The 136926-nt window shown below is 41.4% G+C and overlaps 3 protein-coding genes, 1 long non-coding RNA gene and 1 pseudogene across 18 annotated transcripts; 2 read left to right on the forward strand and 3 right to left on the reverse strand.

Annotated features, from left to right (window-relative positions):
* Positions 1-2182: 2182 nt before the first annotated feature.
* Positions 2183-47649, reverse strand: NIM1K (NIM1 serine/threonine protein kinase). Of its 3 annotated transcripts, XM_016161144.2 has the most exons (5): positions 47467-47519; positions 32357-32479; positions 17363-18370; positions 5129-5397; positions 2183-3051 (listed from the first exon to the last, which is right to left on the reverse strand). In XM_016161144.2, the coding sequence occupies exons 3-5, from the start codon at positions 17652-17654 to the stop codon at positions 2302-2304; spliced, it is 1311 nt and encodes a 436-aa protein (XP_016016630.2). In that variant the 5' UTR covers positions 17655-18370; positions 32357-32479; positions 47467-47519; the 3' UTR covers positions 2183-2301. The 3 variants fall into 3 exon arrangements, with proteins under 3 accessions (XP_016016630.2, XP_016016632.2, XP_016016631.2); XM_016161146.2 differs by lacking the exon at positions 32357-32479 and having other exon boundaries at positions 47467-47649; XM_016161145.2 differs by lacking the exon at positions 47467-47519 and having other exon boundaries at positions 32357-32656.
* LOC118607132 lies at positions 6394-6512 on the reverse strand (annotated as a pseudogene).
* Positions 47650-52731: 5082 nt separating the features above from the next.
* Positions 52732-82084, reverse strand: ZNF131 (zinc finger protein 131). 10 transcript variants are annotated; one of them, XM_016161133.2, is made up of 8 exons: positions 81851-82084; positions 80810-80948; positions 79669-79770; positions 73111-73255; positions 60664-61021; positions 60339-60561; positions 55175-55305; positions 52732-54531 (listed from the first exon to the last, which is right to left on the reverse strand). In XM_016161133.2, exons 1-8 carry the CDS (start codon positions 81971-81973, stop codon positions 53845-53847), a joined length of 1908 nt encoding a protein of 635 aa, XP_016016619.1. In that variant the 5' UTR covers positions 81974-82084; the 3' UTR covers positions 52732-53844. The 10 variants fall into 10 exon arrangements, with proteins under 10 accessions (XP_016016619.1, XP_036081589.1, XP_016016625.1 ...); XM_036225696.1 differs by having other exon boundaries at positions 60657-61021; positions 81851-82054; XM_016161139.2 differs by lacking the exon at positions 81851-82084 and adding an exon at positions 81416-81510.
* LOC107518972 lies at positions 81557-94936 on the forward strand. 4 transcript variants are annotated; one of them, XR_004952532.1, is made up of 5 exons: positions 81648-81727; positions 82211-84398; positions 92803-92888; positions 93490-93624; positions 94339-94936. It is a non-coding gene; the product is annotated as an uncharacterized LOC107518972 (long non-coding RNA). The 4 variants fall into 4 exon arrangements; XR_004952534.1 differs by lacking the exon at positions 82211-84398 and having other exon boundaries at positions 81557-81727; XR_004952531.1 differs by lacking the exon at positions 81648-81727 and having other exon boundaries at positions 81857-84398.
* Positions 94937-127664: 32728 nt separating this feature from the next.
* LOC118606910 (annexin-2 receptor-like) lies at positions 127665-129456 on the forward strand. The gene is made up of 2 exons (XM_036226291.1): positions 127665-128214; positions 129227-129456. Exons 1-2 carry the CDS (start codon positions 127665-127667, stop codon positions 129454-129456), a joined length of 780 nt encoding a protein of 259 aa, XP_036082184.1.
* Positions 129457-136926: the final 7470 nt, after the last annotated feature.

Consider the following 136926-nt stretch of genomic DNA (forward strand, 5'->3'; position numbering starts at 1 on the left):
ATTTAGCCTTATTGGAGTTGACATCTACTCAGGGTCTGGGTTTGCCTTTCCTGCCTGTAGTGTATCCTCCAATATAGTCATGCTACAACACGGAGACCATCTGATCCATTATCATGGTATCTCATAACCTCACCTCAAGGACCACTTTTTTTGCAAAGGCAGTCAGGCAATGGGCACTCGACCACCGAAGCTATTCATCTTAATATATATTCGACACCAGAAGCAGCCAGCGTAAATAGAACAATGAAGTGGCTTAGCTAAGGCGCTGACTATAGGACAGTATCCCCAGGGTTGAGGTGCTGTCCTTCAGGATTCAGTATACAAGCTTTAACAATGTCTGATAGATATGTGTCCCCATATCATTAAAACATCCAGGTCTGGGAACTAATGGGTAGAAGTAGGATTGATTTCTCTCCCCATCACAATGATCCACTTGAAGGATTTCTGCTTCTCTTTCCTACAACCTAGGCTCAGCTGGATGAGAGGTTTTGGTTCCAGGGGGCAAGGAATGCTTTCACCTGGACCCAATTCACTGGACCCTTCCTGGACCCTGGAAAGGGTCAAGTGAATCTGGACCCCAGAAAGGGTCACTTTGGTATATCCACGCCAGTTGACAAGGAGGCGAAGAAAGGAGCCATTATACTGGTGGAGATTATTGACCTTGATTATCATAAGGAGTGAAAGAGGGGGGTATGTCTGTAATCCAAGAGATTCACTAGAGTGTCACTTTCGGGCCTCGTGATAATAGTGAGCAGGCAATTGCAGCAAAAATGGTCTGACAAAGGTAAGGCAGCTAAAGGCTCAGGTCCTTTGATGAGAAAGGTCTGGGTCAGACTACTGAATCTAGACCCGCCGAAATGCTGGCCAAAGGTGAGGGAAGTTTAGAATGGCTGAGGGAGGGATGAGTTTAGCCTTAGGACCAGCTGCAGTAATGACTGTAGCTCAGTCATTTTCAAAACGTGGTCTCTGTCTAGCAGTAGCAGCATAACATGAGAACTTCATAGAAATGCAAATTCTTGGGCCTCACCACAGACATACTGAATCAAGAACTCTGGGGGTGGGGGTGGGGACCTTTAGCAAGACCTCCAAGTGATTTGGATGCACTAGAATTAGAGGACCACTGCTGTAGCTTGTTCTACTAATCCTGCTGCATTAAGTACTTCCAGGTCCCACTACCCTGAAAGAGGTGACTCTGCAATTGATTGGACTTGAATGGAGGGGGAATCTGAGTAGAGCCAGAGGATGGGCCTGGGCTAGATCGGACAGCTCCTGTGCACACTTCAGATCCTTTTAGCCATACTTCTCCTCCAGCCCCTGATGCAGTGGCCGTTTCCATGCAATTTCTGGCAGCTTCATGCAGATCCTACTTAACCACATCTTATCATAGGTCCGTGGTGTGTATGTACCTCTTACCTCCCGCTCCAGGGCTTCTCTGACACTAAGGCATGGGAAGCACAAGGGAACCCATCTGGCCTTCATACACTATAATCTGAAAGTGCAGGACAGGCAACACCGTGGGGCCACCGGTGAACAGGGACTGATGGATAAATGCTTTCACCTTCTGTACCCTGGCCAGACACCTGGATGTGTTGTTGCCTAAGGCTCCTCGGAGGATCCAGCAGGACTGGCCAACTCATACTGGCATTTTTTGTTTCTCTTCCCCGCCCCTCACTCCTGCTCTCTAGGATCACTTTCCAAATAACAACTCTACATGGAAGGGTTTGTCTTGAGCTCAATTTAGGAAGAACCCTTAGCTGTCTAAAACCTGTCTAAAACCCCTAGCTGCCTGGAACACTCTTGACCTGCTTCTTATTCAGATCTCAGGTTGCCATCTACTCAAAGTGACCTTCTCCAAGGACCTAACACAACGTAGTAAGCCTCTAATACCAAATCACCCTATTTGAATTCTTTGCATAGCATCTATCACAAAAATTTTTCTTAAAAAAAAATTTTTAGTGCCTCTGTCCAGCACTAGAGTATTCTGCATTAGACAGGAAGAACCTGGCCTTTTGTATTCTTTGCTTTTTCCGTAGCACCTTAAACAGTGCCTGGATCATAGCAGGCACTGAATAAATGCTTCTTGATTAAATGAATGAATGCCAGAGTTTAAGAACAAGAGAAGTTCACAAATCAAGCCAGAATCTGAGCTAAGAGGACTTTTTCTGAGGCAGGGGTAGGGGGATGCATACCTTAAATTTAAATTTATTTAAAAATTACAAAAATGTCTCCACCAAGTTATCTGTGAAAAAAATTAAAAGCAGCAACAATGATCTTGGTTAATTACCAACAGTCTAGTGCAATTTATAAAATTGAACAAAATTTGGATGTGTGTCTTATGCCTCTGTAGACACGGGACCCTTTCTTTAGGTCCCTTTCTTTAGGCTCTGGCAGTATCATTATTGGGACACTTTCCAAAGCCTTTTTCCTCTGGACTCTGTGTAAAATAATTCGATAGACCCCTGTGATGGAGCTTCGGGCATCTCTCCCTTGGTTATTTCGAATATGCTCTTCTGTAATACCCAAATGTTCTAAAGTGCTTTTGACCTCATTTTCTTCTTCTTTGAGGGTGCTGGTTTCTGACAAATGTTTGGGATCCAGCTGAAAAGGTTCCAGAGGGGTAGGGTATGGCACCCCTTGCATCCATTCATTGTTCATGATGGAGTCAACCCCATACCTCTCGGTGGGTATGGGCTGAAGGACGCCCCGGATGAGTCGGAGGCAGGGTTCAGACACATACGGAGGCACGCTGTAGGTGCCCTCCAGGATGCTCTTCTTCAATTTGGCCACGGTCTCTGCCCGGAATGGCATGGTGCCAGTCACCATGAAGAACAGAAGCACCCCCAAGGCCCAGATATCCACATACACGCCGACATAGTGCTCGTCTCGGAAAAGTTCAGGTGCAGCGTAGGGAGGAGACCCGCAAAAAGTGTTCAGCATTTCACCTTTTTTGCTCACTGTGCTGAATCCAAAATCACCCACTTTCACACAAGTATTACTAGTATAGAATACATTTTCTGCTTTCAGGTCTCTATGAATAATTTGGTTTTCATGCTGTGGAAGAAGACATAGGGGAAAATGATCATTTCCAAAGTAAAATACCAACATAAAAAAAAAATGCACCAGTTGCTCAGTGTGATGGTGCGATAACAGAAATTCAATGGCGATTAATCGTGTCAGCAAACCTCGAGAGCTGCCCGGGCATAACTTTTTGCCTAACACAACACCCACATGCCCCAAAGAGATGACAGGTCCTCTTCTTCTGTGGAGCAAGAGTTGGAGTCTGTCTCGCACGTGTGAACTCAGAAATAATGCCAGGTCTTATGAAACTACATGTTCTGAAACACAAGGAACAGTAATCCTTCATTTTTGAGGCCACAGACGGATTTTTCTGGCTCTCGACTAGGGCCAGCACCAAGAAGGCATGGGGCCCTCTGCCAGCTTTCCAACCATGCTCCTCGGGGAGGCTCCTTCACAGAATTCAGTAGAAGGGGGGAGGCTCCGTTTGACAAGCTCCTAGTAGCAGGTCCCACTGTGGGTTGTGAGCACATGCCCCCACCCCCACCCTTGCATTCTGAATCCGGACAAACAATTTTGAGGCCCCTCGACTTCTTCAGTCCTAAGGGCTCTTGGGAAATGGTGTAATGTTACTTTTCCCGAAGGGCCTCCTGGGGTAAGAATCCAGGGTTTGGAGCCTGGCAACTGGTTAATTCTAGGTTCAATGATGCCATGCGTATTGTGACTGTCAGTCTTCTTCTTTGTAAAATGGAATGCTGATAGGAACCTCATAAGGTTGTTGTGAGAACTATATATGACGCTGTATCTGCAGTGCTCAGCATGGTCCTGGCTCACAGTAAACACGCTCAGTAAAATTTGAAACTATGTCTATATGATTTACCCTTCCTCTTTTCAGAGACCATAGAGCTGCGAGAAACGTCAGGGCATGGAGCTTCAGAGGACTCGGTCTGTTCTCTCTACTGCTGGGTTCTCTTCTGGTCTCCCACTAGATTTCTTTTCCAACTAGAATATGAAAGATTCTTTTTCCATCTGTTCTATTGCATGATATGAATTATGAATCTGGCTTGACCCTGACCCTGATAAAGATAACCACGGTACAGGCCGCTTAAATGACAACTCAAAGTGGTAAGTACTACAGGCCTAAAACACCCATCCCCATTATGACCAGGTACTTCTCTCTTGCTCACTTCTTTTTCACCCTCCTAGAACCACCCCCCACTATCTTGGGTCCCCCAGCTTACTAATTCCCCTGCTAATAATTCATCCAGGAAGTCAATGACCCCAGTCCTTGACCCACAACATCTAGGCAAAGGAGTAAACTGGAAACGGCCTCTCAACTAATATAGGCCCCACGCAAGTGTCTTTTATCTGTCAGTTGGACTGGGATCTAGGAAAGAGGGTAGCCCAAACTTCTGCACTAACAGAGTCATAAAAGTGGTAGTCAGGTCTGTAAGTCAGGTTTCTCCTGTGTGTCCAGCAATAAGGGCAGCGATAGAAAGAGGGCAGAAGAACCAGCTCTTAAAGGAACTAGGGAGTGTGCTTCAGGGGTCCAGATTTACCTAAAGAAATAATTGCGGAACTAAAATAAGAATGACATAACCAAGTGTTAATCTGCTGAGCACAGAGGCAGCAAGAGCTTAGAGATGTTCACCAAAGTCAAGAAGATCCGAGTAAGCTACAGTGGGGTGGAAAAATGTTTCAGAGAAAAGAGACAAAACTGAGCTGGGCCATGAAGTATGAATAGGATTTGGAATATGAGATGTGTTAAGATGGAAGAGGGCATTCTCAGCACAGAGTTAGGAAGGCAAAGCCAAGAAGTAATGAGGAGCCAGATCTTTGGGTAATGGAAGGTGAGGTTGGAGAAATGAGTGTGGCCAGGGAGTGTGTGGTGGTCATCTAGCTGCCCAGAGTGACTCCTGCCAACTTCCTCCGAAGCCAGGAGCCTGCCCTGTAAATGGAGATCCTCGGGCGTTGCCTGAGCAGCAAGGAGCATGATCTCAGTCAGGCTTCTGACTCTCACAGGCTTCTGTCTCTGGGACACTTGGATGATGGAAAACTAAAGCCCCATGCTCCCACTGTGAGTAGAATAGGAAAAAGACTCGGGCCCACTCACCATGTGCTTCACGGCAGACACAATCTGGGAAAAGATGAGTTTGCTTTCTGGTTCTGAGAGCTTCCCCTCAGTGCTAATTTTCCCAAAGAGCTCCCCGCCGCCTGCATACTCCATCACCAAGTGGAGTTTGGATAGGGTCTCCACCACCTCGTAAAGGCGGATGATGTTGGGGTGATGCAGCTTTTCCATGCTGGAGATTTCACGGGATAATAGCCGTTGGGTTTTCTGATCTAACTTGGTCTTGTCCAGGATCTTAATGGCCACCTTTTCTAGGAAAAAAAAAAAAAAAAGTCAAAGGATATGCCAGTGTTCACAGGCTCATAGAAATTTGGAACTGGAAGGGACCTAGATCTGCCCTTTTATTTTACTAGTCACGGAGGTTAAAGGGCAGTTCCTACGCTCACAGAGCTTATCAACAGTGATGACAGAGAGCAAAGTTCTTGAGTTCAACATCAACATTCATCCCCGATCATCAGCGTGTCTTCCACACACAGGTGTTGGTGCCAACGCCTGCCTCCCCAGGAGGTTTCAGTGTGATGATCTTTATCCAGTTTTCTGGATAAGTTAAAGCTCCTTTGCTTGGCTGAGAATGCCCCTCTCGATCAGACCCTCTTCAGTCTCATCATCCATCACTCTAGGCCACCATCCTCACCTCCCCATGCACAGCTTGAGTCCAACTGTTGCAGAAGGTTTTGTTGTTCCCTGAAAAGGGCCTGAACATTCATGCCTGGGACTTTTCTTTTGCCTGGATCATTTCCTCTATCTGTCCCCTTCCTTGTTCTTTACTCGGTTAATTCCTGATGGCCCCTCAAGGCTAGGCTCAGAACCAACTTTTTCCAGGAAGCCTTCTATGACACCGGTCGTAGGCAGATCATGGCATCCAGATTCAAGGTATTCTCTGTACTACCATTGCAACACACTGGCCTCTAAATGCTGACTCCTTGTTAGTCTCCTCCTCCTACCCCCTACCTCGTATAGGCTTTTTTCTACCTGGACGCACAGTACTCAGTGTGTGGAGGGTTGGTGAGGGCATAAGGAGGCCGGCACTGTAATGCGTCGTCGGTGGGAGACCATGGGCATTTATGTATTGAGGGCCTTAAAAGTGGTCGCACCCTTTGACCCAACCACTTCACTTTTGGCTATTTATTTATTTATTTATTTATTTATTTATTTATTTTTAGGTGAGGCAGCCCTTGGTTGACCTCACAGATTGCAAGGACCTTGTCAGCTTACAATGTCTTATTTTTTTTTAATTTTTATTTTTACACCTACAGCACCTGGTCTTCCTAGGAGGTCTCCTATCCAAGTACTAACCAGGCCCAACCCTGCTTAGCCTCCAAGCTCAGATGGGACCGGGTTCGTTCAGGGTAGCATGGCCATAGATTCACTTTTGGCAATTTAATATTAAAGAAATCACCTGACACATGTACCAGATTGTGTAGGTAACAGGACTTCTGTGATATTGAGAACAGCTTAAAGTGTCTAGAAAGAGAGATGGTACACCACACAGCTATCAAAATAATGATGTTAATCTTTATTTATTGACATGAAAAGATGTTAAATATGGAACAAGTGAGGAAACTACAAATATATATTTGCATAGAAAAAAATCTGGTGAGATATTCACCAAAATGTTTAGAATAATTATTTTCTTAATAGGAGGATCATAGACAGTTTTCCTTTAAGTTTTTCTTGCTCATCTATATATTCTAACTTTCCTACAATTAATTATACAATCTAATTATACAGTTAATCTAGATTAATTGTGTAAGAAAAATAGTTAACGTTTGAAAATGAATGAATCTCTGCTCCAAAGCAAAACTTCATTTTTTGGTTCATACTGAACCAGGCTTTCCATTAGATAAAAAAGATTTTCTAGGCAAGCAAACAGGGAGAATAAGACCACAGGGCATCTATTTGACCTACTTGCAAAACAACCGCTTTGAAGAACTTGGGCACAATAGTTACCGGCATGAAAACAGACCGCAACTAGCTTAGAATAGGTGTGTTAATGGTGTATTACAGCAAGTACACTGTGGCTTCTAGAATGGAAAGAGGCAGGATGCACTGGGGTCTGATACGGCCACACTTGCTCTGGGGGAGGCGATGCTGGGGGAGGATGAGGTGAGCCAGAACTGAGCAGGGCCTTTGGGGCGGTCATCTCAGTGGGCCGTGGGCCCCAGCAATGGACCGCCAGCACCATGTTACCTGAAACAGAAACTTCTGGTTTTGTGTAACCTATTGGGTGAGCTGTTCTTTTAAAGGCAAGAATAATGAATTCCATCCTTCAATCCGATAGATCATCTGGAGAAGAGGCTAGCGCTGCTCCTCGGTCCTCGCCCAGCGCTGGCCCAGACTTCCAGCAAAGTGCAGGTCCCTCTCCCCCGCCCCTCAGCCCTGTGGCAGCTGCACACGGCTCCCCACATTATGAGTGCTCAGGATCGGGTCATCGTGCAGTTCAGGCTGCTATCGCAAACCTCTCTTTAGCACAATCCTAGTTTCACTTCACTTTTTGAAAGTTCATATTTGAGTGGTTTTTAGCAAAGGCTATACCTAGACGACCTTGTTCTAGTCCAGAGCTGTACCCTCCACTTTGTGTTAAATTAGATTATATCCACGCTTCATAACATACACACATAATCATACACAACGTTTAAAAAGCCCTGGCATTCTGAAGTGTCACTAGGTGGTAGAGATTGCTGCTCCATGAAGGACTGGCTCTCTTCCGACAAACGTTCAGTGAGTACCTACTGTGCACCAGGCAATGACAACAAAAACAGAAACTGTTCTTACAGTCCAGTGAGAAAGAGACTTTGAAAAAAGGCCCTAGTACAAGTGAGGCACATGTTAGGAAGGGGAACAGATGGGAGACCAGAAAGGCCTCCTCAAGAAAGGACACTTAAGTCTGACCACACTTGGCCGTGGGAACGGCATGTGTGTGAGGACCAGAGAGGACCACACCATGCTGAACACACAGAATGAGGGCACGTGGCCCCAAATCAGCCTGGAGCCGTGGGCAGGAGTCCGATGGTCCAGAGGTTTGGTGGCTGTGTTAAGAAATGTAGCCTTTATCATGAGGGCAGTGGAAAGATATTAAAGGCTTTAAGGGAGAGTGTCATAATCTGATTTCCGTTTTGGAATGAATAGTCTAGCTGCAGTGTGGGAAATGGACAGAAGAGGAACGAGCCTGAGAGGGGGGCCGTAGCTTCGGAGGTGATGCTAGCCGTCCCAGAGGGAAGAGCTCCTGGTGGTGGCAGAGGAGAGAGAGAGAAGTACACAGACTCGAGAGGCGAGTCTGGCGAAGAGTCTGACACAGGTCCCACCTCGTGGGCAACACATTTCTTAACCCAGGACTTACGAACTCGAATGTCTCTAGAGGCCAGGGTGCTAGGTGGGTGGCAAGCTTATTGCAAGCTGATAGAAAGCAGTGGGGACTGTGGAACCCTGAGGAATATGTGCCCCAGCGCAAAGGGGCGGCTGCGGCTCAATGCCAGATTGCTCCCATTTGGAATGCAAGCTTGGTGTCAAATTTGATTTTTTTTCCGGAAAAGCCAAACATCTGAATTTTTATGCAAATCTTCCAATTATTAGTTGTCAGCAACTAATTCAAATTTTTAAACCTAGAAAGGACCAAGAAAATATGTCTAGGCAGGACCAAGGGGACAAGGGGAGAGAGTAGCTATTAGAACCTAGACAGTGTTGTGTAGCAAAAGCCGCCTTGAGGGGAGCTAAAACCTTCCTTCCAGACCATGGCCAGCCTGAGCCAACCTTACAGTGAAGGGCTGTGGGAAGAGACGTCCGGCCCTCCCTCTCCTTCCTATGATCCCCTGCAAGGGCTCCCTGCAGACCAAAGCCCACCGGAACCCAGAGGACTAAGGAGACTCCACGTAGTCTGGGACGGAATGCGGGATGAGGAGTGGAGCAGAGGGAAGATCCCAGCACAGCGGCTTGGAGGGCAAGTGTACGGGATGACTAGGGGATAGACACCTAGTCTGGAGGTCAGGGAAGATTTTAACATTTTCCCCAGAGTCTGAGTAAGTGTTAGCTAGAGGAAAGTAGAGGAGCAGCATTAAGGGGAGGTTCTAATAGTAGGAATGTGTAGGAAAGAAGATCTTGAGGCAGGAAAGACCCTGATACCTTAGGGTAATGGTCGGTACAGTTTTTTAATTGGCTTCTTTTATCGATGAAATGTTTTCAAGGGCTACTCTTATATATATATATTTACTTATAAATTATATGCTCGTAATGAAAATATACATGATCATAGAAATTGAAAAGATATAATTACAAATAAATATAAGTGGAAATGCTAATATTTTCTTCCCTTGTCCCAGTGAATTATCTTGGACACTCCCTAGGGTATGGTAGGGAGACCACTGGGAGCCATCAACGACCTCCGAGTTGCTAAAACCAACGGTCAGTTCTTCAGCCTCATCCCTCCTCCTTGAAATGCCTTTACCACTTGGTTTCTGGGACAACACACACCTGCTTTTTCTCCTACCTCTTGCCACTTTTATGGCTCCTTTGCTCTGTCCTTTTCATCTCTGTTGCCTCTAAATGTTGGATACCTGAAGGCTTAGTCCTTGGACCTCTTCTCTGTGATTATTCTTTACTGACTCCAGATGCATAAATACACCTGCCTGCATGACCGCTCCCCTTGCTCATCTTACTTTGGGTTCTGCCAGAAGCAGATCCTGAGGCAGAGTTTCAATTGCAAGTAGGTTATGAAGGAGGTGACACCAGGAAACACGGGTAGAAGAATGAGGAAGTGAGACAGCAAAGGGAAGGTGGCCCATAAAGGGTGTGTTTCTGAGGAAGTTACCAGTTAGTCCTGCTGAGAGTTACATCGTGAGACGAGCTAAGCTGGGGTACTTACACATCGACTATTGTCAGTAATTGGTTGCTGGCTGCTCCTGAGGAGTGTTAGTTCCCCTGAATTTCTGGTCTCCCATGCATGCAGGAAGAGAAAGCCCAGCAGTAAAGAGATGGAGAATCTGGCACTTGAAGGTCAGGCCTGCATGCAACTGAAATGGTAAGGCCCAAGGAGACTGGGTGAGGCACCAATAGCATCCGCCATGTATATGTAATGGATGTGTAATAGGCATGTCCAACATAACATATTCAACACTGAGCACTCGCCCTCCCCACACCCCAAACCTGCTTCTGCTACAGTCTTCCCAACTTCACTAAATGGAAACTCTATTCTTGCCACCGTCCAGACCTAAAAATTTGAGTATTTGACTCTTCTCTTTTACACTTCATTTTTAATCTATCAGCAAATTCTGTCTCCTCTACCTTCTAAATATAGCCAGAGTCCAGCCACTTGTCAGCATTCCACTGCTACCTTCCTGGTCCAAGCCGCCTTACCTCTTGCTTCTATTGTTGCAATAGGCTCCTATTTGATCTCTCTTTTTCTGCCTTTGAACCCTTGTAGTCTATTTTCAAGAGAGCAGCCAGGGTGATCCTCTTAACACATAAGCCAGGTCATGTTACTTCTCTGCTCCCTCCACAGGCCCTGGTTTCACTCACAGAAAAAGCCAAAGTCCTTACTATGACATATTGGGCCGACCTGATCTGGTCCCTGCTACTCTCTTCCCCTCATCCTCCATGGCCATTTCTAGAGAACAACTCCCACCTCGGCACACTCTTACGCTTGCCGTTCCCTCCGCCTGACTTCTTTCCCCCATATGCATCTATAACCAGCTCCCTTATTTCTTTCAGTTTAAATACCACTTTCTCAGTAAGGCTGTCCCTGGCCAGCTTACCTAAAACTACAGCCCCCAATGCTCCACGTTCCCCTTCCTGCTCTATTTTTCCTCTTACCACTAAATAACATAATGAAGGTTTTAGTCACTTACTTTTGTCTGTCTCTCCCCACTAGACTCTAGCCAGCTCCACAGGGCAGAGACTATTATTATTCACTGCTGTATCTCCGGCCCCTAGAAGAGTACTTGTTGCACAGTGTGTGAGAAACAGATATTTGTTGAATGATCTCATTTCATCTTCATGAGAACCCAGGGCAAGTACACACTCAATTTGTGCCTTACTTTTTCATTTACTATCATGTCCCACGCACCTTCCATGCTATCACACGTTCTCCATGATCATGACTTTTAATGGCTGTTCAAACCTTCCATCTAGTGTGTATGCTTTAATTCACTTGGCCATTCCTGTATTGTTGGATCACATAAATTATTTCTAATCCTTTGCACTATAAATGACATCACAATGAACATTTTTTTTTTTTGGTTATCATATTTCTAATATTGGACTTATTATTAAGATTCACAGAAGTCACTGTTTTTAAAATAAGAAAACACAATTTTTAATTGCTGTTTTAATGAATGTGTTCAAGAAGAGGGATCACTTTTTTTAAAAATCAGAGACGGCGTCTCTATTAAGCTTTCCTAGAGCCTGAGCTAGTTCCCAGTCCTTTCTTCCCAGGAGATTCTGGCATAGAGAATCTACCAAGAGTACTACCATGCATATGTTTTCCCTACCAATACTGGATTTTCATGAGAAGTTAGAATACTAACTTAATTCACCATGTATTTGTGGAATGTTTATTCTTTATAATGCTTGGGGATGGAACTCCAAAAATCAATATAATACAATGTCTGGTACCTAGGAGCTTGTGACCAAGACACTCAAGACTTTCACCATACCCTGGATTTGTGAAAGTCTTAGATGTCTTGGTCATGAGACACTTAGAATCTTAATTCTAAGATAGAGATCATTATCTCACTTATACTTTCTCTTGACCTCCATGTACCTCCAGGTCAGTGCTTCCAAATCTTTACTCTTGTACTAATTGCTTGCTTAAAGCTCTTCAATGGCTCCCGATACCAAAATCACAATATCTAAATATGCAAGGAGAATCTCCATAATCTAGCCCCTGACTACATCACCCATATCTCTCACTTCTCGGGCTGCATCCCAGGCTCCAGCTTCTCTGCGTTACTTTTAAATCTCCAAATACCGACCCCACACACTGGTTCACACCTCCATGCACTTTGCACCCTCTCTCTCTCTGCCTGGAATTCCCTGTCCCCTATGTCCTGTATAATTTCAAATCTCAAGACCCAACAGAAGGCTTTCCTAGTCGACAGACCCTTTCCTGAAGGGTTCGGGCACAGTCGAGAGCACCCTTTGTGCCTCACTTGGTGGCAGCACTTGTCAATTGTTTTCTGTCTCTCTTTATTACAAACTGCGAGTCCCTGTGAGGTTGGAACTGTATCTCATTCATCTTTGTAAGTCCCATAGCAAAGTACAGACACAGGAGTGTTTATTATATTTTTTAAAGGAGGAATAAATGAACTGATAAATAAATAGAGAGAGAAGGAGAAAGGGTTCTGGAAACATGAGACGAGAGTAACAGAGAGGAAGAGCAGGGAAGAAGAGGTCAGCAAGGGCAGCAGCAGAAAAACATACGAGCACCACTGCCTCTGATGCTTTTGTTTGTGACACCAGATGGGACATAAAATATTCAGAAGCCAAGTGCATCATCTCTTTTGAGAAATTTTTAATCAGCCTTAAAGAGGACTCATGATAGCTTCAGCTTGCAAGGCCCCAGGGAATCTAAGATGTTAGCTATAGAAATAAACTCTGGCCAGCAGGGGCCTGTACTGGAGCCTTCTTTCTAGAGACCAAAGCAGCTGGCACTTTTTAAAAAACTACTGTCCTAGGAGCTGCTCCTGGCACTGAAACCCTCTGCTCTCCTGGGAATCTCCTGCCTTTTCTTATCCAGACTGTCCATATTTCCTAGAAAACCTGATGACGACAATTCTGGGCAAGTTGGCTTTGTATGGGGATCGTATTTATGCAAATCACTATGCATGTTACCTAGTCTGACATGACCCGGCAATGGGATGGGGGATGTGAAATTTCCAGCAAGCCTCTTACACCGCTCGCTGATAAACCTCCTTCCTCTTTTAGAGGTAAAGGTTTTAGAGGAATGTTCTCCCTTTCTTTCCATTCCAGCTAGCTCAGGGGAGCCACATGTCCTCTCTCCTTTGACAAGTCACAGTCTTCCGGTCTTGACTCCATCATCCTCTCCCGAGATTCTGTTTTCCAATATCTGAACTGCCATCTCTTTCTTCATCCCCTCTCATCAGTTTGCTTCTGGGTTTTCCCCTCCTTCACGCTTCTCAGGTCCTTTCATTCTCATTTCCCTACTCTTTCCTTGACTAGAAGGCTCCCTGAAGTGATAGAATCCCAGGAGAGAGATGAGGCACGGTGCTGGGACTAGGCCTGTATGGGATGGGCCTACGAATCAGGAGGAGGGGTCAGGGATTCTTTTTTCTGTTGCATCAGTCTAATGTGCTCAGTTACCTGCCATTACCTTTTCTGCCTTATTTTAAATTGCTTGTTGAATTGATTTTCCCACTGCCTGTGCTTTTGGCCTTCCTCCCCTTTGGAACATACTATCTCATAGCTAGGGGGTGACTTGTATCTTCGATAATAGAGTGACTCTGTGGCAGGTTAGTGACTCTGTGGCATATCAATGAGGTCACTGAAGTCCCCAACTGCACAGCAGAAAAATGTTGATTCTCCAAAACTCGAGGGACTAGAATTAACTTAATTTTGTAATACAACAGACAAGAAACCTGTGGAATTCAAGAAGAAAGTCACTACAAAAATACCAATTGCTGTTCTCATTTCTCTTCACTTCCCAGAGACACTTCTTTGGAACTTAGGGTCTGCTGAGAGAGTAGAGAGGCCATGTGACCCTCAGAACTGCAGCTGACTTAACACAGGCATGCCCTTGACTCGAAGGTAGCCTAACATTGGTTGGCCAGTGAGCAATCACAGTCTCTCTCTTTAAAATCTGACAAATAGAATGAAGCTAGTGGTATGGAGACAGGCAAGAAAGCTGAGAGACTATGTAGATGAGGGACTGGCAACAACCATTCTCGTCCATATACCTTCTAACTGAGCAGAGAAAGCCACTCTGCGGAAAGAAGTATGAAGATGGAGTACATGCATCAAGGCCAAAGACGGGGCAAAGATGGTAACATCTTGAAACCTGGCTCTACTTCCCTGCTGTGGGTCCACAGAATTCCCTGAACACAATGCACCCTTTTCAATGTGAACTAATTTGAGTAGGCTTCTGTTCCATGAACGGAATGACATGTGACTTAGGCCTAAGACCTAGACTTCTTTGAAAGTAGACTAATAATAACACTTAATGAATATTACATGCTCTGTGTAGGCACATGGTAGATATTCAATATGTTACATTTTGCTCCTCTCAGCAATCCTATATAGCTGATATAGTTTCCTCAATTATACATGAGGAAATTGAGTCACAGAATGATAAAATAACTTGTTCGGGTCACACAGTTAGAAAAAAAAGAATTTGAATTGCACCCAGGTCCGGCTGACTCCAAAGCCAATATCTTTCCACAATATTGCACTGCTGCTTAAAGACGCCTTGGCAGATCCCTCTTAGACACTGACCAGGGAGACGGACAGGTGGGAAATAGGATGCAAGAAGAGCCCTTCTAGGAGTCTTGGGTGTATACACTCTTGCTCCCTAATTGTTTCCCGTCTCCTCGGACCTTTCGCATGCATTTCAAGGGCAGGGCCATCCTTGGGAGTATTGCCACAAGGGAGAAGATTGGCCTACAGGCAGGCCTGAGTCTGCCCGGGGTCCAGTGTTGGAGAAGGCAGTGGTCCCCTTTCGGCTGACTGATCCAGGCTGGGGGTGGAAGAGATGCGCCTTTCACACTGCACCAAAATCCAGAGGCGGCTAGATGGAGTGAAAGAATGCTGAGCTCTAGACCTGTCTCTGCAGCCACCTGGGGACAGCCGCTTCTGGGCCTCCATTTTCTCATTTATAAAATGCAGGAGGACTAGATGAGGTGTTTCCCAAAGTGAAATCTTTAAAACTCAAGGGGCACAAAATGATTTTAGTGCGTGAAAACAGTCTTAAATAACACTGATTCGCAGCATAAAAATGTTATTCCCACATGAGTTCTCCTTTAGTTCTAGTTCCCATAATTAAGGCAAAGAGAAGGCTTCGGATTGGTTGTTGGCATGTTTTAACCTACTTTCTATTACTTGGTAATTTTCCTTAAAACTTTTTAAATTTGCCAAGAGAGCAGATTAAAAACTTTTTCATTATACACCAAAAAACCGCAACTATGTGAAGTAATGGATATGTCAAATAAACTTACTGTGATTATTTTACAATATAAGCATATATAAAATCACTACATTGTACTCTTTAAATTTACACAATATGATATTTCGATTATATCTCAATAAAGCTGGAAAAACAAACAAACGAATAAATAAATAAATAAAACATTTTAATTTGTTTGCATTGTATTTATTTTTGTCATTACCCTCTATTCATAGCGCAAGTGATGTTGGTTTTCCTTATTTTAATAATATTAAATTTCCCTTTGAAATAAATTTATTTAAGTAAAAAATAGAGTTGTACAAATGATAGCTACAATTTATTGAGTGGTTACTATCTGTCATGTACTTCATATATGTTATTTCTAATGCTCCCAACAATTCTAAAATAAGAATCATTATCTCCATTTTATAACTGAAGTCACTGAGGACCAAAGCAGCTAAATAATATGCACAAAGTCAGATGTCTAATGAGTGACTGAAAAAGGATTTGAAACAAACTCGTCTGCTTCTGGAGTCCACGTGTTTCCTGCTGTCGCACCCTGCTTCTTCTGCACGAGATTCTCACATCTAAACCCACTCAGGAAACAGCTCAGAGTTGGCCACATCCAGCAGGCTTCGTGCAGACTTTTGCCTCTGTGACCTCTTTGCTGAACTGGACGCTCCCCACTCTCTGAATCCTTCTCCCAGTGTGCCTTTATCCAACTTCTCCTCTCCCCTTCCCGGTCATGTTTTCCATCTCAACTTCTGGCCTCTTATCTCCCCATATGTTTGGTCTTTTGTTTTTAATTCTTGCTCTAGACCATTGAAAAGCAACCTCTGTCCCAACTAGACGTGACCTACAGCACTAGGTTCACTTTCACAAGTAAATAAGCACTGTTAATGGCTGCATGTTATAAGTGAGGAACCAGAGGCTCACAGAAGGACTGTAGTTTACAGGTAAGTAAGTTGAAGTCATGAATCCAGACACTTGGGATCAGAGCAACATCAAAGGGGACTTGGAACTCCAGAGACTTAGGATGTGTGTGCACACAAACGTGTGTGTATATGTGTGGGAGTTATGGTGCTTTTTCTATAGAGGCTCAACATAAGAATGGGAGGGACATGGGATTGGGGGTTGGAGAAGAAAAGTGACTTTGGAGACATGGTGGCAGACTGAATCCCAGTAGAGAAAATGTCAGTATGTGACCCTCGGGGAGACGGTAGAGCCCATGGGCTTTACCACCTCGGTAAATTAGATCGAGTTGCAAACATTCCTTTTCTGTCTTGTAACTCCCTTATGGTAGTCTCCAGGATTCAGCCAAGTTAGAGGTAACCTGGGGAAGTGCCCACACTGGGTTGGGGCAGCATGGAGCTGCTGGACTCTCTGCACAGTTCCTCCCTGAGGCCACAGTGGTGGGCACCTCTGGTCTAGAATCCAGAGTGACTGGTAGCCAAGCAACCACAGCTCTTTGGGAGAGAGCAAAGAACCAAGCAACACTGAGAATTAGTACAGAGTAGACTTAAAGAAGAGAAAGTCCTGAGATCAAATCCCTTCCCTCCAAACGTAGTTGCATTCTCGGGTAAGGAGGGGAGACGGAACCCTAATATCCACCAACAGTGGCTATCCAAGAGGTCTCTTGGGCCATTCTGTGTCATTGGTAATGACCCATGAATACAAACAAAAGTTATAAGGACTTGCAATATGAGTTGCCCTGGAATGAAAATTTGCCAAAAAATGAAATCAAGCCACACTCTGCTTCATTTCTACAAGTGAAGGAGGACAGGTTCCCCTCAATGTTTGAGTGGATTCATCCACATGGTGCAGTGGGAGGTTTTAGGAGTCAGAATCAATCTAAGATTAAACGCTGAAGCCACAAGTAACTTCTTTGGATCTTAGTTTCTTTCTATCTCTACAATAGAAAGAAAAACATTGACTTTACACCATTACAGTGAAAGTTAACTGCCATAACAACGGACAGCAGCTGGCACTGGGCTTGTGCCTAGCAAGGGCTCAGTGACAATGCTTTACTTGCTTCCCTGGACGCCTAACCCACCCACAAATTAGATTCCCATACCATGCAGGGTCATCCTGGGGAGGTCGTATCCTACCTTTGGTTAAGGAGTGAATCCCAAGCTTGACTTGGGAGAAGTTCCCGCTTCCGATTTCCCCTCGGATTCGGTAGAAGCCGATCCGTTTTCCCAGTGTGATCTCTCTCACCACCTTCTCATCTTGGGACATGTCCTGTGTCAGCTTCTCAAAGGGGGTCAGCTGGCGAGGCTGCCCCTCCTCCTCCTCCTTGCTGCACTCCGTCTGACAGCCACTTTCCTCGCTGTCCTGCCAATCCCACCTGGCGTAGTGGGGGTTCACCAGGCCGCCTCCATTCACATACACGGCGGTCATTGTCACTGAAGCCTCACGTCTCCATCTCAGCCAAGAGGCACCGATCAAGCGTGCGTTGGGAAGGAGCGGAAGAGGCCCAGTGGGTGGGGGATGGGAGGTGAGGACGGCCAGAGGCCCGCGTCCGTGTCGGTGAGAGCTGGCCTGTGGAAGCCTGCGGAAGTCGGAGGAGGGCAGAGGGGAGCGGGTCGGCTGAGCCTACCCAGCCCAACCAAAAGCTGCCCGCCTCACCGGAGACATTTCACACTTGCTTCATGTTGAACTTCCCAGCTCTAACTGTGCAATTGGTCACACATTCAGTTACCATAGTCACTTCCCTGATCAGGCTCCAGGAACTTTCTGGCTGGCGGTGCAGTCTGATGCTCTGTGGCAGGTGGCTGTGGCCCAGGACAGAAGCTCCAGTTTGCTATTTCCTTCGAAGGCCAGAGGATCTTTCACTTTGCTGTGCGAAAATGTGGCAGATGCCCTCAGGTCCCTGCTGCTGGCGCTTATCTCTGACCCTCTTCATTTTGCACTTCTCTGGCTGGCAAGTTACAGAGCTACAGAGACCTAATAATCTGGACCCCAGGAAAGAAGAAACCTGCAAATCAGCCTTCTGGTCACACGGGCAGCCAGAGAGGGATTAAATCCCTGCAATGTCACTTTAGCCGGCCTTTATTTAGATGAGCCTTCCTCTAAGCCGTGAGCTGTCTCAAAAATTTGGCAGGTGCTGGTTCGTCCTAAGAACACAGAGTAAGAAAATATATTAGCTCATGCCAATGCATCGTACAGGTTTTATAATGAATGTAGAATTGCTTTGTAAGCATTAGTCTAAAAGCACTATGCCAATTTCAGTTATGACTCACACCAGTAAATAAATGCTTGATTATGTACGATCTAGTAAGGAGAAAATGTAGATACACACATTCTTCAATCTACATTTTAGAAAAGCCCTCACAGCCTATAAATATTTCTGGAAAAATAATTTTTTTTCTTGAAGTTTAGGAAAATATACATGTTGCCTTGGGTTGTCTTAAAGCCAGACTTTTAAAATTATAATATCATAATAATGATGATAAAGATTTTCTATTAATATTAGTTCTCAGAAGTTCGCATATTGATTCAAATAACATTTTATATTTCCTTTATGCTGTATGTTCTCCTACAACTTTTCTTAAACTGGCTGCTCCCACTCTCCTGCTGTGTCATTCAATGACAACGGCTAGTTTTTCTCGTAGGCTTATTTTCTGGGTATTTCTCATCAGGTATCAGTCTCTAGACCCAGCAGCTCATTTTAAAGGTGCAGAAACAGAGGGTAATGTTACTGAGGGTAAAAAGTCTATGATATATTCAGTGATAAGAAATACTTCCCAGGTAGAATGTCTTCATGACCTTCTTCCCTGCAACCTACAGTAAGAAATAATTACTTCTTTTCTGAGTCCCCACAGCACTTTGCGCATTTTCCAAAATGTCTCATCTTGGTGAAAGTGGGAACTGGGTTTAATTCATCTGTATGTCCTGCTCCCCTCCTGTCTCCCTCAGCATTGAGCACGATGCCCTACATAAAGAAAGTGTTCGCTAAATGTATTTTGAAACTGATTTTTAGATTTGAGCATTCTGAACCAAGAACCTGAGTCAAAACATGAGAGAGTACCTTGGAAATGTGAATTTCCATTTCTATTTGATAATATCACGTTATTACAGTTAACTACAGGGCTGCTTATATTGTTATTGTGGGTAAGTATGGGGTTGCCAAATAAAAATAAATAAGGACAGGAAAGAGAAGACTGCTGCCCAGCACTGTTCCTGTTTCTGCAAAGGGGGAGTGGCAGCGGGAAGAAGGATACCGGACAGAGATTTAAAGGGGCCAAGTATTAGCACCCACACACTGCTCTGCGTTAGAGTCTGATGAGGGTGTTTTAAAAGATGCTCTTAAGATTAAAAATCCTTAATTAGGTTGAGGAAAATTTAAGTCTGGTTCTTAAGCTTTCTGGGGTCATGGACTCCTTTGAGAGTCTAACGAAATATATGACCCTACCCCCTGGGAAAAAAGCACACACACATAATACGTGACCAATTTTAAGGGGTTCACAGATCCTCTGAAACCCATCCCTGTACCTCAGATTAAGAATCTCTCTGGCATTAGATCCGCTCAGATCCCTGGCAAAAAGAGAACACAAAGATGAGAAGTGGGTTGCATGCGTTGTAATTCTGAAAGAAACCTTAGCTTAACTGATGCACAGTGAGTAAAGACTTTAGACAGGATCCAGTGCTTGATCACCTGGCTCTGTTAAGAACTTCTGGGCTCTGTGTCCTTCCTGGACTTTCACAGGACCTCAGTCTCACCACTGTGCTGTCTGTGTCTCCCGCCTCCTTGTACCCCAACTAGATAAGCACCTGACAGGCAGGAATCTTATTCTTCTATCTCCCAGAACTCAGCACAGTGCCTCATACTCATTGATAAAGAAGAAATGAACTAACTTAACCAATTTGTTGATTGTTACATTTAGGTATGATTTAGCAGAGGTTTGTAATTTTATTTATAAACTGATAATACTATCCCAACATTAATTTGAATTCTTTCGGAAAGTATATTTCAGTTCACATTTCTCCAAGGCCTGGGCTACCTTCTACTGGCTATCAAGCTTCCTGGCCCCACCCTCTTGTGCAGGTGAAAGCTGAGCTGGAATTTCACCATCAGATGGAGAATTGCTACTGGACTGCTTGCAGAGGACAGAAATGCGAAGCCTCCCCTAACCTTGCCCTTGCCAAAGATGAGCCCTCCCCAAGCACCCAGGTTGCATGTCTCCTGGAACCTGCTCTCTGACTGGCCCCGCGAGGTTTTCCTGGTTCCCCTGCTCTCCTGATCTGGGCTCTGTATTGTAAACTCCATTCAGACCTGTGATTTACAGGTGGGCTTTAGACTTGCTACCTCGATTGGTTGCAGATGCCCCTCCCAAGTAAACAGAGAGAGGGATCGACACACCTGCCAAGTATCGTCAGGCTCTATCTTGGATTACATACCCTGCACCCACAAATTAAATGTCGTGCACAATGGTTTTGAATACATTTGTTTTGCATAATGGCCAGAGAGACAGTTCATCTGTTTAGATCAGATAAGGAAGTTTTTACAATTTTGAAAATGTTGCTGTAGGGGTTTATATTGAGGAAGAATTGCAAGTTGGGACAGCTAGCAAGCCAGCTGGGTAAAAAACTGAACCCCTATCTTACACCTACTAAATTCCAAATAGATCACCTAAGTAAATGCAAAATAAATGAAGCCATAAAATATTTTTTAATCAGAATTTTAAAAATAATCTCAAATATTTTTATCATAAAAAAAACACATTAAATTTGACTACATAAAACTATAGCTTTCTGTTTGTCAAGTGTATCATAAACAAATTCAGTGATAGTAGAGAAAATAATAGAGAAAGCTTTCCTTTGTAATAGACAAAGGACTAATTTTCTAGATAAAGAATTTTTACAAATTGATAAGAAATATACCAATTTCCCAAAAGAAAAATGATAAAGGATATGAGCAGGAATTTTGCAGAAAATACAAATGTCTCTATATTATATAACAAGATATTCAATCTCATTTATAACCAAAAACGTACACTGAAATTAGACTGTTTACAAATAAATTTTGAAACTACAAAAAAAATTTTGATAATGCACTGGTCACAGAGGGTTGGGGAAACAGGAGTTCTCATTTTACGTGACTGAGAGTAAGAATTGGTACAACTGCTTGGAGGATCATTTGGCTGTAACAGCTAATAAAGTACAGGTGTGCACATTCTTGGCTTCAGCGATTTAACTTCTGGAAGTTATTTTATACACATATGCACAAAGCTACACTTATTTCTAATATAAATGTGTATAGACAGATTTTCACTGCTGCATTGTTTTGTAGCAAAAAGCTGAAATTGTTTTAATACTCATTACTAGGGTATTTAACACTCATTAGATATTTAATGTCTAATCATTATGTTGTAAACCAGAAACTAATATAATACTGTATGTCAGCTATAATGAAAAATCAAATTCATAAAAAAAAAAAGTTACCCTTGATGTCTTGACTATTAACTCCATGAGGGTGGAGACTGTGTATTTAAGTAAACTTGATAACACATGAAACCAGGAATTTCAAACACATGGGGAAGAGAATAGAGTCATGTTCCAACAGAGACATGGCAGAAATTCAAGCCCTTCAACACAAAGATTTGAATCTCATTTATAATTCATTTCCAAAGCACAATCCTTTCCAACTTTTCTGAGGGAATATTCTTGCATCCAAACAACCAAGGAATGGCACAAAGATAGAGAAAGGAATCACAGATTGAATCCCAAGCAGGTGGCAGAAAAACAAAATGTATTCTTCATCTCCTCAGAAATAACTAATTTAGGAAACACAGTTCAGGAACATGCCTGCCTATTTGCAGTTCATGGTTTATTTTTAGGAGATTAAAAATATTTGCAAGTCGAAACAGAAACTACTCTTTTGCTGCCTGATAACTTTCAACTCTAGTGTAGTGTGTTCACTAAGAAGCAGGGAACAACATTTGAGTGATGGCCTTCGGGGATGTTAGAAAAACATTCTTTTCTATCTGAGCAGAACTCAAGAAAGTCTGTCATGGCAGGAAGCTGGAGGGCTGTGGTAGCTGAGGAGGAACATAGTGTTTTGGAACAAAAGCTCTTACTTTTACTGTCATATAAAGTTCAAGTGGAACATGAAACCTTTACTAAGAGCCTCCCATACCTCATATATGATCTTTCACCCGGTCTAACCAACACATCTTAAATATCTACCCAGCAGTGGAGGTGAGCGGTGGTGGTGGCGGGAAACAGGAGAAAAGTTATTAAATATAAAAAAGTGAGCAAGTGTCAGTGTGCAATAGCAATCCGAACTAACAGAATAGAGATTTGTTTTTTTTAAAAAAAAGATCTTCATAGAGATGGAAATTTAATATGTAATAGAGATGGGATTTCAAACCACAGGAAAAAAAATAAATAATTCAATATATAACGCTTGTATGGACTGAACCAAGAGATAACTTTAGGTAGGTTTTAGCTCTCCCACAACCTCAATTCTCCATCATATCTCCCCGTTGTTCAATATAGGTTATTTGTATGTTCTTAAATTACTATAAAGTGACATGCAGACAAATATAGAGGCTCACACTTTTCCAGACATATTACTATCCCAATATCCACCTATATAGAAATTCTGGAGTTACTATTGAGTGTTAAGACATGCGCATGTGTGTATGTGTTTATTTGTAAATTCATTTGAAAAGGTCTGGAAGAACACAGATTGAATTCGTGGATGACAAGTTAGCAGGGTGGGGAGGGGAGAGAAAGTGGTTCAGTTGGGAGCAATGAAAGGGAGTATGATAGAGGTTGGTAGTTACCCTCCTCCATCTGTTCTTTCTATTGCAGTGGTTCTCGGCCTTGACCTGCATCAAAATCACTAAGATTCTGATTTAATTGGTCTTGAGGGAGGGCATACGTTTTGTCTCTTTTTCAGTTTCCCAGACAATTCTGTTGTGTAGCCGGATCTGAAAACCACTATTCTGTAACGTAAAAGCTTTAGCTGGGTGCATTGCTATCCAACTGTTGTATTTCCCAGACTCTCTTCTGGTTAGGTTTGACCATGTGTCAGTCCTGATCATGGACAGTGAGCACAAGTGATAAATGCAACTTTCAGGTTGTGCCCTTAAAGGAAGAAATCATGCCCTCTACTTCACCTTTCTTCCCTTCTTGCTGGCTAGAATATGGACACCATGATGTCTACAGAAATGGCCATTTTAGACCAAGATGGAAGCCAGGAAATGGGGATAGCAGAGGTATGAGAGAAATGGAGCCATAGTCGCTATATTAGCCCTGATTTGCTGACTTGTAGATTCTGATGTGAGAGAAATAAGATTCTGTGCTCTTTAAGCCTCTGTTGTTTGATCTTTGTTACAAAAACCTAATATTTATAAAACCCAATGTTATGCGATGTTTATAATGTTTGCGCAATGAACCTGCTTAATTTCTTACTTTATATGTTTCTGTATCATTTGAATGTTTTATAACATGTATAATTACTTTAAAATTAGAAATGTATAAATAAATGATAGATAGATAGATAGATAGATAGATAGATAGACAGACAGATAGATGATAGATAGATAGATAGATAGATAGATAGATAGATAGATGTAGAAAGACAGTATTTGTGTCAAGGATAGAATAACAATTGATTAACAATTGAAGAGACTTCAGAATTTGGTTTTCTGATATCTCAAAATATTTCAAATTATAACCTCATACAAAGCAAATTCACAAACATTTATTGAGGAATAGTCTCATCAAAGAAACTAAGGGGATATGAATAAGTATGTCATTGTGTTTAAAAGTACCATATTTACTTAACTTACTTATGAGTAAAAAGTTAATTTCAGCAAAATGATACTATCCATACTTTTCAAGTAATACCGTCAATCTAAATTTCATTGGTTTGAAGTTTTGTTTGTATTTAACTTGGTAAAATTTTTTTGCTTTATAGTTGTATACGAGCTCTAAGAAAAAAGAATTTAAATGAAGTTTTAAATTTGTACATTTTTCAGGATCTGTAATGCAGAATTAATTATGTTTATCTGTAATAAAATAATTGAAGTCCCATCCATTCAGAAAGTTGTGAGAATTTTATTCCTTTAAAAGTTATTGCTACATGACACAAGTTTGAGAAAATCTGCTTTCGAGGGAGATTCCCCCAAATCAAACAGTCGTTTGGGGTGTGGAATAAGCACTGACTTAGGGTCAGAACGAGGTAAGGGTTTGGCTTTCCCACTAACTGCCTGTGTGACCTTAAGCAAGTCCCTTCCCCTCTCTGAACTTCAGTGATTTTTCCTCATGATGTCTAAAGATCTTTCCAGCTCTGACCTGAGATTCTCCATTTTAACAGAAGAGACATTTGTGGGGTGGGGACAGAATCCTCTTGAAGTCTAAGTTTCACATTGCCCCCTTCTGGACTTTCATAGTATTCTCATGAATTAGATTATTAAAAAACCATCCACCTACATAGACATACTGAAATATTATAGTCCAGGTTTTTCCCCCCCCCTCACAAAAAAAACTTAGAAAGCCAGATTTGAAGGTTTTTAAGTAGAAATATTAGAAGACAACCCAGGAAAGAAGAACTGGCAAATGGTATCAAAGGAGTGGTCACTGACATGGCAGGAGAGCTGGGCTCGGGAGAGTAGTACAGTTTCATTGTCATCTAATTCCCCAATATAATAAATATTATCAGCTGTTCTTTATCAAGAGCCTACAATATACCTGGAACCAATTCTTTTGTTTAATCCTTCTAACAGCTACCAGCCAGGCCTAGAATATCTGTGTTCTGACTGGCTCCTGCTTTTCCCCACAATTTTGCCCTTTTTCCTCTCAAAGTATTGCCTATCCTGTAAAGATGGCTCCTTTCCCATTTCCTTCTAGAGGACTTCTTTGACTGCTGCTGGCCACACCACTATCCTGTGGCACCTGAGATCGGTGTCTCGTAATCGGGCCCTTGACTTCATATGTTTTCTTTTCTATTTGTGTGTGGTGAGCCTCCCCCCGAGCTCTCCCTGTGCGCATGTGTCTATCTATGCACAAAGCACCGAGTCCACTTCCCCACACTCCCCTATCGGCAAGAACTGCTGCTCACACAGGGCTTACGGCTCACGAGATGACTATCTTTATCCACACCCTTCACCTGGTTCCACTGCAGGGGAAATTACTAGGACTTTGGGTAGTCATCTCTTATATTGACTCTAAAGAAGGAAAACCAAGCTTCTGATTTTCTTCCCCAGACTCGATCCTCTCACATCTTGGTTAATGGTACCACATTCTTTCAGATGGAGCCAAAAGCCTTAACTCCTCTTTTTATGTTGTATCTCATGTTCCATCTGTCAGCAAATCCTATTGGCTCTACCTTCAAAATATATCCAGGACACAATCACTTTACCTCATTATTACCTAAATCACTATCTTCCTACTGTTGCCATTGAGTCCAAGCCACCATCAGGTTTCAATTAGAGTTACAGTTTCTATAGCTGGTTTCAGGGCTTCTGTCATTTCCTGACCCCAGGAAGCTCAACAGTCTGTTTCAAACACAGCATCCAGGGAGATCCTTCTAAAAGAGGTAAGAATACGTCACTTCTCTACTCAAAACACTTTGATGGCTTTTCATGTCACTCAGAGTAAAAGCCAAGACTCTTAAAATGGGCTTCAAGGCTCTTTCCAGATGTCCCCCTCTTCTTTGATGTCATCTCCTCCAATCTCCCCCCTCACTCCACTCCAGGCTCACTGGTATCCTCAGTCTTACTTGAGGGCACTGGGCCTGCTTCTAACTTTTGCAAACTCCTACTGATTCCCTAAGGATCATTCTAGGTATTATCTCTTTCAGGAAGCTTCCCCTCCCACCCACCATAAACCAGATGGGAGCTCCCTTTTGTAATTACAACATCTGTGGATAGCTGTGATTCTTCTCTATCTCTTTGTACAATTATGACTTTTACATCAAGCTGTCTCTCTCATCAAATTGTTCATTTCTTAAGGGTAGTGATCATGTGAGACTTATTTAAACTATATTCCTAAGAGCTACAGAAATCAAGACAGTGTGTAAGGATAGACCAATCGATCAAAGGGTCAAATAGAGAGCCCAGAAATTGACCCACAGATATATATGGTCAATTGATTTTCCATCAAGGCACCGAGCCAGTTCAATGAGGAAAGGGAATGATTTTTTTTCTTTCTCTCTTTTTTTTTTTTAAACAAATTATACTAAATCGACTGGATAGCTGTGCAGATAAAAGCTGAACTTCAATCTTTATCTCACACCATGCATAAAAATTATTTTGCGATGAATCATTGACTTACACCTAAAACCTAGACCATAATGTTTCTAGAAGTATAAGAGGATATCTCCAGGACCTTGAAGTAGGTCAAATTTTGGGAGAGTTGGATACAAATAGCACAAACCATAAAAGGGGAAAAAATTGACATTCGACCTCATCAGAATAAAAAATTTCTGAATATCAAAAGATAGCATTAAGAAAACTAATAGACAAATTACAGAATGGACTATATACCCATAGCTCTACACAGTTTCTGGCACACAATTGCTGCTCAATTAAATATTTTTGAACAAATATATAAAAGACCTGGCTCTTTTCCACCAAATATACAGCTAGTCTAATGGGTACTGACAGCTGAGTTGTCAACACCCTATGACTATTGAAGGAAAGGTATAAGTTAGAGGAAGGAAAGGTATAAAGTTTTGTTAGTAGAAATAAAATATGTTAAGTCAGCAAATTCAGGTGAATGTGTATAGGTCACTAGGACCTGTAGTGAATCAGACAAAATAAGAGGCGAGTAACTGTAGAACATTCATATAAGTAAATTAGCTAAAAACATAGGTGAAACTTGGGAGCAGAAGGCATATGACCTTACATTCTAGTTTGCCTAAGACTGTCCAATTTAATTAATATTATAAGTCCCTTTTTCACACTCAAAGTATCCTTGTTTGGATTATATGTAATGTGATTATTCTACTTATGTGTATTATGTCTTCCTCTTACTGTGGATAGTCAATGAGGATACATAATCATGGAATTGCATACCTTTGGTGTTTTTTGTTCTCCAGTTAGCATCACGTACTGGAAAGAACCTCAGGCCAAGAAAGAATAAGTGCTCATTTTCCTAATGCCCAGTGTGAAAGTGGGTTGAGCAGCTATACAACGCAGTATTTAGATTGCTTCCCCATTCCTTACTGTAACCAGGTGACTTGGGCAGTAGGAGGCTTCAGTATAATTATTTTGAATTGACATAGTTGTGTTTTACTCCCCAAACCACCAATTATATTTTAATCAATACACACTCTCTTTTAAAGACATGGAAACTGAGCCATGGAATGATCCAGCTAAAAGACTTGTTTGGGATCATTCAGGGTAAAAGATCTAGATGAAACTCTTATTTCTAATCAATTTATTTTCAGTTCGCCATCACCACCATCATTCATTTATTTAGCAAACATTTCTTCAACAACTATTATGTGCCATCATCTCCCTCACCACGTGATGGGTTCATTGAGGCCTCAGTGTCCTGGACACTCACTGTGTGTACATGGCTTAACTTAGGCGATCTGCGGCTGAGGTCAGCAGGCACTCATCATGTTCACTGCTTGACGTGTGTTCTATGTTTTTACTAAGAAAATTGACTGGACGGGGCCTGCAGCTCTTCAGCGAGACAAGTCTTAATCGTACAAGTGAATTGTACCTCAGGGGTCCAAACAATGCAAGTGGGTTATGGAGCACTTTGATGGAGGTGGAGAGGGAGGGTCTTGCATTCAGTGATAGAAATAAACATTCAACCTTTCTACTGTACTTTTCTAAAGATTTTCTTGAAGCCTCAGAAAGAATCTTCCTTGACGTTGCTCTTCTACATGCTCAAACCAGCGAAGCACAGTCTTTAACCAGCGTTTTGAATGGCTCATACATTCACATTAGAAACAACACCTTTGGTGCCTTTGATTCCTCAGTCCATTGATCTGCTGCAGCTTTAAAATTTCAGGCAGGAATTCATTCATATCGACCTAATTTCAAAGAAAAAAAAAACCTGTTTTCCTGCCCTCTGAATTATCCACCCAGGGGACTCCTTTCTGTTTTAGTAACCTCTGGAGTGATGCTAGTTTTACAAAGGTAGAAAACAACTCTTTGCCATGGTAATCATTTAACAAAATGAAACAAATATACATAAAAAGAGTTGTTGTTTTTTAATGGCTCAACCTGTAAAATAAATAAATATCTATACATACATAAATAGCTGCTACTAAGAAGATGTCCAGGGAACTAGGTAGTAAGAAAAATGGGAAATTTAAAATGTTATTGAAATTTACTAGATAATCTCAACTAACAATTCTGGTTCTTTAAATAATAATTGTTATATCAATAATAACAGCTAGCTCTTATGTAGTACATACTACATGGTAGGCACTATTCTGGGTGCTTTATGTGTAATAACTATTTAATCCTTACAAGAGTTCTGGGAGGTAGGTAGTAAAACCTCAATTTACAGAAAAGGGAGCTTTTATGAGCACAGGGAGGTAGGCAACTCCAGCTGGGGTTCAAGCCCAGGAAGGGAGGCTCCAGCCTCAGGCATCTTAACCAATACAGTGGGCTATGTAGTTATTTCCAGATAGTTTTTACAAAAACGAAGTGATTTTTTATGTCTAATATTTGGCATAAGGAAAGTTGAGCACTTTGTTATATGCATCTCTAGCCTAGTTTCAGGTAGGCTTTCAATGAATGTCATGGGTAAATGAATGCATAAATAAATGTAGAATATCACAGGGTCTCTCTCAGTTGCCTCACTCTATCACCAATAGTTTTCACCTTCCTTTTCTCACTGTCCACCCTCCCTCCACCCTCCACCCTATCAACTTGGTTAAGATTAAATTTATCCTGTCTTCCCTCTGCTCAGTCCTAACCAGTAGGCTTGTACTTCTCATCCTTCAGTGATCACACAAAGGGAGCTGACGGTCCAGAGGGGATGTAGGATACAAGAAAGAAAGGAGAAAAAAAAAAAACAGGAGCACCAGTGTAGAGCCACGGACACTGAAAAGAAGCAGAGGTTGTGTCCATTTGGGGAGCACAGGGACGTCTAAGACCGAATCTCTCTTTCTTGTCCTCTAAAATCTGCACCAGCCATAAGATGCTTCAGTCATTCATTCAACATTTAGCGAGCGTCTACTGTATGCCATCACTGTGCTAGGCGTAAGATAGATAAGACATCGAATGAGAAAGACACTCTTTTCTTACTTTTCATTTTGATTATTATTACCTCTCTCCTAACCTCATCACAACTCACATAACCTAATTCTCCTAATCTCTTCATTATTCATCTCCACGTTTTACTGGGACTCCCTCTCTGGGAGTTCACTTATTATCTGTATTGTGACCATTATTCTTTTATTTATATATTAATTAAGCACCAGCTATGTGACAAACACTGTTCTAGGTGCCGAGGATATAGTGATGATCAAAACAAAGAGCATTCTGCACTCACGAGCCTTATAATAACCCAAGTCTATCTGTATCTGCTATTCTTTCTTCTTTCAACTTCTTTAAAAGACATAAAATTATATAAAGTAATATTTATAACAATGTTATATTTTTAACATACAAAAATAGAATAATTAAAACAATAATAGCACAAAAAAAGAGAAGAGAGAATGGAGTTGTAAAAGAGTAATGTTTTTAGATCTCACTAGAATTTAGTATAACTCTTAACTAGATTCCGATAAGTCAAAATGTGTATGTTAAGCCCTTAGAGCAACCGCTCAGAAAATAAGTAGAAATACATAATTAGAAAATAATTAAAGAGCTATCCACATGCAGAAGAATAAAGTTAAATCCCTACCTCACACTATAAACAAAAGTTAATTCAAAATGCATCAAAGACCCAAATGTAAGAGGTAAGACTATAAAGCTCTTAGAAGAAAACATAGGCATCTTTACAACCTTGGTTTAGGCAATAATTTCAGATGTGACACCAAAAGTACAAGCAACCAAAGAGAAAATAAACCGGACACTATCAAGTTAAAATAGTTACACTTCAAAGGACACCACTGAGAAAGTGGAAAGGCAACCTACAGGATGGTAAATCATTTTTGCGAATCATGTATCTGATGAGGGACTTGTATAATAAGAACATAAATAACCCAATTTAAAAACGGGCAAAGGACCTGAATAGACATTCCTCCAAAGAAAATACAGAAATGGCCAATAAACACATGCAAAGATGCTCGACCTCATTAGCCATCAGGGAATGCAAAACCACAATGACATACCATTTCACACCCACTAGGATGGCTAGAATCCAAAAGACAGATAATAACAAGTGTTAGCCAAGATGTAGAAAAACTAAAATCTTCATACACTGCTGGTAGAAATTTAAAATGGTGCAACACCTTGAAAAATAATCTGTCAGTTTTGAAGACAGTTGAATATAGTCATCATATGACACTGTAATTCCACACTTAGATATATACCTAAGAGAAATGAAAATACATGTTCACACAAAAATTTATATACAAATGTTCATAGAAACATAATTCATAATAGCTAAAAAGCAGAAACAACTCAGATAACCATAAATTGCTCAATGGATAAATAAAATGTGGTATATCCATACAATAGAATATTATTCCTCAATAAAAAGAAATGAAGTATTGATATATGCTACACATGGATAAACCTGGTAAATATTATGGTAAGTGAAAGAAACTAGTCACAAAGAGCCATATATTGTATGATTCCATTTAGATGAAATGTTCAAAATAGGCAAATCTATATAAACAGAAAATAGATTAGAGGTTGACTGGGGGGTTTGTGGGGGTACAGCTGGAAATGCTGGCTAGGCAGAGTAGCATTTCTTTTTAGGATGTTGAAAATATTCTAAAATTGATTGTGGTGATTTATGCATAACTCTGTGAATATACTAAGAGACACTGGATTGTATACTTTAAATGAGTGAATTGTGTGGTATTTGAATTATAGCTCAGTAAAGCTATTAAAATGCATTTAAAATGTTACACTAGAAAATATTCACTTAATGCAAACTACCCAGCCAGCTGCCTCCAAATCTTTTTCCTACTAACTTGACTATGATTTTGGATTAAATATGACCTTTTAATTCCAGACCATTCATGTTCCGTTTCTGACATTCACATCCTCACACCTCCCATCCAGCTCACATTCTTAACAGCTATCACCCCTTTCAGACTTTTATTGAGATCTTGCCTACTGATCTTTGCCCAAACTGTCCAAAATGGCTAGAACAAAGACTTACACAATCGTGGAATGTCAGAAAGGGAAGACACTTCAGCTCTCCTCTCCTCTCCTCCCACCTCTTCACTGGATGAGTTAGGAGACAAAGGCCCAGAGAGGCTGCAGGACTTGCCCATGCCTCCCCAAACACTTTGTCCTTGCTCCCCTCCTCCAAAAGCCTTTATTTATTAAGTACCAACATTCCTTATCTTCTACCCAATCTCTGATATCTTTATTGCATAAATGCTTTGATCTCTAGACACCATTCGCATTTTAACTCAAATCTTGTATCCCAGAGGGAAAAAAAGCACCCCTTTTATCTCCACAGTCACCATATTCAATGTCTTAGCGGCTGAGGCTTTTCCTTCTTCTGTTGTCACAAACAACAATTCAAAATTCATAGAGGGCTGGCGTAGGACCAGCTAGGAGCAAGCACAGAGACTAACTCCCTGGTTTCCCTACAGTTCATTTCCTCAACTCACCTCACAGGAAATCATTCATAAGGCCTTCAGAAAAGAGCAATTTAGTTCATATAAAAAAAAATACAGCATCTCTACATTTTTAAATGCTCTTAGGAAAGAAAATGGTAACAAAGGGTATTTTTCATTTCTTTATAGATTTATACCTATAGGTGTTCCAGGATCAAAGAGTAAGTTGCTTTTTAAATCAAATAAATGTTCATCTTTATGAATAACCTCTGGGGAGACAGGAAATTCATAAATCACATAGATACAAGCAGTCATTCTTGACTTTACATGAAGAGAAAATATGTCAATGTCAAACTAGCCTTCCAACTGAAGGGAGCCGACTAATGATATAAATCATTAAAGAACATGAGTTATGAAGTCAAAGATCACGCAGGCCTACCTGGCTTGGAAAAGCAAAACAGAATGCTCTCTAAATAAGAGGAAGGGTCTTCCCGTGTCTGGCTGCGCCTTTACGGCTCCAAGAACTGCTGGGCACTGGCATCTGCACAGAGGACCTTCGCGACTGACAAAGGGAAAGGCAAATGTAATTAGAGCCGCTTTCTTCCCCAGAGCGGAACTGATCTGGGGCTGATTGAAGAAGAAGTGATTACACAATGTTGGAGAGGCAGTTTAAGTGTTGCCCACCAGGGAGCCAGGAGGTTTTCGGAGCCAGTTCTGAGAATTACACACTGTTCCATGGTGCTTGCTAATTGACCCAATACTTCTGGCTGAAAAATATTTCCCCAAGGAGGCAAGTGAAAGTAGATAATGAGGATCTCTCATCTCACAGGGCAGTTCATGAGCAAAGCTTGAGCTCTAGAGACTAGAAATGATTTAAATGCAGAAAATTGCAAAAAGATCACAGCAGAACACACATAGATTCAGAAGTATGCAAGAAGGTTCCTGCTGTGATTCTCAGCCCACTCCCCCGCCTCCCCGACCCTACACTACTTTAGTTTGAATTTGTAAATTATTCATAATGATAAAGAAGATAAGGGGTATGTTGGGGAACAACCATGAAGTCTATGAAATGGGCACATTTCTGAGAGCCTCATGATAATAGTCACTATTCATTTAAGTGGAGGTCTATGCATATATAAGGAAAGACATCTTCAAAGTTGTGGGAAAGTTCTGTTGACAGAAAGTGGGGTATGAAATTGGGGTGGAGACGAAGAATTCAAGGAGCTCTATCACACGTTGCCCTGGACACTCCGTGTGTGTCTTTGTCCTTGTTGCTATTTTGACTATTTATAAATACAACAGAGATTTTCTTGGCTTAAGGGCTAAAAATATACATTTTTCTACACCAATATCTGGGGACTGTGGCCTGTCCCTAATGACCTTGTATGTAAAAGTAACTCATCCCTGGTACAATAAAGTAGCCCACCCACGTGAGATGGCCTCATCCAGCCCTCCAAAGCTGAGATTTTCCACAACTTTGATTCCAGAATGGGGATGACTTAGAAATGAATGCAATCTGGCACCATATAAGTCAAGTGGCTGAAGTGGTGACACAGTTACTAGTTGACTATAGAATACATTCCCAGTGAGAAGTAGATGCTCAGACACTGGTGATAAAAATAAATGGCCCTTATGGGCATCCATATCCTGGAAGGACGTGGAGAGGGTGCTAAAGCTCCATTTGAGAATATAGCTGGTATGTACTCTGAGTTTGTTTTTGTTTGTTTCTCTTGGAGTTAGGCCTTCGGGAATTCTGAAGAAAACAGTGTAATGAACAATATGCCCAAGATCAAGGGGAAAATTCTCTTCTCAGCTGCATCCTTGATGTTTCTGAACATTCAAGAATGATCCCAAAAATATATTTAGCATTTGCCTGGAGCCTTGTTCCCAGACAGATCTGGGGGCTGGCAGTTGTTTAATTATGCGTGATATTGGGAGAAAGCCGTTTCTATCAGGCTGTGTCTTCTCCTTTCGTCACTGAGTCACGGACCCAGAGTGAGTAAGGAGATTAGGTCACCTTCACATAGAGGAACCATCCATCCAGGGAGGACAAGAGATGAGAGAAAGGAATGGCGCCCCCTGCTCAGCCATCCGATCCTGAGGCATGGTTGCATCCAGAGCCTCATGACAGAGCTGTACTGCAGCTGTGGTTTTATCAGAGTCTGAATCTGGTCCTCAGGATTTTAAAGTCTGTGAGGGATTTATTCGGGGCCCTCAGATGAGGGCATTTTAAAATACCCGTTGGAGCCTGGGCTGAGAACTCTGCAGGGGAAACAGATGCTAGAGGCATGTCTGCCTGGGCAGGGCATCTCCCAAAGGTCAGGAATGATGATGCGTGGAAACCCAACGGCAGTGTGTGACTGCTACCTGCCAGCCACGTCAGAAATCTAGGGGCCATCCCAGGCTTCTCTCTTCCCCCACCCAGTCCTGCCGATTCCCCCACTTCAGGACCACCTCAACCCTTTAACCCATCATCCCTACCGCTGCCTCTACAGGGGCAGGGCCAGACCCCACCGCAGGTAGAGATGCACGTGTTTTAGGGCAACAGACTAAAGGTACCAAAGAGAAGAGGCAATAAAAGTCTTAAATATTTTGGTATTTGATTTTTTTCAATGCATTTAAACAATCAGTATAAGAAAACTCAGAACATGCATTTGACTATGGTTATGGTTATGGTTAGCTTTACTTAAATTCTGAGTTGCATGTGGGAGATGATGGGGAGTCATGGCCTCTAAAGGTCTTCATTCCAACCCGTACCTAGTTGGCCGAAAAAGCCTTTTAACAGACTTTCCTCCTTCCTGTCTTGCCCAGCTCAACTTTATTCTCCAGAAAACCTCCTACAGGATCTTCCTAAAATATAGATATTACTACCTTGCTGAAACTTCTTCATTAAAATGATTATAGGATAAAATTCAATCTCCATTGCATAGTCTAGAAAGCTCTTCAAGATCTGATTCTTGATTTTATTTCTAGCTTCATTTCTCATTTCCCTTGCTCTCACTTGCCCCTGTCCATATATCCTGATGGGGTTCATCAAGACACTATGGCATGTTAGTATATTGAATATTTTAAGCAAGAGGGTAACTGACTTTCTTCTCCCCTCACCCTTCTTCCCCACAGCATGTTATAAAACCCTCAGGTGAGCGATGCCCTTCCCATACCTGGAGAAAAAGAGCATCTTTATCTCCGATGGCAAAGGGGCAGCAAGAAGAGGCTTGCTAAGTTTCCCCAGTTCATCACACTAATCTCATGCTCTCTAACCTTTTGTATACCTCTACAACTGTCTGCTCTTCATCAACCTAGCATAAAATACTCAGGTCTAACTGTTTCTTTGGGTCTTCGTGTCCTTATGAAGGCTCCCCTGTTACGTGAAACTTCTATTAAATCTATTTGTATGCTTTTCTCCTGTTAATCGGCCTTTGTTTAATTTTCAGATCCAGCCAGGAACCCTAAGAAGGTAAAGGAAAACTTTTCTTCCTCGACAACCCTACATTTGAAACATATCAAAATACTTGATTGAGGTCCCCTAAGCATCCTGTGCTGCTTCATGCTCCCATGCCTTTGCACATGACATTTCTTCTACATGGACTGTTTTCCTTGACCTGTTCCTCAGTGAACCTTCAAAACTATGCCTCTGTGAAGCCTTCTTTGATTCTCTTAAGTCTACAATGCTCTTGGAGTATTTGGTGCACCTCTCTGTTGACATTGTTTGTACGCACGTCTCTGTCTACCTGTCTAGACAATGAGGGTTCTGAGGGCAGGGAGGATGGTCTATTTGTCTCTATCTCCAGACAGTGCCTGGCACATCACAGGTACTCAATGCATGCTTATGGAAGAGATGAAAGATTAAATGAATTAAAATGGGTTTATTTTTAGAATTAAAATGGGTTAAACACAAACATTATTTTAAATTTTTGTTTTACAAAATATCAATTCCACTATTTTTCTTATTTTAATTATCTAGTGGTTGAAATTCTACATATTATTCAAATTTAGTTTAAATTCTCTTCCCTTCCCTTCCCTTCTTTATCCTCCCCTTCACTTCCCTTTACTCCAACCAGAATTCAGGTCTTCCTCTGGTATTTCCCCCATGAACTATGTGTTTTCCTTTAACATCTTCAAATTCCGTCTGGTGTTTGGGTTACTTGTATACCTATTTGTCCTCCCTATTGCAAAGCGGGTTTCTATGGAGCAGGTCTTCAATCTTATTAATTTTAGGATTCTGAACGCCCAGTACTCAAGAGGAATCCATAAATGTTAGCTGCACGGACTTAAATTGTACAGATACTTTAAAAGGTAGTGTAGATTTTAGAAGACACAGAAATGGATATTTCTGTCGTAAACATCCTTCTCTGGCTGGAGGAAAAAAAAAAAACACAAACATTTGTTCTATGATGATGAAGAAAAAGCAAAAATATAACAACACAACCAAACGACAACAACAAAAAATCTTTCAAATATTCTATCCAAAAACAAAAACAGGTTTATTTCAAGTGCCCCTAACCAGAGCACCTCGGGCTGAAAAAGTTCTGATGAGAGGCCCCACTGCTTTTGTACAGCATTCTAAGGTTTCCAGTGAAACACACCTCAAATATGGGTAGACATTCCTAAGGAGGCTATTTGAATTATAAGCATCAGAATGTTTACAGACCAGTATTTACTCCAGCCCATAGACAATAAAAACAACCCAATTATGGCTTCCCTTTGGAAGGCTTCCAAGGTTAAAATGATCACAGTAAAAGTTAAAAAGACTTCATTTCCCTCTGATTTTATTTTTAGGGCTTAATATGTTATTAGCCTCTAGCAGAATTTGCTTTATTTTAAAGCATGATAAATAATCCCAGCTCTTTTTCAAAACCTTCTTTGCATGTCTTGATTCTTCAAAAACGGTTCTGCAAATATACACACCCGTGCACTTGCCTTTGCCCTTCTCCCTGCTCCTGGCCTTCTTTATGTTTACACTTCCCCCAGGGCAGCCAAGACCAACATTAATTAGCACGGAATTAAATCCCACCTCTAGGACACTAGAGAATTAGTGTTTACCCAGGGTTCCAAGGCATCCCTAGTCTTTTTCCTCTCAAAGACTCACAGTTAAATATCCAGCCCTGAAGGAAACTTCTGAGATCTGAATCAATTTTGTAATTTATTCCTGAAGTTTACCTTCCCATCAAAAATATCCTTTCACGCCCGGGTAGCTTTACACACACAGCTTGCCCTAACTGAAACACACTTGCTCCTTGTCTTCTTCAGCCTTCAAGACCCTACTGAAATAGAACCTTCTTGATGTTTTTATCTCTCTATTCCTCCAAAGAAGGCTGAAACTCAAGAAGGCAGCAATGAAAGAATTAGGAAAGATCACCAAGAGCAAAGATGTGTCATTAGGAATCAAGACTAAGATCATTTACAACCTTGTATTCCTAATTACCATGTACAGATACCAAAGTTGGACATCGAAGAGGGCTGATAGGGAGAAAAAAAATGATTCATTTGAAATATGATGTTGGGGGAGAGCTCTGTGGATATCCTGGACCACCAGGAAGACAAATAAGTGGATATTAGAGCAAATTAAGCCTGAAACGTTGCTGGAGACAAAATGACAAAACTGAAACTGTCCTACTTGGGGCACGTCATGAGAAGGCAGGGTTCTTTGGAAATGACAATAATGCTGGGGAAATAGAAGGCAGCAGGAAAAGAGGAAGACCAACTCTAATCTACTATGGAATAGATTAACTCCATGAAAGAGGCAGTAGACATGAGCCTGCAGGAGCTGAGCAGGGCTGTTGAAGACAGAATACTGTGGACATCACTCATTCACAGGGTCACCAGGAGTCAGAGCTGACTCAACAGCGCACAGCACACACATTCACCCAGAGGTAGACGCTCCATCCTCAGTTCTCCCGCTGAGCTCTGCATATATCTTGATAGTCTATCGGTTCATATTCTAATGATGTTTGACCTCTCTAGACTGACCTCTGCTCCTTATCTATTTCTATATCCCCAACAATCCCCAGCATCTAGCCCTATGATATGGTAGGCGCCAAATAAATATCTGTTTTAAAAAAGAATTCAAACATAACATATGAAAGGTGCTGTAATACAAGGCTGTAAACCACAAACTAATAGTTCTTTTGAAAGACATTTGGAAGCAGCCATTGTTTTAGTTGGTGTTAGCACAGTATTGTTGGCATTTTATTCAATGTAACAATGAAAGTGTTCTAAAAGCTACTTTAATTTAGCACTCACTATATATTAGACAAGTTATCTAGATTCTAAGTCTTCGATTTCAAAAACAAAAGCAATAAGGGAATAATTCTACAAAACATCAGAGATGCATTTTAGAAAGGAGGTTACAGCAAACATGGGAGTGGGAGGGGTGGGCTTGAAGCACAACCGACAATAGACTGTGTCGAAACTATTAGACCTGTGAAGTGATGTCAGAACATCTCAGGACACAAACCCAGGAACAGGTGAGCTAAGCCTCGTTGCCACTCTCCTTTTTGGACCAGATGTATCCTTAGGCCATTGAACATTGAACACTTCCTTCCGACCTATCCAGCACACTGCTTTCATCATGTTGGTCTTCCATACCGTTTACGAAATGCATTCCCTCTGCCCAAAATTGGCAAGTTAGACAGTGAAGAAGGTTGATAGGAAAGAAGTTGCCTAGCTGGACATTCGGGCATCATCTCAGTTTTCTTTTGCCGTCTTACTTCTTAACATACCCCTAAACCATAGCCCAAGCACATTCATGGACTTTTAGGAGTGCAAAGGGACAGGGATTATCTAATGTTTCATTGTGTATTCAAGAAACAGATCCAGAGAATTAAAGAGACTTGCTAATTAGTGGCAGGGACGAGACTCGAACCAAATGTATTTACTTGGTCTCTTTCCATATGTCAGCCCACCGAGCAGCCCCACAGAATAAATGAATATCTAAAACAAATTTTGGGGGATTTAAAAACCAAGCTAAGAAAAAAAATAATAAACAGCTAGGTAAGGATGTTTATCAAGATCAACTCAAAAGAAAATTTACAAAACACAAATATTTTCTCTTCATCAAGGAAGACTTTATTACTAAATAGACCAAAGTCACGCTTTACTACATTCTCCATAAGAGAATAATTTCAAAAAGCACTGTTTTTCTCACATGCAAATTTTTTGTGATAAGCTTTGTAATGGCAAAATAAAAGTATATTTGACTTAATAAATATCAATGGCTTTTTATTTCGTGCCATGAGTGCTCGACATATCTTAACATTGGCCCCATATTAAAAGTGGTCATCACTCAGACAAAGGCAACATTACAACTTCTTTGTTATTAGTCTTTCAAAGCAAAGTCCCTGGCACATAAACTGTACTTTTCCATCTTTTTTTTTTAATTAAATTTATTGGGATGACATTGATTAGTAAAATTATATAGGTTTCAAGTCTACAATTCTAGAATACATCATCTGTATATTGTGTTGTGTGTTCACCACCCAACGTCAGATCTCCTTCTGTCACCATATATTTGACCCCCTTTACCCTTATCTACCTTCCCCGCTTCCCCTTTTCCATCTTTCAAACTGTGCCTGACCCATTTATTTTTCATGACTTCGTGTGTTTCATCTCCCCCCTGTACTTCATCTCCATCCAAACCAACTGACCCAACTCATTTGTCAATTCACACTCATTTCTCTCTCCTGCAAACCCAGCGCCTCTGCTGCCACACAGGCATTCACCACATGTAATCTTGGCTTGTGATTTATCTTACTGTTGTGTTCTAGCTACCTTATTAATAACTACTATTTAATAAGAGCTTACAATAAATAGCGAGTGCTCGTTAAGTAGGGCAAACATATAGAATTTGTCATTCAAACCAGGATACTTTTTGGAGTAGAAGGGGGTACTAATGATAATAACACTGGGACAACAGGTGTAAACCAGGGCTGTCCCTGACAAAATGGGACATATGGTCACCCTATCAATAAGTGATAGTGTGGCAGACGCTGTGGGCTGGCTCACTCAACATGTTCACTAACTGTCTTCTCCCCTCCTCGCCATCTTCTGTCAGCAAGGCTGGGAATCTCAGCTTCTCTTTCTCCCTCACGGCCAGGTCTAGCCGGCAGCAGCCACAGGTCTGGACAATGACACCTTAAGGAGAGGTTTCTAATACTTGTGCTTCCTGATAAATGGGACAGCTGCAGTAAAAATGGCTCCTTTCTCTTTTCTTCCTGTATGAAACTTGTCTGGAGGTGTAGTAGCCATCTAAAGACCATGAAGTAATAAATAAAAGAGTAAAAGGAAGAGCAGAAAGATAGGAACAAACTAGGTCTCTGATGGCAGCTAAAACAAAGCTACCCATTGCCTCTAATTATGTATGAATTGTGTCCCTCCCCAAAAATCATAGGATGAAGCCTTAACTCCCAATGCGATGGTATTTGGAGATGGAGTCTTTGGGTGTAATTAGGTTTAGATTAACTTAGGTCATGAAGGTGGCACCCTCAAAATGGGATTAGTGCTCTTATAAGAAAAGACCAGAGAGCTAGCATTCTCTCTCTCCCTGCCCCCACCTCTCCCTCTTCTTCCATCTCTCTCTGCCTCTCTTTCCTTCTCTCTCTCTCTCCTTCCCCACTCCCTCTCTCTGTGCCATAGCAAAAATGTATCCATCTATAAGTCAGAAAGAGCGCTCTCATCCAAACCGATCATGCTGATACCCTGATCTCAGCCTTCCAGCCTCCAGAACTGTGAGAAATTAATTTCTATTGTTTAAGCACCCCAGTCTATGGGATTTTGTTATGGCAGCCTGAACGGACTAATATACCTATCTAGACCTCTTCTTCTGGAAGAAAGTAAACTTCTTTTAGCTAAGTAGAAAGGTTGTTTTATTATTTGCAGCCAAAAGCATTCTTAACTTAGTATAGCTATCCTTATTTTGTTCCAGTTAATTTATACATATTTTCTTCAATCCTTACAACGGCCCTGAAAGGTGTCTACAATTACCCTCATTTTTCAGGTGAAGAAATTCAATTTCAGAAGGACGGGGTAACTTGTCCAAAGTCGTGCAGGCGACAAGCTTTAGTCTGATTACCAGTCCAGGCCCGTCTGACCTCGGAGCCTGTACTTCACACACAGCAGGTGCTGCTGCTTCTTCTGGCCTCCTTAGCGGAGCTGTGCGTGCCATAGGCAATCTCCACTGAATGGATGTTGCTAGAAAGGAAGCTGAATGAGATCATTCTTTCCTAGTTTCTTGCCTAAGCAATGTCAGGTTGCTAGCCTCTCAGTCCACTACAGAATGCTCCTCCATATCAAGATGAAATGTCCAGTTCCACAAATATTATTTTTAAGTGCCTGTCTACTCTGTGCCAATGGTCCGAGGTGCTCCCCAAGAGCCATGTATATATGGCTGAACCATCAGCTGGTGGGGCAAAGGAGATACAGAAACAGATCATTTAAATATAGTGTATAAAGCACTAGGCTAGAGATATGCACAGGTCGCCCAGAGAACACCCCAGGTGTTGTGGATGTTCAAGGAAGACTTCCTGAGGGGAAAAGGCCTGAAGGAATTTGCCTCTGTGATAAGCAAGCACTAAGACAAGGAAATGTATAGGTCATAGAAACAGAAAGTGAAATGTGGAGTTTTTTAATATACCATTGGATTTGAGGCAATATTAAGGGTGGGAAAATTCATACCCATGACCTACAGGAGCTCAAGACCTCATTATGTCCAAGGGATATTTGTATAAATTTGAAGTCCAGAGAAGTTCAAAAGGCGTTTTAAAAATCTTCATAATCAAATATGATGATGGTATATCTTATTAGCCAAGGATGGAACTAAGATTCCGTATTTGAATCTTTGTATCTATTCTGACAGGCAACTTTCACCAAATAATCTAGCACTGCACAAAAAGCTTTAAGCCACCAATTTGCAACTCTCACTGAATATTCAAGAAATGAGACAAACAGGTTTAAGCCAAGAGTTTACTTATTTAGCACTGCTCTCTATAATCTTTAAAAACGTGGCATCCTGTTTTCTATGGATATTAACCCACTCAATTGTTGAGGCTTTGGTAAATTTCTTTTACTTTCCTTGACACACTGCAATCACCAAACCACACAGAATGGTTCTCAAGTGGATGTAATGTGCTTTACAGAGAGGGTGATGCTTAAGGAAGCCTGAGTTTAGGCAAGACAGAAGTACTTCTCTTCACCTAAATCATCTTTTATATCTCTCCATCCGAAGCCAGCCACCCAGCCCTCACTTCTCCCAACAACATCTGTTTCCCTGGAAGATAGTAAATTTTCTCGCATACGCGACATGACAGAACACAAACCTACTAACATAAAAATTTGTCTTAACATTATATACAGTGCTCTCAAGAGGCATGTATTTCCAAAACCTTGAAAACGTTGCTAAGTGGCTATTTCTGACCACACATGTCCTGCGTGAGTGAAGCAGGCTGGTGACTGTCATGTATTGCGGAAGAGCCAAATCAGGTCAGAGCACTAGAGAGAGATTGGGGACATCAAAGTAGGCCAACAGAGGGCAGCAACCAAATTATTTAAAGCTAAAAGTCCCGAGTTGATGCAATCACCAATAATCAATATGTGACAAAGAAAAGTAACCAATAAAATGGAATAATTCTCCAAGTATGGCTACATCATTAATTCTCCAGGAGTGCAGAACACAAGTTTCTAGGGCTCACTAGGTAGGTGAACATAATCTGTAGAAAGTGATTCCGTATTTAGTGAAATTTCATAAACAATGAGAGAATCCTACAAGGTTCCAGAGGGAAAACATAGACTTCATACCAAAAATCAAGGATCAGAATGGCATTGAACTTTCAGCAATACTGGGAGCTAAAAAAACAATGAACCATTGACTTGAGAAATCTGCAGGGTTAATTTCCAGCCTAGAATCTTATATCCCCCCAAACCATCGATTAAGTGTGATAGTGAAATAAAGGCATTTTCAGCCATTCGAGGCATCAAAACTACTTCCCATAACCTTTCTTAAGAAGCTACCAAAGTGGATGCTCCATAAAATGAAGGCGTAAACCAAAAGAGAGGGAAATAAGAGAACAGGGAGAACAGCATCAGCACAGAAGGGACGTATAGGGAAATCTGAGGGAAATCTCAGAATGCCAGTGTGCATGTCGGTGCTAGAACAGAACTGCCTCAGGCTGCAGAACTGAGAGCTCCATTTTAGGGGGTTGGGGTGGCATGAGGAAGCCACTAATGATTGTCCGATGCATTTCATTGTGGGGAAAATACAAAGGAGAGATGTTTTACAGAGCTGTTAGAATATTTGAAAAGAAACAGCAATAGGTGCCTAAAAATTAAACAAATGAAAAAATATTTTTTTTCTCAAATAAAGTTGTATAGAAAAAAAAATACATTCATAGTTCACGACCTGGCCCTGCACTGAACAATAATGGCACAGTCATAATGCAAACTCGACATTGATTTTATTAAAATTGTGATATCACTTGCGAAAGGCACTGTAGGACAGAACTTTCCAATGAGATGTGTGCGAGCCCTGCTCACCGCAGCTTTTCCTCCTCACCATCCTAGCACAAGACTTTGCTCTTGACTCTTTTTCCTTAGTTCCCTGTACAAAATTCAAAATACTCTAACAACAGCTACTAATCTGCAAAAACAATTCCTCCCTCTTCCCATAGTTAGTCAAGGAGCCAACCTTGACCAGCTTCTGAAACTAGCAGAATTTTGGCTGCTCTGGAAAAGTCCTAAGAAACATTTAGCCCCAAGCCAAACACTCCCAGGAGCTTTCCTATGTTTGGCATCTTCAAATAAAGGGTCATGCTGACGGTGTACTGGCTTATTTCCTTCCATTGGCTATATTACAAAAATAAAGGGAGGGGAAAAATAATTAAATTAAATTAAATTAAATTAAAGGAGGAAAGTTGGAGGGAGTGGAGTAAGAGAGCTATATTCTCCCCTATAATAAGAGAAAGTACATAGATCCTACCTAAAATTGGTAAGTCAAGGACCAGCCATATAAGCAAATTACTTGAAAGAGGGTAGTGAGGAATCCAACAGCTAAGAGCAGAGAGTAATTGTATCCAAGGAGGGGAACTGTCGTTTTTGTTAGAATCTTTTAATATGCTCTAATTCATAAAATTAGATGAATGAATTATTTTGATAACAATTTATAAAACTTAAAACAAAATAAAAACTTACCGTTAAAAGCAAAACAAAATGCAATTACGTAATCAAGTGTGTCAACAAATTATCTCAGCTACATGGTCCTGATGAATAGAGATGTAGAAAGCTTTCTTGGAGGTTTCAGAACTGGGAAGAAGGCCTGGTGGCAGACTGAAATGGGAGAGCTGCCTCAGCCCACAGCACTGTGATGTGAGGAAGTGATGCGGAATTCATTTCCATCCACCACTCAGGCCTCCCAAGTCAGAGGATTTTGCTAAATGGAATACTGGGGCTTTCTGATCAACCATCGAGTTCTCTGTTCTTTATGAAAGATAAGAGCAGAGTTCTTTTTAGCGTCTTTTTCTCCAACTTGGGTGTTTTTCTCCCTCCCTCCCTTCCTCCCTCCCTCCCTCCCTCCCTTCCTTCCTTCCTTTTCTTCCTTCCTTTCTTTTTTCTGTGCAACTCTCTTTACACTGGCCTTTTTCTCTTTTACTCTTTCCCTTGATCTGTGAGTTTTCTCCTCACTTCTGACTCTTTTTCCCTACAACTTTATTTTTCTCTCTAATCTTAAATTCTTCCCACCATCCCCACCCTATCTCTATTCTTACCTCAATACTCTCTCCAAATGTACTGGCTGATACGCATGTATTTTTGTCTCTTAATTTTCTAAGTAGTTAGCTCAAATGACAGTCTTTTGAATGCAACTTGCTTATCTGTAAAATTGGTAAATATTCCTTGAGATGCTGTAAAATAACGACTGAACTATCTCTGAAGTTCTTGAGAGAAAATAATTTAAGAACTCTGATCTGTTTAATTCAAATCGTAGACTATTTTCTTTGTAAGTAGTTTGAATATTTTTTTCTTCTCTTGAAATTTAAAACTTCAATTCTAGAGAACTTTTTCTAGAATGACAATAGGAAATGACAACAATAGAATGACACTAATTTTATAAAGTTTGTCCTTTCAATAACTAAAAGAAAATCAGCCAATGAATTAAGGCTCTTATTCCCTAGAGAAATACTGTAATGAGATTCCAAGAATAAAGTTGGATTTCACAATATATTAATTTTTAAGTTTCTCAAAATGAAACTATTTGGCTGAAAATATTAACCTAGTAAGACAAAATCTTTTCTTCTTTTAAACTTTTCAATGATATGTTATCAATGTATAAAATTGATTTATAGGATTCATTGCTCAGGAATTGTGAATGTGTAAAGAAAAATGGTTCTTCACAGGCACCAATATTTTCTATTTAAAATATATGAATGGTGCCATTGCTTCCCCCCAAATTAATCCATTTTAACTGAAAACCTAAGGTTAACCAAGAGCATTGAAGGCTCTATGGCCTATCTGTAGTTATTACCTGGAAATTTAAATTTCATACAAACCTGCCTTTATTTTAAATGCAGGTTAGTTATTAGGAAAAAAAGCACATTCCTCAACTAAATATCCAATCCACATTTTTCCCTAACACAGAAGGCCTCTCTGAAGGTTTTTCCAAACTTACCGCTTAACAGTGGTCAAGCCAAAAATAAACCCACGAGGGCTTTACTAGGCAGATTCAACAGCACACAAAACACTAGCCCATGGAGAGCTGGCCTTAGCTCATCGCCCATTAACCTCATTCTAGGACCTCCCACCCACATTTGCCCATCTTCTAATTAGAAAGCTAATTAGGATTCCAAATTTAAATGCTAAATGGAAAGGGAGATCTGGTGGCAGGCCAGGATTCCTTGACCATCAAACACCCTCCTTCTTTTTCCCTTAGTGCTGTGAGCAGTGGGAAGAGAGCTGGGCCAGCAGGACTAGTTGGCTGGAGGGCAATGTTTACTTTCAGTTGTCTGAGAGATCTATTTTACAAATAGCAAACTCTGAAAAAATAAAATTTAACAAAACAACATGGCTTGAGCTTTTAGTATTAAAAAAAATGAAACAATATTTTATAAGTCCAATTATTATTACCATGGCGACATGAGGGGACTTGAGGAGATCTCAAGAACAGTTCCTGGTTCCAGCCAGGCAGGCAGTGGCTCAACAGTGCAGGGCGACTTTTTTCAGTTACCATGGCAACCAAAATTAGAAGTGCTTTTGCAACACTAACAAAAACCATCTTTTGAAGTGCTTCTGTGAATCATGTTGAATACTGACGATGCAAGCTTGAGTGATACATATTTTTCAAAAAACTAAAAATAAACAAAAACATCATATTGCCATAAACAAATACTAGTTTTAGATTCCCCTTTGAAATCTTGACTTAATTTGGACGAAATTTTTTGGTCTGATTTTGTTTGTTTCCCTTTTGGAATCCGTGGCCTCTGGTGCAAACGCGGTTTAATTTCCAAACTTGTCTGAATGGCAGGGGTAAGAGCTTAGAATGTGGTTCATTCGCTCTCATTTTGAAACGAGATGAGGAGTAGGGTTTGGGGGAGGGTGGGTCTAACAGAGAACCCTCCTGTCTACTAAACTCAGAGGACGAAAGTGTGGGGGGTGCTGAATGGGATGTGGCCGCTCACGCGCGGGGTGCGGGGGGGTGCGGTGCGCAGGATAGGAGGGAGGCTTGGGGGAGGGAGGAACGGGGGAAAACTGCAGATGGCGGAATTTTAGCTGCCTCTATTAGGGCTTAGAGCGCTTTATCTGTTGTCTTGACCTCTCCATCTGCCCAGATGTGTCAGGCACACAAAAGCTGGTCAGCAATGCCTTTTAAAGACTCTGTTGCATTCTTTTCCTGGTCGTTATCCCCAGGTCCTGGAGCTTCTACTATTGTAGAAGGGACGTCCGGGAAGAGGAGTCGAGGTTCTTCCTTACTCGTACAGTCTTTCCAAAGAAGCATCTTTCTTCAGGGAGAGTCGTGGTGTACGGAGCGGTGGGAGCTTTCATTCGCTGGGCCACAGTCCTTGGCTGTCATTTCCCTCCACTGCCAGCCCGGGTCACTCAAGGTCCTCAGCCCCAGTTACACATTATGCAGATTTGGTCTGGCGCCTTGGGGCTCTGGTCTCGCGCACCAGGTGTGCGCCAGGGAAGGCGCTCGGCTGCCCTCCTCCGCTCTCGTGTGGCACGCACTCAGACACGGGTGCCCGCACAGACCCGGGCGCGGAAACACACACGCACCTACCCGTGGGCGCCACACAGTGCACGGCACGGGCCACACTCGCGAGCACACCCTCGCCTCCCGCGCTAACGCCTTCTCCTCGGGCGCGCGGATGAGCCTGGGAAGCAGACGCCCCCAAGAAGTGCTAACCTCCTGACCCCAACTCACCCAACCCCCGGCTGAGAATATGTCACCCTCTGCCCCTGGGGTCGCAGGGAGGAGAGGCGACCCTCCCCAGCCCCCCAGGTCTGCAGCCTGATGGAGAAAAGCGCAGGTCGGTGGGGGTGTTGGCTGCGAGCCCCGCGGCCCTCACTCACCTTCCCGGAGAGCCCGGCTCGGGCTCCGCTGCATGGCGCCCCGGCAGACGCTCGGGTGGTGGGTGCTGGAGCGGCCTCAGGTGCCGGCCGTGCGTGGGGGTCGCGGCCCCGCGGTAGCGCCAGAGGCTCCCGGAGCTGTCAAGGGCTGCTGACCGGACAGACAGCGGCCACGGCAAACCCCGCCGGCCGGCTCGGGCCGGGGCCTCGCAGCTGGGACCTAGGAGCCCCGCAGCGTTTCCCGAAGGACCAATCGCGAGCGGGGGGCTGGCCAGGAGGATGGGGGACGGGGGGCAGGTCGGGCCAAGAGGCGCCGGCCTAGACCTAGTAGGCCGGTTTCTATGGCAGCCAGAAGAGAGAGGCGGTAGGGAGGGGTTCGCGCAGCGCGGGGACACCCATCGCGGGCACTCGAGGAGGGGGCGGGTGGCCCTGCTACAGAGAGGACCCCTCCTAGAGCTTGGATGGGAAGCGGCGACACAGACTAAAGAGGGCTGACACAGCTCCCATCAACTCGCGCCTCCAACTGAACCGCTCCAGCGTCTCGATCAAAGATTTCCGTGTCCTTGGGAGACCGCGCGACCCAATAATTCTCCCAACAGAAGGGAGGATTCCCAACCATCGTGGTAGCTCCTTCAGGTGAGTCTGACCGGGCCTAGGTTCTGCAGAAAGAAGTGCTAAAGTCACCCCCTGCGCAGATTCGTCATATACTTAGGCCGGGCTCCTTCGGTGCCACTTAAGTAGTGGATCCCTGATGTGCTTACTCCGCAGTTGACCCTCCGGCTACTGATAGGTGCTAAATAGTTTTCCAGGTTACGAAGAAGCCAAGTCATTGAATTGAGTGTAGAGCTGGGAATGCAATTCATAGACTACTACAGCATAGAGGTATTTATTGAAGTTCAAATCTTTCATTTTACAGAGGAGGAAACTGAGGCCAGAGATGTCAGTTAACTCAGCAAAGGTCACACAGCTGGTTAATAGCAGAGCCAAGACTAGGCACCCTAACTCACAGCTCAGTGAGCACTCTTTCCATCTCCTCAAGCTGCCTGATCCTGTATTCATGATTGCCAGGTTAATATTTACAAAAGCAAAAGTGTTGAGGAGAGAAATAACCTAAGTTTAAAATCCTTTTATGATAGAAATTAGGAAATCCAAAGTTGTTGGTTTTTTTTTTTTTTTTTTTTGCTATTTTCCAGGCACATGGTTATGTCACTGATTAAATCTTCACCAAAAAATAACTGATTAAGTCTTCAAAATAACCTTATGTTCGGTGCTGTTTTTTTCCATTCCCATTTTGACATATGAGGAAACTGAAGACCAGAAAGTTTATTTGACTTGCTCAAGGGCACACAGCAGTCCATTGGGGAGCTGAGATTCAAATCCAGTAAGTCTGACTCCAAAGTCAGGTTTCTTCTTTATCATCCTCTACTGCTTCTTTGTATAATTAAAGGGGCCAGGAATAGGAAAGGCAAGAAATAAAACCTTGGACAGCTCCACAGACTGGCCATTGAGCATGGCAACAAACCAAGAGAATCTGAAATGATTACTTTCTTGTGTTGAGAGAGTGGTTATCTACTTATGTAGAATAAGAGTTCTCTGTGAGAAAGATTTGCCTTTAAGGGGAGGCCCTCTCCTCGAAAGACAAGAGGATTAAAAAAAAAAAAAAGTAATCTTTAAAATAGTACAACCATTACCTGTCCTGTCTCTAAAGGAATAAAATACTGGATAAAACTTTGCATACTTAAAAAGTAATCTAAAATACTTTTTGAATTCTATAATATGATAATACACAGGACAGGATTTCATAAGGAAACTGCCTAGAAACCGAGACTCAAAAACCCAACCCACTGTAGACTCTCATAGGCCTCTACAGATCACCAGAGCAAAGTTGATGCTAGATTCTAGGGGCTTAAAAGGTTACAGAAGACTGTCACAGAAAAGGGAAACTTAAAACCCAGCTTCAGAAACCATTTCTAAAGTCCATTGGCTACACTCCATTCCAGGAACCCCCCAAACCCTCATTTCTCTTGCAGCCATGGTGCTACAGCCTGCTACTTTTCAAATCAGAACTTGACTTTATGTCTCCCCTTCCCTTGGATCACCACCCCCACCCCCATTCAAGTCCCTTTGCTTAAAAAAAAAAAAAAAAAAAAAAAAAAAAGCTTGTTTTCTCCTACAAAGGGCCATTCAACAATAGGTTGATTACACTGTAACAGTATATAGAGGTAAAATTTCATTTTGAATAGTATGGGGAAATATTTTCAACATATTAAGTGAAAGCAAAAGTTAGAAAACAGATTGATATAAATTTGTGATATGTATGACTATAAGAAAGTACACCAGAATTAGAAATGTTTTTCGTTATCTGGTAGAATTATGGGTGATTTAAATAACCTTCTTAATAATTTCCAGTATTTTTTTGTATTTTCTATGATGGGTGTGTTAGGAAAATAGTCAGAAATAATTTTTTCTAAAGAATTGATGAAACTGTCAGATCTATACAGTGTAGTTTTATAGTTATTGGGGAGCTCATTAAAATTTAGTTTTCTAAACCCTGCTCCCTGTGTTGGGAGGAAAGAAGTCCAATACATTCTCAGGAATAGCTACGGATGATTCTAATACAGGAGGTAGTTTTATGCTTTGAGAAACATTGACAGTGACTAAAAGTTTAGACTTTTGAGTCATAAAGCTACACCTTGACTCCTAGTTGTACTACTTACCAGCTGTGTGACACTCTTTGGTTCCAAGCATCTTCTAGCCTCAATTTTTTCATCTGTAATCTGGGTGTTATGAGAACTGAGATAACATTTCTGGCAAATTGTAAAACGAGATTTTCTTAACCTGGACTCGATGGGTTTGGGGTGGTTGGCAGAAGGATCCTCCACTTAAATGTGTTGAAGTATACTCTTTCCATCACCACCTCTAAATAATTGGGGCTCAAAGGCAGCCAGAACCTCTTCTAATATGTGCTTAGTGAAAGCTATTATTATTATTATCGCAAATTCTCAGGAACCCTTTTATATTTGGTGTTCTGGAATATAGAGACATTCTACTTGCATTTTCTTGTCATTAAGTTACCTGGTACACTGCATCCCAACTGAAGGTGAACCTGGGCTATTCATGGGATTGTCCTACCTCCCCCGCCTCCTCCCTTCTTCCTCCTTCTCTCTGGTAGAGATATCTGACCTTCATCCTTCACCCTTCTAATCCTGAAATGTTTATTTCCAAATTGAATTTATTGAGAAGCATGTACATTATTACCATGAAAATATTCCTTTTAATAATGTATGATGGCAATCTAATTTTTTAAACTAGTGAGACTGAGAGCCTTCCATTGTGTACATATTTAAAAGATTTCTAGGTTTAAAATGCATTGACATTAGGGTTCGGTTTAGTTTTCCTTTGAATCTGATGGTAGGTGGAGTACAATAAAAAAATAAGCATTTGGTCTTGGTCCCTGGTTCCTGGCCTGGAGCTCCAAAAACCCTTGGAATTTCCTGACACATCTTTTATTATTCACAAGTCCCTTTTGCCCAAACCTGAGTTTATGCTTGGAAGTGACTCTTGGCCTCAGTTGCCAGAAGAGCCAACTACATTATTAGAGGATTAGAACTATTAGCCCCACCCCACGATCTCCGAGGAAGGAGATGAGTGAGCTTAAAAAATAAAAATAAATCAATGACCAGTGATCTAATCAATCATGTCTAGGTGATGAGACGTCAGTGAACAAAGTTAAGGGAGTCTCCAGGTTGATGAACACATTCATGAGCTGGGAGGGTGGAGCACCAAGAGTGTGTGTGGAGACTCTGCCTCTCCCCCTCCCCCACCCCAATTCCTTGCCCTATGCACTCTCTCCCCATTTAGCTATTTTGGGGTTGTATCCTCTATAATAAAACTATTCACATGTAGTGTTCTCCTGAGACCTTGAGTCATTCTACTGAATAGTTGAACCTGAGGCGGGGGGGCGTGGGAACCCCTAATTTATAGTTGGCTGGGCAGCAATGCGGGTATCCTGGGGACCCCCTTTTCAGGTGGTGTCTAGTGAGGACAGTCTTGTGGTACTGATCACAACTTGTGGAGTAGTATCAGAATTGAAGTGAACTGGTCAACACCCAGTTGGTATCAAACTGCTGTAGGCAGATAGAAGAGGCTCTTTTCTCATTCTCTGGTGCACCTGGGATATCTGTAATGACCGACGTCTGGCACTCTACTGCCCAGCTGTCACACTGTGGACCTAGCTAAAAGCCTCAGGAAGAGTGAAGGGGAGGAACAAAATATCCAGTGCAGTCCTAGAAGCGTGGTTTTTTAATACTTGTTTTACGTTATGTATAAAATGCTTTACAAACGGCAAAGTGTTAGTCAACATAAGGTTTATCACCAGTGGGTAGCTGTCCTTCTGCAATCAAATTTACTGGCATTTGGAGCACACTTGTGGAGCCTTTATACCTTTCAGGGAAAGTAAAATGAACTATACCTGCCCCTCAAACCCTCCTTGAAACCCTTACCAAATTTGAAAGCAAATGATAATTTTAACACTTTATTGGGCCTTTGTCCCTATCTCCACCTTATGGTTAAGGCTCTTGAACAATTAAGAATAAACCTTGTTTCATATCTTAGCTGAAGGACACAGCATGAGCTATTTTCAACATTCAAAATTCACTAATAATTAACATACTTGAGACCATTGTCTGTCAGGTTTTTTTTTTTTAAACTATAACTAAGGAACATGGACATCCTAAGGCAAACTGAAAATTCACGTGATATAATTCTATCATCAGTATTTCCTGACTTCAAAGAAAAAAAATATGTTATCTCTAAATCCATGCCTTCTCCAGTTTTGGTAAGTCATCCTCTTAAGTACATTTCATAAATGTGATATATTTAACATCATTACCAAAGGAGAACAAGTTTAATCAATCTTTTAAATCTAACACACTGATAAGTGGAGAAAGTTATTTTAAAAATAGGCTCTACTAAAAATATTGGCTCTGTGCTAACCATTTTCTAACTGCTGATATCAACATGTTCCTCTTTACTTCTTTTTGAATAGATTTTTGGGAACTGGAGGTGTGTACTGAGAATTTTATATCTCAATTCACCAGTCATGCTAATAAAGATGAGAAAACATCTCTGACCACAAACCAACTTCCACACTGATAATTTAAAAAAAAAAAAAAAAAAAAAAGGAGTCATGAACACATAATTTTAAAGTTTACTTTAAAAATGTAAATATCTCCCAATATTTAACAGGTAAAGAAAATAGCATATTGGTTTATTTTATGTGGTTGTTATATTTTATTTTCCAAGTAATACTGATTAAAAATATTTACACACCTACTTTTAAGTCCACAGTTTAGCACTCATATTTGTATGGCTTTAAAAGTTATAGCACAAGATCTTTACATTAAGGATCAGGGAAAAAGATTCATTCAAAACAAAGCCTGATATATTATATACATGTTTTTCTCTGTACTTTATTTTAAATACATTAATTTTTAAATGATGCTCATCTTTTATTTCATCTGGTGGTAAAATACTAGTGCAATTTTTCATCAAAATAAAGTTTACCACAGATATAAATGAATTTTCCCAATTGAAAATGGCCCTTCAGCTGCCATTAAATGAAATTTCTCAATCTAACAAGTGAAAAAGAATTGGTACTTGTCATTATAAGCAAAAATATAAAGTACTATAGCATCACCTACATCACTTCTTATAACACAAACTTTGAAAGAACCAGAGATGCTTTATAGAAGTTTAGTTGGTTTTGAAAAGGCACATGGGTGTGGGTTTTTTGTTTTTTGTTTTTTTAATTCTAGAAATTTTGCTACCACCACTCTATTTCTGTTGTAGAGATGACATCTGTGACTATCAGGGGAGGCAAGAATGTTGTTCAAACTAAAGAAAGCCAGAAGCCAAAATTTAACTGCACAGTAACAATGCACTTTTCTTCATGCAGCCTTGTGTTTCCTATATATTCAATTTTCTAACATGCATTAGAATACATACGCTTGTATTCTAATGATTTAACGTTTGATTTTACAATATGGAAAAAAATTTGAGGAAGGACATGACTTGGGAAAGAGAAGGGAGAACCCTTACCACAATGAAAATAGATGCATTCGTACCCAACTCTATAAGAATATAATCCATTTAAGTTTCCAGAAATATACTTCTCAAAACTTCCCATTCACTATGGGAAAGAGCCCTCCTCTGTGGCATTAAGTGGGGAGAGATCAGTTTGTTTCAATAGAAACAGTTCAGTACAACAGGAAAGTTTAACTTTGGTCCACTTGTCTGTTAGCTCAAGGGCAGTCACACTGCCCAACATCAGTTCAAAAACCCAACACATAAATTTAAAAAAAAACATATGCATTTGTTATTTCATTCTAAAACCGACATAGGTGTTCTGTTTTCATTTCCGGCCCTTTCAGCTTGAGAATCCACTGTTGGTTTGGTCCCTAAACCCTCAGCATCTTCGTGATCATCTCTGGCAGCCTCAGCAGCATCTTTTTGGCTAGGCTCTCCCTCCTCCTGGTTCATGATTTCAGGAGTCACTTGATCCAAGTCTGCTTCTAGAAGCTCAGTTTGTACTTCCACTGGCATCTGATTTACCCGTTCAACATGCAGCTCCTCAACATGTACTTCAGTACCTTCTTCAGTCTGAATTCGACCCACTTCTAGGTAACTTACCTGGACCTGCTCCGGAAGCTCACTTATGTGTGAATCGTGCACCTGGCTATCCTGGAGCAGATCTGGATGGACCTGTTCCACAGTCACTTGTGCTGAGTCCACCTGAACTTGAAGGAGTGGTAACACATGTACCTTCCCAACTTGTTCTATAATAGTCATTGATGTGACAGGTTCAGTTTGCACACGAGTTTCCACTGAAAGAACTTCTTCGGTTACTAGATGCTCTGAAATATTATGAGTATCACTGAGATGCCTCCTTAGTTCATTTCCTTGCATAAACCACAAGTCACATAAAGTACAATGGTTGGGTTTATCTCCAGTGTGTATTACCAAGTGATCTTTGAACTGGTCCCAGCTGTTAAACACACTGTTACACACCTGAAATAACCAAACATATGGTGTTAACAATACTTATATTGAAACTAAAGAAAATATGGATTCCTTTATCCTCTGTAAGGACTGAGTTGAAGATTTTTCTGAAAGTTATGAATATGTCATTTGTAATATAATCTGATCCAAGGGGATTTCATAATTCTTTTATTTGATCTTTTAGTTGACGTAACTAACAAAGTGTATACATTTTGGGAAACATTTTAATATTGGCTCCATTGTTTAAATATCATAAATTCTAAGACTATATAAAGTAACAATATTATTTCTCCCATAACATTAAAATTTAGAACCATTACATTATTTGGGATAAATCTACACTAATCATGGAAGAGACAATTAGAGCTGGTCCACCCCTCTGCCTGACTCCTGATTTCTAATGATTGCTCTATGGTTAAGAATCACCATAGTTTCAGACAACTTGCCATTTAGGACATAATTTTATTAACATTGGTATCATCTAGGGTTGGAAAAAAAACATTATTCTAAATCCTCATTATAAAATAAAGACAATAATATTCTTTATTCTCATTTCTTTCCAAAATGTCAGCTCTATATCTCTGATTGCTACCCTTCACTTTTAATGACTTCAGTAGACTCTCCAGTAAGGACAGAAGACATCCACACATACCTGACATTCGTAAAGCTTCTTTCTTCCCTTTTTTGCCCCCACTCCAGTTTGGCACGCAGTCAGGTGACATTTGAGGGTGCTATTCCTAGCAAATCGTTCATGACAATTTGGACATTCGAAAGGTTTTTCACCTATTGGAATAGAAAAAATTATATTGACAATTTAAGAAAAACAGAAAAAGCAAATAATTTTTTTTTCTTTTTTGGTTAATTCTAATAGGACCTTCTTGAAAGGAGGATCAGAATTTATAATTCACATGTTTCCATCACATCCAAGACTCTTCTGGAGGTGGAAAAAGGTTTTCAGTGATTATTATAATTGTATCTGTGCTCTGATGAAGAAATAAAACTTGGATCTAAGTTCTGTTCCGTGTTTTTGCGTTTCTTAAAAAATTATGTACTTTCCCTTAGTTAAAAATTAAATCGATTTCTATTTCAGGGAAATCCATCACTATGCATTCCACCGCATTTTTGAGTACTTACTGTGTGTGAGACCATGTGCTAGGTGATGAAGATAAACTGCTTTTAAAAACTTAATTATCACAGGCCAGGGTATTCCATGAAGGTGAAAGACATGAAAATAAAGGCAATGCACTGTAAAAGGCCTATTACAGTAGAGAGGGCAATGAAAAATATACTGCAGAAGTACAAGGGAGGAGTGATTAATTCTGCCTGGAATGGAAGTTTATTCTAGGCAGAGGCACAGAAGCGTAAAACAGCATGGTGGGTGAGGAGTAAAGAGAGAAGTATCAATAATGACTCTCAGATCTCTGGCTTAGAATACCAACCAGAATAAAGAACTTAGAAGTCCAAGTAGGTTTGGAGTGGGATATACCCAGAAAGATTATAAATTGTTTAGTGTCTGCTGAGTTCAAGGCACTCAGAGCAAAGTGGAAAAATCTAGTAGATAGTTGTACAGACAAATATGGAGCCAAATAGAGGGTGAATTGATATTCAGATTAGGATACAGTGTAGGTGGTAATAAAAATCTTTGATATGCATAAAACTCTCAGTATGTTACATGATAAGAGAATGCAGGACAGAATCCAAATTAAATATTAAGTTAAGACAGGTTGATGAGGCAGCAAAGAAACAAACAGAATAGAGAGAAGTAGAAGAACACTGAAGGACATTTAAAAAAACTTTCAGGAAGATGAGGGTAATGATAAACTGTGCCAAACTGAACAGGTAGTCAGACTACAGTGGGATGAGGGCCAGAGAATGAGAGGCAACTTAACGAAAACGGTGAGTACAGAGATTCTTTCAAGGCTTGGAAGTGAAGAAAGGTGGCTAGAGGGAGACAAATGAATAAGAGGTTCTTAAACCAGAAGAGTGGCATTATCTATTTGTTGAGGGGTAAAGAGCCAGTGGAAAAAGAGAGGGGAATGGGAATGATAGATGGAAAACTGGAGGAGAGAGACATCAGGTGTGGTATCCGGGACTTGGCTGTTTAAAAATTAAACTACCTGAATATGTACACAAAGATATATATATGAGTGTGCTTAGTGCAGCATAGTGTGTAACAGCAAAAGACTAGAACGATCTAAATGTGTGATCAACAGGAGCGGTCAGGTAAATTATCATATACTCATACATCGAAATACCATGCAGTCACAGTGAAGAAAATTAAGTAGATTCATAAAAACTTCATATATTAAAAAGTTTAAAATAAATTAAAAGACATAGCACTGTATTGCATACTCCTGCTTGTTTCCCCGAAAGCTCCATGTGTATCTATGGTTACTTGAAAATGCAATGTCTATACCTGAAGTATAAATAAGAAAATGATGGTCGTAGTTGCTTCTGGAGTGATCTACTGAAGTAGGAGAGATTCGCTTTACAATGCATGTCTTTTGACCTTTTTCTATTTAATAAATTAGTCTAATAAACCCAATAAAATTTTAAAATAGCAACAGATTATACTTTAGATGTGTGGACAATACAGTCTTCCAAGTGTTTTTACCATTTTCTCTTATTTGTCACAACCCTGTAAAGTAGGTATCATTACCCTTACTTAAACAGATAAGGAGAGGCCCAAAGATAAAGTGACCAGTCAAGTTCATCATGCTGGAAAATGTCAGAACTGGAATAGGAATCTAATTCTGATTTTCAGACCCATGTTCTTCCTATGATTCCACACTACATCTCCTGGATACTAGAAAAATTATTTGAAAACATGATTGAATGTGTCCTTTAGGTTCACTTTCATACTAGGTGTCCTACAAGTATATCTATCTAATATCTCTCGCCACCCTGAAAATACTTAAACTCTTTTATATTTTTCTAAGTGAATAACCTCCAATCATGTAGCCGCCCAAATCAAAAAGCTGAGAGTCACCCTAGTTTACTCCCACATCTCACCAATCACCAAATCCTGTTGATTCTGCCTACAATGCCCCTCACATTTCCAACCCTTTTCCACTATCACTGCCTGTATTCTATCCCTCATTCTTATTTGGATTACTTGACAGATTCCTAATTAGACCTAGTAGGGTTCGCCCCTATCTTGCCAGTCATCTCTCTAGAACATAAATCTGATCAGATCTCTTTCTGGCTTAAACGTCTTTAAAATGACCCAGAGTCTTCCAGGAGAAAATCTGATCTCATTTACAACACTTATGAAAATAACTACATGATCTTAGCCTCATGGTCAGTCCCTCCTAACGCTTCAGCTCATCTCCTGGCTTTCATCTACTTGGACCCAATCCTCCAGCAGAATATCCTATTAGCAGTGCTTCGAATAAGGTGCTTCCTTTCTTTCCTCTATGCCTGTGTATGCTTCACTTCATTTGCCTAGAATCTTCACTTCCTGGCTAACTCTTGTTCCTCTGGGAGTCATCCCAGGGTAAGCCCTCTAGGAAGCCATCATTCTCTCTTCCATCATTAACAGTCCAGTTGGGCATTCCCATAAGACCCTGTGCTTACCTCTATCAGTACTTATCCTGTCACATTGTGATTATGCCTGCTTGTCTTCCCCAAAGTAACTTTGAGCCCCTTGAAGCCAGAGACTCCTTATCTCCATGACCTAACAGGTTGGCATTATCATTACTATTTTCCAAATGGAAACAAAATAATTCAGAGGACAAGTAACAGTCAAAATTTTACAAATCAAGCCATAAATTACAATGCATGCTTTCATACAAGAAACCAAACCACTAAACTAATAAAAGTATGCAAACTGAAACTGCAGGGTTATGTATATTTTGAGGGCAGAAAACAGGAACAGGATTGCTTATTTTTACACTCAGTTTGTTATAAGCAAAAAAAAAAAAAAAAAAAAAAAAAAGGATCCATCCTTTCTTAACACAGACACAATTTAAAATTTTACTCATGCTCCTCTTAAATTCACTAAGTCACTGATCACATCTGCAATTATCTTGTCACCCATTATTAGTAAAATAATTCGGGTTAAAAGACAACAAAGCTCAGTTTGCTTTATGTGCTTGCTAAACTGTTCCTCCAATAGGCATCTAATTCTATAATTTAACTACTTAAGTTTATTAAGTTACTTAAGTTATCTCACATAATTTTGAAAGAAAAGACAAAGACATATAACATTAGGTCCCTCAGCTCTATATTCTGCTCCATCTAAAATATGAAGTGCAGGACTTGGAAAGCACATTTTAAAACTTTCAAAATGGTCTGTGTTGTCTTATTTTTCAAACAAGTAAGCCACTAGGTAATGTTTTGGGTAGAAGAGACAACTGCTTCCACTTTCACATTGCCAGAATATAGTATAAAAGCGCCTGATTATCATCTATAAGGGTACTGGAAACCCATATCAAAGTATGCTAGTTACCAAGTAACATTTATTTACTAATGTGCTTCTTGTATATCAATCCTTTTGCAAAATAACTCCACAGTTAGTACAAAAATGTTCATCAAAAGACCATTAAAATTAATGAATATTTGTTTTAAGGACCAAAAACTATAACTATAGGCAGTTTCCAAATATGCAAGTATACATGTTTGAAAATCAGAAAGCATTTTCTGAAAGATTTCATAAACACCTATTAGTTACCCAAATTAGTATCTTAAAGCCTTTTAAATCTATACTGACCCTTAAGTTTAAGGTTCCCTTGCTATTTGCATATTTATCAGTTCCTGAGTATTAATTTCAATAGTGAGAGATTATATCATATTATTTGAATCTATCTGGTTTCTCAGTTTCAAGCGGTGTGTAGCAAGTGACTCTGGACAGTGAAGGATCTATGAAAAAAATTTATCTAAAGTTCTCTGGACTCTAGAAACGAAAAAGAACAATTCTGAACAGTGTAATATTACCTATACTGTATTCACTGTATTAACAGTCTAAATAGCTTTAACCATCACACATAATAAGGACTTAGGAACAAGTGTCCAGACATCTGACATTTAGCACACAGTAGCAACTGTCGTCATCACACCTTTGTTACAGTGAGTTTAGGGACTCCCCAAGATTCAAGTCACTGGTGGTAGTTCCTGTGTCTGGCATAGGAGACACAGCAAAGCATGCTTGCAAAGTAGGAACAAGGACAGGGAATCTAACAGGGGAAAAAAAAAAAAACAGGCATAGGGGATGGGTGCAGAATTGTAAGGGCCAGAGGCCCTGGGACATCTCTCTCATGCCTGGGATGGCTCCCAGGATAAGGACAATCTAAAGACCTTACCTTTCTCATCTCCCTGGCTATTCCTAACACATTCGCCCATATAAAGGTGGGGGGAAGATGGATATATACTGCCTACCTACCAGGCCACAACAGATGACCGAACGTATGGAAAGGCATAAACACAGCCAGGACTGTTTATAAACATACCCTTCTAAATAATGTGTTAACATAGACAGGAAATGTAAAATAAGTAACAATGAAATTTCACTATAATTAGAATTTCATAATTTATGACCCGCAGGAAATAATCACAAACTGTTGTTTTACATATTTCTTTTAAAAATACAAAAATGGGCAAAATGCAACAGTGACAATTACTTTCAAAGCTGATACTGATTTCATTTTCAAAGCATCAATATTTTGACAAACTAATATTATAACAACAATGTGTACTCAGCCTGAACCTTAGAAAATATAAGAAATGGTTTCTGTGGTACTAATTAAAAGGATTTAAACATTTAGACTTGAAGTGATGTGGAAAAAATATACTTGGAGCATAAAGTATTTGCTAATTACCTGTGTGTTTTCGAAGATGCTCTTTAAAATGTCCAAAGTGGTCAAACTGTTTCTCACAGTACTGACATATGTGAATTTTTTTCCCAGTTCTTTGCTTTTTACTGATTCCACCTTCTTCAAGGTGGTAACAATTGAGGTGCTGTTTCCATGCGCTCTCCCGAAGATATCTTTTATTGCATATTTCACACTTGAAACTCTCAGTAGAGTGTGATTTCATGTGTTCCTTAAAATGGTAAAACAATTTAAATGAACGGTTACATTTCTCACAATGGAACAAGTCCTTCACATGTGACAGCTGAAGTTCCACAATTTCAATACCTTCTACCTGTTTGCTTGTGGGGTCAGATGCACAGCCATCTTCTTTAATCTGCCCTTTTCTATCACCTTGACGGTACTTGCTAGTAATATCTGCCAAGAGTGCCAGAGCGGAATCATCAGAGGAACCTGTACTCTGAATGTACTTTATGGACTGCTTGGCAGAAGTCACTTCCTCAAATGTTTCAATGCCTTCATCTTCCACTTCGATTGTGCCTTCAGCAATCTCCACCTCAATTTCAACAGGTTCTGATTCTACAGATGGCAATGACTCAGTGATAACATTTGAAGTTTCTGCAATCTTTCTTTTTTTTGCCTCACTTTTTCCTGTGGTATTTTCCTCTAGTGGAGCAGAGTTTTCTTTGTTCCTGAAATACATAATACATGGATTTAAAAATTGATAAGATCAATCAAAATTGTAGGAGGCTTTTTGGAGAAAACTGATAAGCTAATAATAAAATTTACATGGAAAGGCAGAAAACAAGATTGGAGAGCTTATACTACATGATTTCAAGATTTACTATAAAGCTACAGTAAATTAAGACAATGTGATGCTGGTGAAAAGACAGACATGAAGAAGGGAACAGAATAAAGTCCAGAAAAAGACCCACGCGTATGTAGTCAATAGACTTTTGAAAAACATTCCAAGGTAATTTAATGAAAACACGATTATCTTTTAACGGCGGTGCTTGAACACAACTAGTATTCAAGCATTCTCATCCTTATACCATACACAAAAAAATTCAAAATGGTTCATAGACTTAAATGTAAAAACTAAAACTTCTAGAATATAGGGGAAAAAAATCTTTGTAGAATTGGGTTAGTGAAAGAGTTCTTACATAGCACATAAAAGGAAAAACCTCAATGGTAAAAATTGATAAAATGGATTTCATCAAAATTAAAAATTTGTGCCCTCTGAAATGCAGTTAACAAAAAGGCAAGTCACAGACCAAGGGAAAACATTTGCAAACATTTGTTAAAGGTCTATATAAAGAAATTTGTTAAAGGTTAGAGAATGTAAAAGAATTCTCACAATTTAATAAACTCAGCAACAGAAGACAACTGTTGGGAGACAATTCTCCATGAGTCTCTTGTGTTTCTGTACATCTTATAAACTGACAGCTTTGGTTCTGGACTATCTTTCTAAGGATGTTTGCCGTAGAGCCAGCATTCTGGGAAGACAGAGATAGTGGCTCCCTCTGAAACAGAGCTGCTTTGCTTACTGTCCTATATAATAATGTCTCCCTCTGGGATAAAGGTCAGGCAGGTTTGCTTGCAGCCCATTATATAAAAGATTTGGGTTTCCTAAGCTAGAGATTCTTCAGCTTTGATATAAACCAATCACATGTACAGCCTTTATCTAAGCCACTTTGTCACTTTCGTGGGACTTGGGGGAGAAGGGAAAACTGGAATAAATATAAAACTCATATTCTTGCTGTGCAGAGGGTAATGAAATCCTTTCTTTCTGACCTACAGGTCTCGTATCTTCTACCAGTATTCATGAAACTGTGGCAGGATAACTTCTTGGCTTGCAAATAGGGTAAAATCTTGGATCCCTCACAATTCTTGCCAGGTTTTGGCAACAAGAACAGAATGCAAAAAAATGACAAGGCTTTCTGAAAAGGAAAGATGAGGCCTCACAGAACAATTAATGGGATCCAAAGAAGTATATTGGAGCTGACATCAAGTATGTTGATCAAATTGTCATTGCCAACTAAGCAATAAATGGTCCTCCATTTAACTGTCTATTGCTATGAGCTGAATTGTGTCCCCCCAAAAGATATGTTGAGGGATGGCTCCATCGGGTAGTGGTTAGCACGTCTGCTTTACACACAGATGGTCCTGGGTCTGTGCCCCAGGTGGAGCCACGGACCATACCCCAGGAGCGCCAGGCCCTGGGTGCACACAGGGAGCATGTGGGAGGAGATGCCCCGCCTTCAGAGATCCAGTTCCTAAGGGGAGACAGCAACATCCATAGGTCAGGGGGTGGAAGTCGGGGAGGGGGAGGGAGAATTAAAGAGAGGGCAGGGAAAGATATGTTGACGTTCTCACCCTGATACGTGTGAATGTGATCTTATTTGGAATTAAGTCTTTTCAGGTATAATCAAGTTAAGATCAGATCACTGGGGTGGGTCCTACTTTGATAATAAGGACACATGCACAAAGAGAAAGCCATATGAAGACAGAGGGAAGACGGCAATGTGAAGGCGGAAGCAGAGATTGGAGTTATGTTGCCACAAGCCAAGGAATTCTTGTGGCTACTAGAAGCTAGAAAAGGCAAGGAAGAAATCTCCCCCAAAGGCTTCTGAGGGAGTATGGCCCTGCCAACATCCTGATTTAGGACTTCTAAATTACAGAACTGTGAGAGAATAAATTTATTTTGTTTTAAGCCATCTAAGTTGGTGGTATTATTATGGCAGCCCCAGGAAATGAAAACACTTATTAATAAGACTGGGAAGATAGATGGCAGGGTGAATATTGAGCAGTTAAGTTCAAAGACTGCTGTTGGGCTGGCGTCCCCATTGTTGCAAACCTTCCCAAAGGGTAGGGGAGAGAAGAGGACTTCCCTGCCAATCTCGTGGTCAGCTTTAAGTCCGACCCATCATAACAACTAATACTAAGATTCATAGGAGATAAAGGAGTCGAAGAAGGTTCTGCCCCTTTACAGACAAGTTACTGCGAAATGTACCTCAAGCAAGTGTGACAGGAGGGCAATTTACAACTGCTATTACCAGAACCAGCTGAGTCATCAGAACTGCAGCTGGTTTACATGGAGATAAGGGGGCGACATAATGCTTGTTAAGGAAGAACTGTGACACCTAGGCTATGTCAGGGCGCAGTCCCTCCTGCAGTCTCTTATGTCCACCTTAGATCCATTTGGCATGACCGTAAAAGGTCTCAGAGTTTTTTGCAGTAGGTCTTGGCTACCCTAGGGGAACTTTGATGCTTGTAGGGAGATTTCTCTGAGACAAACTCCTATGATGAGGCATTATCTAATGAGTCTTCCTGCTCAATTGGGTTTACAATGTTGATGAAGATGAGTCATTAGGGAATGAGAAAAAATCTAAAACAATATAAATTCTTATGATCAAGCCTGATGAAAATATCCCTAACTTTTATGTTAAACCAGGCAAAAGCATAAGATGTTATGACAACGGGACAGCAAATGTCCAGAATTAAGGTATACTTTTTAAAAAAAGCTACCACTGTGCAAGTCAAGTCTGAGTTAACCAAAAGGCATAAACCTTGTAGCCCCAACTGTGGATGGGGCTGCTAAATCAAGGGGTCTGCAAAAAACAAACAAACAAAAAAAAAAACTGAAATTGACAAATGCTGCCTGGCACAGGGCTTTGGTTGGGCTGAGAACACTGAAGTTTGGTTTAGCTACATGCAGCTCTTTCACAGCTTGAAACCAAAGTCAATGTGCCTTGCTTACTGACAGAGTCACTTTCTCCCTCCACATCTTTTTCTCTACCTTTCCTTCCCTTCTACCTTGACCTAACCTGTTAGAAAAAAGATAATTAGGTGTGGAGCCGAGGTTTCCCTGTTCCCATAGGTACACAGAAAAGACACATGTACCTATCCAAATATGCTGAGGGAAACTCAAGAATAGGAGGGACTCAAGCTTTCATGGCTCTGTTAAGATTCAGGTGTCCAAGTGACCATCCCACCTGGTTCCATGGAAAGATGAGGTAGGTGCTAGCATTCAACTGCTGGGGTCTGGACAAGGTTAACAACAGCAAAGAGGCTGACCTGACTCTGTGGGAGGGGCTGATTCTACATCCTATTGTTGCTTTGACATCTGAATGTACAGCAGGAATTGGTATGGTATGTGCATTTACACTTCCTGATCCCAGAGACAGATCGCCCCAACCAGGAAGGTTCACATGTAGAGAAGAGCTGCTGGAACAAACTCCTCTGACATATACCACCAGCAGCTGGGTCAGGATTTATTTAGCATGAGTGTTCTATCTTGTGATGCCTATAAAATTTATACTAACTTGATAATGTTCTGTCGACCAGCAAGCCAGAAGTCTCAATTGCAAAGTCTCTGAATGCAGTGTTATCATACTTCCACCAACAGCAACTGCTTGATAAACCTCAATAAAATTCAGGGGCCTGCTCACAAGGCAGTTTCTTGGGACTAGGAAGATGGATTCACAACACTCGATCCCTCCAGCAGTAAAAGAAAAACTACTGTTTCTTCATCTCCTCCTCCTTCCACCAAAAATGAAGCCCAGTAACTTACTGGATATTTTGGGTATTGGAGAAAGTATGTGTCTCCCCTGGGCATTTTATTTTCTCTTTGATGTCAGCTCATCTGTAAATCATCATCTTTTAAGTGGGGCTCTAACCAACAGGATGCACTGGAAGTTGTCTAACAAATTGTGGCACATTCTCTACCTTTGGTACTTCATAACCCACCCAAATGACCCCTTTGAGCTACAAGTCTCTGAAACTGCTCTTCTGCAGATTAGAGCTTCTGGCAAAGAGAGGCAGCCTCCACTCAAATGTATTCCTTGTGTTTTAGAGTTGTTGGTTCCTTGACACAGCTTAAGATATACTCCCTTTGACAAGGAACAATTAGCTTGCTGTTTGGCTCTTTTTGAAACTGATGGCCTGATAGAGGCTTTGAGGTCTCTAGCCTGATAATACCATTTGGGAGTATGTCAATTAAGACTTCATGACTAGTAAGGTAAGATGTACTTAATAAGTCAAACAGAAACTGTATAATCAAGAAAGCAATTGGCCTCTTGGCTTCACATGAAAAAGTGGTAGCATCCCAACTCTGTCGCCCAAAGAAAGTGTCTAGTTTAACAGGGTCTTTGATTCACTGATGGTTTATCTAAGCTGAAAGCTGATAGTGTGTGTTCATTGGGCTGCTGCAGATTTTCAGCCTTAGCACCAACTCCGCAAATGCAAAAGTGGATGTGGTTACTCTACTCAGAGGACAGAGCTCAAGGCTGTCTTCATAGCTCTGGAAAACATTTGCCATAATGAACCTTGTTATATTTTACTGATTCTTGAGCTACTGCCAATGGTTTGTTTGGAGGACTTGGAAACCTTAGCAAATTAAAGACACATCTTTGGGGCCACAACTATGGAAACAACATTTGCTGATCAAACTATCTGGATCACTGACTTAGAGGCCCATGGTAAGGGCCTGTTTTCTAATAATACCAATTGGAATTAAGCTGCTGATCAAGCCTGTACTACCCAGATCTCCATCACTGACACCTAGTTTCAACATTATTCTCAGCACAGTGACACATCTACCATCACACACTGAGCAGAAAGTAAAGGACCCCATGTTTTTGATGCAGAGGTTACCACTGCATGTCAGACTTGTGACACCTGCCAAAGGTTGGCCTGTTTGTCTCATGGTGAAGGAGGCCACCGTCACACAGGGTACTGTCTCTAACTCTTCCTGATAAACTGACTACACTCAACCTCTGACTGCATCTCAGGACAATCAATGATGCCTTTCCACTGTTGACACTTTTTCAGGTTACACTGCTGCTGTTCCAGTCTGATCAGCTGGTTCTGGCCACACCATCACTGTGGCCCTTGAGCTAATCTGTGCCTTATGTTTAGCTTTCTGGACCATCTGCAGTTTGATAATGATATGCTGAACATTCGATAACTGGCTGATTATTGTTGGACCTTTCAAACTCCCTACCATTCACAGATACTGATACTGTACAGTATCTGTGATACTATACAATAAATATTGACTCGGAAAGATCTATGACTCTATTTCCCTAACCTCCTCCTTGTCTAAAAATTTGAGTAAAACAGTTTGTCACTGAACTCAGCTGCTTCCTGGTAAATAATCATGAAAAAAGAGGTGGGAAGTTATACAAACCTACTTAGAAATTTAGGATTCTGCCCTGACCATTCTTTAACACAATCCTTTTCTCTTCCCCTAATGGCAACAGTGGGACAGCCTGGGTTGGTACCTCTTCTAGGTGACAGCCTAGTCAAAAGAAGGCCTAACAGATTCAAACTTAATTCTAGTTCAGCCATCTGAATTTTTATTGAACTGACGTCATCCTAGATCCTAACAATAATGACCACTTGGTTGAACACACTACTTGCCAAGTACACTTACACCAGCGCTTGTGAGCCAAAGTGGGAGACACAATGGGGCTCTACGTTTATAAAAATGCCTTTGACGCTGACCATTCTAGATGTAAGGTCTGGGTAAGAAGAGGGGATGACTGGAAAAGAGGTGAATTTATAGCTAAATTGAATGAGACATAATGATACTACAAAGTGACAATAATCAAAACAGCATAGTATTGGCAGAAAAACACAGAGACAAATGGAACAGAATTAAGAGTCCAGAAATAAACCTCCATATTTGCCCATATGTAAAGGCAAATAATTTTCTACAAAGAAGCCAAAAACACAATGGAGAAAGGAAAGCATCTTCAATAAATGATGCTGGGAAAACTGGAAAGCCACATGCAAAAGAATGAAACTAGACTGCTGTCTCTGACCACACACCAAAATTAACTCAAAATGGATCAACGACCTGAATGTAAGACCTGCGACAATAAATTGCATAGAAGAAAACATAGGTATTAAACTCATGGACTTTAGATTTAGAGAGGATTTTATAAATTTGATCTCAAAGGCACGGAAAGTAAAAGTAAAAATAAATGAATTGGACTATATCAAACTAAAAAGCTTCTGCACAGCAAAAAAAATCACCAACAAAGCAAAGAGGCAACCATCCGAATGAGAGAATATATTTGCAAACAATACCTCTGATAAGGGGCTAATATCCAAAAGACATAAAGAACTCATACAACTCAACAATAAACAATCCAATTAAAAAATGGGCAGAGGATCTGAACATACACTTCTCCCAAGACAACATACAAATGGCCAATAGACATATGAAAAGATGCTCAACTTTACTATTAGGGAAATGCAAATCGAAACCACAATGAGCTATCATCTCACACCTGTTAGAATGGCTATTATCAACAGGACAAGTGATAACAATTGTTGGGGAGGCTGTGGGGAAAAAAGAACTCTCCTACACTGTTGGTGGGAATGTAAACTGTTACAGCCACTATGGAAACCAATATGCAGGTTCCTCGAAAAATTAAGAATTGAATTACCGTATGACCCGGCAATCCCTCTCCTGGGTATTCACCCAAAAAACCTAAAAACATGTATCCACAAAGATTTGTGGACCCTGATGTTCATATCAGCATTACTCATGGTTGCCAGGACATGGAAGCAACCAAAGTGTCCTACGATAGGTAACTGGATAAAGAAGATGTGGTACACATCTATACAATGGAATATTACTCGACCATAAGAAAAGATAAAATACTGCTATTTACAACAACACGGATAGATCTTGAGAGAGTCATATTAAGTGAAATAAGTCAAACAGAAAAGATTGAAAACCAAATGATTTCACTCATATGTGGGATATAAAACTGAAAGCAACAAACATGACAAACAGACTCAAGGACACAGACAACAATTTAGTGGTTACCAGAGGGAAGAGGGGGGAGGTAGAAGGGGTAAAAAGGATCAAATATTTGGTAACAGAAGGAAATCTAACTTTGGGTGAACATACAATGCAATAAATAGATGATGTATGTTGAACTGTACCCTTGAAATTTATTTGGTTTTATTAACCAATGTCACTCTGAGAATTTTAATAATTAAAAAAAAGAGAGACACACTGATTTTGTGAAGGTGGAGGGAAAGCAACAATTCTGGCACATGAAGAGAGAATATCTTAAGACTCTAGGAGGTGTGGAAAGGAAAGGACATTAATGATCTTTGTTCTTCAGAACTGTCCCTAGAGTCTTCCTCAGATAGGAAAATGCTTTGATGCAGCTCTCCCCAACTGTTGCAAGCAATATGAAATTGCTAGATATGGCATCCCCTGCCAGATGGCTGACCACGATTTGATTACCATTTCCCTTAACTTTACCAAAAAGTCTTTTGAAAATAGTAGGGGATGGACTGCATGTCCCACATGAAATACCAGATGTTTGCTCCACTACCATTCCAAAACCTGAGGCTCAAACTGTGAGGTGGATGTCTGCTGCTAAGCTAACATTCAAGTGCTTATGACACACAGGACAGACTGCCTTCAGACAGTCCCTCTAAAAACAAGGATTAGACTCAATCATTCTGAGTTGGAAAAAGGGAGACCACACTGGAGGTAATGTCAACCTATGCCCTGACTGAAGGTCCCACTTTGGGAGCACAAACAATAGTAAACCACTCTTTTAAAAGTACCTATATGCCCCTGAGACCATATTTCCTGTGTGGAAGCAGAATACTAATTTCTTTCCCTACCCAAAATATGGCTTGCAGCTCAGGGGTAAAAGAGACTATTTTGTGTTTAAGGAAACACTACTGCCAGATTTGTTTAGTTCTTAGCTGACAGTGGAAATCTCTCCAAAATTAGTCTACCCTTGGCAACTTGGGGGAGCTTTCTGGAGTAATAACTGATTTTTATGCATGCCCCATGGGCAGTTTTCCCTATAATAGGAGTCATCCAAATAAAAAGGCGGTACACAATTTGTGCCAGACTTAAGTCAATGTAATCAGTGACATCACTTGGGCTCTAGAAGGTATACATGTCAGCTTCAAATCACTAGCCAGGGTTATCATGGATGACAGACTGTCGTTGGACTTCCTCCCTACAAACCAATGTGGCACCTGTACAGTTGCTAGAAACACCTTACTATACTTACATATTTTTATGCCTACAGCACCTGGGCTTCCTAGGTGGTCTCCAATCCAAGTACTAACCAGGCCCAATCCTGCTTAGCTTCCGAGATCAGGGTGGCATGGTCGTAGACCATGGACCATGGCTCCACTGGGGCGCGAACCCAGGACCGCCTCCTGCGTGTAAAGCAGATGTGCTAACCACTACACTATGGAACCATGTCCAACCTTGTTATACTTAGATTAATGCTTAGGGATAAGTTAAAAAGTCAGTCCAGAAACTAAAGAAGCTACCTGGTTTTCCAGGAATTTGCTTAGTTGGTTGTCTAGGATCTTAGGGGAAAGAGTTCCTGGTTAAGCTCAGCACTGCAGGGTAGCCACATCCTATTTCTTGAAGTTCTGTTGATAGTTGTCTTAAGTCCAGTGTGAGAAATATGAATGAATTAGGTCCCAGTCTCTATTTGTCAGATTAATCAGATTGGTCAATGGAGTGGCAGACACATAAGAAAATTCACCAGAAGTAAAATAATGCAGAAATAAAGCTATTGTTGGGAGATAACCCTTATGTTTCTGCATGTCTTATAAACAATACACTGACAGCCTTTTGATCGGGACTATCTTTTTAAGGTTGTAGCAAGTAGCCTTAAACGATAGAGCCTGTCTTCCTCCAGAGTGAAGGGCAGGTTCACTTACTGTCTACAAAGGTAACAGCTCCTCCAGGGCAAAGATTGGGCAGGTCTGCTTGCAACTCATTATAAAAGATTTGGGTTTCCTAAAGCTCAGAGTTCTCAACTGTGGTGCAAACCACTGTGAGTACACCACACACCTAAGCCATTGTGTCACCCCTGTGGAATCTAATACAACATGAATCCAATGCTGCTCCTTATATGCTGTGAAAGAAGTAAAGTCCTTTCTCTCTCACTTAGGATTCTCATGTCTTCTGTCAGCATCCATAAAACTTAGCTTGCAAATAGAATAAAATCTCAGACCCTTCACAGTTCTTGACAATAACCCAATTTTAAAAATGGGCAAAAGATTTGAACAGACACCTCACTAAAGAATGGGGGAAAAAAGCATATGAAAAAAATGCTCAACATCATTAATCTTAGAGAAATGCAAATTAAAACCACTATATACCTATGAACACAGCTAAAATGAAAAAGCTTCATCATACCAAGTATTAGGAAGGCTGTAGAGCAACTGGAACTCTCACATACTGCAGGTTGGAATGTAAAATGGCATACCACTTTGGAAAACAGTTTGGCAGTTTCTTTAGAAAATTAAACACATCTACCATATAACACAGCTTTCCACTCCTAGGTCTTTACTTAGAGAAATGAAAGTGTATGTCGAAAAACCTGTACACAAATGTTCACAGCTACTTTATTTGTAAATGCTGAAAACTGGAACAACCTAAATGGCCAGTAACAGGTGTATATCCATACAATGGAATAGTACCCAGCAATAAAAATGAACAAAATAGTAAACCCACAACATGGAAAACTCTCTAAAACGTAATACTACGTGAAAAAAAGGGTCAAACATGAAAGATTACACACTGAAGGAGTCCATTTAAATGACACTCTAAATAAGATAAAACTAAAGTGATAAAAACCAGATCAGTGTTGCCTGGGGCTGGGGATCAAGGTCCACTGTAGAATAATGAGAAAACTTAGGGTGATGGAAACATTCCTCTGGCTTGATTGTGGGGGTAGTTACACAACTGTATACATACAATCGACAAAATTCAAACTCTACACTAAAGTGTGTATTATGTGTAAATTACACCTCAATAGGCTGTGGAGGAAAAATCTATAAGACAACTAACTGCTGCTTTCAAACAAATAACAGGGACCTTCTTGTGCAGTTTAAACAATGATGCAATTCCAGCAAAGCAAAATAAGATCTTAGTATTTCTTTCAGTGTTATTCAAAAAGTTTGCAGAAGTTATACAATAACCTTTTCAGCATAGAGTTGCCTTAACCAGTTGATTTAACCACAACAACATTAATTGTTAATCCTAAATTGTATTACAATAAGCAGCAAATATGTAATACTGTTGTCTTCTTATTTCCTAACTGGTTCAAGAAACAATTCAACATGTTACTGTATTTATACTGAAAAGCACCGATGGTTGCAAGTACTACAAGAATCCCAGTCTTATAACAAACCCTCTAAAAGGTTCTAAATAGGACTAGGAAAACAGCTGTACCCAGTTGTTCTTACCTTCTCCCAATGACTATACACAAGACTATAGCCTCCCAAATCCAATCTAGGCCACTGTCATAGAATACATTCCACTGTTGTCAAGGGTTCACTACAATGAACAGCAAAGGGACCACAGAGATAGAAAATTTTTCCTAGAAGATTCTCATCTAGGATTTAATCACAAATCTGGAATTGCCCCCATTTAAATATGAGAAGATATGACCTAATCAGGTATATATCCTTGACACACCTGTTTTGCTACTCATATCTCAGCTCTCTCTGCAGGAAAGTACTGATCTGGTTTCAATCAGCATGTGCCCATCCAACCATTCACAAATGTTTACTGCATACCTGTGTAATAGGCATCACTGAATACACACACACTAAATTCTTGTCAGAAAAGTTTAACTTTGAACTGTCATCAAAGTAATTAAAAGCTCATTAGAAGAAATGATATTTATGATTGAAATCAATTGTTTCTTAAGTTATTCTAAATCACACCACTGAGTTGGACTATTTTGCCCCATGTGAAACAGGATTTTACCAAAGTGCTCTTTAATGTCATGCCAATGACCTGTACTAAGGTTCATCATAACAGCAAGGAGATAATAGTTCACATTTTAGAGTACTATGTGCCAGACACCATGCTAAGCACTTGATTTCACCAGTTAATGTAATCCTTACAAACAATTCTATGTAGAAAGCACCATTATTATCCCCATTTGACAGATAAGGAAACTGAGCTGCTGACAGGAAACTAAATTCATTAAAACCACACAGTGGTAGAGCTAGGATGCAACTCAGGCAGCCTGACTTCGGGGAGCTTGTTCGGAGTCACTATATTAGGTAAACAGAGTCACAATGCCACTATTCATTGTGAAAGATGGTGGAGTCTTTATTCATTACATAATGTTTTCTTAATACTTTCTATGAAAAACTTTGTGTTTTAATGCCAGGAGTGGCTCCTAAGCAACTGATTTGTTCTCATCTTATAATCATCGGTAATGTTAACTGAGTACTTTTTTTTTCTTTGCACTAGGTGCTTCAGAACCTGAGCTAGATTTAGCCCAACAAGCAAGTATACAGACTTAAATGGCTTATATCTTGACCACTATATTTCTAACTTCACTGATATCGCCTCCACCTGGTCTATTTATTTTACCAATTTCCTCACTTACTTTTAAGCAGTACTATATTAATCTTTGTATGCCAAACCCTTTTAAGAATAAGGCTTGGTACAAATTAACAACTTGAATTCAACAAAAGAGTTTACAGAGAACTCCTTAAAAGCGTAGTAGTCCTTATTTTATTAGATACAAAAGATGCTACTTTGGTTAATCTCAGCAGTATTTACATAAGGACAAGAAATCTGGTGTGAGGGAAAGAACAATCGGTATCCAGAAGAATTTTAGAAATCCTTAAATATTCTTAATTTCAAAACATCAGTTCTTTATGGCATAACATGTAACAAATTCTTGACTAACAGTTACAGTGCACATGACTGAATATAACTGTGCTTCAATAAATAAATAATTACCTGACTTCAAGGGCTTTGATAGCTTCCAGCATTTGTAGAAACTCTGCTGCTTTCCATACATCGTTGGCTTCTTCTTCTCCTTGTATCATTAATTTTGCTGTATATGTGAACTCAATTAAATGACGAAAGGCCATTTTACTAACACCTGTAAAAGAGACGTGCTTTAGCATGCATTTGTGTTGATTCAAAACATTTAGTAAAGAAAAAAAAAGCCCAGTGTTTGAAACTTGATTAGTATTTTTGATTTTTGAAGATTATTTCTTGGCAGAATCCTCATTAACGGTACGGTATTACTGTAGACAAGTTCCAGTACTAACTAGAAAACTACTTTAAAACCTTTCCCAAAGATTTCCTAGGGCTCTTACAGAAGAGTAAAACCAATCTATCAATCAAGTGAGTCACCTATTACATGTCAGACATGCTATGTTTCCTGAAAGGAAGCTCTGCATCAACTCAGCTCTGAAATCTTCAATGCCTTTTCCCACAGCTTAGCAAATAAAGTTAAGTACCACTTTGCCTTTATTTCAAGGTTCTTCACAGTATTTTTCTACTTATCATTTAGTTTCCTTTCCCAACTTTACACTATATTGAACACAGTATATACTGATTCTCAAATAAACTTTTCACTACCTACGAGCTCCCATACCTTCTTAATACTTGCTTGCTTTCCCGAATGCTTAATAACTATTTCTGTACGAATTCTATCACCCTTGAGGCCCAATTCAAATGTCACATCTTTAATGTAATCTTCTTTAGAATGTCCCCCAGGCTAAACTCTGTACCTGTTCTGATCATTATAATTCATGGATATCTCTTGACTGTAAGCTACTTGAAGGAAATGATTTTCTCTCTACACTCACCTCACAGCACCTAATACGATGCTTCCTAAAATGCAGGCACACAAGTAGAAATAAATGTTAAAGTCACTTTTAAAATTAAGGGTCCATGATTTCAACTTTTGTTTACAAGTTTGATGTTTAAATTTTGGCCCCAAAAGATACTCTATTTCTTTAAACCCTTCAATGCTATATATTATTATTTTAGTCTGGTAATACAAGGCTACAAAAAGCCATTGACAGGAACAAAGAAAAAACTACTTCTTAACATACATTTTTTAATGATAAGGAATACTTAACTCCATACAATATGCAAATGCACATAGGAAAATATTTTTGTTTTTCCCATGCACTTTGTATACATGAATGTGATCTTCAGGACAACAGTAAGAATACTGGTGGAATATCCACCATGCCCTATTTGTGTAAAGAAAGGATATCATTTAGGGAGTGAGCACTTTCGAGTTTGAGTTTAGTCCTGGCTCTCCGTGACCTGTGTGATTTGGGACAAATCAGATCTCTGGGTCTCAGCAAACTAATCTTCAAAATATCTGAAAGCAATCTGAATACTGAGAAACACTATAAAATATAATGTAATATGACTATATTACATGCTACCAAATAAGCAAACTAAAAATAACTGGAGTCAATGAAGAATAATGTTATCTGGATCCACTAAATCTTTTGTCTCCTGATTGTTATTCTTTATTATATTTAGTAGTCTGAGGGACGACTAGATTTTGCTTTTTTTTTTAAAGGGAGTTTTGACCAAATGTTCCAAAGTGAGCAAAAGTCCTTTCTAAAAACAATGCATAAATCTTTCCTGAAGTGAAACAAGATTTTGATTTTTAATCACACACACACACACACAGACACACACACATCAGGCCTAACTCTCTATATAAGTATTAACTCACTTATTCCTCATAACTCTATGAAGTACGTATTATTATAATCCTCATTTTACAGATGAGGAAATTGAGACACAGAAGTAAATTGCCAAAGGCACATAAAATGATAAAGCTAGAATCAAACCAATGGCACAACTCCAAGTCCATTGTAAAGGTTTTCAAATAGGATGATGGCAGGAAATGTTCCTGCTCAGAAGAGTTTAAGTGCCCACGGTCTCATTCACTACAGGCCGGCAATCTCCTATTTATAATTCCAAGTTCCCCAAATCTCTTAAAACCAGTTTTCTCATAAATTTGGCATCAAAATTTGATCTGAACTGACACAGTATTTATCATCTTTATTCCAATTAGAGTAAATATTAATATGCTATGCTGCCAAAATATTATTTGATTACAGTGTGTTTCCTTAGACTCCACTGGGAGTATTTTATAATATACAAACTGCATTATCTTTAGAAAATTCTAAAAATCTGTAATTTCAAGAAATATTTGGCCTCAGGATTTGAGTATGTAGACTGCACCCAATTTTGGTTAATCAGAAGCACCTGCAGACTTAATAAAAGGACAGGTCCCTGACCCCTAGAATCAAAATTAGGATAGGAACTGTATTGTTTGTTTGTTTGTTTTTAATAAACATCCTTGGGTGCTTCTTATGTGGCCAGTCTAACACCGGCCATATAAACTAACCACTGACTTAATTACCTTCCATGAATGAAAATGGTAACTCCTAACCAGGCAAGTGAAATGGTGGTAGATGCTCTAGGGTCACAAAAATATTTTATTCTCTGTCAGGACTAGTTTGGTAACTTTCAAATCTTAGCTCGTTTTCTCAATACCCTCCTTGCTTCTCTCATAATAGAAGTGTGCCATAGAATACAATTTTTATACACAAGTATCTAAGGAAAATGTTAATATTAACACCTTAACATGAGTCTTTTTTCACTAAGGAAGAAGCAAAGGGCAGCATTCTGGCATTTCTCCAGTTTTAGGGAACTCTCCTAACTGGTGGAAACTCTTCTCAAAAAGGATGCATGAATGTGTACTTAGATGTTTTCTCCTTGACAGTACAGGCTAAAATTTGACACAATGGTAGAATTTATATCAAAGAGAGAACTAGTTGCTTATGGATCTGGTTTCAGGAAGAGTAGAGAAAGAATAGACTTAGAAAATTGGAGGCTTAGGTTAGGAGAAAGCTATGTGTTCTGAACAGGAAATGCATGTTGAAGATTTTACGTGGTGTGAATTCAAGTCATAAAACCACAAAGCAATTGGCTTTGAGGACAAGAATTCTGAAGTGAAGCCGAATGTAAACCTGTGGTTCTAATCAAAGGTAACTTACTTTACCAGGAACCGAGAAAACAGGGAGGTAATTCAGCTTGCATCTAATGACAGTTTTAGTCAGAGCATACTAGAATTCAAGTTTATTTTACATATATGTCATTTGCTTGTATAAAACTCAATAAAGGCAGTGGTTCTCAACATTGGCTGCACACTGAAATCGTCCTAGGGCAGCGCTGCCTTAACTTTGCTTAGACAAATCATTTGAGGATCCTGCCCTGCTTCAGGGGGTCTAGGGTAGAGACTGAAGAGTCTACATTTCTAACAAGCTTCTAGATCACGCCCAGGCATCACTGGTCCTTGGACCACACATTGAATAACAAGGACCTAAAGAACTTTTAAATACAGATGCTGGAATCCCACCCTTCAAAGACTGATTTTATTGATTTGTAGATACAGCATGGGCACTGGTATTTGCAAAAGCTCCCCTGATGTTTCTAATGGGCTGCTAAGGACAGTAACCATCACTATGTTTTTATTCACATTTTATATGTAGGGGTTCCAGTTCTAGCTAAGATGAAGAAAGCACACTCTACCCTATCTTCCCTACTGACTACAACTAAAAATCCTGGACAGAATATACATAAAGCCAATATACAAGGATTCTGAAAAATACATGGAAGCCAGAAGACTGGAGAGAGAAATCAAAACTCAAAAAACAGTGAGCCTCCTGGTTTTTCTTTTTCCTCCCACATACCCCAGCTTAGACCTGAGGACAACCCAAATCCCATAACTATGTAGCAGGTGCAGATAGAAAAAGCTCTAAGAGAAACTCTTTCTGGCTAGAGACCCAGGAAAGAAGATGGAGAGTGTGGGAGTGTGAGGGGATACTTGGTTTTTATTCCTCTCGGCCCTGCCTCACAGCAAGCCCCAGTTCTGATGCTGCACACCTATGGCTGGTGGCCACCAAGCAAGCACCTAAACTCTAAGAGAAAGTTCTCTCTGACAGAACTAGGAAAGAGACTATAATCTGAAGAGCAAGAGAATTCTTGTCATTTTTCTTCTTTTCTCTCTCCACTCTGTTCGAGAAGTAGATCCCATGGTGGGAGGTATAAATAGCATAGGGAAGCTAAAACCTGTTTTTTAGCTTAATAATCAGGAAAAGGATCTCCTGGGAGCTAAAGTGCAGAGAAAATCAAGAGAGAGCTAGAGAAAGGTCTTCTGTGTATGTAGTCTCAAGCTCACCACTGAGCTGCACGCATGTGCAACTGACTTGTATGACATAGCAAAGGCTTTGAGAACTGCACTTCAGCGTGAACTACTACCCAAGTCAGCACACCTAGGACCTGAATAGCACAACAAAAGTTTTGAAAACTAAATTGGAATTGGATCTACAGCCCGCATAAGGTAGTATGAATCTACCCTGGTTGACTGTGTCCTAAAATAAAACAAACTAAACCAAAACAGCAAAAGCATCCTCTAGAGGATTTTAACAGCACCCAGAATGTGATGACATAATATCTGAAATACTCATGACATAGTCCAAACTACTTATCATATTTCCAGATTAAAAAAAAATAAAGCCAAGATGCCCAAGGTTACACAACTGACACAGAGGAAAGCAAAGACCATAACTCAGGTTTTCCAATTACACCTGCAGGGCTTTCTCTATAGCCAGGTGACCTAGGCAGACAGCACAGCAATCTCAAAGTTAATGGCTTAAGACACTGAGCCAAACTAATTCTTTAAACGTGAATGTGGCAAACAAAAAAAATAGAAAAGAGAGTTCTTACACTTCACTTTTTTTTCTGTCTACAGTTTAAATACTAAAAACTTGTGTGCTGTATTATAAAGGACACAGCAGGTCAGAGATACTTAGAGGTATAAGACACAATCCCAAAGTGATTAGCCTTCAGAAGAGAAGACCCTACTTCTCCAGATAGTACAGTACTCCTTGCTTCACTAGCAATCTAGATTCTAGCCAGGGCCATTTATTTTTTTTTAACTTTTCAAAATTCTGCTGAGACGTCAACTCCTCTTTGAAATTTTTTCTAGCTCTCTAAGGTAGACTAACCACTCATTCTCCCTCCTCAGTGACACCATTCCACACTAAATGTCTCTGCAACATTTTTGCACTTTCTTTACCTGTTGCTTATCCATGATTAAATCTGCATTTTTTTTTTTAAGGTCTTAGTCCTCAATTCATTTCATGGGTCTAATATGGTACATATATATAATATATAACTGATAAATAGCCCCATTAAGCTTTGACAATACACTAAATACTATGCCAGGCACTCTGCATGCATGTTATTTCAATTAATCAAGCCTATTAACCCAGTTTTCAGATGAGGGGGCTAATATGCAATTGAGATAAAGTAACCTTCCTGGGGTCACAAAGTACTTCAGGTGACTAAATGGAAATCTTACCTTGTAATAAAAACCAGTATCATCAAGGTAGCTAGATTCTCACGGTAGTAAGCTTTGTGGATTTCCATTATGCCTATGCTCTGTCCATAGCAGACAATTAAAAGATAACCTACCTATGGACACAGTAGCTAGAATGCTAGATAGGGAATGTACCAAAATTAAACCTGAATCTGGCAAACAACAAAAATAGAAAAGAGCAAATATACAAGGACTCTATATTTTCTTTACATTTTCTTTACTCCCATAGGCACGAAAAATTTTCCAAGGGAATAGTGTTTCTAGGCAACCCATTCCTAACAAAGAACATATACACCGTGAAAGAAATACAAAACCACAACTCAAGAACCTTGAAAGAAGCTAAAATTTTGTTATTTATGTAGATAAATTGATTTATTTCCTACAGTTTTGAACTGAGAATCCTTTGCTAGCTGGGCAACATTGGGCAAGTAACATTTGGAGCCTGTTCCCTGATGTGTAAATTGGAAATAATATCACTTACTTCAAAGGATTGCTGTGAACCTCATAAAATGCGCATAAACTACATAGCACAATACCTGGCCTTTGGTGAGCTTTTATTACAGAAAAGTCAAGCAAGTACAAAAAATCACTTACTATTGTTAAGACAATATCTAGTGAATAACTCCTTCCATCCCAGACCTTCTATAATTATCAGAACTTCTGAATGCTACTTCAGTTCACCTTTCTTAACCCTTTGCATATTATGACAGCCAACTTCACAATGTGCATGTCAATTGGACCTCTGCTAATAAAGGCCTCTACCTACTCTGTAGCATCCCCACCAGTTTGAACAAAGATGGAAATTTACTTGTAATACATGTTTTCGAAAGACAGTAAACACTGGCTTTTAGCAGTGGAAAAGACTCCTTTAAAAGACCAACATCTACCATCTAACCTAAGAGTTTTTCCTGGCAGATCATTTTACTACTTTACTGAAAGTAAGAATTCTCAGGTGTCAAACAATTTATCCAGCCACCTAACAGGAACTATCATGCCTATGTCCCATGGTATCTTGCTAACCTGACTGTCTAAAATGTCATCAATTATAATTCTTGCTAAGCATTGTATTTAAAACAAATATTTACCTTCTATCTCCACCAAAGGTTCCTGAGTAAACTCTTGAAAGAATTTGTAGAAGAACTTACTGCAAGCAGCCAAAACAGCCTTGTGGGCCTTAAAATGGTGACCTAGGTAAAAAGAAAATAAAATCATACATAGCCACAAAAATCAAATGTAAAACTGGAAAACAAATTAGAAAATTATATAAAGTAGATCTTTATGGTATAATTATAAAATTATACAGATTACTGAACTCAAGTCACAATATTCTTGGCAGCTATCTTGACAAATTTTAATCTCTATTAGACAAAGACAGATCTTTACCTCAAAGATCCTATTATATCAGTTTTATAAAGGCCAGGTTATAACACTCCAGGAGATAAGGAACCTCCTACCACTTAAGAGTGAAAAATATAGTCTATTAAGTTGAAACTACTAAACATAAAAACAATGCAAAAGACTATATAGATCATTTTAAAAGAGGGAAGGGGAAAGCCACAGAACAAGCACAAAGCTAGATGTGTTTGCTATGAGAAATATTTTAATGTGTACAATATTTAGAAGTTCGATCTACAGTAGATCTACTATAAAAAATGTAACTACCTTTGAGAAACCAATTTTTACTCAATGGAAAGACACCCAAGCTGAGTTTGCCTCCAATAAATGACAACACCCAAAATTGATAAAGTCCCCATTTTATTATGGGAGTTTCCAAAGAGCGTACCAGTGTAGAAAGGATTTTCTCACATTCTCCCTCCAAGACCATCTGAGAAAGCAGAAAAAAAACACAACACTTCCCAAATGACTCCTGTGAGATATTCCTCAAAGTAGCTTATCAATAGAAAACTATTAACCACACATTTAGAGACGCCCTCCCTATCCCCACAACATAATCCTGCACTCAAGTGTTCAATGGGAAAACTTCAAACGGTACAAAGAGTTAAAATGCCATAGTTATGTTGAAAACCTGCCTGGCCCGCCAACTAGCCTTCTGCAGCATGGTCTAAGTGAGCTGACACTGACAAGTGACCACAGGTCCCAGCGCACTCTCTCCGTTGACTTTTGATAGCGAGCCCACAGAGGGTGGGTAAAACAGGCGGGTGGGGGAAAGGGAGATAAGAACTGAAGCCACAAATTCACTCTCCTCTGTCCCACTACTCCACTCACCGTCGACAATCAGGGTGATGTCAGTAAACCGGTCCTGCTCTCGCTGTTCATTCAACCGGTCCAGGATCATTTTATGGTGTTCAGGGAACTCCTGAAGGCATTCCATCGTCTCTTCGGCCTCCATGGCCGTCGGGTTGCTCTACAAAAGAGGAGCATGATAATGTACACCCATGAACTCGGGCTGCGGAACAAAACCCCTAAAACATAAAACAACAAAACCCCAAACCTCAGCAACGTGAAAGGAGGGGGAGGGGGAGGCAAGAGGAGAGGAAGGCGAGGGAAGAAAGAAAGGCGAGCCGGGTGGCTGCCGCGCGTTGGGGGCTGGAGCCGCGGCCGCGGGACTCCGAGCCTGACCTAATTGGAGTCGGGAAACGCGAGCTGGAGCGGGTGGGCACGGCGCCGGAGGCGCCGGGGTGCGCAAGTCCGGCAGCGGAGGGGGCCCGACCGCCGCGGCGGCTCTCTAACGGCCCGCCAAGCCCTTCTGCCCGGCCCTGGCTCCCGCCGCCCCAGGACCCGGTCCGGCCCGCGGCCCACAACGACTCCTGGGTCGCCTCTCCCTCCCCCGCCCCCCCTCTTCTCCCCCGCCCCGACCGGGCCGGCACTCACTCAGGGAAGGAGGAGCAGCCCGGGCCTGCGCGTCACTTACGTCGACGTACGGCGTCACCGCGTCGGGCTTCGGCTGACGCGGACGCCTACCGAGCGCAGATTACGCCGGGGACAGGTGACGCCCCCTACACCCCCCCCCGTAGTGGGGAGGGGCCAACCCCGGGGATTTGGCGCTGGGCGAGAACAAGGCCGCGCGCGCTGGGCAGAGGATGGCGGGCTACTGGGGGTTGGGCCCATTCAGGACCGGCTGGGTCGGGGAGGGGTCTTAAAGCACCGCCCTCCCACCTTCCACCCACCCCCGCCTGACTCCAGGTAGGAGCGCTTCCATCCGGACTTCAGAATTAACTCAGTGCGGTCCGGGTGTGCCTTTATTCCGCGGCTCCTCCGGCCCCGCCCCGCCCCGCCCCCTTTCCTCCCTAGGTCGGCCCGCCTTACCCAGCTTGTGATCCTCCCTTTCTCCTCTCCGTCCCTCAAAACCTTTCCTTCCCTGCTCTCCCCTCCCAGGGCGTAACTGGCCGCACACCTCTCCCTACCCCTAAACAGCGCCTCTCCCTCCATTTCCTCGCGAGTGCCTGGGCGCTCTCTCCGCTCGGGTCCGGCCGGCGCACGTGCGCTCGCTCTGAGACCCGGGCGGCTGCGCCGTGGGCTGCGGCGGCCACGGGCGCGAGCACGTTCGGCCGCCTGGGATCTTCCTCCCGGGTGCCCGCCCTCTCCATGTTCAGCCGGCAGCACGTGTTTGCTGGGCTCAGGATCTGTGTCTGCTCGGATTGTTTACACATGGTGCTCTTGCCACAGCACTCCACCTTCTGCCCACCGCGCTGAAAGAGGCCAGTGACCCTGTGCAGCCTCTTGTGACTGGTTCCTTCATCCATCCGAAAAAAAAATGTTTTTGAAAGACAATAAGGTAGTTGAGATTTATTCTTTAAAAAGAAAAGAGAGTGGGAATTAAGGAAGAATTCAAATAGCAACAGTGAATGTGATTATTTCAACAGACATTGATTTATTAAGAGTCACTGCTGTGCTAGATACTGTTTAAGGGACTGGTGAATCCAGTGGTGAACAAAGCGTATTTGGTGTTTACCTTTCGAATGTTAGTCTGATAGAATAGATAGATATTTTGAACAGTTAATTGCATGGAGACTCACTGCTGAGTGTTATGAGATGTGAACAAAGTAATCTGGGACTCAAGGAAAGCTAGTAACCTTTAAGAAGCAATGTGAAGTCTGAGTGTTCTTAGCCAAGGGGCACTGAGATGATAGCATTCCAGGAACTGAAAGAATGTTGCTGGGACAGACTCACAGGGGCCTTGTAACATTGTTAAAGATATAAGATATTATTATCACAAAAGGAAGCCTTGAAGATTGAGCAGAATAGTGACATCGTAAGGTTTACTTTTAGAGAGAATTCTAGCCTCAGTATGGAGAATCTCTTAAATGGGACAAGATGCAAGAGGAGAGACCAGTTGAGAGGCTGTTAGTAATCTAGATGAAATCATCGTGGCAAATGGGATTAGAGAACAGGATGGAATCTAGAGATAAGAATCAATATTGGTTGGAAAGTATGTCACAGATACTAAATACATAAAGTTGAATATGTATCAGAAGAACAGTCAAGGATGATGTCTAGATTTCTGGCTTAAGCTGGTGGATTGTGGGTACCATTACCAAAATATGGAATACAACTAAAGGAACTGGTTGGGAAGAGAGAGTTGGGAAGTGAGGGATAATTTTAAGGTGACAACTAAATTGAGATGATGTCAACAAGGCACTTTATATGTGGACCTGAATAGAGTCTAGGGGGAAAGGCTAACCTTAGAGATTTTTAGCATAAAGTGGATATTGAAGCCATGGAAATAGAAGAAGAGATTGTTTAAAGAGACTCTACAAAGATGATAGACTAGCAGCTTGTAGGTTGAATTGGACTCCTAACGTTTTAATATTATCATTCAATTTTTTTTAAGTTGAAGAAATTGCACATAGAAATGGGCTTTTTGAAAATTCCATTATATAGGGTCACTTTCCTATACAACAATCATTGGCTTAAACCAAATGAAAACTGCCCTCTCCATATGGGATATAGGCTATTCAGTTCACCACGGCCCCCAACACTTTCTAATGTCTTAAGACTCAGATTACATCATTCATTTTTACCTGCCTCGTTGCTAAAGCACTTGAGTTTGAACTTTTAGTTTGTAGAGTCAGAATGCAAGAGGGTGTAGGACTTAATCCCTTGTGTGGGAAAGGAAAGGAAGAACCTGAAAGGACAGTATGACAGCTGGAGAAAGGAAAAGCAGAGGAGTATGACATCAGAGAGGTCAGTGTTTCAAAAGAAAGGGTATGCTCAGCAATGACAAATACTATCGAGTGGTCAAGCTAAAAATTAGGAATAATCCATTAGATTTAGTATTATGGTTGTCTTTGGTAGAAGACCTTAGTAATAACAATTTAAATTAAATTCTTCAGGGGTTAGGGTGAGAATTCAATATCCAAGTAGGTTAAGGAATAACTAAAAGAAGTCGCAATAACAGTGATGGAACTCATTAAAAAATAAAGAGGAGAGAGAGGAATACCTGGAGAGAGTGATGGGTCAGGCTAGTTTTGGTTTTTGTCTTTTGAGATGGGAGAAACTTAAGCAATTTAAATGCTAATAGGGAAAGATCTAGCAGAAGATGATAAAAATACATGAGAGAAAGAGGCTAGGTGTGTAAGAGAGGAAGAGACTACAGAAGATGAAGTTGAAAGGATAGGTGAATGAATCAACCTTAGAAGGAAGTACATCTGTTATCACTAAAAGTATTAATAGTTTGGATGCTTTTAAGACTGTAAATTTGTTTTCAAGGAGTTGAGAAAATTCGTAACTGAAAAACTTCACTGTGAGGTGAACATGATAACCACTACACTATGGAAACAGGACAGATTGAAAAACCTCTCTGAAAAACCTCTTTTTTCCATGAAATGGGTGGCCACGTCATCTAAAATCCAAGGTTAGAAGAAAAGGTGTGTGTGTGTGTTGGGGAAGAGAAGTCATTTAAAGCTGTGTAACAAATTGGCCCAAAATGTAGTGGCTTAAAACAATATTATTTCACAGTTTCTGTAGGTCAGAAATATAGATGTCACTTAACTGGGTTTTTAGAATCTCGTACAAGTTTCCAATCAAGGTGTCAGCTGGTGCTGCTGTCATCTCAAGGCTCAGTTGGGGAAAGATCTACTTACAGGATCACTTAAGTGATCGTTGACAGAATTCAGTTCCTCCTGGGCTGTTACTCTGAGGACTTCAGTTTGCAAGGTTTTCCTCCATGTGGGGCTCACCATAGGGAGTGACAGCTAGATTCCATCAGAGAGTGCAAAGGAGAGTGAGCAAGACAGAAGCCGAAGTCTTTTTGTAACCTGACCTCAGAAATGACATTCCATCACTTTTGCTGTATCCTATTTGTTAAAAGCAAGTCACCAGGTGTAGCCCAGAATCAATAGCATAAAGGGCATAATATCATCGGAGCGATCTCAGGAGCTGCCTACCACAGAACAGAATGGAAAATATTTGAAATGGATCTTGGATATAGTACTATCACAGTAGCATTAACAGGATCCAGTAGAAATTGGCGACCAGGAATTTATATAACAGTCTGCCAGACATTGTTATTTCCTCAGGAAGCATTCAGTAATCAGGTGCCTACAAAGATAAGTGATATAAGAATGAAATTAATGTTAAAACACAGTTCTCAGTGGTGCAGATTTTCTATCAGTTAATAATAATGGTTTATAGATGTCCTCTGGAGTTAAAATGGATTCTTCAAAATTAAGGGGAAAAATTAACAAATAGTCTGGCTACCTTAGTGATATTCCTTTATATATTTCAAGGCAATATTGGGAAGGAGGGAGCATGATGGTTAAGAGGTCAGTTTGAAAGATAGCCTGGGTTGAAGTCTTTATTTAACTTAATAGCTGGGTGACTTTGGGCAAGGTGTTTAACTTCATTAAACTTCCATTTCCTCACCTTTAAAATAGTATTGTTGTGGGAAGCTGATGAGACAACACCTGGAAGCACTTAGATTAGTACCTAGTATGTAGTAAGCTTTCAGTAAATAGTCTTCATTGTTATACTCCAGAATACGGTTTATATTGCTACCTGCTAAAAACTTTTTAAAAGTTAATTATGGCTTAAAATTGAGGTCGTCTTTGTGACTACAGAAAGGAACTAAAAATTCAGGATGTCCTTAATGACCCCAGATATAGCAGTCTTACTAGCCAGATTTTTTGAAGGGGCAAACAGTATTTTACATATGCCACAAATAAGAAATTGACAAGCTACTATTTCCTCCTTTTCTTCCTTTGGGCAACATGCTGGACTCAGGACAGTAGTATGTACTTGAGGGCAGTTACTTGGTTGCTTCCTAGCTTGTGGATGTTGGCCTTTACTCATATAGCAATCCAACTCTAAAGCTGGCTTGGAAACTCCAAGGTAGGAAGTACTCAATAATTCTTGTGGAGCTGGGAACGAAGGCAGGACAGTGGCCAAGTAGCAAAAATCCCAGAAGATAGCAGGCTAAGCGAAAGATGACACACAAGGCCCAGAAGTTTCCTTTTAAGCATTGTTGTCCCAAGTGGCTACTAAATCTTGAGTGTTAAAGTTCAGCCCTGGTCCCATCTTGGTATAACAACAGTATAAAATGTAATAATGTCCGGATGTGGAAATGGTTACTGTTCTCCTGGAAGTTGGAGAAACTGCAGAATCTTATTGTCAAAGGGTCCTTAAAAATCCAAGCACTGCTGCTTTTGTTTTTTTATTTTTATTGCAAACAAGGAACCCACAGGACTCCACTCCCTCCCCACCTTGGTGTCTCTGTGGATCTTCCTCTTTTCCTTGGCCTGTTAATAATATTAGAGTACCCCAGTCTGTTATTTTTAATCTCATTCTAATATATTTGAGATTAAATCTGTCACGTTAATGCTTCTTTTCTATTTGTCTTACTGTTCTGTGTCACTTCTTTCTCCTTTCTTGCCTTATTTTGGGTTGATTTTTTAAATTATTAAAACCTCCAAGATGACTTCCAAACAGGGCCAGGACTAGGGTGAGGTGATGGAGGCACTTGCCTGTGGTGACAAATTTAAGAGGGGACTAAAACTCAAATAATATTTTTATTTAATTTTTTTTTTAAGCAAAATGAATGCAAGACTTACACTTCCAAGATGAAGTAAATGTACTTTTTCCTATTTCTCTTACTAAGCACAACTTAAAACTTTGGGCATTATATAAAAGAGTTTTTAAACTAAAGTCATTTAAGGATGATTCATTTGACTTTTGAAAGTCAAAATACCAGAACATGAGTTTTCCATTCTGTTACTAGAACTCCTAAATTTCTATTCTACACATAATTTTGAGACTGCACTGCTGTTACTAAACTTCCAATGCACAATTTTCCCTCATGGTTTCCTAATTTAAAATTCTTATATGGAAAAATCTAGGTTAAATTCAATGAATGTATGTAGGTGGAGGGGGATGGGAGCATATCAACAGAAAAATCTATACCTCGATTTCTGACCTCATGAACCGATTTTATTAAGGATAAACCCAAGGGATGACTCAACCAGGGAACTCTAGAGCCATCCTAGGTGCTTGCTAGAGTAGATGAAAACTCTAGAATGTCCTAGAAACATCCAAGCTATCCCAGGCTCCCCGAGACTAGAAAATCCAAGGCCAAGTCTTTGGGACAGTGTGAGTTCCCTGGCACTCAGCTTTTATCCTCTTCTTATTTCATGCACTCTAGCTAGGTGATCCTACTCTTGGTCTTGCTTAACAAACCAGATACAGTACATATCTCCAGCTCAGACATTGATGTGCAGCTCCAGGCTCAGATGCCTCAAAACCACATCTTCTGCACATCAAATTTATTCTTACTGAAATTATATTCTTGATTATTGATACCTGCATCTACCCATTAGTAGAACAAGTCATAAACATGAAAAGCATTCCTTTTATCTCCCACTTTTCTCTCTCTCACACACACCTAATCAATTATTACCAACTCCTGTCAATTTTAAACCCTTAATAACTCTCAGTATATTTACTAACAAAATCTCTGGAAAGCCATTTGGCAATTTTTATGAAGAGGGTTTGACAGCTTCATATCTTTTCACAAATTGTACAGCATTATGTAAATTAAGGGTGCAATAAAATCCCCAAATTTTAAACTAAATAGATGTGTGAGTATAGGCATAGCAAAAAGTGATCAAAAAATGCAACAAAATGTTAACACTGGCTATCTTGTAATGATGGAGTGATAGAACCTTTTTCTTCCTACAAGGTTAGTATTTTCTAAATGTTTTACACTAAGCATATGCAATCATTAAACATGAGCTCCATCAAAAGATACCTTTTTTGTTCTCTTATGTATTCGAAGTGCCCAAAACAGTGTCATACAAAGAGTAGGTACTTAATAAGTATTTGTTGATTTTTTATAATACAAAAAATGATACGAACAGGAATAAATGTATTATAATTTCATTTCTTCCTCTACCTGGGTTATATCTTATTTTAATATAATTTTCATCCCTTACTTTAGACCTTTGGCCAAAAGATCAGCAGTGGCCATGCCTGCAGAAGTCATCCCTGGCTCTTGATTATTTTTCTGCAGACCTAACAAAAATTTGCTGTCTATTTTCTTTCACCTTCCCCAACAGACATTGTTAGGCAGGCTGGCCCAAAATGAGTTTTCAGAGAAGTGACATGAGCATCATGGTAGAATGTCCGTTTTTTTGTCTGTCCCCTCAACAACATTAATTTGGCAACCATACATAGACAAAGGTGCTTTTGTAGGAGCTCTGGGATCCAGCACCCACAGACATGGGAGGAAGTCTTGCCCACCTGTGTGTCAGGTAATAGGCATATAGCCCTGCTGTGGACCCTGCAATGGCCCATGAACCAGCTCAAGCCCCGCTTAGCTGTGGTCTGGTAGCCCCTGAAAAACGGTGTCTTAGACAATCACTAACGGATGAGAAGAGCCTTTGTAGACGTCCAAGTCTCCAGAGAAGTTCCAACACAGCACGGGAGCTAAAAAAAAAAAAAAAAAAAAAAAAAAAAAAAAAAAAAAAAAAAAAAAATCATCGTTTGGTTGCATTAGAGAGACTAGGAAAAGAGCTTGACTTTACCCGTGTCACCCCTTCCCCCAAGGCGGCACTGCTTAAAATCAAGGGAGATCTCCCGGCACATGATTTCTTTGGAAGAGGCGGGGCAGCAGCGGGGAGATGGAGAGAAGGGTGGATAGGGTGGGTAGGGGGAGACCGGGGCACAGTGAGAGTGTGTGTGAGTATCTTTTCCCCAGCTGTGTGGAGGCTGACAAAGAGGCAATCCTCTGGCTTAAGGCAGAGGGCTACTGAGCATGAGCAGAAAGCAGGCTGGAAACTGCAAGCTAGAGAAAAGCTACGAACTTGAGCTTTAGCGCCACCTTTGGGAAAACAAAAGAGACTGTCAGCACTAGGCCTGGTGGGTGGTTCATTATAGGCTTCAGAGAAGGCATACAAGCTTAAGAATTCTGCCACAAGAGGGAGCAAGAAGCGAGATGCAGGTGTACCTATGGAAGGTCTGAAATAGCCTCAGAATCTCCATCAGGGCTGACAGGCAATTCTCTCCTAGTTGATTTGTGAAGACTAGAGGGGGTGACTGCTGTTTCATATGCAGATGCATAAATGTAAAACTTAAAGGAACAGGAAAAATCGAGGAAGCATGACATTATCACTGGGTCACAATAATCTTCCAGTGACGAACACCAAAGACATGAAGATCTGTGATTTTCTTGATAAAGAATTTAAAATAGCTATTTTAAAGAAGTTTGGTGAGCTACAAGAAGACACAGAAAGACAATTTGGAGGGAAAGCAGGACAACAGTGAGTCAAGAAATAAAGGGAAACAAACAAACAAAAAATATCTTGAAACAAGTGGAAATACAACATACCAAAACTTACGGGCTGTAGCAAAAGCAGTTTCTCATCTTACTCTTTTCAGTATGTTGGCCAACACCAAACTATTCCCACTTTTTTAAACCTCAGGTCACTTTTCCTTCCATAAAAGATTCAGTGCCAAGTATACTTCTGTCAGCTCTGCAAGCAATTTTTCCTCACCATTGTTCTTTAATACTATACTGATCTAACCTGTAATTTGGTAAACAGTCAATTATTGAACCAACTCATCTGTGAAAAGAGGTTCAAATACATTCCCCCTACATCAGCTTTTCACAGCTAACAGCCCAAAGGTGTAAGCTAAATTCCTACAACACGTAAAAATGACACTGGGCTGTGGAGCAATTGTTTACTTCACTTATGATTTCTGGATGTTCCTGGGATCAGTTCTGAATGCATCATAAAATAAATGCTGCAGTGCCTGCTCAACTTTATGACTTACTAAATCCAGTAAACCTAATTTTGATAGGCATTTCCAGTTGCATGGTCAGTTGGTGCCTATGCCATAGATTGAATATATTGAGTCATGTGGCCTAAATGGCATGTTAGCTTTTTCTGCAGCTTTGTCCTGCTTTGGACAAGAGCTCTGTCTTCCTCTGGGTCCCATTCAACATTCAGAGAGACTTATGAGTCGCTGACTAAATGGATTGGAGTACTAATGTCGAGTGATTTATGCTGTCTTCAAAATTGAAAGAGTCCACAAGTTCTGTGCCTATTTGTGGTAAGGGGTTCAAGGCACAGTTATTTTTCCTTTAGTTTGTATGCTGCAGGTTACTAGAACCCTGAAAACTGTATCAAGGTGGCATGCCTAAATTTCTGTAGGATTTATAGTTTTTACTGGAATCCAGACGAGTAGCTGTTTGGTTATCTCTTCAATGTCTATAGAATCGGTAGTGATGGTCTCTTTTATTCCTGACATGAAATTATTAATTTGTCTCTGATCATATTTATTTCTTAGTAACCTTACTTAGAGGTTATCCATTTTGGCCTTGTTGATCATTTCTAATGTCTGTTTAATTTCTACATCATTAAAATTTATTTTTATAATTATTTACTTCTAATTTGGACTTAATTTCCATTTTTTCTAATCTTTTGAAATAGATGCTTAATTGATATTATAGTTACTAGTTTTTTTCTAACATACTAATTTAAAGATAAAAATTTATTTCTAAGCGTGTTTTTAGATGCATCCCTTGAGGTTGATGTTGAATATTCATTAAAAATCAGTTAAAAATTGTGATAATTTCCACTGTGATTTTTTTCATGGATATTTAAATGTATATTTCCAAATATCTGACATACTACAGTAATTTTTTGTTAATGATTTCCAACTTAATGTGACATCTGTTGAAATAATTTCAAGTGCCTATTGGAATTTAGGATAGAGATAGCTTTTTGAATTAATGGGAAAATGTTAATTATTCAGTACATATTGTGGAACATCCAATTAGCTACTGCTAGGGATAAACAAAGGTGGCTCCCTGCCTCACACTTTATTCCAAAATAAACTTCAGGTGAATAGAATAGTTAGTGAGTTTATTTAAATGAAAACATTTAATGCATATATGAATGAAAGATTTAAAGATATATATGGAAGAATGAACACATTAGAAGTATTATAGGATATTTTTGAAAACTACTGTTTTGTTACTGTTCATACTACAGGATTCTTAGCAAATTGACATCATTTATCCCTGTAAAAACTTACTATTGTATTTATTTTATTTTATTTCATTCTATTCTATTCTATTCTATTCTCTCATCTCCAATTGCCACTTCTACTCCTGCCCCACTCTAATTTTTCAATATTTTAAAAATTATGCATTCATGTAAATTTTAGGATTTTGGTGTGTGGATATGTTTTTGATGTATATGAATGGTACTTAGGTACATGTCTCTTTTCATTATTCATTTATCATGATTTTAAGATCAATATTTCTATACATACAACTTGTTTGTTTCATCTAACTGCTGCAGTATATTTTATAATAATACAAATGTTATATAAACATTTACCTAGTGATAAATACCTGGTTGCTTCCAACTCCCCCAGGTGACAATGCTGTGATGCATGTCATCATACATATACCTTGTGGATTAAATGGGATGTATTCTGTGAGTTCACGAGTGTGGTTTATAGGGACAGAGGGGAAAAGCATACAAAGCGTCCCCACATACAGCTCTTCAGAATTAACACTAACACCAGTTCTGAGGAAAGGTCTGTTCTCAAATCCTCACCACTTCTTTGAATTATTCACCTTTCTGATTTTTGCCTTTTTAACATAGTTTCATAGTCTTAACATTTATCTATAATGATTTTGAGCCTCTCATTGTGCACCCTTTAGCCAATTTGTATTACAGATTTCCCCTGCTCTCTGAAAGTAGTTTGTCCTTATGAAATCTCTTATCAACTGAAATGGCGCAAAGAAGCAATTACCGTAAGTTAATGTGGAAAAAATTTTGAGCATTCCCAGACCCAAAATAACCTACCAAATCATACCAAATAACACATAAAACCTGAAATAACACTAACATGGTAAAAGCAATAATGTTAAATAAAAACATTTGTGGCTGAAACTTTTCTGAAAGAAAAGGTTTATTGAGCCAGATGCCAGCCAGAAAAAGACCAGGTCCTGGGCATGAACCAGGTCTCAACCATAGCTGCCGGGCTAGGTGGAAAGACAAACATGTCCGCTATCTTGGAGTTGAGGGGCTTTTTTATAGAAACAGTTTGAGGAAGAAAGATATAAGCTGTTTTGAAAGAATTTACATTGGCTGTAGATATAAGGGTGGGTGAAGGTGAAGCAGGGCTAGTTCTGGGATAGGTGCAGAGTCCCTAAGGAACGGTGTCTGCTCCTTTGGATTGGTGGTGGGCAATAGTCTGGAAAGTTTATGGGTGAGCAAGGAGCACAGGCGCCTCATGGGTGGTGCCATCGGGGTATTTTCTTTAGATAATCGTGAAAATGGCCACCTAGAAGTTAATTGTTTCTACTTACATTCAGGAATGCAAGCTGTCTTTTCTTGTGTTTGCCCTGTACTTAACTGATTAACCTCTCCTGTCTTTTCCTTTCATCCTGCTGTAATTTAATTTATGGCATCTTGGAATTTTTTTCTTGTCAAAATAATAAATACACAGCCTGTATAAAGTAGAAATAATGTATGTACAGTGTAGTTTTACTTATTAAGAAGAATGACTGATCTCTCCTTAAGTATAAGATAACTTAATGGAACACCACGCTTTTTACACCCATCAATGCACTCAATAGACTTTTCATTTTACCTATTCATGGATGACTAAAAGAAACCGTTTTCTACTAGTAGAACCAATAGTAACTTCAGCAGCTTTCAAGATTTTTTCCTTCTGCATGTAAGAAATATGAATAGTAGACACAGGCAAGTTCAACTCATGCACAGTGTCTTCATTTCCTTCACCAGGATTGAACGCTTAATCATGTCCAAGATGAAGTACTCATCATTTTGCAGCCCGCCTCACCACCACCACCAAATGATATAATGGATCAGTGAGTTCTTTACAATACTATGGCTAACAACAATAATAATAATAATAATAATAATAATAAAACTGCGAGAGATGTTAAACAAGATTGCCAAATGTATAAATTGTTAAAGCCTAGGTGAGGGATACACTAGGGTTCGTTAAACTGGTTTTCTCTATGGGCATACTTGAATTTTTTCGTAACAATTTAAAATAAAAATCATCAAAAAGTGTCCAAGAGATATGAATATAAGTCAATCAAAACTTGATGATACAAAAACAGTTATGTTTATGTGTGTGTATAAAATAGATACACATACAAATTTGTTTAAAACTCCCTTGCGCTCCTAGGGCCAGATCCAGCAAACACAAATCATGAATATGCTGGAGTGACTATGCATCAGAATTCTCTCCGAACTTAAGAGTCCTAGAAAATTTAAAGGGAGATTCAGCCAACATTTATACCCAAGCGTGAGAATCCAAATACCTTCTCATTCCTGCCCTGCTATTATTATCATACATTTTACCAGTTGTACCTTGTTGGTGATTGATGCTAAACATTTGCAGTTGGACCTATTGCTGGTTCTAACTGTAGTAACTTTCTTTGTGATGCGCCCACAACACAGGCTAGCTGTGCCTCTTCGCTCCCTTGGATTTCAGCTGTGACTGGGTTCTAACAATTCTAAGTTGGCCTCGCCCTTTTAACCACCCAGGCAGTGTTCTTTATGCTGACTACCTTTGTCCCAATCCTCAACTCAGAGGTAAGTGTCCCAACTAGCTCACCTAAATCTTTCGATTAGCTTGAGCTTTCAATCATTTGCCATCTTACTAACTATTCTGTTGTTTGATTTTTTGTGTGTGTCTTGTTATGCCTTATTTATTATAGTCGCGTTTCCCTGCAGTTAAGCAAACAATAAAAATCTGACTTTGAAGGGAGGCATTTGGTTTAGAATGTTTCTTTCTGGTCATCAAATCAACTATGGCAATGCACATGGAGCTGGCTATATTCCGAATTGTCTCCTGACTGTTTTTGCTCTCTCATTAGGATATAAGATCTTAAAGCTGCAGCCAGTTCCTCATCTTTGTGTGTGTTACTCCCGTCATAGCTTCTGGAACATAGAAGGATAACACTTTCTAAGTGTTGGGAATGACTAGACTTTATTACAATAAGATAAATATCTAATTGAAATCTATAAGGTGTTTTGTCACCAGGCTGTTTGATGGATGAAGGCTGTATTAGAATGCAATATACCATTGATATAATGTGCTAAGGAAAAAATAATCCATTTAGACAAAGAATATTTTCCAAAAAGGCAGTATTTAACATTTGTTCTCATTAAGATTATAATTCTATCCGTGATAATCATAAGAATATTGAACAAATTAATTTCTGCCAGGTAATCCTAATTATTCACCTTTATTAATGAATACACTCATCAAAGCTACCTTGTAATAAGAGTTAATTGTCATTTCAGCGACGACAAAAGGAAACCTGAAGAGGCGAGATAACCTGCTTAGGATCACTAATCAGAAGGGGATGGAACTGCCTCTTTATCCAAGCAGTCTGTTTCTGGAACTTCTTGTGATTACACTGGTCTGAACACAGTCTGAAGTCCTTTGAACTGAACAATTTCACCAGGAGAAGAGAGCCTGGAGAAAGCGGAAGTCCAATTTAAGAACAGGGTCACCTTGCACAATTCATCCTTTGGCATTCTCCCAACCTTCCCCACCCCAAAGCATCCTCTGCTTGGCGACCTGGGTTTCAGTCTCTTTTCCAACACTAGCAGTATGATTTGGGGCTGTCTATAACCCAGTGTTCCCCAGTTTCTCTCTTCAGGTGTACTAGTAGTTTTTATTTTCAACCCTAATCCAATTTTTCATGAACAGAGGTTGACCCTGGATAATTTCATCCGAGATGATTGGTTTTTATGTTAGTATTATTAGGTCTTCTGATGCAGTTATTGTGCAGGCTGGAAAATTACTACTTGGCTATCACCCATGGGAACATAGGCTGTCACCCATAGGAACATAACATTCTAACAAGTTTTCTGCTTCTATACCCCCACTTGCACAACTGACCTGTGGGTTGACAGTTAGTAAATAGAAGAAAAACAGACTTTTGTGTTTAGACAGAATGAAGAATGGGGTTTAGGGCTTTAAAACTCTGTACCTCTATATTTCGGGCTGCTTAATTTGGGTTCTGTGTACCCCTGACAGACCCAGCTGGCTGAATAAAGAGAGTGTTTCCTATAACTCACTGATTTCTGGTGGTCCGTGTGTCTATCAGGGGCTGGCGGCTACAACATTATCTTTTAGGATTAATGTCACCGCCCAAAGAGGCCAGGGGAGCATTAAACCCCTTGGGATGGGAACTTCCGAGTCCCAGGTACTCAGTCTCCCAATGTGGGAGGGGCACGATAGCTCAGCCCTTCATCTGCTGTGAACAGAGGGCCCAGGATTGTGTAGGCCAGATGCCAGGGTCCCAGACACAGTCAGCCCTGATCTCTGCGGACTCTGCCACCCTAGCTGCTTCCTTTCTGTCCAGATTTGTGTAAGTTCTTTCTGGACTGGCAAAACTTAACTGGTAAATGCAGTCCAGTCCCTGTGGTCTTCTGCACTGGAACTGTTGAAATGGACACCTTTTGGAGGTCTGAAGAGGTGTGTGATAACCTGAGCGCCTTGCGGCAGGATGCAGAGCTAGTCTCCGCGGATCTGATGTCAGTGACTCACCAGGAGCCAGAGGCATCCACGTGAGAGGCGGCCACCCCTGCAGACTCCCAGAACCTACAAGTGGAGTCTGAGACCCTGAGGGCGGGGACCCTTCAGAGTGTAGCCATGCTCTTGGCCCACTACCACGTGTCCCAAGGCCATGGACCAAAGTGCTGTGGCCCAAATGACCGTGGCCACAAGAAGCCAGGAGATTTACACTATGACCCTTCACCACACCATCCTCTGGGAGCAGTTGATGTTACAGTAACACCTCTGCATTTGCTTGAAACTGTGAAAGCAATTTTGTCTTCAGAGTCCTTAGATACACAACAAAAGTGACCAAAAAACACAACGCTAATCCTTTATTTCTCCCGTGTGCTCCTGGTTTGTTGGGGAAGGACAAGGCGGGAGCATAGGGGTGGACCAGACTGGTTCCAGTACCCGACCCTCCGTAGCTTGGCTTTGCTGGGCACGGGCGGGGCGGTGGTGTCTCCTGTGCACACAGTGGGCGGCAAGTGGCCAACGTGGCCTTTTGTCTGATTTGTTAGTACATGCTGGGCATCCAAGAGAAACAGCCAGCAGGCAGCGAACAGCCCTGAGGACTTCAGATACCCCGGGAAACTTTCCTGCTCTGTGGCCCTGGCCCTTGGTCCAGAGTCCATCTCAGGGGCCCTTCCCAGCACCTGTGCGTCTATGGCCACCTCCACTCCATTCTCCTCACCCTCCTCTCCAAACTCACCCATAAATTCAGGGTTCCTTAAGTGCTAAACAAATTTCAGCCAGTGTCCCTTATTCCTACGACTCTTGGCAACCCCTTTGTCCACCGCCTGCCAGCCATCTGTCGAGATGACCTGTTGCAGGATCACTAGGGTGGAAGGTGACAATAGTATAGACAAGTGGTCTGGGAAATCAGCCACCTTGCAATGAGAAGATGGGCTCAGCACCCTCTCCCATCCTAGAGCTGGCATGCTGTCTTGCAATCCCTACTCCTGTGGTGGCTGAAAAATGACTGCTAGAAGTTTATTGCTTACAGGAAATTACTGCTTGGCTATAGCCCATGAGAACATGGCTATGTCCATGGGAATATAGGCTGTCACCTATAGGAACATAACATTCTAACAATAAGCTTTCTGCTTCTGTACCCCCACTTGCACACCCAACCTGTGGGTCAACAGGTAGTGAATAGAAGAAAAATAAATCTTTGTGTTTAGACAGAATGAAGAATGAGATTTTGGACTTAAAAACCCTGTACCTCTACATTTCGGGGGTGCTTAATTTGGGGTCTGAGTACCCCTGGCAGACCCAGCTGACTGAATAAAGAGTGTGTTTCCTATAACTCACTGAGTTCTAATGGTCCGTGTGTCTTTCAGGGGCTGGCGGCTACAACACTCCAACTGGGTGACTTTTCCAAGGTGCCTTTTCTTTCTATTTTAATTAAAGTATCTACCCCATCCTAGAGCTGAAAGGGAGCTCTCCCGTGAGAACAAAGCCTAGCAAGATGTTAGATACTGTGTCAGACTCATCACATAGGATCACTTTAGAATTCCCCTAGCTAGATGAATTCTAATACATACATGATTACAACCCCCCCCCCTTTGTTTCTGAGAAGTTATTGTGGGCCTATCAATTTTCTAGTTATATATAAATATGTAACAAAAATAGAGTAATAATATACATACCCTTATGTAACTAGCTTTTTTCATTCCACATCTTGTAGCTACAGAATAAAATTCTTTAATTTACCCGGTGGATATATTTCTTTCTGGATTTAAAGTATTATTCAAATTTACTGTTATTCTTTTCTCAGTTCTTAGTTTTGGCTGTAAGTATGCGGAAGTTGTGGCCATATTGTGTGGGGGAGGAGATGTGCGCTTGCTCGTGTGTGTATTGGGTGCTGCCCTTAGTTTTGTTTTTCAAGAATATATGTTTTATAAATTACTGTATTACCGTAACAAATACAGTCCCGCTTGCTGTATGTAAAATGTGTATTACCCTACAATGTGAAGATTATTGGCAAAATCAATGTACAATACCTTTTGAATTTGGTTGGTGAAAGATCTATGTCATTGTTTTATTTTTTTGTTGTTTGTTTTTCTTAAATTTTTATGAGTTTATTTGAACTAAACTGACATCATATGCTGGTGAGCAAGATCTCAAATGTTCCACAGAATAACAGTTTTGCAGCTTTCATGCACTTGAAATGAAGGAGGGAACATAAGGAAGAGTTCATGGAGATGGGAGAAACAAGGCAGGGACTGGATTACAGGATGGTTAATAAGATTATGTGCTCTCTTGAGGGTGGTTACAGCTTATTTCAAAGTTGAGTTAACCTAGATGCACAGAAACAATGCACAGCAAAGATAAACCTTTTACTAAAAAGTAATATGCATGGGGTGTGACTATCCACCATGACCCGTCTAGTTAGGAATTTTTGATCAGATCACCCAATGAGGTTACTTTCCATAGAATTGCTTTTTTCTTTTATTTTTTAGTCCACAGTTCCCCCTTTTTGTTCATAAATCAATCCAAAGTGTGCATTGATGACCAATCTTTTGGTCAAATAGCGTGGTCTCACAGGACTAAGAAGATTCATTCCTAGGAAATCTCAGGGTCCATGTCATCTTGACCACTGGGGATGGGGCAATACTGTAACCATTGGATCTGAGTTGGGGCTGAATTTTCTCTACACAGGATGGTTAGGTGAAAAGAAAGCAGTCAGGTCTTAACGACCATCACTGCAAAAAACACCCTGGATCATTTCTATCCCGTGAGCTAGCATGATCCAAGTTTTGCCGTCTGTCTAATCTTTCTGTATTAGGCATTTAGTGTAGCATTTAGTGTAACATAAGGCATAAAAAGTGTATTAATAATTATATATCTTTGGGCATCATAAACAGTTGGACTACACAGAAAAACCCAAAGAACAAGTATAACTATTGTGATTAATAATTACAGGTAAAGGCAAAAAATTGGTTTCTGAGTTCAGTATCAATATATAGGCCTTGTCAGTGTCTTGGGATAGCTGTCTACCTCTGATGTCAGCAGCTGCTCATCCTAGAGGTGTTTTCAATGTCCATTTTAGGCAGAGGTGAGTGTCAGAGATAGGGGTAGATGTCCATTTGTGGTTAGATGCCTGATAAAGTCCCTTCCAACAAGATTGGAGAGTGTCTTTTATTTGATGTCCTTTCCAAAAAACAATAGTGTGTCACCTGGGAAGCTTGCTGTGAGAAGAAGCAGTTACCAACCTGGCATTTTCTTGAAATGACTTTATCAAACCCTGGCAATAGTGTAAGATGGCTCTTTTCAATAGTGTCAGCTCATACATTCCTTCATCTAATTTATATTCAGCTCAAGTGCACTATGATGCATGAAGGAATATAAAAATCGAAAAAGCCAGGGAGCCAGAAGAACCAAGCACCATCTGTGGTTCTTTCCATAGCCTCAACGATTTAATTTACACCACTGTTTACCCATGTAACATACCCTAGAAGTTTTTCAGTATTTATTTTACAATGCATCTTGTGCAATTCCAAATCTTTTGAGATGTTCCAATGGCCCTTCTGAAACACCACAAGTTATTCCAACAAATATTGAGATTTTAACCCTTAAAACCTCAATTTCTAATGAAAACTAAGAAGTAAGCAGTTAGCATTCTTTAGGTTGGCAGATTTATAAAGACATTTTAGAACATCTAGAAATATCAGCTGCTTTATTGACAAATATATTTAAGACACATTATAACCTCTAGAAACATATTTCACAGACATCAAAGTAAGTTATTAATATGGACTTATTTTTGTAAAAGCCAGGCAATATAAAGACATTCTGTTTTATTTAAACCAACAAACTTAAGCTAACTTTTATTTACTAAGGATTAATCTCAGATCCTGTGAACTTGAAAAGCATTTGGGCTAGTTTCTATATTTCTGAGAAGTTTAGAATATTCCATCCTTATAAGTACTTGCTTTTAAATTTCGTTTAAACTATACCATCTGGAGACAGAAAATTATCTCACATTACAACATACTTATATAGACACACAGACAGACACAAACAGAAAACGGATCTAATTTTTGTTTGGAAGACATTTACAGTTTATATCTGTCCTTGAAAAGTTGAGTTCCAAATGACCTTTCTCCTTTGAAAATAAGGACAACTATTTTTAAGACCTAAGAATGGATTGGCAGCTAAATGATACCATACGTTGATTCATTTATATAAATCCTTTACATAGTTTCATTTTAGCTTAGAGGAGAAGCCCTTTTTAAGTTCAGAGACAGTCTCTAATAATTTTCTTTTATTCTACCTAATTTCATAGCCTGATTTTTCTAATTGTGTGCACAAATATTAATTTAGAAGTATCAAAGGATCCTCATCTCAAGCATCCCACTTATAAATGAGAGGCTGATTATGGTGGGCCTTGTTGGCCTGGGAAGCACAATTTCTCATGTTGATTTTAAGATCCGCAGTCTGAACAAATTTCTAGGGAAAACCAGCTCGTTCATACATGGCTCCAGACCAGGCAAATTCAGTGGCTATCTTATAGGACTGCTCTATGCCAAGGAGGAAATTTTTCCTCAGGAAACCCCACAAGGATTCTTAGTCACCTAAGAATACCTGAGTAAGGACCAGTGAGAGCTTATAGGGTGCCACCTGAACTGTGACTCTTTCCAAGGCATGGGCAGCTCTCTCAGGCCCCTCTCAGAGTGAACTGATTTCAGGATACCCTGCCTTTCTCCCCAGGTCTCCCTCAACTTCTCCAGGATTGCCTGCTGTGACTACACTGACCCTCAGCGCCCATCTTTGCTTCTCTGGAATCTCGGGGGTCTGAACAACTATCTTCATTGGCTATTTGGGTTGGGGAAGCAAAAGCCCTTTCTCTTTCAGAGATAAAGGATTGTTTACTCTCTTGTTTAAACAGCAAAGGTTTTGTTCAGACTCTCAGTAAGCAATCCAATTAAAAGCCGAAATTAAAATCAGCAAATTTTTTTTTTCCTTTCCCTGGATTACCTCAACCTTTATATACCTGAATATTTTCAAAGATGATGATCTTTGAATAAAGATCAAATAAAGTCCTGGCCTGCTACTTAAAACAAGGAGATATGGGATTCTGAGAGGTACTCACTCAAGTTCACCTGACGCAAGGGTGCCAAGGGGCACAATGAGCCCTTGCTTGTACCTAGTACCTGGTTCAGGGCTGCAGGTGCTCCTGGGTGGGCTTCTTCAGAATCCTGCCAAGTAAGTGTTAGCGTAAGAAACACCTAAAACTATAGAGAATTTTTATAAGAGTATATTTGAGCTAAACTGACAACATATGCCAAGGAAGACAATCTCAAATGCTCCTGCCATTGTTTTAATTTATGTAGTGGGTTTTTTTTTTAGGAGATTAAACTTTTAATAATAAAAAAAAGAAACATATGTGATAAAAATGGTGTGTTGCTTTCGACAACACTGTGTAACTCAATTTAACTCATTTGGGATTAAGTTACTTCCTGACGTTGGCTGGGAGCTGCCCTGAATTCCTTGCCAAGGGGGCCTCAGCAGAGGGCAGCTAGACACACGGCCCCCTGCTTCAGCCAAGCAAGCGTGAGAGAAGAGCCAGAGGGAGGGAGTGCCAGTTAGACACAGTCCTGGGATTTACAACCTTCACTTGAAAGTGTCGTCACATGTCATTTGGTGTTCTAAATGACCTCTTTCTATCGCTCTGTGAACTCTACCATGTGTGCTCTGCTGGTTAATGATTTGTGTGAAATTATTGGTCTGTAGAATGATTAGGTGACACCTCCCATCCTTAGTTACCCTTAGGTAGTACTAGCATGGAATTAAGAGAAAACATCTCCCTTCTCAATGGTGGGCAGTGGGCACGGTGAGGTGTTTTTAGGTTAGTGGCAAAAACTCTATTTCTTGGTCCCAAGCGAGGCCAGCCTTGAAATCTGAGCAGATCTCAGAGTGTGAGTAGGGTGAGGCAGAAATCAGGGTAAGCATGAAGACTTTCTCTAAGATAATTTTCCTTCTTAGTCAAGAAAGAGTTGCACTTGGTATTAAGTTTCAGCATCTTTCTATTCCTTCTACCTGATTTTGTAGCCTGATTTTTCTAATTATGCACCCCAAATATTAATTTAGAAGTATTACCGGTCCCTCATGACAACCACCAGTCCCAGCCCCTAACGACATCAAACTCTGGATGCCTCAGTCTCTGGGCTCCCTCAGTGTCCTGCAGGGACTGGAGAAGCTCCTTGTTCTTGTCCCAGGATCCCTGTGTTAAGAAAATTAACACATACAGAAGAAACTCAAATGTCTTTATGGAAATTATTTAATCTTTGAGGCAAGGACATGTAACAAAGAAGAGACGTAAACTTTCAAGATGAAATATCGACAAATTTTTCTTCTTCTAATATTATAGTCCCATCTAAAAGTCATGATCAATAGTTAACAAATATTCTCAAAATATCCTGAGACAGAAAGGAAAACTTTAAATATCTACCTATGTTATAAAAGAAATCTAATTTCAGTCTTCTAAGATTGTTTAAAGAAAGAGATTATAGTAAGGTAGTAAGTATAGTTGAACCCCTACTGCCCTTCTCCCTGCAAAAAGGTGCCCTTGCCTGAAATAAACCTTTAAGTTTGCTAATAACTTCCTTGTCCCATCCAGTTTATCCCTATAAAATCTTTCAATTTTGTACAAATTCTCTGAGCACTTTATTTAGTAGATGGAAGGTGGCCTGATACATGAATCATCCAATAAAGCTGATCTTTAAATTTACTTCATTGAATTTTTGTTCTTTAACAACTCAACAAAATTACGTTTATACACTTTTGTAGCATAATTCTGCTCCTGGGAGGAATTCTCTCATCAGAGGGGCTCTTTAATGTGGTGGCAAAGGTGAGTAAGCAACAATCTGATTGTCCACTGTGGGACACCAGATAGGCAGAATGGTCCAGGGGCTCATCAGAGGTAAATATGCCAGCACTGGAAGCAATAGATAAAATGTACATAATAACAACCTAAAAAATTGCAAATGGATGAAAAATAATGAAGTATACTAGATATATAACTTGATCGCCTTATCTCAAGTGAAGATATATGCACACAAAAAAATGTCACATAGTACAAAACTGATACAACAGAAGAAGACCAGAGAAAGGTGAATCGCTAATAATAAAATGCACATTATTACATGACACCAGATGGGGTTCTGCAAAAAACAAACAAAAACACTGGAAAAGGTGGCATTAACTCAATGTGTCTGCCGAATAGGTATGGAAAGCATAGCATCTTCGAAGTGTCCCTTTGATTCAGATAATCTAGAGTAGACAAAAAGAGAAAATGACAATTTTAAGTAAGGCCTGGGACTCTCCCTTGCCCACTCCTACCTAATTCCTCCTTTACTCATTTCCCTACCCAACGTGCCTGCTAGAGGACCTGGAATACCTACTCAGCTCCCCAAGAGCTAGCTTTATGATCTTGCAAGGCTCTAACCTCTCAGGGTCTCATCTCTAAAAGCAGACAATCCTCTCTAACATGCTAACAGAACAGACACGAGAAGAGTCGTTTTCCCAGGTGTGCCTGACAAGGACAGAAGCTTTCTGCAGTGAATGGAAATGGCCAGGAATTTGACCTTTCTCCCCAGGGACCTTCCTTCTCCTCCCCATCCCCCCCCCCCCCCACTGCCTTTAATTCAATCAGGGGAAACCCTCAGACTTTCAACAGGCCCTCCCACAAGGACGCCAGTTTCTCCTTAATGCCATAGGCTCTGATGCAATTTGCAATGCAAATGAGGGCCAGTCACAGTAAGTGCACTTTGCCTTCCCATGGCCTTGGCCACAGAGACACTATAAAAGGCACACTGAGTACCCGACAGAATCATTCGCCTCTCCTCCTTCACCCTTTACGCATCTCTAACAGCTCAGGAGGCAGAAGCTATGGCAGCCCATCTATCCACGTTGGAAGACCCCTGTTGGATGTGGGAATGTCCGGAGCCCACCATGCCACCGGGCCTGAACCGAGAACAGGCCTGGGCCTGGGCCATGGATAACTTCGCGTGGCTGAGCCGCCGCTCCCTTGACCCTGGCCACTCCTGCTGGGGACCGAGCTACGGTGCCTGCGGGCTGCTGCACCACGCTTGCGCCTGGCACTCGGATGTTCCCGGAGCGGAGAGGGGCCAGAAACGCCGTCGAGACTCGCAGGTCACCGAGCCAATGGCTGAAACCGACATGGAGCAACAGTCACCTCAAGAAGAGGCTGATGTGACAGACCGCACAGACCAATGGGGCCTGAATGAGCCAGAAGATGCCAGCGGAAGAGGACAGACACGTGGTCAGATTGCCGCCAGGTGTCCAGGTCACCCTCGCAAGCTGCTGAAAACTGATGCTTAAAACCGGATGAAACCCGGAAGGGAACCCCAGCCTCATGCCGGGCCTGCAGCGCTGCTCCCTTCAGCCCCATGTCCTGGACAGAACCAGAGACCCCCAGTGGGTCCTCCTTCTGTCTGCGTGACATTCTCTGTGACAACGCCCTGCATGCCTAGGAACCTCGAGGTTTCTGTGGTGCAGGACATTCTTTGTTTCCTTCTCTCTCCCGAATAAAATAACATTTTCAAAGACTAAAACGCTCCTTGTCATGAATAATACGCAAAGACGATTTTCTTTCGGTCTCCACAGAGTTGTCATCATTCTTTTTGAAACTGTACACAACCATTAAACTTTGTTTCTCTATTCTCCACCCTGCGGAATGGATTTGGGGTGGGTGCAGTCAGGATTAGAAGCCACATAGGTGGGCCTGGGGCAGAAAGGGGACCAGTGACTCACTCAGGTCACTACTCATTAAAATCCATGAAATGCAGATTAAAGCAGAGACATTTTTGCTTTGCAGAATGGCACATATTAAAGATTTTCCTTACATCTTAGGATGGTAAACACCTGGAAGGCAGCAACTCCCAAACACCACTGGCAGGAATGAATTTGAAAGGCAATATGGTAATATGCATTCAATGTTGCAATGTGAATACAGTACTCTTTTCACCCAGAAATGCCATTTCCTCTGCAAACAAGAAAGTGTGGTTGCAAAAACTACTGTGTGTTTCAGTAAGGTATGGGGAAAAATTAATTATGGTATATGTGCACAATTCCAAACTAGGAAGTCCTTACAAATAAAATGGAAAACACGATTTTGAAAAGACACCCCAGAGAACAAATGAGGCCCAGAACACTAAGCCAGCTGGTGGCTGTCAACACAGGGCTTGAAGGGCATGGTCCTAATCAAGGTGAAGGAAGAGCTAAGATTCAGCTCCTCAGCGAGGGATAGAGAAGGGCAGAGTTGTGGGATCCCTGCCTACTTGGTCACTGGGGTACTCTGGCTTGTCTGGGCCCCATGCAGCCACTGTTCTACAGCAACAACCTCTCATGGGCTGTCTTCCGCCTAGAGGAGGACACAAGTGTCAGCTCCACACAGGTGGCTCTAGGCAGCTCTCCAAAGTGCTCTTAGTGCAGAGAAAGCCTAGGAATCCTCCTCGGTTTCTCGCGCACACTGTCGTTTGTCTCTCAGCAGAACTGGGGCATTTGCCTGAGCCTTGCTAAGCCCTGTCGGGTTGTCCACACCAACGCATCTGCAATGTGAAAGGTGCGAGGCAGGCAGAGCTCCTGCCTCTTGCCTGCAGAAAATCAAAGCCTTGTAGCAAGACAGATGAAGTCCATTCCTTCGGGCCCCTAGATGGTCAAGCAATATGTCTTGGTCAAGAGGGAGAAGGATGCAGCAGTCTTCCAGCCTTGGCCTTTTGCACCCCTCTGTTACAGAAACCAAGATTCTGAAAATTGAATGTTGGTATTAACATTCGGTGCAAATTGCTTCAGGAACTTGGCCTGGTACAGGAAGCACATAAATTTGCTCTTCTTGAATGATATTACAGAAAACTGAGCTGAGCGTGGTTTTAGACAGGTCTGATTGTGGGTATTGCCAGCATAGGATGGTCATAGCAAGTGTGCTTGCATTTTATGAGAAGAAAAAAACAAAAAAAACACAAATGAACCCTTCCTAGGATGGTTTTTTTTTTTTTTTTTCATAGACATCTTCCCTTCCTTTGTTTCAGCCAAGGAGTGGAGATCATTTGGTATGCATTCATTCCTTCTTCTCTATGAATATTTAATAAGTGCCTATATTATGATCCATAGGATTATGACCCTGGAGAATAAAGAATCAACAAGCAGGCATGCGATCTGTTGCACAGTGGGAAGAAACAGACAGCAAACATGCCAGCAAATAAATACGATAAGTGCTGTCAAGAAAGTATGTAAGTAATTCAACTGAAGATAAATGAGAGGGTGCCTCTTTTATCTTGGTTTTCAGAATAGAATTATCAGCTATGTTGAGAGGTTTGTTTCAAATTAGATCAGAGTAGGCCATGAGGAAGCCATGCAAAACCTGGGAGAAGAATTCACATAAAGAGACAACATCAAGTATAAGGGCTCCAAGCGTAGAATAAGTGTAATACTATCACTGACAGAAGGCATACAGTGGCTTTCTGTGGCCCAAGTGGGTGCCATCTGGACTAGAACCATCGTGGAGTGCTCTGTCCAAGAAGCCCTGCTGGCCTCTGGGCAGATGTGATAAATAATTTGGGGAAAAAAATTAAAGTTTTGATTTAGTTTGGATAGAATGGTTTAATTACTGATATTAAAAATGCTCAAATATGTGATAATGACCCAAGACATTATAAGACTGTTCAGGGATGTAGCCAAGGGATTTCTAAGGGAGATCCAACTTGTGTTTGAAGGCGTGTTCACACTTTTTTCCTAACCTTCTCAGATGATAGGACTCCCATACATTAGCTGAGCTCTTTAGTTCGCACTATTTTTTTTTCTAGGACAGAATAGAAAATAACATCTCAGAGAAAAATTTTAGAAATGACTCCTCAAGGAATCTTTCACAAACACTGGATACCAGTAAAATTTTGATTTAAAAATAACAGTGTCATTTTGGATTGTGTAAATTTCATATTTCCTAATAATGTATCTCCCTCCTCAGTCAGCAGTTTCTGTCTAGGGGAGTGAAAAGGAAGTTGTACATTCCTTTCACAGATTTGAGGAAGAGGCATGTTGGCATGAAGGTTTGCTCAGCAGGTCCTTCTGCCTATGTGTGGGGGCTTCCAGTGGGAAACCTTACTCCTCTGTGTGTTATAGCCCCTGGGGCACCACCCTTTTATTACAATTCAAGCACCAGCTGACTGTTCACACCTGGAGAGATATATCCCGTCCTCCAGACTCCTAGAGTCCACTTACAGAGATCTTTTCTATTTCTCAAGAGAGTTCTCATTCTGGTTTCTAAATAAGGGTCCACATCTACTAATATAAATTTTACTTGCCACTTGTTTCTCTAGATTTGGTTCTGCAGTGGGATACAGGCTCATTTCTTCGGATTTGGCTCTGGACGTGGACTCTTATGAAGCCGCAGTTCTATTTTTTCAACATATTTCTAGATGTGTACATCATTTTCATTTTGCTTTCTAAAAAAAGTGAATTGGACAGACTGTGTAGGCTGTCATTAGCTATGTGACTGTGGATATGTCTCTCTAGGAGGGATAGTAAGTGTGGACTCTTATGTGATAGAGAGTAGGCAGTGACCAAGTTACTATGGCACATGGAAGTATGGAGCTTCCCAATGGGGAGCCCGGAAAAATACTTCCTGGTTGGTCCTCATGCCAACAAATTAAATTCTACATTCCTGCATTTTCTTACCTATAAAATGCACTTACTAATAATGTCTAATTGTACGCATAAGAAAATAAAACTCTTTGCACAGTGCCTATAATATAGTAAACTTTTTACAAATATTAGCTATTATAATATTAAAGGTAAAGTGAATAGACATTAGAATTCCTCTACTTCTTTTACATTATCTCTAAAGTGTTTATCAAAATAATGAATATTTATTTTTAAATAAAATAGAACAGTAAAATATAAAATGAGAAATAGAACTTACATCCTCCTTTTCCCAACCTCCAAACTGATAACCACTGTAGATATTTTGAAGAATTTTCACATTTTTATGTAAATGCAAATGAAAACATACACATTTTATTTACTTCCAAAAAATCATGTTATATACATGATTCAATAACTTTACAGTCGGTTATTACTCTTTCAGACACCTTTCTCTTTTACTTTATTCAAAGGTACTTACTACCTTGTATTTAAAGGAGCACGGCGATTCAATATCTTAGATTCCCAGAAGTAAAGTTATCATCGCTGAGAATAATACAAGGTTTCAGGTTCAAATCAGAACATTTTCTGACTCTGCGCAGCAACCAGCGCTAACCAGGTTTCCCGTACGCTCCAGATTCCCCCTCCCTCAAGTCAGATGGGCCCACAGCTATCACCCACCTGTGGTACTAGGGACGGGAAACACCACAATGGGTTTCCCCCTTAAGGAGCCTGCGTTTTGTCTGACCTAGTTCTCAAAAGGAAAGTGATTAGTAAGAAGAAAGCTATCAGCAAGGAACCTAAAACCCTACAGAAAGGAACTTGTCTTCTAACCAGCCAGAAGCAGGATCCCTGGGACTCTTGCCCCCCACAAAGACTGTCCCCCACTATCTCACCAAGGAAACCCCAAACCCTGCCTACACATGTTCTTGTTTACTCTTCTCACAAATTTACATTCTATCTTGCTACCCTTTTCCCTAACAACAAAACAATACCTTTTTTTTTTGTATTGATGGATAAAGAAATAAAGCCTACTTTATTTAAAATTTGTCTACGTTTATTCACATCGATTTCAACGATCATTTGTGAAATCTATAAAATATTCTTTTTACCTTCCCTTTTTGAAATCATACCATTTCTAGTATTGAGAAGATAGCTACCTGCAGACATCTATTTGTGTCACATGCCCACTGTTGAAGGACGAACTTATTCCACACTGGCACACAGGGGCAGTGGGACTTTTCTTGATGTTCTGACAAGTTGTTTATAAACGAAACTTTAAAAACTAGGTGGGACATTGTACTTCACGTACTTTTTTCTTCAAAAACCAAAAGGGAAAAATAGAAGAGATGGGGCTCTCTTATAGATTAACAAAGATTTTAAGACATCCCAAACATATGTAATGGGTAGACCTTGTCTGAAATCAGGTAATCCCCACTTTGTTGGTGATAGATACTGACTATCTGCATTCTGACCGCGTTGCTAGCTCCCACGGCAGTGAATTCTTTCTGGTGCAACCACAACACTGATTAGCTGCCCCTAACTGCTCTGGTAGAAATCAGCTGTCACTGGGGTTCAAACTATTCTCTGGGAAGGTTCTAGACCCATCCATCCCGGTGAGCCTTCAAAGAGAACACAGTTGCCGAACCTGTGTCTGTCCCATGCTTGAACCCTACTCAACGGAGCTTTCTGTCTTGAATATCCTCATCGCATGCCCCAAGTCAGCATTAAGAGTCCATATTGCTCCAGTGAACCCCATCAACTGTGGGCTACCTTGATCAAAGCTTTAGCCCTCTTCCTCTTGTGTTATCCTTCCTTTCATCCTCTTTTATTATTTTCTTATTTCTCGAGTAGTTTGTTTGTTTGTTTTGGTTTTGAATGTCTTCTCTTTCTTTTCTGTTTCCTTATTTCTCATTTTTAACCCATCATTGCGTTTTCCTCTTAGTACATGCAAAAAGACCAGCTTTGATGCCACATATCATAAACATTGAAAGTGTTCTTTCCTGGCATTCAACCACCACAGGGAACGAGAGCTGGCTGTGTCCTCATGGCCTCTTAACTGTGACTTTGCTCTCCTCCTAAAATGTAAGCACTGCAAAAGTAGGAGCCAGATCAACTCTGTATGTACAGTGCCCATCAGAGCAGCTTGCTCATGGCAGGTGATCAAAATATGCTTGCTAAACTCTTTGAATTAAACTGATTTTGTTATACAGAAAATAAATACCTGATCAAGGAAATCCAGGTTGAAATGTCCTGGCTTGTTTGCCAACAGATCACCTGAAATTTTTGAAGAAGGATGTAAGGGAGTGCAATTTCACTATAGATATGATACAAGGAAGAAAAGCAATCCGGGAAATGTAAACACACACAAAAGGACACTTACTATTTGTTATTCATTGATGTTATGTTTATAACTACAATCATATCACTAACAATGACAATGAAAATAGTAATTGTAACTGAACAAGTTATTTTCTACTAGGGAATATCTAATTACTTAGCCTTCGTTAACCAATTCAATAATAAGAGCTACCTGGAAGCGTCAGGCACATAAGATGCTTTTTATAAATATAACCTTCCGAACAACGTCTTGACAAAACCTATCTACCTGTAACTTCTTTTAAAACAAACTTACTTTAATCCTATCAACAAAATCGACTCAACTTCAGAAAACTCTATCCAAGGCGATTGAATTATCTCTTAAGCTCATCAGGTCCCGCCTTCTGAAGCAATTTGCACCTAGAGAAGACGTCACCACCCAGCCTTAATATCCTCTGGTGAGACGATATAAAGACTCCAGAGCGCGAACATTCTTAAGGAAGGGACGCCTGAAAAGCTGTTCTCTCTCTCAGCGGCGAAAGCGATGGAGCAGAGCTTACCCCGCTGTATAAGCGAGGCCTGGGATTCGGTAGAGGAGTCGCAGGCACCAAAGACGCCTCCAACCTTGAGTTCCGAGGACTCCTCTCCTGGGCCGCTCCTTTTCTACCCTAAGCTGGGCCATCTCATTTGGAACGACCAGGACTTCAACCGAGAACTATCATCTAGTCCCTGCGGGCTTCTGCGCCAATACTGCTGGCGACACGGGCCCAGGGCGCAAGAACATCTCCATGGCTGGAGCAGAGCTGCCTGTCCCAGACCAGACGCCCAAGACCCAGGAACCACAGACGCACCCAGAAGCCCCGCTGACGCTGACGAACGTCCTGCAGCCTCCGCCTGCCTGTCTCCTGAAGCGGGGAACCTCAACTACAGCCCAACACCTCCCGCAGACCCTCCCGCAGACCCTTCCGAAGCACCACTCTCAGGTGTGACCACCTGACATCTCAGGGCTGGTGGCAGTAGATCTCAAGCGCAGTGGTTGGAAAAGCCACGGGGTGCCTCCGCGGCCTTTGCCTCCCACACACCCTTAGATTTCCTCTGAGATGCTTCCCTGGATCATCCTCTGCGATAAATGTTGTTACTGTAGCGCTTGTCAGTTTAACGATTGTGTAAGAAATTTGCCTCCATAGACATTTGTGAAATTTTCTTTCAATTACTTAATAAATTATACAAAAACTTCAATATCCTTCTGTGTATCCCTGCCTTGGCTGTTAGGGAAGAAGGAGGGAAGGGCTGCTCGGTTTCCTGACTTTGGATGCCCTAGGGAGGTGGAGTCTCCTGCACACACCAGGGTGGCCAGGGGTCCTGCATGGCAGGACCTCAAACTGGGTAACATGTTCTGGGGCTCAGTTCTCTCAGTTCTGTGCCTCCAAGAGTCCAGCAGAGAGGCAGCCAGCAGCCCTGAGGACTCCGCTTAGCCCAGAAATGCTTCTGCTACCTTGTTTTGGCCCCTTTCCCCTTTGTGTCCACATCCGCGGCCTTCCAGGCATCTGGAACACATCTATGAGTACTGGCCTGCTATGGCCCAGAGCTTCTCTCGGCCTCAGGCTCTTTCCTGGACACATCCCTTCTTCCTGTGGCTCTCTATAAAACTGATTTCCAGCACGGACAACAGAGCCGACCTGCCGCAAGCCTGTTGGGTTGGAGTGGGATGGCCTTGGTGCCAAGGACATAGAAAAAATCAGCGACTGGTCCTTTGGAGTGTGGGCTTTCTGTATCCAGAGTCTGGAGTGGGCATACTAGCTTCCAATTCCAACTCCGGATTGGTGACTTTTCAAGACTACTGTTTATTGCTGATAAAGAACAGAACTTCCATTTTGGGCCTTTGATGTTCCCTTTAACATTACCTAATAGAGTTGAACTACAGTATCCAACCTACCTGGGATCGAAACTGCCGCTGACTTAGAACAATGTCTAGCAAAGTGTAAATGCTCAATATCTGTCTACTACAATCATTCTTATAATCACTCAATTACTGTGATTTCTCAGGAGTCAAACTAATTCACAGAGATTGCGCTCACAGGTATCTGCACATTTGGACTGTTCTCCGCAGGGGCTATTCCTATAGTCCCTTAACCTCACTTGTCTAGTTTCTGGCATCCCACCCAACCCCACCTTTTTCCTACTTTTCTTGCGAGTATTTTTTGCATCACTTCTGGGCACATGACATTGCTATGGCACAACCACTATAAAAACACTGTCCTGACCACAGGAAATTGCAAAATTTTCTCAATGTCGGCGTTATCCCACTGACAGCACAGTTATTTCCATGAAGAAAAGATGTTTGTCACTGGCAACACCAATGGTTGCCATCACTTGTAGAATTGAGTGCCACTCTTTTACACCAGGCGGGAACAGTCTTGGCCTCCATACAGCTAGTTTTTTCAGTGCCTACATTTTCTCGGGGGCAATACCACTACTTTGACCAAGTCTGTCAATTTTAGACAACAGCACCTCTAATTACACCGATCTGACAGCTTCTGAGTTACAGGTTCCCTAGTTCGGCCAAGCAGAACGCAGGTAGGGGCTAACGCCCGCTTCTCACTAAGCCCTTTAGTTAGTGGAGCTGCGCCCACGCTTTCTCTTCTCCGGCAGCGACAGCGACAGCGACGACTGAAGTGCTCCTCTCAGGCATCAAAATGCTAGAGTTGTCAGTGCGGGTCACGGGTCACGTCTCTGTTGCAGAGCAGCGGGATTTTGCCAAGTCATTGATTTCTTCCTCTTAGCAAGTTTCGACTTAGAAACAACCGGCGCTTTCTTTCGCGGAGGCCTGGCCTGCGGTCTCTGCACGTCATAGAAACTGGGAGAGAGCCGTGAGCGTGCCGTCTCAGCCACAGCTAGTCCTGTGTTAGGACGAGTACAGGTTTAGCCATGTGTGCGGATTCATAGTCATAGGGAGTCAGTGTTCGTCCATAGCATCAGGGCTTAAACTCACCTTTGAGATTTCTGAGTCTGAGCAAGTCTGGGTTAGAGAGCCTGGGATTTATTCCAGCCTGCGATTACTTAGTTGTAGCAAATTCCAATTTCTTAATAGCGAAGTTCAGCGGCTTCTCTCTTGTGATACCACTGGAAGCTCCAAAATCAACGTTTCCCCTGCACTAGTCCTCTGTGCCATATTTTCCTGAGTCCTGGCAAAGGATCTGCTTGTGTGTCTCCTTGACTGGATCTAGTCCTTCGCAACGAATTTTATTTAATTTATTTTATTTTTAAATGTTAATCAATTAAGAATTTTAAAGTTTTAAAGACTTTTATTAAAATATAGCGAACATACAATATACACAATTTTTTATTTAAAATTTTTATGAAAATTTTTATTTCTTTACATATTTTACTTTTTAAACTATAATTTGTACTTGTTTCGTTTTATTTTAAAACTTTAAATTATTTATTTCTACTTTACTATATGAACAAATGTAGTATTTTAATTTGTTACATTTAAAATTTTTTAACATCTCCAGTATTTCTACGGATTAACGGACCGGCAGTTTCCCCGGGGGCAGCACCGTCGAACACACCAGAAGAGGATCTGCCTTCGGCCTCTACGCCCCTCTTTGCGCCTTGCCCTCCCTTGCTGAGTCGTGGCACCACTTGGGATTGCTACCTGTTTCATCGGCCTCTGCCGGGGCTGTGGTCAGTGCACCGGTGCTGCGTTTTCTACGTCCTAGTTTTTGGTGAAACCCAGCTCGCAGCTTCTTTGCACATCGAAGCTCCGCTGCTTCCCTAACCCCGCGGGGTGTCGCTGTCGGCCACGCTACTCCCGTGCAGCCGCTTTCGATTTTGCCTGTTACCCTTTGGCCTACTTCTGATTTCAGTCCCATAGAAACCGGGGTGTTCCGGTTTAGCGGCGACCGTTTCTTCCTAGTCCCAGAAGCCCCGGTTTAGGATAAGCACCAGGCACCGGTTTACGAATGACAGCGATAACCGCAGGATGCGCCCTCCGTTTGCTGTTTCCTATTCCTCCTCGGTAGGGTTAGTTTCTCTGGATGTTTCGCTCTTTACGTTTTCTTCCAGCGTGTTTTGCCCTGGCAGGGGTCGGCATGTCTGGTTTGTTTAATTTAGGTTGTATTTGCATTTTAGAATTTGTTATTTATTTCATTACGTTTATTAAAGTTCTCTTAATTTTTCTGCGGATCTTCCGTGTGTGTGTCAGCAGCACTGAGCTGCATGCTCTCTGCCCCGCGCCGGCGGCGGAACGCAGGGGCCTGGCTTCGTCTACGGCCCCCCGGCAGCCAGACGGGCTGTTTCTCGCCCGCGGCATCGCTCCCTAGGCCCAGCCCCCGGTTTCACTTCAGCACTTCCGCCAGCGGCGCCGGGCCGGCGGTTTAGCCTTAGCACTTTCCGCAGCAGCGTCGGCGGTTTCTCTCTCGACACTCGGCTCTGATCGCCAAAGAGAAAGTTTCTCCTCAGAGCCGCTGGGTTCTCTGTGTGGTCACCTCCGAGGTCCTAGCCCCACGTGTTTCCCTGGGCTCAGCGAGCTCGCGGATGCGAGAGTGGGGCTGCTCACTTACAATCCCTACTCCAAGTGGGTGATTTTTGCGAGGTGCCTCACCTCTCAACACCAAAGGGACATGAATTCCAGCATCGATCCCATCGTGAAGTTGCAAGGGAGCTTGCCCTTGAGAACAATGCCTAGCAAAATGCTAATTACTGTGTCAGGTTCTGCATGTACATACGACCACTTGAAAATTCCCCAAACTAGATGAATTCTAATACACATCTAACCCCTCTAGCTGCTGAGAAGCTATTGTGGACCCGTCCATTTTCTAGTTCTATACTAATACGCAGCACAGGAATGGACTAATAATAATACATATACCCTATGTATGAAGCTATTTTCATTTCACGTCTTGCAGCCACACAATGAAATCTCTTAATTTTACTTAACCAAAGGATATATTTTGGAGGCCATGTTTTTAGCATTTTATTTTATTGCATTATTAGTTTCAAGCATACAGTACATCTGTTACACATTTATATAGTTTATGAAACGATCACCCCGATTCCTCTATCTTCCCTCTGGCTCTACACAGAGCCATAACATTACTGCCGACTGCATTCCCTTTGCAGTGCTCCCCATCCCTGTGACCATCTATCAACTACTAATTCGTACTTCTTTAACCCTTCACCCATATAAGTGATATCATATGGTATTTATCCTTCTCTGATTTATTTTGCTCAGCATATAGTTCAGAACCTCTAGGCGCATCCATGTCCTTGTGAATGGTAGGGTTTCATTTTGTATGGCTGAGTAATATTCCATTGTATATACAATACATAACCTCTTTTTTATATAAAAATAAAATTGTATTTATTTTAATTTTTTTATTATTAAAATGATTCCCCCCAATTGTTCCCTCCCTCCCCTGACCCTCCGCCTAACCGATGTATTAATGCTAATTGCATTCCTTATGCTATGCTTCCCATGCCCGTGACCATCCATCAGCTACTAATTTATACTTCTTAACCTTTCCACCGTTCTCCCAGTCTCCCAAACCTCCCTCCCCTCTGTCCAAATTGTCCACTATATTTGTGAGTCGGTTTTTGATTAGTTTGTTCTTTTTATTTCTTAAATTCTGCATATAAGTGAAATCACATAGTGTTTATCTTTCTCTGTCTGACTTAAGAGCCCTCTAGGTTTATCACAGCAATATCTTTTTCCATTCTCTTCCTTTTCATATGTAGGGGTCTTGCTTTCTTATTATTTTAGCCACTCCATCCCTAAGTTGGAGCACTTCATTCTTTTCCATTTAAGTTACTTATTGATAGGAATGTAGTTGTTTCCATTCTTTATTTCTGTTTTTGATACATGTTTTTCTTCTTAAAGAAGTCCCTCCAACATTTCCTGTAATACTGGCTTGGTTGTGATAAGTTCCTTTAGTTTACTTTTGTCTGGGAAGCTCTTTATGTCTTCTTCAACTCTAAAGGATAGCATTGCTGGATAAATTATTCTTGGTTGTATATCCTAGGTCTTCGTCCTGTCGAATATTTTTTACCAAGCCCTTCTGGCCTGCATAGTCTCTCTTGAGAAATCAGCTGCCAGTCATATGGGTGTGCCCTTATATGTAATTATTTGTTTTTCTCTTGCCGCTTTTAAATTTTTTTCTTTGTATTTAACCTTTGGCATTTAAATTATGATGTGTCTTGGCGTAGGCCTTTTTGGATCCCTGATTTTCAGAATCTTCCAAGCTTCCTGGGAGTTTATGTCCATTTCCTTCACCAGATTAGGGAAGTTTTCCATCATTATTCCTTCAAACAGCTGTTCAACATCTTGATTTTCTTCCCTTATGCTGATCAGAATATTTGAAGCCTTAATAGTATGCCATATCCTCCTTGAATCATCTTTATACTCTTGGCCTCTTTTTTCTTGCCATTCTGTTTGAGTGTCCTGATTGGCTTTCCTGTCCTCTAGGTAAAGCATGTGATCCTCTTCTTTATTCACTTTGTTTATTCCATTTAATATACTTCTCATCTCAGATAATGTGTTCTCCATTTCAGACCGGTTCCCTCTTATAATCTCCATCTTCACTTTTATCTCTTTGTTGGAATTCTCTACAATTCTGAACATCTTTATAACCGGTGTTTTGAACTCTGCATCTGTTAGATTACTTGACTCTGGATCTCCGTTCTGTTCTGTCATATGGTTTCTTCTTCTTTGTCTTCGCCTTTCGGCTGCCTTTCCATGTCTATATACTAAGCAAAGCTGTTAAGTCTCTCGGTCTCATTAGTGTGGATTTACGAAGTAGGTGTCCAGTGGCACAGTCCTGAGAGGGGTTCCGCTTCAGGCCAAATTTAGCCCACGCCTCTACCCTTCCCGGGCCATTTGTCTGATTCAGCAAACAATCCACAGATGCTGTGCTGATAGTTGCCTCAAATGGCCACACCAGAAACTGAGGCCAGCTGCCTCCAGAGTGAGTCTAGGCGCTGCTCAGCAAAGAGCATCTGACTCGCTGAGGATATACCTGGATGTGGCTTGGGTAGAGCCCGTGTTGGGGGAGGCGGGCTTCCTCTGGGCAGATTGACCTCTGTTATCCAGTTTGATGATGTCCCAGCTATGGCGGCACTATGTGGGGCACACTGGGAGCGGGGAGGGCTCAACGGGGAACAATGGATAGTGCTGGTACTTCTGTACCAAGTTAGTCTCGCCTTCACCCTCACACTGACAAGATCTCCCTGTAAGTCCCTCGTGTCCCTTGCGCACAGCCGATTGGGCACTGGTGCTCAGAGCAAGCAGGTTCGTCACCACGAAAATCCGCTCGCTGTCGCAGCCTCTCTAAGAGGCTTCTGCCCCTGCAGCAGCCACTGCCACAACCTCCACCTCACTCAGCCACTTGAGACCTGGCAGCCTTGTGTCCTCGCCCAGTCTTACCTTCTGCCACTGCAGAATGCTTTCTTGGATTTCTCTCTAGTTGTATGGCTTGTTCGTCTAGATCCCAGGAGATTTTCCATGTTTCCATCACGACTTTGATTTGGCTGCCAAACGGATGAACAGAACTTCTATCATCTACGCGATATTTTTCTCTTTTGAACGGTAACCTCTTTATGCAATTGTCTGTTGGGCATTTAGGTTGTTCCCGTATCTTCGCTATTGTCAATAGTACTGCCATGATCATGGGATGCATAGATCTTTACGAATTATTGTTTTTGGATTTTTTGTTTATATAAATACCGAGAAATGCAATTGCTGATCAAAAGATAGATCTGTTTTTAATGTTTTGAGGAACCTCCAGACTGTTTTCCATAGTGGCTGTACCAATTGGCAATCCTACCAACACTGTGTGAGGGTTCTCTTTTCTCCACCTCCTCGCCAACACTTGTTGTTCTTTTATTGATGATAGCCATTATGACAGATATGAAGTGATATCTCGATGTGGTTTTAATTTGCGTTTCTCTGAGCATCTTCTCATATCTCTATTGGCCATCTGTATTTCCCCTTTGGAGAAATATATCCTCAGGTCTTCCGCCCATTTTTCAATGGATTGTTTGTTTTGTTGTTATTGTTGTTGTTGAGTTGTCTGAGTTTTTTATATATTTTGGATGTGAACCCCTTATCAGATGTATTGCAAGGAAATATCTTCTCTCATTCAATAGGCCGTCTTTTCGTTTTGTTGACAGTTTCCTTTGTTGTGCAAAACCTTTTTAGTTTGATATAGTCCCATTTGTTTATTTTTTTCTTTTGTTTCCCTTGCTTGAGGAGATATCCAAAAAGAAATTACTAATAGCAATATCAGACCAATTACTGCCTATTTTTTCTTCTCAAAGTTTTATGGTTTCTGGTCTTACATTAAAGTTTTAACTCCATTTTGAGTCTGTTATTGTATATGGTGTCAGAAGGCATTACAGTTTCATTTTTTGCATGTCTGCCTAATTTTCCCAACACCATTTATCGAAGAGACAGTCTTTACTGCATTGTATAGTCTTGCCTCTTTTGCCACATATTAATTAGCAAATAGATGTAAATTTACTTCTGGGTTCTCTCTTCTGCTCCATTGATCAATGCATCTGTTTTTATGCCAATACTTTACTATTTTAATTACTGTAGCCTTGTCATATACTTTAATATCAGATAGTGTGATACCTCGAACTTTGTTTTTCTTTCTCAAGATTGCGGTGGCTATTTGGGATCTTTTGTGGTGACATAAATTTTAAGATTATTTTTTGTAGCTCTCTGAAAAATGCCATTGGTTTTCTTGATACGGATTGCATTGAATCTATAGATTGTTTTGGGTAGTATGACCATTTTAATGATGTTGATTCTTCCTACCCATGAGCATGGTATATGCTTCAATTTATTTCTATCTACTTCAGTTTGTTTTCTCAATGAGTTATAATTCTCTGAGAACAGGTTTTTACCTCCTTGGTTAATGTCATTCCTTGGTGTTTTATTGTCTTCGATGCGCTTGTAAAGGGGATTGTTTTCTTAATTTCTCTTTCTGAAAGTTCGTCACTGGTATATAAAAATGCCACCGACTTCTGAATATTAATTTTGTATCCTGTTACTTTACTGAATTCATTAATCAGTTTTAACAGGTTTTTGGGGAAATCTTTAAGGTTCTCTATTCAGAGAATCATGTCATCCGCAAATAGTGAGAGTTTTACTTCTTCCTTTCCAATTTGGATACCTTCTATTATTATTTCTTGTCTGATTGCTGCGGCTACAACTTCCAATACAATGTTGAACAGAAGTGGTGAGAGTGGGCATCCTGGTCTTGTTCCTGATACGAAGGAAAATTTTTTTAGCCTTTCTTGTTGAGTATGATGTTAACTGTGGGTTTGTCGTATACGACCTTTACTATGTTCAGGTATGTTCCCTCTATTCCCACTTTGCTGAGAGTTTTTACCATAAATGGATGCTGGATTTTGTTGAACCTTTTTTCTGCATCTATTGACATGATCGTATGAGTTTTACCTTTAATTTGTTAAAGTGGTTTATCAGATTAATTGATTTGAGGATATTGTACTGACCTTGCATCCCAGGAAAAAAATCTAACTTGATCATGGTGCATGATCTTTTTAATGTATTATCGAATTCAGTTTATTATTTTGTTGAGGATTTTTGCATCAAGGTTCATAAGAGGTATTGTCCTGTAGATTTCTTTCTTTTCTTTTCTTTTCTTTTTTTTTTTGTAATGTCTTAGTCTGGTTTTGGAATCAAAGTAATGGCGGCCTTATAACAGCAATTAGGGAGCCTTCTCTTTTCTTGAAGTTTTTGGAAGAGTTTGAGAAGAATAGATGTTAATTCTTCTTTGAACATTTAGAAAAATTGGCTTCTCAAGTCATTTGACCCAGGACTTTGTTTCGAGGGAGTTTTTTGATTACTGATTCGATTTCATTGGTGCTAATGTGTGGGTTATGATTGTTTCCTCTTGATCAGTCTTGGGAAGTTGTATGTTTCTAGGAATATATCTATTTCTTCCAGATTGTTCAATTTGTTGGTGTATAATTGCTCCTAGTATTTTCTTATGATCCTTTGTATTTCTGAGGCGTTCGTACTTACATCTCCTCTTCCATTTCTGATTTGAGTCCACTCTTTTTTCTTGATAAGTCTGGTTAAGGGTGTCTCACTTTTGTTTCTGCTTTCAAAGAACCAGCTCTTGGTTTCATTAATTTTTTGTATTTTTTTTCTAGACTCTATTTCATTTACTTCTGTTCTGATCTTTATGATTTCCTTCCTTCTACTCATTTGGGATTAGCTTGCTATTCTTTTCCTAGTTCTTTCAAGTGTAAGATTGGATTGTGAATTTGAGCTTTTTCTTGTTTCTTGAGGTAGGCAGTATGGCTATGAATTTCCCTCTTTGGACTGCTTTCATTGTGTCCCATAGAACCGAGTCGTGTTTTCATTTTCATTTGTTTCCAGGTATATTTTGATTTCTTCCTTGATCTCATTGTTGACTCATTCATTGTTCAGTAGCATATTATTTACTCTCCATATGTTTGTGTATTTTCCAGTTCTTTTCTTTTTCAATGTCTCTATTGTTTTTGTTGATTTATTTACTTAATTTTTATGGTGACATTGGTGAACACCTGAAACTTCTATAATACTGAATGTCAACTGTAATTTAAAAAAATTTTTTTCTTAAAAATGACATATTCGCTATAAATTTCACCGCATCTTTATCTTCTTGTTTTATCACACCAAATACATTCCCACTTGCACTATGAGAAATATGTATTACCCAGGAATGTGTAGACAATTGGTGAAATCAATGTACAATTTTTTTAAAGTAATATATGAAATATGAATGGTATGTTGCTTCCAACAAAACTGTGTAACTCAGTTTAACTCGTTTGGGATTAAGTTACTTCCTGACGTTGGCTGGGAGCTGCCCTGAATTCCTTGCCAAGGGGGCCTCAGCAGAGGGCAGCTAGACACACGGCCCCCTGCTTCAGCCAAGCAAGCGTGAGAGAAGAGCCAGAGGGAGGGAGTGCCAGTTAGACACAGTCCTGGGATATATACCCTTTTCTCGGAAGTGTCATCCCATGCCATTTGATGTCCTAAGTGACATTTTCCTATCGTCTGTGAACTCTACCACGTGTGCTCTGCTGTTTAACGATTTGTGTGAAATTATTGGTCTGCAGAATAATGTGACATCGCCCATCCTTAGTTACCCTTAGGTCATATTAGCATGGAATTAAGGGGAAAATCTCCCTTCTCAATGGGGGACAGTGGGCATGGCGAAATGCTTCTAGGCTAGTGCAAAAGAACTCTATGTCTTGGTCTCAAGCAAGGCCAGCCTTCAAATCTGAGCAGATCTCAGATTGTGAGTAAGTTGAGGCAGAAATCAGGGTAAGCTTGAAGACTTTCTCTTGGATAAATGTCCTTCTTGGTCTAGAAAGGAGTAGCACTTAGCCTTAAGTTTCAGGTTCTTTTCAACCCACCACCCACACAAGGACCACCAATCCCAGCCCCTAACAACATCAGACTCTGGATGCCTCAACCTCTGGGCGCCTTCAGTGCCCAGCAGGGACTGCAGAAGCTCTTTGCTTCTGTCCCAGGAGCCCTGTGTTAATAAAATTAACATATACAGAATAGACTCAAAAGTCTTTATGAAAATTGTTTATTTCATCCTTGAGGCAAGGACATGTAAGAAAGAAAAGTCGTAAACTTTCAAGATGAAATATCGATAGAAATTTTTCTTCTAATGTTATAGTCTCATCTAAAAATTGTGATCAATAGAAAACAAATATTCTCAAAATATCCTGAGACAGAAAGGAAAACTTTAAATATTTATCAATGTTATGAAGGAAATCGTGATTCGGTCTTCTAAGATTGTTAAAGAAAGAGATTATAATAAGGTAGTAAGTACAGTTGAACCCCTGCTCCCATTCTCTCCACAAAAAGGTGCCTTTGCCCTAAACAATCCTCTTTTAGTTTTGCTAATAATTTTCTTATCCCATCAAGTTTCTCTCTATAAAAAACTTCGATTTTGTACAAATTCTCTGAGCACTTCTCTATTTAGTAGATGGGAAGCAGCCTGATACACGAATCATTCAATACAGCTGATCTTTAAATTTACCTCGTTGAATTTTTGTTCTTTAACAACTCAATAAATTGACATATATTTACTTTTATGACATAATTCTGCTCCTGGGTATATATCCTATGAAATTCTCTCACAAGGGGGGATCTTTTATGTGGTGAAGTAAGGTAAGTGGCTATCTCGGTGTCCACTGCGGGACAGCAGATAGGCAAAATGGGCCAGGGGCTCACCAGAGGTAAATATGCCAGCACTGGAAGCAATAGATGAAATATACACAGTATCAACCTAGAAACTTGCAAATGGATGAAAAATAATGAAGTATACTAGATATATAACTTGATCACCTTATCTCAAGTGAAGATATATGCACACAAAAAAATGTCACATAGTACAAAACGATACAAAAACACACATAAAATATAAAATGGGTTCTAATTGGGAAGAATTGCAACAGAAGAAGACCAGAGAAAGGTGAATCGCTAATAATAAAATGCACATTATTACATGAAACCAGATGGGGTTCTGCAAAAAAAAAAAAAAAGCAAACACTGGAAAAGGTGGCATTAACTCAATGTGTCTGCCGAATAGGTATGGAAAGCATAGCATCTTCGAAGTGTCCCTTTGATTCAGATAATCTAGAGTAGACAAAAAGAGAAAATGACAATTTTAAGTAAGGCCTGGGACTCTCCCTTGCCCACTCCTACCTAATTCCTCCTTTACTCATTTCCCTACCCAACGTGCCTGCTAGAGGACCTGGAATACCTACTCAGCTCCCCAAGAGCTAGCTTTATGATCTTGCAAGGCTCTAACCTCTCAGGGTCTCATCTCTAAAAGCAGACAATCCTCTCTAACATGCTAACAGAACAGACACGAGAAGTGTCGTTTTCCCAGGTGTGCCTAACAAGGACAGAAGCTTTCTGCAGTGAATGGAAATGGCTAGGAATTTGACCTTTCTCCCCAGGGACCTTCCTTCTCCTCCCCACCCACCCCCGCCACTGCCTTTAATTCAATCAGGGGAAACCCTCAGACTTTCAAGAGGCCCTCCCACAAGGACGCCAGTTTCTCCTTAATCCCATAGGTTCTGACGCAATTTGCAATGCAAATGAGGGTCAGTCACAGTAAGTGCACTTTGCCTTCCCATGGCCTTGGCCACAGAGACACTATAAAAGGCACACTGAGTACCCGACAGAATCATTCGCCTCTCCTCCTTCACCCTTTACGCGTCTCTGACGCTCAGGAGGCAGAAGCTATGGCAGCCCATCTATCCACGTTGGAAGACCCGTGTTGGATGCGGGAATGTCCGGAGCCCACCATGCCACTGGGCCTGAACCGAGAACAGGCCTGGGCCTGGGCCATGGATAACTTCGCGTGGCTGAGCCGCCGCTCCCTTGACCCCGGCCACTCCTGCTGGGGACCGAGCTACGGTGCCTGCGGGCTGCTGCACCATGCTTGCGCCTGGCACTCGGATGTTCCCGGAGCCGAGAGAGGCCAGAAACGCCGTCGAGACTCGCAGGTCACCGAGCCAATGGCTGAAACCGACATGGAGCAACAGTCGCCTCAAGAAGAGGCTGATGTGACAGACGGCACAGACCAATGGGGCCTGAACGAGCCAGGGGATGCCAGCGGAAGAGGACAGACACGTGGTCAGATTGCCGCCAGGTGTCCAGGTCACCCTCGCAAGCTGCTGAAAACTGATGCTTAAAACCGGATGAAACCCGGAAGGGAACCCCAGCCTCATGCCGGGCCTGCAGCGCTGCTCCCTTCAGCCCCATGTCCTGGACAGAACCAGAGACCCCCCAGTGAGTCCTCCTTTTGTCTGCGTGACATTCTCCGTGACAACGCCCTGCATGCCTAGGAACCTCGAGGTTTCTGTGGTGCAGGACATTCTTTGTTTCCTTCTCTCTCTCCCGAATAAAATAACATTGTCAAAGACTAACATTTTCATGACAATTCCTTGTCATGAATAATATGCAAAGACGATTTTCTTTCGGTCTCCACAGAGTTGTCATCATTCTTTTTGTAACTGTACACAACCATTAAACTTTGTTTCTCTATTCTCCACCCTGCGGAATGGATTTGGGGTGGGTGCAGTCAGGATTAGAAGCCACATAGGTGGGCCTGGGGCAGAAAGGGGACCAGTGACTCACTCAGGTCACTACTCATTAAAATCTATGAAATGCAGATTAAAGCAGAGACATTTTTGCTTTGCAGAATGGCACCTATTAAAGATTTTCCTTACATCCTACATTGGTAAACACCTGGAAGGCAGCAACTCCCAAACACCACTGGCAGGAATGAATTTGAAAGGCAATATGGTAATATGCATTCAATGTTGCAATGTGAATACAGTACTCTTTCCACCCAGAAATGCCATTTCCTCTGCAAACAAGAAAGTGTGGTTGCAAAAACTACTGTGTGTTTCAGTAAGGTGGGGGGGGGGGGTTATATGGTATATGTGCACAATTCCAAACTAGGAAGTCCTTACAAATAAAATGGAAAACATGATTTTGAAAAGATACCCCAGAGAACAAATGAGGCCCAGAACACGAAGCCAGCTGGTGGCTGTCAACACAGGGCTTGAAGGGCATGGTCCTAATCAAGGTGAAGGAAGAGCTAAGATTCAGCTCCTCAGCGAGGGATAGAGAAGGGCAGAGTTGTGGGATCCCTGCCTACTTGGTCACTGGGGTACTCTGGCTTGTCTGGGCCCCATGCAGCCACTGTTCTACAGCAACGACCTCTCATGGGCTGTCTTCCACTCAGAGGGGAACACAAGTGTCATCTCCACACAGGTGGCTCTAGGCAGCTCTCCAAAGTGCTCTTAGTGCAGAGAAAGCCTAGGAATCCTCCTCGGTTTCTCGCGCACACTGTCGTTTGTCTCTCAGCAGAACTGGGGCATTTGCCTGAGCCTTGCTAAGCCCTGTCGGGTTGTCCACACCCAGGCATCTGCAATGTGAAAGATGTGAGGCAGGCAGAGCTCCTGCCTCTTGCCTGCAGAAAATCAAAGCCTTGTAGCAAGACAGATGAAGTCCATTCCTTCGGGCCCCTAGATGGTCAAGCAATATGTCTTGGTCAAGAGGGAGAAGGATGCAGCAGTCTTCCAGCCTTGGCCTTTTGCACCCCTCTGTTACAGAAACCACAGCGTTCTTTTACTTAACTAATGTAGAATTTTAAATATTACTTACTTAAGACTGAAATAATAAATAATAGTAATCATATGTTATGCAAATAGTTTATAAAAATTAATTAAAACAAACAGGTATGTAAAATAAATACATTTAATTGTTAAAGAGGAGAAAGCATATTAAAAAGAAAAAGCAACACAAAAATTATATTAATAGCATATACTTATTAAGGTAACATTATAAAAAAACATAAGCACAATTATTTTATATTAAATCAAATAATAGAAGTTAAAAATATATAAAATATATGTATTGTATTTTTAATTAATGCATTTATATTTAGTATGACTAGACTAAATATTTAAATTTAATATAGATAATTGGTAATAAGTTTAATTAAGAAAAAATTAGAAATTTTAAATTACTCTTTATATGAATAGCTAATGATTATTTATATAAGCAAACTGCACAGAAAAAATAGATAACAAATATTAGATAAAGAAATCATTTACATAACATAACTTATAAGTTACTTATGTATTAATTAATAAATAAAAGGTAAGGACAGGGAGAATAAATAAAAGTAATGAATAAGTAATATAATAAATGTACTTAAATATAATGATTATAAATAAGAAATGAAATAAGTTAACTCAATAAAAATCAATAACGTACAAAGATGCAATTAATTAAATAAAAATATATTATAAACGTTACGATATTATAAAAACATATTAGTGTTATAGTACTATATCATCATACGGTCATATCCTAATTACATACTATTTCATTATTATGTAGTTACAATACATCATCAAATATATTGGTAAATATATAAAAGTGCAAGCAAGAGTAAATCTAAAAATTAAATAAAAATAACATTTAAAAGTTAAAATAACACTTAAAGTTTTAAATAGAGATTTAACAAACAATTCGGTTTTAATTTTTAACTGTATTGTTTTTAATGCTTTATTTCTATTAAAATTGTTATATAAAAATAAATGTTGGCATTACCTTTACAGCCATCATTGCGTTTTGCCTTTTTTATATCGTACAGAAATGATGTTTCCTCTGCTAGGCCGCCTACGGTCGTTTGATTCACAGCTTAACTCTTAGCAGGAGTGCTGCGTTTTAAGAGCAGGGGGTTAGTTGCCGGCAATACCGGAGCCCAGAGCACTTGCGAACCAAGATTTTTAACCCGTGCCCAGAGCACTCGGGAACCAAGCCCAGCCCAGAGGATCCGAGACTGTGGCCGCGGGCGCAGAAGACGCCAGAGGCACCGACGGAAGAGACGGAGCCCGCAGAGGAAACGGCGTTACTGCAGCAGCTTCCCGCGGCCACGCGGTCCGACCAGCGAGACCGACGGCAGGACACAGAGCCTTGGGACCGCGCGCACGAACCAGAGCGCCGCGGACCTCCGGTGACCGCGTGGGGGCGCCAGCACCGTGTCTTCTCAGGATGCCGGCAGTGGATCGGTCGCGCTGTCTACACGCTGCGGCGGCTGCTGTCCGACCTTCGTGCGCGAGGACGAGCCCGCCGATCGCAGCGGCAGACTTTCTGAAAACGACTCTTAATTTTTAAATGTTTGGAGATTTAACAAATCAGTTTCCGTTAGTTTGAATTTTCTTCTCTAATGTTTGATTTCTATCAATGTCTGGTACATAAAAATAAAAAACTGGCATCGCCTGCCTCTATAGCGATCGTTGCGTTTTGCGTTTTTTTATGTGACACAGAGATGGCGTTGCCTCGGCTGGGGCGCCTACGTTCCTTTGGTTCACAGCTTCTCCCGCAGCACGACCGCTACGTTTTAAGAGACGGGAGTGAGCTCCGCGTCGGAAGCACGGCCGGCCTCCGCCAGGCCGCCTAGCGGAGCAGCCGCAGCGCCCATGACCCCGTGCCAGCGCTTCCGGGTCCCTGTGCCGCTGTCGACTCCGGATTTGCTGCAGCCATGTGGGCGGCGGCTCGGAGCTCTAGAGGGCGCCGGCGGGACGGCTGACTGCTCGCAGTGAGCGCCGCGCTGTCATCGCGGTCCCGGCACCGCCAGCCGCTCTCAACGCTCTGCGGGGTTCGTACTGCAGAACTTGGGACAGCAGCGGCGGCCTTTTTGGAAGTTACCCCGGGCAAACACTCTCAGTTAAGCAATAAAGGTACATTAAAGTGTTTCTTCGGTGTCCCTTGTCGATGTTTGAGTATCTTTGTCCTGAAGTTTCTTCTTACAGTCCCGTTCGCTTAGTACTTGCTGTTTCCTCGTTCGAAAATGAGTTCTGGAAACTGCAACAGATCCGTGATCTCCGGCTCGTCCGGCGTTTGTCTGGATCGTTTTGTCAGTCGAACGTATCTCACCGACAGCTTGGCCAGCGTTTCCCGGTACGTCTGCCGCTATCGACTCCGGATTTGCTACAGCAGTGTCGGCGGCGGCTGCAGAGCTCTAGAGGGCGGTGGCGGTACTGCCGACTGCTCGGAGTGAGAGCCGCGCTTTCGTCGCGGTCTCGGCACCGCTAGCCGCTCCCTGCGCTCTGCAGGGGTCGCTCTCTATACGGTTTGCTGAAGGTTCCGTTTCTTTTCGGTTTGTTTCCTCTCGCTACGTTTGGCTACCGGAATGATTATTCGGTGATCTACGTTCTCTAAGAGGTATTTTGATTTCTTTGGACCTACCAATGTTCTCGAATGTGTTACTGGAGGACCGTTTGGAAGGAAGCTTTTGGCCGTAAAGGAACTCCGTTTGCATAACACGTTTGCGAAATCTGGTTGCATCCGCCCAAGACCATGAACAGCATGTACATACCCTAGCTGACCAAGGAGAAAGTATGGCTAACCAACTGGGCACGGGCAGCATATATACCCAAGATGCTGGTCCTGCTGCACACTTTCCCTCCCGCATCGCTGCGATCGCTGATGTACTGCTGATCCGAGGTGTCCGCGATGGAGCAGCGTTTTCTCGACGCTGCGAAGAAGGCTTGGGACTCCGCAGACGTGGCGCCAGAGGCCCGGCCTCCGTCGATCCTGACCTCCGACGATTCGGGGCCGTGGCCGCTCCCTCTGTACCCTGTCCTGGGAGAATTCTCGTGCCACCGCGGTGACTATGACGGGAAACTGCTTTCCACTCCTTGCGGGCAGCTGCCCTCGGGCTTTCAGGGATACATATCCCTGACCGAAGCACAGAGTACTTGGGAACCTAGCCCAGCTCACGGCACTCCGAGACTGTGGCCGCGGACGCAGAAGACGCCAGAGGCACCGGCAGAAGAGACGGAGCCGGAAGAGGAAACCGCGTTCCTGCAACCGCTTCCCGCGGCCAAGCTGTCCGACGATCGAGATGGACGGCAGGACACCGAGCCTTGGGACCGCGCGCACGAACCAGAGCGCCGCGGACCTCCGGTGACCGCGTGGGGGCGCCAGCACCGTGTCTTCTCAGGATGCCGGCAGTGGATCGGTCGCGCTGTCTACACGCTGCGGCTGCTGCTGTCCGACCTTCGTGCGCGAGGACGAGCCCGCCGATCGCAGCGGCAGACTTTCTGAAAATGACTCTTAATTTTTAAATGTTTGGAGATTTAACAAATCAGTTTCCGTTAGTTTGAATTTTCTTCTCTAATGTTTGATTTCTATCAATGTCTGGTACATAAAAATAAAAAACTGGCATCGCCTGCCTCTATAGCGATCGTTGCGTTTTGCGTTTTTTTATGTGGCACAGAGATGGCGTTGCCTCGGATGGGGCGCCTCCGTTCCTTTGGATCACAGCTTCTCGGGCAGCACGACCGCTACGTTTTAAGAGACGGGAGTGAGCTCCACGTCGGAAGCCCGGCCGGCCTCCGCCAGGCCGCCTAGCGGAGCAGCCGCAGCGCCCATGACCCCGTGCCAGCGCTTCCGGGTCCCTGTGCCGCTAAGGACTCCGGGTTTGCTGCAGCCATGTGGGCGGCGGCTCGGAGCTCGAGAGGGCGCCGGCGGGACGGCTGACTGCTCGCAGTGAGCGCCGCGCTGTCACCGCGGTCCCGGCACCGCCAGCCGCTGTCTGCGCTCTGCGGGGTTCGTACTGCAGAACTTGGGACAGCAGCGGCGGCCTTTTGGAAGTGTCCCCGGGCAAACACTCTCAGTTAAGCAACAAAAGTGCGTTAAAGTGTGTCCTCGCTGTCCCTTGTCGATGTTTGAGTATCTTTGTGCTGAAGTTTCTTCTTACAGTTCCGGTCCCTTAGTACTTGCCGTTTCCGCGATCAAATATGAGCTCTGGAAACTGCAACAGATCGGTGATCTCCGGCTCGCCCGGCGTTGGTCTGGATCGTCTTGTCAGTCGAACGCGTCTCGCCGGCAGCTCGGCTAGTGGCTTTCATGATTTTTACAGTCATTTAGGAGAAATAAGTTAAGATTCGCTTTCGTGAGTCAGCTAGGGGGATTTTCAAGCCTGGTCTACATTGTCCTTTAGTTCCTATTTCACTTTCTTGGAAGCCCTGCAGCTCGGGTCTTTCTCGGTGTCCGCTCTGCGTAATCCTCAGGGTCAGCAGTTTGTCGGCGGCCGCCCCCCGGCACGCGCCGAGCAGCCGTTTGCCTGTGGCCACAGCGCCGCCGTTGGCTCCGGGCCCGCGCGGCGTGCGGCCGGGCGCCGTCAGGCGTGCTCTCCGTGCCGGCCGCCAGGAAGCGCAGCCGCCGGCGTTTCTCGCTGAGCCGAGCTTGCGGCTCCTCGCTGCAGCGCGCCAGTGGTGCCGCCGAGACACGCGGCTTCTGAGTCGCAGCCGCGCTGCCTCCCCCAGCGCTGGCAGGCTGTGGCTGGCAGCAACGCTCCAGGGTGCCGGCTACGGGCTACTGGCCACACGCGTGGAGTCGATTTGGACTTGGCAAGTGCTGCTTTCGCTTGATTTGTCTCAGGTACAAATCCGCTACTCTGGGGAAAGCGGTTTTAGCGCTGCAAACCTTCCTGGTTAGCGGTGACAGTGATTTCTCAGTCCTAGAAGTCCCGGTTTAGGGCTAGCGACAGGCACCGGTTTCCACGTGACGGTGACAACCGAAGACCTGCACCCTCGGTAGTGTTCGCTGTTTCTTTCTGCAGGCGTAGCTTCACGGAATGGTTCGCTTTTTAAAGGCTAAGTCAGGCAGTTTAGGCTTATATGCCATCCAGGGCAATGGGAGCGGTGAGGGTCCTGGCGCTTCGAAGGGGAGGTGGACAATTTGCAAGCCAATAAGAACAGATACTGGTTCATTACATGGCTGCCCTGCCAGTACAGATAGGTCACTCAGATAAAAAGGCATCTCTGCAATGCCTCTCCTTTTGAGCTAGGGCCTTTATCTGAATTCGTTTAGGGAGTTAAGGGAGAGGTCAAAATTTGTCCTCGATCCGCTGGGACTTGCCTGCCTATGGCTCCAAATAGTCCACTTGCAAATGTGGTACATTCTGGGGAGGCTATTCTGGACTCCTTCGCTATCCTGAGAAATGGCAAATGTAATCGAATTAATTGCTTAGCAAAAGTACTGGTAAGCTCTGAGCTATTTTCAGGAGGTTAACAGAGTACACTGACACCAAGGTGGGAAACAAAGGAGTGGACACAGATGAACCTGTATGAAAGCTACCATGGCTCTCTTCCCCACTTCATGTCTTGGAAGGAGGTGTATATCTTAAAAGGAGTGGTTTCTTGCCATCGCGGCATAGTTTTCATTCCAGTCTTTTCCTCTCTCGGTGGTATAGAAAATCATGACGCATCTTGGCAATTAACTGCTTCTGAGATTGCAGGGATTATGATTCCAGACAACTGTTGAGGAAAAGCTGGTCTGTGTAGCTGTAGTGAGACATCTGGCTTAGCATCTCTCATGATCACTCAGAGTAATTCTAGAAGAAAGGGTCACATTCTTTGAAAGAGGGGGAAAGGTATGTCTGGTCGTCGTCATAATGGAGAAATTAATTCCAAGAAAAAATGTTTAAAAATGTGGAATAAATGTGAAAGAATTACAGATTAAAGACTCTGACCTCCAAAACAGCAGTATTGCTCAGGATTTAGATTGCCATATTAGCATGCCTGGTAGACCAAAAGACATGCAAACATCTCAAAACAGAACCCCTGGGGGTGGGGTGTTGAATCTGCATCCTAATGTCCTGCAAGTACTGTCTCAGGCAAGCCAAGGGAAACTCAGGTCACTGTCATTAACGTGCTTGTACTCCAATCTCTTTCCCTAAGCTCAGAGAGGAAAATGAGGAGAGGATGACAAGGGGTTCGGAATTGTAATCCAGGAGGATGAAAGGAAGAATATGGTGGGAGGAGAAGTGGAGAAGAAAAATTTAGAATGTGATGGGGCAGAAAAGGAGGACAGTGAAACACAGGACGTTCTAGTTTCCTGGCCTGTGATCAATCTTCCCATTGGGCTTTCTCAGAGACACAGGTGTGAGAGCCCCTCCCACAGGCCCTCGGGACTCCTGTCTAGGTTCAGGATGCGGACATAAAGTTTGACACATTCCTCTGCCTTGGCCAGTCTAACTTACAGGACCCAGCTGGAGAACTTAAGAAGGGTAAAGGAGAAGATGGTTTTCTTCCTCCACATCATGAAAGGCTTGAAAAACTATGATACGTCTACCTGTATGTGTCCGAAGTGTGCTTGTTTGTGTAAAACAATGGCTACCTTTCAAAGTGAAATTTGGACCCTTTAAAAATCTAAGTAAATGTAACAGTGACCGATAAATCGATTTCCAGACCCCGTGCATTCCTGGGACGGTGCTTGGGAAGCAAGGTCCCAAGCTTCTAATGAGGACTTGGTCCTTTTGGTGACCAGATCTTCTCTGGGACTGTACCGATTGTCACCTCATTAGAACAAAAGGTGCTCCTACGACTTAGGAAATGCCAAGGCACTTAGCAGCTCTGTGTGACACACTTGTATGACCCTGTCATTCAAAAATTACCAGGGTTTGGTCCCTCTATGTCAGGAACCTGGGGCAGAGACCAATGTATGTCTGTCTTAGTATTCCACAACAGAGATTTCTTCACAACTCAGTTACAATTCAAGGTCATCAGGCTCTTGGGTGCACTGCTACAAAAGCACCTTCCCAACGGACATGTCACACTTATTTTCAGATTCATTTCTACATGTGGAAATACTGAAGAAGGGCATGGAAAAGAAAAAGAGCACCCAAGAGTTTCTAGGGAAGAGGAAGCCTTTTTTTAGCCAACCGATGGCATCTCATCCTGCCACTGGCTTAAATACAACCCAGGTAGAACACCCTGCCTTGCAGGGCGTTTGCTGTTAAAGGAGGGCGTTGACTGGGAGCCAAGGGGATCCTGTAAACTGGGATGTGAACATATGGGAAGACCCTTAGGAAGTGGGGACATGGAGCCCCTAAGTTCCGATGAGCCATCTTTGCGGGGCGGAAGCAGCCTCCCGACCTGGAATGGACATTGACTCTGGATATGGATTTGCCTTTTAGGCGCCCAATGTTTCTTCCAGAATTATCATCTGTGTCCTTAAAAAATGCTTTACCCATGGTTATGGTATTCCACACAATATTCCTTCTGATCAAGGAAGCTCTCATCACAAGAAAAGAAATGCAGAGCAAGGGTCTTCTTAGCCTGTCATCTCGAGACAATTTTTCAAGAGAAATCTCTCTCTCTCTCTCTCTCTCTCTCTCTCTCTCTCTCTCTCTCTCTCTCTCTCTCTCTCTCTCTTCCTCCCCCTCCTTTTCTCGCTATATCCCTCCTTCTCCCTCCCTCCCCACCTCTCTTCCTCTCTCATTATTATTTTATTATTCTGTTGGTTCTCTGAAGGCACCTGGTGACCACTGAAGAACCAGATGAAGAAACCATCTGTGGAACTAGACAAAGACTTAATCAGGCAAACATACTGATAAACCACATGCCTGCATTTGACTTAACTTCTGAAAATTCAAGGTGCTGAATTTCGAACATGTACAGATAAGGACTTAAGTCAATTTCCTTCACCTTCAGTTATTGGTTGTGATACATAATCATGTTTCTCTAATAAATATATTACAGTATCCTTAATATGTAGATAGTACATTAGCAAGAGGTATAATCTCAATCTTAGGCTGTTTCCAGGTATGAAACTGCATAGTCATGCTGGACTAGAATACGCAGAAGTGCACTTTGCTCAGTGCAGTCCTAGAGGCATTGCAATATTTGACCCTCTACTTGGCTGTGGCAGGAAATTCTTTTCTGGATGAGATGGTGGTTGCCATCGCCTATAATCACATCTCGAGCAATGGGCTTTATGTGCTAGACTTTTAGGTCCCGAAGCTTGTGCAAGTGCGTAAGTCACCAGATAAGGTTTTCTTCTGAAAGAATTGTCTTCTGTGACATGGCTCCATCCAGAGGATGGACGGTATCTCCACTCATTAAGATCATCTTGTATGACATAAGTTAGGATTTTAATATTTATCCCACAGTATCACTTCCTAGATACAGGATAGAAACCTAATATATGTCAAATATAATGCACATCTCATTACAGGCATGTGTAACCCTCATAAATCCTGAGACTCAAACATATTAACATGTTTTCTCCATATGAAACTCAAAAACCACACAGCTACCAACTGTTAGAGGCATGGGGAAAAAAACTCAGATAGAAGCTAAATAGAGTAGTTGGTGAAAATAGAAAAATATTTTTTATTTATGTTTCTTGGGGTAACACTGGTTAATACGATTATATGAGAATATAAAAATATTTCAGGAAAGGGTTCACAAAACAGTAATTGGATGTTGCAACTAGTGCATTTTGGCCCAACATTTGCATTTACATTAAAAGTTGAATGCAGTTCTAGTCCATAAAAATAAAATAAAAAAATCTTACCGTTTGTGACTACCTGGATGGTCCTAGAGAGACAGTATTACGCTAGGTGAAATAAGTCAGGCAGAGAAAGACAAGTACCATATCATCTCGTTTACATGTAGAATCTGAAGAAGAAAATCAATGAACAAATGAAACAGAAAGAGACTCAGAGCTGCCGAGAACAAACGCACGATTGCAAGATGGGAGGGAGGATGTGGGCCGGGTGTCAAAGGTGAAGGGATTAAGAAGTACGGATTGGTACTTACAAAATAGTCACGGGAATGTGAAGTACAGTCAGCCTATTGTACTTCAATAATATTGTGATAACCAGGCATAATGCCGGGTGGGTTCTAGGCTCACTGGCGGCAGGTCACATTGTAAATTACATAAGTATTGAACCGCTGTGCCGTATACCTGAAAATAATATAAAATAACAATGAAGGTTGAGTGTAATTGAAAAATAAAAATACAAGAAATTCTTTAAGTAAAACAAATGTTGAATGTAATTCAAATTTCAGTTAGCTGTTCTCTCACTCTCACGTACAGTTTGTAGGGAATAAGACCCTATGACATCTAAACAGAATCCAAAGCAAGGAAAATTTAGTTACAGAACATATATTGAAAGCATGACAGGAATAATGTAGCATGAACGTCTTTTAAAATAGAATAAATCGATGCTCAAATTCTCACTAAATTAGAAAGTGAAACATTTTAAATCATACACACACATACATACACACAAGACCTAGCATGTTCAAAACAGATTTTAGTCAATTACACCAGTACTCATCCTATCGGAAGGCAGTATATCTTTTCATAAGATGCAAGTAAGACTACATTTGGTATTGTAATTTCAAGGGAAATTTAAAGATATCAATTGAGTTCATAATGTACATATTTTCAAAACCCAAAATTTAATGTGTTATATGCAGAAACAAAATCCCAAAATGTTGAAGACGATCATAACCAAAACACAGATGTTTGGAAATATCTACCAATGAGATATTAGAAATAAACATTTTGATCCAAAAAGTCCTTATACGGTAGACACAAGATTTTAAGTGAAAACCAGCTCGTTACATAATATGTACATTATAATTCCATTTCCGTTTGACATCTCTATGGAACTAGAAAAGTTACAGAGGCACGAAATCTTCTCAGGAATTATGAGGACCAGATGTCAGTTGGAATTTAGAATGTGGGATATCATGAAGTGATAACAGGTACTTGCCCTAAAAGAGTGTAACCCTGCCTGTGAGGTGCTGGGGGTCTGTGAATACTTACGCTACTGGAAGTAGAATACACTCTGGCTCACTTTACTTAGTCCAGGTCAAAACCCGAGTTATGCCTTAGCTCCTTCGGGACATGGCCAGGTGGACGCCTGAGGGGGTCTCCTCGCTAGAAAAGGCATCCACAGCTGTTTGTCTTTACGTCACCAACACAGGGTGGGATACACAGGGGGTGGGGCGGGGAGGGGGTAACAAGGGGTATGGGCTTGGGAGGTTGGCAATTAACCACTGATTTGGCTTAAGAATTGTGTCTCTCTCCAAAAGGTCCATTTAACATAGGGGCCCTCTGTTGAATTATTTTCTTGAAATTTTATGGTCTATTTTCCTCCTCCATTAGGAAGCTCCCTAGGGCACGTAGAGGGGAATGTTCCCCTGAACCAACTGTCTTGAATCGTATGTTGAAAATTTTTTAGAAAGGCTTCTCAGGGGGATTACAGGGTTAATTTGAGCCCAGGGAAATTCCATACCCTTTGTGAGCTTTGAGTGGCCCACACCCAGAGTAGGATGCCCTTCGAAAGGTATCCCTGGACCTCCCTGCTGTTAGAACTGTGTACTGAGGAGAAAACAAAGATTCTGTACTTCCTCAAGATAATTTCTGTGTTTTATGGTGCCTTAACCAGTTTTCTGAGACTTTTAGAGAATATACTAGCTATGGCCTGAAGTCTGAGGGCTGGAAACTCCTCTCTATACATTTCATAACTCGGTCTGTGCGCCCAATATTCAACGGAAGGTCCAAAAGTTGTGGCCTAGACCCAAAGCCCGCAGGCCGCCTTGATGCCAGAGGTCTTAAAGGTGTCTAAAACTGGGATGAGGCAGAGACAGAAGCAGAGTACAAAGAGGCACAAATGTTAGCTGCCAGAACACAGGGACCATCTCGAGGTGACTCTAGGCAATACAAAACCTGCAGGAATGGAGGGCCTCGATCTCGGTCGGCCACGATTGGCATCATCAGGACTGGGGCATGTTGCAAGCTCTAGGCCTAGAGCAATCCACCACAATCACAACAGTGGAGCCTCAGGACACCCTCGATATGGCAGGAGGAAACACAGAATTTTTACTAGATGCTAGAGCTACTAGCTACTCTGTTCCTGACCCATCCCATGGGCCTCTCTCCAACGCTGACTGCACCACACATAAGTGCAAATCCCTCAGAACTGATTGTAACCCACCCGCTGAACTCCGTTGGAAGTCCAAGGAAGTACTAACCCTTGGCATTGACGGTTGGGGCCTATATCCTTTGTTCAAATTCATATCAGAGGTCAGTACTAGACCATCCACCTCGAGCCTTCCAGGTTGATAAGTCCGTCTCCGAGGAAGTAACTGAACCCCTCCCCCCACCACCACAATGGACTAAAACTTATTTCTCAAAATGGCTGAAGGAATAGCTCACTCCCTGAATGTCACTTCCTGTTATGTATGTGGGGGAACTCTGGTGAGGGATAACTAGTTCCCACCAAGGACGATGCCAAACATAACGACCCCAATGCCCCTGTGATGACAGTCAATGGATTTTAAAGCATACTATTAGAGGATGATACTGCACGGCTAGAGGTGGAGGAAATCTCCACGGAGTCAGTCAGAAACTTAATTTGCCTCGGCCGATGGCATTATAATACCACCGTCCAAACAGAGCGTGTGGTGGAGAAACAGGACAGAGAGAAATCCGTTAGCCAGATTCCCAGAGCTGACTGGAGCCTGGCGAGGCCCAGGCAGGGTCCGAGATCGGATCGTTCCACGTGAGCTTTTACTGGATTTGTGGAACAAGGCCACATCCACCTCCCCAGAATTGGGACAGGAGCTGTATAATTGGCGCGATAAGGACATCCTTCTTCCTCTTACCTCTGAAAACAGGGGAAACTGCTTGTTTACCCAGCCCTTTAACCTTACGACGGGTGAAAACAGAAGTCTCCATAGGGATGATGAGTGGCCCCAGAGTGGGCATCCAATACTAGGGCCTGCCAGTGGGGCAGAAGATGGATCTTGGGTAATACCATAGCCCCATTTACATGTTTGAACCGCATTATCCGACTACAGGCAGTCTTAGAAATCATTACCAACGAGACTGGGAGAGCCCCTGAGCCTCCTTGCAACATCAACAGACTCATATGAGATATGCCATCCGCAAAACAGGTTGGCACTAG

The sequence above is a fragment of the Rousettus aegyptiacus genome, unplaced genomic scaffold (assembly GCF_014176215.1).
Source record: "Rousettus aegyptiacus isolate mRouAeg1 unplaced genomic scaffold, mRouAeg1.p scaffold_m13_p_8, whole genome shotgun sequence".
Classification (NCBI taxonomy): Eukaryota; Metazoa; Chordata; class Mammalia; order Chiroptera; family Pteropodidae; genus Rousettus; species Rousettus aegyptiacus.

Bases quoted from the DNA above. Each gene is read 5' to 3' on its own strand.
- NIM1K (XM_016161146.2), bottom strand. From the start codon at position 17,654: ATGACCGCCGTGTATGTGAATGGAGGCGGCCTGGTGAACCCCCACTAC. The intron at 5,398-17,362 runs GTAGGATACGAC...TTTTTTTCCTAG, and splicing joins GATTCACTCCTTAACCAAAG to AAAAGGTGGCCATTAAGATC. The intron at 3,052-5,128 runs GTGAGTGGGCCC...CTTCTTCCACAG, and splicing joins TGTCTGCCGTGAAGCACATG to CATGAAAACCAAATTATTCA.
- ZNF131 (XM_036225694.1), bottom strand. From the start codon at position 81,973: ATGGAGGGAGAGGCGCTGTTTAGGGGTAGGGAGAGGTGTGCGGCCAGT. The intron at 80,949-81,850 runs GTAAGGCGGGCC...CCTCTTTTGTAG, and splicing joins AAGGGAGGATCACAAGCTGG to AGCAACCCGACGGCCATGGA. The intron at 55,306-60,338 runs GTAATTAGCAAA...CTATTCCAATAG, and splicing joins GCATCTTCGAAAACACACAG to GTGAAAAACCTTTCGAATGT.
- LOC118606910 (XM_036226291.1), top strand. From the start codon at position 127,665: ATGGAGCAGCGTTTTCTCGACGCTGCGAAGAAGGCTTGGGACTCCGCA. The intron at 128,215-129,226 runs GTGCGCGAGGAC...CGTAATCCTCAG, and splicing joins GCTGCTGCTGTCCGACCTTC to GGTCAGCAGTTTGTCGGCGG.